Here is a 120,346-nt window from a genome sequence, read left to right on the forward strand (position 1 = left end):
AAACTCTTGAGCATGCCGTCCTTGGCCAGCTCTACCGCTATCTCTCTCAGAATGACCTTCTTGATCCAAATCAGTCAGGTTTCAAGACTAGTCATTCAACTGAGACTGCTCTTCTCTGTATCACGGAGGCGCTCCGCACTGCTAAAGCTAACTCTCTCTCCTCTGCTCTCATCCTTCTAGACCTATCGGCTGCCTTCGATACTGTGAACCATCAGATCCTCCTCTCCACCCTCTCCGAGTTGGGCATCTCCGGCGCGGCCCACGCTTGGATTGCGTCCTACCTGACAGGTCGCTCCTACCAGGTGGCGTGGCGAGAATCTGTCTCCTCACCACGCGCTCTCACCACTGGTGTCCCCAGGGCTCTGTTCTAGGCCCTCTCTTATTCTCGCTATACACCAAGTCACTTGGCTCTGTCATAACCTCACATGGTCTCTCCTATCATTGCTATGCAGACGACACACAATTAATCTTCTCCTTTCCCCCTTCTGATGACCAGGTGGCGAATCGCATCTCTGCATGTCTGGCAGACATATCAGTGTGGATGACGGATCACCACCTCAAGCTGAACCTCAGCAAGACGGAGCTCCTCTTCCTCCCGGGAAGGACTGCCCGTTCCATGATCTCGCCATCACGGTTGACAACTCCATTGTGTCCTCCTCCCAGAGCGCTAAGAACCTTGGCGTGATCCTGGACAACACCCTGACGTTCTCAACTAACATCAAGGCGGTGTCCCGTTCCTGTAGGTTCATGCTCTACAACATCCGCAGAGTACGACCCTGCCTCACACAGGAAGCGGCGCAGGTCCTAATCCAGGCACTTGTCATCTCCCGTCTTGATTACTGCAACTCGCTGTTGGCTGGGCTCCCTGCCTGTGCCATTAAACCCTACAACTCATCCAGAACGCCCGCAGCCCGTCTGGTGTTCAACCTTCCCAAGTTCTCTCACGTCACCCCGCTCCTCCGCTCTCTCCACTGGCTTCCAGTTGAAGCTCGCATCCGCTACAAGACCATGGTGCTCGCCACGGAGCTGTGAGGGGAATGGCACCTCAGTACCTCCAGGCTCTGATCAGGCCCTACACCCAAACAAGGGCACTGCGTTCATCCACCTCTGGCCTGCTCGCCTCCCTACCACTGAGGAAGTACAGTTCCCGCTCAGCCCAGTCAAAACTGTTCGCTGCTCTGGCCCCCAATGGTGGAACAAACTCCCTCACGACGCCAGGACAGCGGAGTCAATCACCACCTTCCGGAGACACCTGAAACCCCACCTCTTCAAGGAATACCTAGGATAGGGTAAGTAAGAGTAAGTAATCCTCCCCCCTTCTACCCCCAACAAGATTTAGATGCAAGTGGCTGTTCCACTGGTTGTCATAAGGTGTATGCACCAATTTGTAAGTCGCTCTGGATAAGAGCGTCTGCTAAATGACTTAAATGTAAATGTAAATGTAAGAGAACAAATTTCCACTGCTCTAGAGTCCAATGGTGGTGAGCTTTACATCACTCCAGCCAACGCTTGGCATTGCTCATGGTGATCTTAGGCTTGTGTGTGGCTGGAAACCTATTTCATTAAGTTATTGTGATGACGTGCTTCAACACTCGGCGGTCCCTTCCTGTGAGCTTGTGTGGCCTACCACTTTGCGGCTGAGCCATCTCCTCTTCACAATAACAGCACTTACAGTTGACCTGTGCAGGTCAAGCAGGGCAGACATTTGACAAACTGACTTGTTGGAAAGGTGGCATCCTATGACGGTGCCACATTGAAAGTCACTGAGCTCTTCAGTAAGGCCATTATACTGGCAATGTTTGTCTATGGAGATTGCATGGCTGTGTGCTCGATTTTATACACCTGCCAGCAACGGGTGGGGCTTTATACATCATGGATTTTCACCCATCAGACTATTCTCAAATGAATCTTGGCTATACTAATACAGTACCAGTCAAGTTAGGACACATCTAAGTAGCCACCCTTTGCCTTGATGACAGCTTTGCACATTCTTGGCATTCCCTCAGCCAGCTTAATCTGGAATGCTTTTCCTTCACTCTGTGGTCCAACTCATCCAAAACCATCTCAATTGGGTTTAGGTTGGGTGATTGTGGGGCCAGGTCATCTGATGCAGCACTCCATCACTCTGCTTCTTGGTCAAATAGCCCTTACACAGCCTGGAGGTGTGTTGGGTCACTGTCCTGTTGAAAAACAAATGATAGTCCCACTAAGCGCAAACCAGATGGGATGGCGTATCGCTGCAGAATGCTGTGATTAGTCATGCTCGTTAAGTGTCTCCCAAGTTGGACTCATCAGACCAAAGGACAGATGGACTTGGTTTTTTACCAAATCGGGCTATTTTCTGTATGACACCCCTACCTTGTTACAATACAACTGATTGGCTCAAACGCATTAACCTGTTATGGCTGCAATACCGATATCGGGATCGATATGACAACTACCAGTGAAAATAGAGGGCGTCAAATTCAAACCACAGAAATCTCATGTTTACAATTCCTAAAACATACAGTGGGGCAAAAAAGTATTTAGTCAGACACCAATTGTGCAAGTTCTCCCACTTAAAAAGATGAGAGAGGCCTGTCATTTTCATCATAGGTACACTTCAACTATGACAGACAAAATGAGAAAAGAAAATCCAGAAAATCACATTGTAGGATTTTTAATTAATTTATTTGCAAATTATGGTGGAAAATACGTTTTTGGTCAATAACAAAAGTTTATCTCAATACTTTGTTATATACCCTTTGTTGGCAATGACAGAGGTCAAAGGTTTTCTGTCAAAGTCTTCACAAGGTTTTCACACACTGTTGCTGGTATTTTGGCCCATTCCTCCATGCAGATCTCCTCTAGAGCAGTGATGTTTGGGGGCTGTTGCTGGGCAACATGGACTTTCAACTCCCTCCAAAGATTTTCTATGGGGTTGAGATCTGAAGTCTGGCTAGGCCACTCCAGGACCATGAAATGCTTCTTACGAAGTCATTCCTTCTTTGCCCGGGCGGTGTGTTTGGGATCATTGTCATGCTGAAAGACCCAGCCACGTTTCATCTTCAATGCACTTGCTGATGGAAGGAGGTTTTCACTCAAAATCTCAAGATACATGGCCCCATTCATTCTTTCCTTTACACGGATCAGTTGTCCTGGTCCCTTTGCAGAAGAACAGCCCCAAAGCATGATGTTTCCACCCCCATGCTTCACAGTAGGTATGGTGTTCTTTGGATGCAACTCAGCATTCTTTGTCCTCCAAACACGACGAGTTGAGTTTTTACTAAAAAACTTTGATCTGACCATATGACATTCTCCCAATCTTCTGGATCATGCAAATGCTCTCTAGCAAACTTCAGACAGGCCTGGACATGTACTGGCTTAAGCAGGGGGACACGTCTGGCACTGCAGGATTTGAGTCCCTGGCGGCATAGTGTGTTACTGATGGTGGGCTTTGTTACTTTGGTCCCAGCTCTCTGCAGGTCATTCACTAGGTCCCCCCGCGTGGTCCTGGGATTTTTGCTCACCGTTCGTGTGATAATTTTGACCCCACGGGGTGAGACCTTGTGTGGAGCCCCAGACCGAGGGAGATTATCAGTTGTCTTGTATGTCTTCCATTTCCTAATAATTGCTCCCACAGTTGATTTCTTCAAACCAAGCTGCTTACCTATTGCAGACTCAGTCTTCCCAGCCTGGTGCAGGTCTACAATTTTGTTTCTGGTGTCCTTTGACAGCTCTTTGGTCTTGGCCATAGTGAAATTTGGAGTGTGACTGTTTGAGGTTGTGGACAGGTGTCTTTTATACTGATAACAAGTTCAAACAGGTGCCATTAATACAGGTAACGAGTGGAGGACAGAGGAGTTACAGGTCTGTGAGAGCCAGAAATCTTGCTTGTTTGTAGGTGACCAAATATTTATTTTCCACCATAATTTGCAAATAAATTCATAAAAAATCCTACAATGTGATTTTCTGGATTTTTTTTCTCATTTTGTCTGTCATAGTTGAAGTGTACCTATTATGTAAATTACAGGCCTCTCTCATCTTTTTAAGTGGGAGAACTTGCACAATTGGTGGCTGACTAAATACTTTTTTGCCCCACTGTACATGTGTCTTACATAATTTTAAAGCTATTCTCGTTGTTAATCCCACCAACGTGTCCGATTTCAAATAGGCTTTTCAGCGAAAGCACTACAAACGATTATGTTAGGTCTCCACCAAACCACAATAAGCACAGCCATTTTCCAGCAAAATATAGCATTCACAAAAGCCAGAAATAAAGATAAAATTAATCACTAACCTTGAATTATCTTCATCAGATGATACTCATAGGACTTCATGTTACACAATACATGCATGTTTTGTTTGATAAAGTTCATATTTATATAAAAAAAATCTGAGTTTACATCGGCGCGTTAGATTCACTACTTCCAAAAACATCAAATGATTTTGCATAGCCACATCGTTTCAACAGAAATACTCATCATAAATTTATATGATAATACAAGTTATACACATGGAATTATAGATATACCTCTCCTTAATGCAACCGATGTGTCAGATTTCAAAAAAAGTTTCCGGAAAAAGTAACACATGCAATAATCTGAGACGGAGCTCAGAACATTAGCCAAATTAGCCACCATGTTGGAGTCAACAGAAACCAGAAAATACATGATAAATGTTTCCTTACCTTTGATGAACTTCATCAGAATGCAGTCCTAGAAATCCCAGGTCCACAATAAATGCTTGATTTGTTCGAAAATGTCAGTTATTTATGTCCAATTAGTTACTTTGGTTAGCACGTTTAGTAAACAATTCCAAAGTCACAAAGCGCGTCCACTATAACATGACGAAATGTCCAAAAGTTCCGTAACAGTAAGTAGAAACATGTCAAACGATGTACTGAATCAATCTTTAGAATGTTGTTTACATATATCTTGAATAATGTTCCAACCAGAGAATTAGAATGACTTCAAATAAGCCATGGAACGCAGGTCCTTTATCTGTGAACGCGCCTGGTGAAAGCATGGTCCACTCATGGCTGTGGTGACTATTTCCTGTGTCAATCGACCCCCCTTCACATTAGAGTCATCAGACAAAGTTCTATTGACTGCTGACATCTAGTGGAAGGCGTAGGAAGTGAAAATTCATCCATATCTCGCTGTAATTTCAATGAGAACTCACTCTCTGCCACCTCCAGAAAAAAAACAGGAAGTGGAATTTCTCAGGTTATACTCACAGACATAATTCAAACAGTTTTAAAAACTTCAGAGTGTTTCCTATCCAATACTAATAATAATATGCAAATATTAGCAACTATGACTGAGGAGCAGGCCGTTTGATATGGGCACCTTTCCTCCAAGCTACTCAATACTGCCCCTGCAGCCATAAAAAATTAAGAAGGAAAGAAATTCCACAAATAAACTTTGAAATGCATTCCAGGTGACTACGTCATGAAGCTGGTTGAGAGAATGCCAAGAGTGTGCAAAGTCATTAAGGCAAAGGGTGGATACTTTGAAGAATCTCAAATATAAAATATATTTAGATTTGTTTAACACATTTTTTAGTTACTGCATGATTCCATAAATATCACATTTCAGGTAAGACCCAGATGCAGACAGCGTCGAAGTAACAGTTTATTAATGAAGCTGGCAGTTGAGGACTTGTGAGGCATCTGTTTCTCAAACTAGACACTCTAATGTACTTGTCCTCTTGCTCAGTTGTGCACCGGGGCCTCCCACTCCACTTTCTATTCTGGTTAGTGCTAGTTTGTGCTGTTCTGTGAAGGGAGTCGTACACAGCGTTGTACGAGATCTTCAGTTTCTTGGCAATTTCTCACACGGAATAGCCTTACTTTCTCAGAACAAGTTTAGACCGAAGAGTTTCATTTTGGCCATTTTGAGCCTGTAATCAAACCCACAAATGATGATGCTCCAGATACTCAACTAGTCTAAAGAAGGCAAGTTGTATTGCTTCTTTAATTAGAATAACATTTTCAGCTGTGCTAACATAATTTCAGAAGGGTTTTATAATGATCAATTAGCCTTTTAAAATTATAAACTTGGATTAGCTAACACAACGTGCCATTGGAACAAAGGAGTGATAGTTGCTGATAATGGGCCTCTGTACACCTATGCAGATATTCCATTAAACAAATCTGCCATTTCCAGCTACAATAGTCATTTACAAAATTAACTAAATGTAAAAAATGAATAATCAGTGATAATAAAGCTGCATACAAACATGGCTTTTTTTTGCTTTCTTGAGTAAGGCAGCTCCAAAATGCAGGTGCTTCAGCCTTGCTCAGTACTTTATGAGGTGCAGAGGCAGCAAGCGGAAAATACAGAGAGTAGGGGTTGGTAGTGTTCTCTAGTTGCACTATCCTGGCGCCGACGGAGATGTCGGCCTCACGACTAGCTCTTCGGAATCTTATATTTTTTTTTCTTATATTTTTTATTTATAATTTTTTTAAATGTTATTAGCTCAGTACATACAGCCAGGAAGAACTATTGGATATCAGAGCAGCGGTAACTTACCAGAAGTACCAGCATTACGACAAGGAATATGACTTCCCTGAAGCAGATCCTGTGATCGCTCTCCCCTGAGCAATTTAATTAATTCCAGAGGCTGACCCAAAACATTGCCGGCAGAGGAGAGGCACTTGTAGCGACCTGCTGAGTGACAGAACACGGCGCAACGAAAATCAAATCGAATCAAATTGTATTGGTCACATACACGTGTTTAGCAGATGTTATTGCGGGTGTAGCGAAATGCTTGTGCTTCTACTCCGACAGTGCAGTAATATCTAACAAGTAATATCCAACAATGAGTGGTTTGGAAGTAATTAGTGGCTAACTGCACACGTTGCAAAGCAATCACTAGCCTATTATTCAGTGGAGTGGGTGTGTGGTAAAAGTCTGGGTTTTAAGGGTCTCTTTTCCAAGCTTAAAAGGATAAACATTCAACATTGGCCATGCTGTCAATCCAGCATGACTTCTGCCATGTTCAAAACAACTGTAAACTCAGAACTGGGAAATCTTAGACTTCAGTGAGGACAACTGGGAACTCGGAAAAAAATGAGCTCCGACTGGGAAAATACGTTTTGAACGGTCATCCAACTCAGAATTCATAGTTGGGAAATCGGGCCTCTTTCTAAAGCTCAGACCTTGAAGATCACTGGCATCATGATTTATCCTTGTTTTTTCCCGAGTTACCAGTTGTTTTGAAAGCACCAAAAAATCCAGAGAATGCCAGACTTTGCTGGCAAAGTTTGATGACAAAATCTACCCACATGGATCGCCGCACCACCTTCCTGTTCAAGTGAGAACAGCACAACAAGGTGAGTCCAAATATGACTTGTATGCTACTGCATAAATAATGTAATATGCCAGGGAGATATTTATATTGTAGCTAAGAAAGTAATGCTAAGTGTATGTTGTGTAGTAAGCTGTTAGTAGCCCATGTGCCTCACCCTAATAATTTGGTCCCTTTCTCCAACATAGCTTAGCCTATTATTCTGACTGGTGGTGCACATGCAGCCTATTGCCTGTTTTAGAGAAATGTAATCATCAAATATTGTAAGAGATTTCATTGTTTGCTTATATGCCCCCTTTATTTATCCCATGTTTCTGACTTGGTGTACAGGGAGAATACTGTAAGACCGGCCCATGTTCAGAATTCTGTCGCTGTACATTTCAAAAGTACTGAACAAATATTGACTCCTAGCTCGCTCATTAATGTCTTAATTAAAACTATCTCGTTGTCCCCTTATGCCATAGTTTGTACATCTCAATTGTCCGTATAAACCACATTTGTTGAAGCAAGTCAGCCATATCAGCTATGTTTTTTAAAAGGCAGTAAATGAGGCTGAATGAACTGATTCGCTGCCAGACAAGGTTCCACTGATAGCCATGTGTAGCAGTGGTAAGGATTCACTCCATGGTCATGAAAAAAAGCTCTGCTGTTGGGACAGCTTTATGTAGGCCCTAACAGTTTGTGGGTACCATTTGTCACCATTACAGTGCAATTAATGTATTGTTCAGTGTTTTGTAGCCTTTGCTGGTATGTTTTAAAAAAAGATGTACATTGCCACTGATCATTACAAAAAGCCACCATTAATCTAAAACAAATAGGTACCATGTTCCAGGCCAGCTTGACAGTGATATGACATATATTTTATCATGCCCTTACTAGGTATGTACTGTACATTAGGTTTAAATTATTTTGTAATTACAGGTGAAAGCAAGACTATAACTTCCTGTACGTTCAAATTCAGAGTTGCCTGAAGATGATGAAATGCATTCTAGTTCATATTGGCACATGAAAAGGCATGCTTGCATGCATTCTGCCCATCATAGCTCATACCAGTCTGTTTGGCCTCAATGGCCTGTTTGTTCAAAGAGCCTCCTAATGAAAGATAATTGAAATCAATTTATTTATATAGCCCTTCTTACATCAGTTGATATCTCAAAGTGCTGCACAGAAACCCAGCCTAAAACCCCAAACAGCAAGCAATGCAGGTATAGAAGCACGGTGGCTAGGAAAAACACCCTAGAAAGGCCAAAACCTAGGACAAAACCTAGAGAGGAACCAGGAGGGGTGGCCAGTCCTCTTCTGGCTGTGCCAGGTGGAGATTATAACAGAACATGGCCAATATGTTAAATTGTTCATAAATGACCAGCATGGTCAAATAATAATAATCACAGTAGTTGTTGAGGGTGCAACAGGTCACCACCTCAGGAGTAAATGTCAGTTGGCTTTTCATAGCCGATCATTGAGAGTATCTCTACCGCTCCTGCTGTCTCTAGAGAGTTGAAAACCGCTGGTCTGGGACAGGTAGCACATCCAGTGAACAGGTCAGGATTCCATAGCCGCAGGCAGAACAGTAGAAACTTGAGCAGCAGCACAGCCAGGTGGACTGGGGACAGCAAGAAGTCATCATGCCAGGTAGTCCTGGGGCATGGTCTTAGTGCTCAGGTCCTCCGAGAGAGAGAAAGAAGAAAAGAGAGACAAAGAGAACAAGATAGAGCATACTTAAATCCACACAGGACACTGGATAAGACAGGAGAAATACTCCAGATATAACAGACTAACCCTAACCCCAGACTAGCCCTAGCCCCTGTAATAGGGTTAGAGGCAGAGAATCCCAGTGGATAGAGGGGAACCTACCCGGCAGAGACATTAAGGGTGGTTCATTGCTCCAGTCCCTTTCCGTTCACCTTCACACTCCTGGGCCAGACTACACTAAATCATAGGACCTACTGAATAGATGAGTCTTCAATAAAGACTTAAAGGTTGAGACCGAGTCTACGTCTCTCACATGGGAAGGCAGACCATTCCATTCAAATGGAGCTGTATAGGAGAAAGCCCTGCCTCCAGCTGTTTGCTTAGAAATTCTAGGGACATTTAGGAGTCCTGCATCGTGTGACCATGGCTAACCTGTAGGTATGTACAGCAGGACCAAATCGGATAAATAGGTAGGAGCAAGCTCATGTAATGCTTTTGTAGGTTATCAGTAAAACCTTGAAATTAGCCCTTGCCTTAACAGGAAGCTAGTGTAGGGAGGCTAGCACTGGAGTAATATGATCAAATTATTTGGTTTTAGTCAGGATTCTAGCAGCCATATTTAGCACTAACTGAAGTTTATTTAGTGCTTTATCCAGGTGGACCTGGAAAGTAGAGCATTGCAGTAGTCTAACCTAAAAGTGACAAAAGCATGGCTTGTAAACAGGAGGCCTGTAAACAGTAGCTATAAAAAGTGATTGAGTAGGCTGCATAGATTTCATGACTAGAAGCTCAAAAGACGCAAACGTTTTTTTTTTTGTAAATTGACATTTGCTATCGTAAATGTTAGCAACACCTCCGCCTTGGCGGGATGCGCAGGGGATATGGTCACTTGTGTAACCAGGAGGTGAGGCCTCATTTAACACAGTAAATTCATCAGGCTTAAGCCATGTTTCAGTCAGGCCAATCACATCAAGATTATGATCAGTGATTAGTTCATTGACTATAACTGCCTTGGAATTGAGGGATCTAACATTAAGTAGCCCTATTTTGAGATGTGAGGTATCACAATCTCTTTCAACAATAGCAGGAATGGAGGAAGTCTTTATCCGAGTGAGATTGCTAAGGCGAACACCGCCATGTATAGTTTTGCCCAACCTTGGTCGAGGCACAGACACGGTCTCAATGGGGATAGCTGAGCAGACTACACTGACTGTGCTAGGGGCAGACTCCACTTAGCTGGCAGGCTGGCTAACAGCCTGCTGCGTGGCCTGCACCCTATTTCATTGTGGAGCTAGGGGAGTTAGAGCCCTGTCAATGTTCGTAGATAAGATGAGAGCACCCCTCCAGCTAGGATGGAGTCCGTCACTCATCAACAGGCCCGGCCTGGCCAGTTCCCCTCTTTCCACTGGGATTCTCTGCCTCTAACCCTATTACAGGGGCTGAGTCACTGGCTTACCAGGGCTCTTTCACGCCATCCCTAGGAGGGGTGCGTCACTTGAGTGGGTTGAGTCACTGATGTGATCTTCCTGTCTGGGTTGGCGCCCCCCCTTGGGTTGTGCCGTGGCGGAGATCTTTGTGGGCTATACTCGGCCTTGTCTCAGGATGGTAAGTTTGTGGTTGAAAATATCCCTCTAGTGATGTGGGGGCTGTGTTTTGGCAAAGTGGGTGGGATTATATCCTTCCTGTTTGGCCCTGTCCGGGGTTGTCATTGGATGGGGCCACTGTGTCTCCTGACCCTTCCTGTCTCAGCCTCCAGTATTTATGCTGCAGTAGTTTATGTATCGGGGGGCTAGGGTCAGTTTGACACCGGTTGAGCATTCCTACAGCATTTCCCTCCAGAAGCCATGAGAAAGTTGTCCGGCCGCAGGGACAGTGCGAGGCGATTTATACTACTATCTGTGCTTACTGGTGGCACAGACGCTGTTTTATCCTTTCCTACACTGAAATTACCCTTGCCTAATGATTGCGTCTGAAGCTGGGCTTGCAGTACAGCTATCCTCGCCGTAAGGCGATCGTTCTCCTGTATATTATGAGTACAGCGACTGTAATTAGAAGGCATCATGTTAATGTTACCACTTTGCTTTGGCTGGTGGAGGTCCTGATGAACCACAGATAAAATTGCCATAGGTGATTGTTAAGCAGACAAAATGGCTAAGGCGGCTGCCTTGATGAGAGAAAGTGGTAGAGAACCACATGTAAATATTGCGGATTCCTTACGATGAGAAATTGGCTAAATTAGCCACAGGAAAACATATTTTGGGTTGAAGATTCTCAGCAAAATGCCAGGGGAATGGATTCTAAAGGTAACACGTTTAAATGATATGGTCAAACACTCCTTCCTTTCTTTTTTTTTAAATCATGAGACATTTTATGTGGTTTTATTTTGAAATAAATTTACGTTTGATGTTGTCTTATTCTGGAATAGGATTCTAGAATGGACAAAAGGGTGGAGGGGTCACGAGGAATTAGTATAGGGGTTACCAAATCTAAAATGAACTTTACATGTTTTAATGTGTAGTGGTGGTTATGGAGAATCATTTGAAAAGGAGACCAGTGAATCGTTAGACTCAGTGGAGAGACACTGTCGCGGTTCTTTATTCGATGGGATGGTGTCTTTTCAATTCAGTTAAATTGGGTATGCAGGAGGATGGAAATGTTTTTTTTGGGGGGGGGTATACGCCCTGCTAACTATTTAGAATGCATTGAGATACTGATCTTTCTTTACCAGGCCACTCATAACAGGAAAACAGGGACAAAGGGGGGCTGTAATGAGAAGAGTTATGACCGACAATAAAAAGGTTGTTTATAAATGTATGTTCTAACAGGGATGATGTGTGCTAGTTGATAAACTGGAATTTGAGCCCTTGACTCAAAGTAAGCACTGAGGTCAGTCATTCTACATTTGGGTTGGATAATTTATTAAATGTTTTAGCTGTGATTGGGATACAGCGAGAGAGAATTGCTAAAGCACGATGATGGGTGACTGGAACGTAACACTACCAATGAGTAACAAATGAGGAATCCCCCAAAAATTGTCAAAAGCCACCCACGCCACAGCTTCACACTACTTGTCAAACATTTAAAAAACTGATACTGTATACTGGTGGTTGGGGTGGCATTGGATTGGCATGAGTTGTGGGGGGTTCGTGGCTGGCTTTTGACAATGTTTTTTATTCCTCATGTCTTACATATTGGTAGAAATGATTTTGGTCCACATCAGATGTTGGGTACTATATTTAATGAATATTATCTGAATCCTATGAATTAAAATGGCCAATTTGGGTGCAATCAAATAGGTTACATAGTTACATTTCTACAAAATAATGTTTCAGGAATGCCAATCTTACCTTTTTCTAACTACAGAAACAATTTCATAACAATCTGAGATGGTGGTGTCATGGCTTGCTGAAATGACATGGATCGACTCACATGTCTCAAATGCGTAAATGCAGGTTATTTTGAGGAAATCATTGTAGACAATTACCTAGCAGACTATGAGACTATGAGGAAGCCAGCGGGGAAACACACCGTCACCTCTGCTCCTGCCACACCCCCTAGTGGACATCCGGTGTCTCCTTGACCTGCAGCACTCCATCACTCTCCTTTGTGGTCAAATAGCCCTTACACCGCCTGGAGGTGTGTTGTATCATTGTCCTGTTGAAAAATGAATGATAGTCCCACTAAGCACAAAGCAGATAGGATGGTGAATCGCTACAGAGTGCTGTGGTAGCCATGCTGGTTAAGTGTGCCTTGATATGTAAATAAATCACAGATAGTGTCACCAGCAAAGCACACACACACCATCACACATCCTCCTCCATGCTTCTCGGTGGGAACCACACATGTGGAGATCATCCGTTCACCTACTCTGTGTCTCACAAAGACATGGCGGTTCGAATCAAAAATCTCCAATTTAAACCTATCAGCCCAAAGGACAGATTACCTCCAGTCCATTTCCTTCCGCCATTGCCCATGTTTCTTTGCCCAAGCAAGTCTCTTTTTCTTATTGGTGTCCTTAAATAGTGGTTTCTTTGCAGCAATTCGACCATGAAAGACTGATTCAAGCAGTCTCCTCTGAACAGTTGATGTTGAGATGTGTCTGTTAATTAAACTCTGTGCAGCATTTATTTGGGCTGCAATCTGAGGTGCAGTTAAATCTAATGGATTTATCCTCTGCAGCAGAGGTAACTCTGGGTCTTCCTTTCCTGTGGCGGTCCTCATGAGAGAGAGTTTCATCATAGCGCTTGATGGTTTTTGCGACTGCACTTGAAGAAACTTTCAAAGTTCTTGAAATTTTCCGCATTGACTGACCTTCATGTCTTAAAGTAATGATGGACTTTTGTTTCTCTTTGCTTATTTGAGTTGTTCTTGCCATAATATAAAATTAACTCTGTATACCAACCCTACCTTGCCACAACACAAATGATTTTCTCTAACGTATTAAGAAGGAAAGAAATTCCACAAATTAACTTTTAACAAGGCACACCTGTTAATTGAAATGCATTCCAGATGACTACCTCACAAAGCTGGTTGAGAGAATGCCAAGAGTGTGCAAAGCTGTCATCAAGGTAAAGGGTGGCTACTTTGAATAGTCTCAAATATCAAATATATTTTCTTTTGTTTAACACTTCTTTGGTTACTACATGATTCCATATGTGTTATTTCATAGTTTGATGTCTTCATTCTTATTCTACAATGTAGAAAATAGTTTTTAAAAATGTACAAAAACCCTTGAATGAGTTGGTGTCCAAACTTTTGACTGGTTAGCACTGTATAGAATGTGTGTGTCTTTGTGATATGGCAAGCATTATAAGACGAGGGCCAAGAATGCCTCCTATTTTGTTGTTAAATACCCAATAGAAGACATAAAAGCATGTCTGAAATAATGTGACAGTGCTCATTAACTTTGCCAATAACATAGCTGAATCATTAAGAACAGACAGATCAATGAAGCGACACGCATTGATCCTGTCCACATTGAGCTCTGTGTCTTTAACACTGTCATTAGAGGGATTAATAAATTGGATTTGAGACCAAATCTGACTCTGGGGATCCATCTTTCCTTCTTACTACCTACCATGGGAAAATGTTGAACAAAGACTGTCTTGAAGAAATAACCCACATTTTTCACGATGAGGGACATGCATGAAATGAAATATGACACTTTCATTACTGTTTCTTAATAGCATGTGTCTATGTTTACATATCCTCACTTCACATTAAATCGTTACTTGCCTTGAACTGGTGGGATGATTTAATGGAAAAGTTATATTTGTTCCATCTTCCATGTTCTGCTCATTATTCTGTCTGGGGTAGACTGGAATTTTATCATCAACCGGGTCAAATATTCCTACATGTCCTTATATTCAGAGGATGTTGTTTCTTGACAAGTGTTGACTGGTGATTTAGATTGTAACTAAAGCTGCTACTGTATTGGTTGCTGTAGTTCCTTGAAGAGTAATTTACAAACTATACTGCACAGACAATATTTATTCCAGTATTCCCATACATGAATTCCATAAGATGTCAATAAGATGAAGGTATAGGGGTTTTATTCAGCTCATAGCAATAAAACATGTTTTTATTTATTTCATTATAGGAATATAAACATAAATGTATACATATCTCAAGTGTTTATCACGTCACAATATTGTGTTAATTTCCAGGAGTCTAGTCACTCATTTTGGTGACAAACAATATTGATATGAAAAGTGCTCACTTTGGTTTAAAAACGTTTGACTTTCACTTCACTACATTCCTAAAGAAAATAATGTCATTTTTACTCCACACATTTTCCCTGACACACAAAATGACTCATTACATTTTGAATGCTTATCAGTGGCGGCAGGGTAGCCTAGTGGTTAGAGCATTGGACTAACCGAAAGGTTTTAAGATCAAAACCCCGAGCTGACAAGGTACACAATCTGTCGTTCTGCCCCTGAACAGGCAGTTAACCCACTGTTCCTAGGCTGTCATTGAAAATAAGAATTTGTTCTTATCTGACTTGCCTAGTAAAATAAAGGTCAAATCAAAAAAAAAAAAAAATCAGGACAGGAGAATGGCCCAATTCACACACTTATCAAGAGAATATGCCTGGTCATCCCTACTGCGTCTGATCTGGCGGACTCCCTAAACACAAATGCTTCATTTGTAAATGATGTCTGAGTGTTGGAGTGTGCCCCTGGCTATCCATAGAAAAAATATATAAATATTGTGCTGTCTGGTTTGCTAAATATAAGGAATGTAAATTAATATATAAGGAATGTACATTTACTTTTGATACTTTAGTATATTTAAAAATAAATACTTTTATTTATAAATACCCGTATTTTACTGGGTTACTTTCACTTTTACTTCAGTCATGTTCTATTAGGTATCTTCACTTTTACTCAAGTATGACAATTGGGCACTTTTCCATCACTGCCATTTCCAGACCTACAATGCCATCTGCCCCTGTTTCTGCCCTTCATTGTCGTGTCTTAGCCATAAGGCAGTCTCTGGATCCCTTTGTCACATACCAAGTCATGTCCTGTTGCCAGAGCACAGACATCATACAACAACTCATGTCAGACCTATGCATACATTGATTACAGTATACAATGTCTTCCTCCCTGTGCCATAGTCTCACAGCGAATCTGTTCGTCTCCTGGCAAAAACTGCAGACATGCTTTTCACAATGCCCTTAATTCCAGCTTGCTTCTAGATGGCATATTATAACAGCAGGTTGGCATGAGGCAGAACTGAGCGATTTTCCCTTAGATATGTCAACTGAAAAGTCCAATTTGTCTCTATTGTAAAAATGCATGAAAATAACTTAGCTTTTTGACCTTCATTTAAGGTTAGGGTTAGGCATTAAGGTTAGTAGTGTGGTTAAGGTTAGGGTTAAATTCAGATTTTATGACTTTGTGGCAGTGCCCGCTATGGACCACTCTGCAGAGCTGCCTCTATAACAGGATTCATGATGAAAAACACTAACCTGCATTATAACAGATTGAATGTTAACATTTTGTAATACCTGACAACATGGTGAATCCCAGATGTTCAAAGTTGTGTCCCTTCCATCCATGACAACATTGTGGCTGTAGATTGATTCTGAAAGCAATTAACAGACAAATATTAATGTAGTTGTACTGTATAAGCCTACAATAGTAAAATGTTAGCTTGATATTACAATATCTGGTGATGACAGACAAACAAAACTTACCAATGTTCCCAAATTCTCAAATTAATCTTCTACTTAAAACGCAGAGTGTCAGCGCTGTGAAACAATCATTATCATCATCCTACTAAGTATGTTGAGGAAAGGAATGGATCCAGTTAGAAATGGCAGAATGGTCCACTGACCATTGCACTGTGGACATGAATACATTGCACAAACGATAAATAATGACCAGATTCTCACCAGATTTCCCAACCCAACAAGAACTACTACATTTAGGATCCATTTTTAAAACGTTGAGGCCTGTCATTATTATTTCTGCTGTTTATTGGCCCGGCTGGCTCAAGACCATATGAGATGTTGAGTAGCAGAGACGAGTTTTATGCCCCAAGGAGTGGTGCGCACAATTGTTGAGGGGGCGTGGAAATATACTATACCATTCCATTCTGGATTTGATTTAGCATATCCTAAAGACTGAAGAAAACTATTGTCTTAGCGTAAAGAATATATATTCCTAACCCTACTTTTGAATAACCAACACGTTTGCAGCACACGTATTTACAAAATATACCTCACATTATTTTAAAAGTTTGTGGATATAATCATTGTATCTTCCAAATGACAATTACGCATACGCATGAGGATGTGTGTTGAGGATTTGCTTACAGTATTGGGGAAACTGTTGTTGTGCTTTACTATTGAGGAGTGTAAAATAAGGCCTGAATACTTTGCTACCGAAGATAATAATTCATTTTTTAAGGACAACGTAAAAACGTGTCTGCATGCAAAGGGGAGTGGAAACTAATATTTTGCAAGTGTGCGTAACTTATACAGTAGGCCTACAAGATTGCATTTCATGTATACTGTACACTTACTATCTGAATATGATTATCTAAATGTAAATAATTGCGAAACGATTTTTTGCAATAACACAATGAAACTTTTGAGTCGTTTGTAAAAGCTGCAGTACTATGTAACAAAACGTGTGCTGTGATATTACAACCAACCACTAGATGGAAGCAGAACATTTGATCATTTTGGCATCAACAGGTGTGACTGTAGCCCACTTGATTTTGCCACGACCTAACGAATGTTCTGGGAACTTTCACAGAACCAAGTTCGGTTTGCTGGAAACACACTTTTCAAAGATACCCTAAAGACATTACTGTGACTGACTTTTTTTCCCTTTTCTAAATGAAAAGTTTTTTGAGTTGTGTTGCTGCTTTGTAATTGGAAGATATAGTGAATAGTGTGTTTTAATATACTTTAAAAGTATTTTGGTTTCCCTTGAAAAGGGCATGATTTTTTTTCTTAGAATAACAACAGGGCTCCTCCTCACTGACTGCTTTAGAACATAAGGAAAGAATGTTGAAATGTCAGGTTGTAAGAAAGTTTAGTTCTTTAGATCTTAGAGGTTTAGATTAGGTTTAGATTTTGTTAGCTCAAATCACAAGGCACACTGATCGTTTACTGCAGGCTGGCTGTAGATACAATAATTCCATTATCAGAAAGCTGGTTAATGTGATGTTAAGATAAACTACATTAACAAAAGTATGTGGACACCTTCTCATCAAATATCTAATTCCAAAATCATGGGCATTAATATGGAGTTGGTCCTCACTTCGCTGCTATAACAGCCTCCACTCTTCTCTGAAGGCTTAACACTAGATGTTGGAACATTGTTGCAGGGATTTGCTTCCATTCAGCCACAAGAGCATTAGTGAGGACGGGCGATTAGGCCTGGCTCGCAGTCGGCATTCCAATTCTGCCAATGGTGTTCGATGGGGTTGAGGTCAGGGCTCTGTGCAGTCAAGTTCTTCCACACCGATCTTGACAAACCATTTCTGTATGGACCTCGCTTTGTGCACGGAGGCATTGTCATGCTGAAACAGGAAAGGGCCTTCCCCAATGGAAGCACAGAATCGTCTACAATATCATTGTATTCTGTAGCGTTAAGGGACCAATCCAGAACAAGGAAAACAGCTCCAGACCAATATTCCTCATCCACCAAACTTTATAGTTGGCACTATGCATTGGGGCAGGTGGTGTTCTCCTGGCGTCTGCCAAACCCAGATTCGTCAGTCGGACTGCCTGATGGTGAAGTGTGATACATTACTCCAGAGAACTCGTTTCCACTGCTCCAGAATCTAATGGCGGTGAGCTTTACACCACTACAGCCGATGCTTGGCATTGCACATGTTAATCTTAGGCTTGTGTGTGGCTGCTTGGCCATGGAAACCCATTTCATGAAGCTCCCGACGAACAGTTATTGCGCTGATGTTTCTTCCAGAGATAGTTTGGAACTCGGTAGTGAGTGTTGCAACCGAGGACAGACGATTTTTGCGGGTTAGCCATTGTTGTTGACGTTTCCACTTCACAATAACAGCACTTACAGTTGATCAGAGGCAGCTCAAGCAGGGCAGAAGTTTGACGAACTGACTTGTTGAAAAGGTGGCATTCTATGACGGTGCCACGTTGAAAGTAACTGAGCTCTTCAGTATGGCCATTCTACTGCCAAAACTCCCTAGAAAGTCCAAAACCTAGGAAGAAACCTAGAGAGGAACCAGGCTGTGAGGGGCGGCCAGTCCTCTTCTGGCTGTGCCGGGTGGAGATTATAACAGAACATGGCCAAGATGTTGAAATGTTCATAGATGACCAGCAGAGTCAAATAATAATAATCACAGTATGTCACGATTTATTAAGAGTGGTGGGTGAAATCAGGCGCAGAGAGCAGGGTTCAGTAGATTGTCAATTTATTCTACGGCGCACAAAAACGGTCACGCCAACACACAGGACGCATACAATAGACCAACCCAAACACAGGACCAAAATAGTCCGGAGAATAACCACACGAAAAAAACACCATACAACAGAGTAACAAAAACAATCCCGCACAAAACAAGGGCGGGACAACCTACTATATATAAGGACACTAATTAAACTAAAATACACACAGGTGAAACTAATAAGACAAAACCAACAGACAAACGAAAAAGGGATCGGTAGTGGCTAGTAGGACGGTGACGACGACCGCCGAGCACCACCCAAACAGGCAGAGCAGGTCTGGGACAGGTAGCATGTCCGGTGAACAGGAGCAGCAGCATGGCCATAACAGTTGAAACTGGAGCAGCAGCATGGCCAGGTGGACTGGGGACAGCATGGAGTCATAATGCCAGGTAGTCCTGAGGCATGGTCCTAGGGCTCAGGTCCTCAGAGAGAAAGAAAGAAAGAATTGGAGAGAGCATACTTAAATTCACACAGGACACCAGATAAGACAGGAGAAATACTCCAGATATAACAGACTGACCCTAGCCCCCCGACACAAACTACTGCAGCATAAACACTGGAGGCTGAGACAGGAGGGGCCATCCGATGATACCCCCGAGCCAAACAGGCAGGATATAACCCCACCCACTTTGCCAAAGCACAGCCCCCACACCACTAGAGGGATATCTTCAATCACCAACTTACCATCCTGAGACAAGGCCGAGTATAGCCCACAAAGATCTCCGCCACGGCACAACCCAAGGGGGGGCGCCAATCCAGACAGAAAGACCACGTCAGTGAGTCAACCCACTCAAGTGACGCACCCCTCCTAGGGACGGCATGGAAGAGCACCAGTAAGCCAGTGACTCAGCCCCTGTAATAGGGTTAGAGGCAGAGAATCCCAGTGGAGAGATGGGAACCGGCCAGGCAGAGACAGCAAGGGCGGTCCGTTGCTCCAGAGCCTTTCCGTTCACCTTCACACTCCTGGGCCAGACTACACTCAATCATAGTCTTCAGTAAAGACTTAAAGGTTGAGACCGAGTCTGCGTCTCTCACATGGGTAGGCAGACCATTCCATAAAAATGGAGCTCTATAGGAGAAAGCCCTGCCTCCAGCTGTTTGCTTAGAAATACTAGGGACAATTGGGAGGCCTGTTGTGACCATAGCATATGTGTAGGTATGTACGGCAGGACCAAATCGGAAAGATAGGTAGGAGCAAGCCCATGTAATGCTTTGTTGGTTAGCAGTAAAACCATCAGCCCTCGCCTTAACAGGAAGCCAGTCTAGTATGGCTTATTATATTTCCCTTCCTTTTATTAGTGTAATGTAGAACGCCAATATTACAGATAAGATAGATGCTCTGACATAGTGAAAACGTCTGAATTCTACATGTACATTTAGAAAAAAGTGTTGTCTTTGATAATACGCCAAAATTTTATAAAGCAGATAAACATATTCATATGATCCTTTCACCATGTTTGAAATAAGCTCAATGAAAAATCTGATCGTACTCTGTGCACTTAAAAAGGCAACGAGTACAAATGGACACCAAAAATAGGATCCCAAAAAAATTGATTGTACATACACAACTCTCGGGTATTTTATGAACGAGTAACTTAGTTTATTGGAACTACTGTATATGCTGACGATTATCATTGAGAATTCAGTTGCCACTGTCTTCCCCCTTTTTATTTTATTTTTTATTTTTATTTTTTTCCCACCGCAAACAGAACATTTTCAGCTGGATCTTCACAACTAGCTATCTAGCTAACCGCAACCCCGGATGATTACTCGTGGCTAGCGTTTCCACCCACTTGAAGCTAGCCCGGCCAGAGCCCCTGTGCTACCACCGTAGCATACTCCTGGGCTACAATATCCGGACCCACGACCGGTCTATCGATGTCACCGCATGAAGAGGAATAAACAGACTCACCCCATCGCGACGTCCCCCAAAGGCGAACTCTCTCGCCCTTGCTATCTCCTTGCTAGCTAATTCGGCCTGCTAACTGCTATCCTGTTTAGCCCCGGTCCGCTAACTGCTACCTTGTTTAGCCCCGGCCTACTAACTGTTAGCTTGTTAGCACAGGCCTGCTAACCGTCTGAATCGCAGCGTCCCAAACACTCACTGGACCCATATTTACTTTCTATCTTTTTTCGATTTTTAATTTGTTTATACCTTCCGGTAACCTGCCTCACCCAATATGATACGGAATCGCTATTATTTTAAATTTTTAGAACACACTCAAGAACCTCCAGAAGCTAACCAGCTAACTAGCTACAAGCTATTTAGTCATTGTTAGTTTTTTTAACCTGGATAACACTCGCCAGTCCAGCTTCCCTGCCCCATCCACCGCTGCCCCCTGGACACTGATCACTTGGCTACATAGCTGATGCATCGTGGACTGTCCATTAATCACGGTACTCCATTCTGCTTGTTTATGTTTTATCTGTCGGCCCCAGCCGCACTCAGGCTCTGTGTGTAGTTAATCCGACCCTCCCTCTGCCTAGTCAACGCCATTTTACCTGCTGTTGTTGTGCTAGCTGATTAGCTGTTGTTGTCTCACCTACTGTTTTTGGTAGCTCTCCCAATTCAACACCTGTGATTACTGTATGCCTCGCTGTATGTCTCTCTCAAATCTCAATATGCCTTATATACTGTTGTTCAGGTTAGTTATCATTGTTTTAGTTCACAATGGAGCCCCTAGTTCCACTCTTCATACCCCTGATACCCCCTTTGTCCCACCTCCCACACATGCGGTGACCTCACCCATTACAACCAGCATGTCCAGAGATACAACCTCTCTCATCATCACCCAGTGCCTGGGCTTACCTCCGCTGTACCCGCACCCCACCATACCCCTGTCTGCGCATTAGGCCCTGAATATATTCTACCATGCCCAGAAACCTGCTCCTCTTATTCTCTGTCCCCAACGCTCTAGGCGACCAGTTTTAATAGCCTTTAGCCGCACCCTCATACTACTCCTTCTCTGTTCCGCGGGTGATGTGGAGGTAAACCCAGGCCCTGCATGTCCCCAGGCACCCTCATTTGTTGACTTCTGTGATCGAAAAAGCCTTGGTTTCATGCATGTCAACATCAGAAGCCTCCTCCCTAAGTTTGTTTGACTCACTGCTTTAGCACACTCTGCTAACCCTAATGTCCTTGCCGTGTCTGAATCCTGGCTCAGGAAGGCCACCAAAAATTCTGAGATTTCCATACCCAACTATAACATCTTCCGTCAAGATAGAACTGCCAAAGGGGGAGGAGTTGCAGTCTACTGCAGAGATAGCCTGCAAAGTAATGTCATACTTTCCAGGTCCATACCCAAACAGTTCGAACTACTAATTTTGAAAATTACTCTCTCCAGAAATAAGTCTCTCACTGTTGCCGCCTGCTACCGACCCCCCTCAGCTCCCAGCTGTGCCCTGGACACCATTTGTGAATTGATCGCCCCCCCATCTAGCTTCAGAGTTTGTTCTGTTAGGTGACCTAAACTGGGATATGCTTAACACCCCGGCAGTCCTACAATCTAAGCTAGATGCCCTCAATCTCACACAAATCATCAAGGAACCCACCAGGTACAACCCTAACTCTGTAAACAAGGGCACCCTCATAGACGTCATCCTGACCAACTGGCCCTCCAAATACACCTCCGCTGTCTTCAACCAGGATCTCAGCGATCACTGCCTCATTGCCTGTATCCGCTATGGAGCCGCAGTCAAACGACCACCACTCATCACAAACGCTCCCTAAAACACTTCTGTGAGCAGGCCTTTCTAATCGACCTGGCCCGGGTATCCTGGAAGGACATTGACCTCATCCCGTCAGTTGAGGATGCCTGGTCATTCTTTCAAAGTAATTTCCTCACCATTTTAGATAAGCATGCTCCGTTCAAAAAATGAAGAACTAAGAACAGAAACAGCCCTTGGTTCACTCCAGACGTGACTGTCCTCGACCAGCACAAAAACATCCTGTGGCGGACTGCAATAGCATCAAATAGTCCCCGCGATATGCAACTTTTCAGGGAAGTCAGGAACCAATACACGCAATCAGCCAGGAAAGCAAAGGCTAGCTTTTTCAAACATAAATTTGTGTTCTGTAGCTCCAACTCCAAAAAGTTCTGGGACACTGTGAAGTCCATGGAGAACAAGAGCACCTCCTCCCAGCTGCCCACTGCACTGAGGCTAGGTAACACGGTCACCACCGATAAATCCATGATTATCAAAAACTTCAACAAGCATTTCTCAACGGCTGGCCATGCCTTCCGCCTGGCTACTCCAACCTCGGCCAACAGCTCCGCCCCCCCGCAGCTACTCGCCCAAGCCTCTCCAGGTTCTCCTTTACCCAAATCCAGATAGCAGATGTTCTGAAAGAGCTGCAAAACCTGGACCCGTACAAATCAGCTGGGCTTGACAATCTGGACCCTCTATTTCTGAAACTATCCGCCGCCATTGTCGCAACCCCTATTACCAACCTGTTCAACCTCTCTTTCATATCGTCTGAGATCCCCAAGGATTGGAAAGCTGCCGCAGTCCTCCCCCTCTTCAAAGGGGGAGACACCCTGGACCCAAACTGTTACAGACCTATATCCATCCTGCCCTGCCTATCTAAGGTCTTTGAAAGCCAAGTCAACAAACAGGTCACTGACCATCTCGAATCCCACCGTACCTTCTCCGCTGTGCAATCTGGTTTCCGAGCTGGTCACGGGTGCACCTCAGCCACGCTCAAGGTACTAAACGATATCATAACCGCCATCGATAAAAGACAGTACTGTGCAGCCGTCTTCATCGACCTTGCCAAGCCTTTCGACTCTGTCAATCACCATATTCTTATCAGCAGACTCAGTAGCCTCGGTTTCTCGGATGACTGCCTTGCCTGGTTCACCAATTACTTTGCAGACAGAGTTCAGTGTGTCAAATTGGAGGGCATGCTGTCCGGTCCTCTGGCAGTCTCTATGGGGGTCCACAGGGTTCAATTCTGGGGCCGACTCTTTTCTCTGTATATATCAATGATGTTGCTCTTGCTGTGGGCGATTCCCAGATCCACCTCTACGCAGACGACACCATTCTATATACTTCCGGCCCGTCCTTGGACACTGTGCTATCTAACCTCCAAACGAGCTTCAATGCCATACAACACTCCTTCCGTGGCCTCCAACTGCTCTTAAACGCTAGTAAAACCAAATGCATGCTTTTCAACCGTTCGCTGCCTGCACCCGCACGCCTGACCAGCATCACCACCCTGGAGGGTTCCGACCTTGAATATGTGGACATCTATAAGTACCTAGGTGTCTGGCTAGACTGTAAACTCTCCTTCCAGACTCATATCAAACATCGCCAATCGAAAATCAAATCAAGAGTCAGCTTTCTATTCCGCAACAAAGCCTCCTTCACTCACGCCGCCAAACTTACCCTAGTAAAACTGACTATCCTACCGATTCTCGACTTCGGCGATGTCATCTACAAAATTGCTTCCAACACTCTACTCAGCAAACTGGATGCAGTTTATCCCAGTGCCATCCATTTTGTCACTATAGCACATTATACCACCCACCACTGCGACTTGTATGCTCTAGTCGGCTGGCCCTCGCTACATATGCGTCGCCAGACCCACTGGCTCCAGGTCATCTACAAGTCCACGCTAGGTAAAGCTCCGCCTTATCTCAGTTCACTGGTCACGATGGCAACACCCATCCGTAGCACACGCTCCAGTAGGTGTATCTCACTGATCATCCCTAAAGCCAACACCTCATTTGGCCGCCTTTCGTTCCAGTTCTTTGCTGCCTGTGACTGGAACGAATTGCAAAAATCGCTGAAGTTGGAGACTTTTATCTCCCTCACCAACTTCAAACATCTGCTATCTGAGCAGCTAACCGATCACTGCAGCTGTACATAGTCTATTGGTAAATAGCCCACCCATTTTCACCTACCTCATCCCCATACGGTATTTATTTATTTACTTTTCTGCTCTTTTGCACACCAACCTGTACATGACCATCTGATCATTTATCACTCCAGTGTTAATCTGCAAAATTGTAATTATTCGCCTACCTCCTCATGCCTTTTGCACACAATGTATATAGACTCCCCTTTTTTCTACTGTGTTATTGACTTGTTAATTGTTTACTCCATGTGTAATTCTGTGTTGTCCGTTCACACTGCTATGCTTTATCTTGGCCAGGTCGCAGTTGCAAATGAGAACTTGTTCTCAATTAGCCTACCTGGTTAAATAAAGAATAAATAAATACATTTTTAAAAAGTAAAAGTTATTTAAATTTCCCATGCTGTCAGAAGCCATAACATAGTTATTATTATTGCACCTGTGTGTGAAATACAACACGGGTGTCAGAGGCACATTTGTTTCCCTGTCAGTGAAGTGATACATTCTTTCTCAGATGAAAAAGGGTCGTATTTAAGCGATAATTCCCAAGAAGCTAGTGTTTGGAAAATATATGGATCTCTTTAGGAGAAAGCCCTGCATCCAGCTGTTTGCTTAGAAATTCTAGGGACAATTAGGAGGCCTGCGTCTTACTTTACATTTGACCTGTTGTTCAGACAGAGAAGCTAGCCAACAACACAGCTAACACAATCACTTAACTGAAGCTGGAAAGACTGCAAACTAGCTGCACGTTGTTTCATTTTACCTATTTCAATTGATATTTTTTTTGTATTTATCCGTAAAAAATATATATAGAAATGCTGCCTGCCTGTCTGTCTCGTCCCAACTCCCAACATGTTCATTACTATGGGACAGCTGGAGATCAAATTACAATATTGAAACAATGTTGCAAATGTCGGAGAGACAGACAGCAAGGTTTATGCAAATCTCCACTTTTAAAAGGTAAAGGTTTGTCCAAAAAAAATGTGAGATAATGTTTAGATGCTTTTTATAGTGGAGATCAAGTTTAGAAATAGCCTGGCTTGGCTGATGAGACAGTGGGTTGTGCAGTCAGATGGAACAGAGTAAATAGGCATTTTAACGTCATAGATTTAGATTAGAGTCTGACAACATTATTGGCCTCTCATTGGCAATGCTGAATATTCTGTAGTCAGTGGACCTCTGTAGTCAGTGGGTATTGTGCAGATAAAAAATATAGAAAGTCACTATGATTGTGTAATGACTTTATAATAACAAACCCATCATTTTATGAATGTTTCCTGAAATAGATTTCCATAATTTTGCATTCCACAGTCCATTTAACTATGTACCGTGGGAGTCTTAGTCTATTTTTATCAGATTTGTCTCTTGAAGTCAACTGAAGCACTTAAATGGCATAACGCTGATTATTCATTTGTGCGACAGTCATTAGGCACAGCCAAATGTGTTGGATGAGGTGCAATGATTGGAATCTGTGTAGACAGCAAACTGAGGGCGAGGGGAAAAGTGTAATTTAGCATAGGGAAACTACACGTTGTAAGCATGAGCTAATAATTCATTCATTGCTGTAAGTGCTAATGGTCCCTTATAGTTAACAGTACTTTGGGCAGAGATTAAAACCTCTTAAGGAACGGACCCTTTTTTTCAATTTTTTGCCTAAAATTACCAGCCCAAATCTAACTGCCTGTAGCTCAGGACCTGAAGCAAGGATATGCATATTCTTGATACCATTTGAAAGGAAAGACTTTCAAGTTTGTGAAAATGTGAAATTAATGTAGGAGAATATAACACATTAGCTCTGGTATGAAACAAACATGCACATTTGTCTTTTATTTTTTAATTATCTTTGAAATGCAAGAGAAAGATAACAATGTATTATTCCAGGTTAGGCGCAATTTCGATTTTGGCCACTAGATGGCAGCAGTGAATGTGTAAGGTTTGAGACTGATCCAATAAACCATTGTATTTCTGTTCAAAATGTTGTATCAAGTCTGCCCAAATGTGTCTAATTGGTTTATTGATACATTTTCAAGTTCATAACTGTGCACTCTCCTCAAACAATAACTATGTTATTAAACAATAAAAATGTTATTCGTTCACTGTAATAGCTACTATAAATTGGACAGTGCAGTTAGACTAACAAGAATTTAACCTTTCTGCCCATATAATATATGTCTATGTCCTGGGAAACGTACTTGTTACTTACAACCTCATGCTAATCACATTAGCCTAAGTTAGTTCAACCGTTCCAAGGGGGAGACCGATCCTGTAGAGGTTAGTAAGGAAGTAGTACAGTATTTTTCTCTACTTCTCATTATTTCTGAGGTGACTGCTTTCAGCTAAAAGCTGAGAGAAGAGGTCTCCTAAGCAGAGGATTGGTTGCTTTAATGACATATTCAGTAGACCTAATGATTGTGGTTGGCTCCCTGTCCATGGGAAACTGCTGCTGCTGCTATTTTAGATTTATGAACCAATGTATAGACGTACAGCTTAATAATAAATTTATTAAGGTTTAAGAAATGTTGTCACATACAGTATGCAACTGTCAACAGTGAGCACATAGCCTACTTCCTACTCTCCATTGAAAATATGTTTTTATGTAAAGCCGGTTGACCGGAAGCTCCCTCCGCTGTGTTTGTTCTTATGCAAATAAATCTTCTTATGGACTTAGCTCACACTTACTTTACATGCTTGATAATTCCACTTACCCCTGATACAAGGGTGTGTTAAGAAACATAGAATGAAAAGGAAATGGCAAGTAAGCCTGTATGAAATGTACGTTGAATTTGTAATTCTCTCTGAAAAATCCTGCTGCAAATTAAAGAGACTAAAACTGAGCCAACTGCAGTTGTGATATGATGCCATATTAATTTGTTATTGGTAAAGCCTTGGCTTCAACAAAAATATCTCACAGTCCTGATGTTCTTTTGAAACCAGGCAATGCTTATTCAGATATCCCACATTTAACTGCCATTGTAGGCTATTCACCTGACTGGCTGTGTCCAACTCATCCTGTAAGGACACTAGTGCAGAGACACCTGCAGGACATCTTACATTTACACATACATTTCACTGAGAACAGTATTTTAGTGGTATAGTTATGTTCTGTCTTGCAAGTGATACTTTTGACGACGAAGGTTAGATATGCAAAAATCTGTAAAAGTCTAGACTCTGTCAGAGTCCGGAACAGTGTGTTCTGTGGCTTTCTCTGTTGCCATAGATTAGATTGTATATTTTCATTGACGTTTTCAGCAGGGCTTCCTCGCCTCCCGAATTGCAGGAACCATTGATTTCTCTGAAATATCGTAATGCCTGTGCCTTTAAGATAAATATGCGGCTAGGGAAAGCAATGTGTTTGCCCGTCTTTACAAACTGATCAAACAGCTGCCATAATGGATGGTGCATTATGCTGAATTATTAGACATATACTATTTCACGACTAGCCAGGACAACTGAGTGTAGCCCTCTGCTATACATCACACCACTGCTCGGTCCCTGACTGCACTGTACACAGGCAAAGCCATAAACTAGAGGGAGGGAGTTCTTTATCACTGCAGTCCTGGCTAGGGTCATTTATCCTCCTGAGAGGTGGAGCTTCAGACAGGCTGAGTGAATGACAGCCCCACAGATCCTCCCAGGCCACTGAAGGAACCTTGGCTAAGAGATACTCTGCTGACTGGTCTTCATCCATTCATAAGTCACAAGCTTCCCTCTTGATTTATGTCTTTAGGATAATTTATTAGGCATTTGAATCTCATATACTGTAGGCTTATATCTGATTCCTTTCTGATTCTAGCTACAGGCTTCCTTCTCCGGCTGTACTGGAGTCTAGCCAACCGATTTGCTGTAAAACCTTCATGCAAAATGTCATTTTTGCTGTTTGTTTGGTGATGCAACAAAATCAGAGTGCGCATGAAGCCAAATATGTATCTTTGTAGTTGTATTATTTCCTGATAAAGATGCTAAAATTGCTGGACTTAATTATGCAGTAAAGCATTATGTTGGAGTGCCTCTTCACAGACTTAAACCAAAGAACAGTTTTTTGGACCAGTTGCTAAATTCATTTTTGAACTTATATTGGCTATTGAAGAATATAACTTGTAAATTCCTCATGAGCTTAGCTCACCTGTCATACCCCATCAGAACCCCAAACATAAGCTTGTTTTACTCCAAAGTGTGTAAATAATGTAAATGTAAACAAACACTTTATAGCCTCAAAACATGGTTAAAACTATCTTGTTGATCTCATGGATGGTCAGTTCTTGCATCCATAGTTCTGTCTATGAATTTGAGAATTGTTCCTTTTCTCCAGGCCCATCCCTCAGCTTTTTACCAAAACAAGGGTCAGGGAGAACTGTTTCTAATTGTTTCTACTGCTGATTGCAGCTTTAAAGACATAATTCATCAGAGGCAGCTGTTGCCTTCATTAGACAGCTGCAGTACATGCAGGGTTGGATGTAAGGGAGGGAAGAGGAGGCTATTTGCATGTCATTTCCCCATCAGGAAGGAAGCTCTCCCAACTGGCAACTTCAGGATTACAGGCTGAGCAGAAAGGCCTGGACCACCCTGTCTTTTCATATGCAGCTGAAAATAAATTTCTGCTCAAAGAGGGGGGAGGAGACTAAGTATCTTCAGTGTGTAAATATGCTGTTCATGTGGCGATGAGTCTTTTATTATTTTCTGCAAAACTCACACAGATGAGTCCACATAATATAATAGCTATGGGATTGTGGTTGTGGGTAGGGTATTGGGTATTGGGTGATCTCAGAACCATCTACTTGATAGAATTAGAATGGTAATGGTAAAGCTATTGTAAAAATGGCGTATAATATACTTACGATTAGTCATTTCAGCAATGAATTATGATAATATGAAGTCAGAATGCATGAAGACTGTTGAACACTGCTTTGTTACTGATACAGCGTAGCCTAGTGGTTAGAGCGTTGGACTAGTAACCGGAAGGTTGTGAGTTCAAACCCCCGAGCTGACAAGGTACAAATCTGTCATTCTGCCCCTGAACAGGCAGTTAACCCACTGTTCCCAGGCTGTCATTGAAAATAAGAATGTGTTCTTAATTGACTTGCCTGGTTAAATAAAGGTTAAAAAAAAAAAAAATTAAATTGCCTCAAGGAAATCCCTGTTCCAGGCTGTCAATCTCTCCCTGGCTGACTTCACTTGTTGCTTTTAGTTCAGTTGCACTTGACTTCTGAAATGGTTGTTACTCAGGGAAAAGCAGCCAATGAATATTTTATGGCATAAATATGGTAAGTGTTTCATAATGGTCCCTAAACGGTCCCTAAAATGACCCATAATACCCTCCCCCACATTCCCTCTCAGGTTGCATTCCGTCAGATAGGCTGTGTGATTGATTTACTGCAACAACACCAGTTTTTCTTTTCAGTCACTCTAAACTAGTACTGTTTGACATTCTGCCAGTGTTGGGGAGTAGTGAACTACATGTAGTTAAACTAGTAATTTAACTACATTTTGTAGTAGCTTGGGGGTTGTTGAACTAAATTCTAATTTAGGTAGTATTTTCATTAGTTAATTAATTTTTTGCCATGTAGCAGTCAACTAACTAACTACTGGAACTACACCATTTTTTGTGTTGCAAAAAAAACTGAAAATATGGGTGTAGTAAACAAGAATTTCCTTTCTTTTTTTAAAGATTAGAACTGCCTAATTCACACTTGGAACATAGGTTTTGTGTGTAATAAGCTAAATTATACATTCTGTTAACAGCTAACTCCAGAGTGATCTGTTCTTGCAATTTATAGCCTATGACATTTCAGATTTAGATATGATAATTTTTCACAAAGTAGTTTGGATGTAGTGAACTTCTTTTTCAAAGTAACTTTGGTTAAGTAAACATAATTTTTGTTAAGGGTAGCTTTAGTGTAGCTTAAAACGTATTCTATTGTGAAGTAACTGGTAGTTTGTTAAACTATATTTTCAAAGTAGCTTCACCAACACCACATTCTCAGTAGTGAAACCTAAACGCTTTCACTGAAACATGCATAGATGTTTGAAAGGTAATCAGGAGGAGACTCAACACAGTCGAGAAGCTAAAGCTGGCTAACGCTGCCTTTTTCCCTAAGTGTGTTCCTTCCCTGTCTAGCATAGAGAGATTTCTGACATGGTGAATAAAAGGAAGTGTCTCAGTTAACTAGCACTCACTAGATTCTCATAAGTCATGGTGGGAGTAATGAAATGGTCCATGTTGTCTTCCCAGTCAAGCATCACTGAACCTGCTATTAAAACAGAGCAGAGGAGTGATTGTGGATGGAAGGCAGTCTGGCTCTTGTCACATTGTAAACAATGGAGGCTCTCTTGGAGGCTCTCTTACCATGCCTTCCTGTTTATCTAGACAATTTTACTTAAGTGGTTTGGAATGGATTGGGTTGACAATCGCAGTGGTGTAAAGTACTTAAGTAAAAAATATGTTAAAGTACTACTTAAGTAGTTTTTTGGGGTCACTTTATTTTCACTGTTTATATTTTTGACAATGTTTACTTTTACTTCACCACATTCCGAAAGAAAATAATGTAATTTTCTCTCCACACATCTTCCCTGACACCCAAAATTACTCGTTACATTTTGATTGCTTATCAGGACAGGAAAATGGCCCAATTCACAGACTTATCAAGAGAATATCCCTGGTCATCCCTACTGCGTCTGATCTGGCGAACTCCCTAAACACAAATGCTTAGTTTGTAAATTATATCTGATTGTTGGAGTGTGCCCCTGGCTATTCATAAATAAAGAAATAACAAGAAAAGTTATTTATACTTTTACTTTGACTTTTGTATATACTTAAGTATATTTTAGAAAGTATATTTTAGCAATTACATTTACTTTTGATACTTAAGTATATTTAAAACGCAATACTTTTTTGTATTTTACTGGGTTACTTTTACTTGAGTCATTTTCTATTAAGGTATCTTTACTTTTACTGAAGTATGACAATTGGATACTTTATCCACCACTGCACAATCCTCCCTGCACTGTAGTAATGGAGCAAGAGGCAAAGGGAGAACAGTCAGCAGCTTTGAAAACTCCTTGTAAATTTATAGCAGATTTTCTGGAGTGAGACCCCCCTGAATCATTAAGCATGTTTGCCTCCAGTTCCCTCTTTTAGTCTAGTCTCCATGTTGAATGCTAGCTGCAATCATACCAACTGGAAGTTTAGTCTGTGGGAATTTATCATATTTATTTGCTAAACTAAAGTTGATTATACACTTCATAATGCCCCATTACAAATCTACAATTACATGCTGATGCAAAGATTAGTCACTTTGTGTTAGAATGTAGGCTTATTGTACATTGTACTGAAACTCATCTTGTGTCCACATGGAGGGATCAAGGTCTATTTCCATACATTAAGTGAAAATATGTTACAGGCTTGCTGTTACTGTGGCAATGTATCTACAGTACAACTCTTATATAGCCAAGTTTGTCATCATAGTAATGCAATGCAACAATTCTTGACACAGTGAAGTCCAGGAATAGCATAGCTATTAGACATACATCATACATTTCCAGTTATTCTAATGGACTGCAGCTGAGAAAAAGTAGTCAGTAAACCTCATGAAATATTAAGCAGCGCACGGGACAGCTTGCAGGGTTTTGTGTCTACTGTGACAGTGGGCTTTTTAGATCTGGTGTCCTCTTAAACGTCTTTTCGACATTAATTATCACCACTCATGTCACACGCCAAATGCATACTGCCTGTCAGTCGATGACCATACTCGGGACATGGAATCTTCTGTTACCAAGGAGATTATTAACCTTTTAAAACTCGACAACTTCACAATTATTTTATACCCTCTTATGATCTAACACTATATCACACGTGGCAATGATAGTTTGACACTTCTTCCCAGAGAGACCTTGAAATTCCACCCACTTGGTGGGATAATGCCTTCGGTCTCACAAAAAGCTTAGCTCTAAGTTCCCCTCTGAATCCCTTGGATGGCTGAGGAGACAGTTGATGTATAAGTCTGTTTCTCCTCATTTGCCAGTTCTAACTGTGCTCAGTGTGCCGGGTGGGGAGGGTTTAATTAAAGAGATTACTGGTCCATTGAAATTAAAATTTGGGAATATGTCCAAACTCCACGTTGCGGAAGTGTCATTCCTGCAGTAAATGCCTAATATCCCTCTTAATCATTTTTATCCAGAGCTCTGATATACCATTCTGATGTCTCATTACTGCAGCCAAATGTACACAAAAGCAGAGAAGAGCAGTGTTGATCCTTTCCCCCTCTCATTCTGCAGCAATTAGTGCACTTCAAAAGAGGTGATCCACGGTAGTTAAGTCACAAAGCATGGGGGTTTTCTCCAAGGAACACTTACCTTTTACCTCAATAAACAAACCCTCGATAGTAATTTACACACATTTGTTTCTTATTAATTGCCTCTAAATGTTATAAGAAATACAACTGATTTATAGACTTCAGTCCAGTAATATGGATGTATTGCTACCTGAATCAAGTGAAACAGCCACATTTGAGGGCCTTGTTCATGCATCAGTCTTTTTTTACCATCACTGGACCAGAGTAAATCAAATCAAATCAAATGTATTTATATAGCCCTTCGTACATCAGCTGATATCTCAAAGTGCTGTACAGAAACCCAGCCTAAAACCCTAAACAGCAAGCAATGCAGGTGTAGAAGCACGGTGGCTAGGAAAAACTCCCTAGAAAGGCCAAAACCTAGGAAGAACCCTAGAGAGGAACCAGGCTATGTGTGGTGGCCTGTCCTCTTCTGGCTGTGCCGGGTGGAGATTATAACATAACATGGCCAAGATGTTCAAATGTTCATAAATGACCAGCATGGTTGAATAATAATAAGGCAGAACAGTTGAAACTGGAGCAGCAGCACGGCCAGGTGGACTGGGGACAGCAAGGAGTCATCATGTCAGGTAGTCCTGGGGCATGGTCCTAGGGCTCAGGTCCTCCGAGAGAGAGAAAGAAAGAGAGAATTAGAGAAAGCACACTTAGATTCACACAGGACACCGTATAGGACAGGAGAAGTACTCCAGATATAACAAACTGACCCTAGCTACCTCGACACATTAACTACTGCAGCAAAAATACTGGAGGCTGAGACAGGAGGGGTCAGGAGACACTGTGGCCCCATCCGAGGACACCCCCGTAGTGTCTCTCTGTATAATTCTCAGTGACAGTAATATATGACAGATCTGCAACCGATGTCCCTATTTGTGAATGAGGTTACAGCTCTTCCAAAGCAGCCCTTTTTGCTATTGTTTTCACTGAGGCCCTCTGGTTATTCAAGGTACCATACCAACAGGTTTATAATCTAGGTCCTGGACTTTCCTCTTAGCTTAGCAGTTCACTTTGACTCCTTACATATGCAGTTCAACTTGTCCTTCTAGTTCAGTGGATTTGCATTTCGTCTTCTCCTCTACCTGCTTCATAATATCATGGTCATTTCTCTATGCCATGTCCATGGAACAGGCATGTGCTGAGCTAGAATGCCCACGAGCATTTGGCTATGAGCCAAAACAAACACAAGCATTTTTTGACTATTTCTGCTGGGCTTATAGTACACCACAACCATTGTAGAGTAAGTACAAGAATGAGGTGTTTGTGAGTGTAGCCTGAGAGGACTTAGTCAGGGTACAGTAGCCCAGCCAGATCACTGGGAGATGGGATGAGTAAACAGCAGGCCATCCCATCTCTGTGGAGCTGACCTGCATCTGGAAATAAGCACTGAATCCCATGGTTTATCCTACTCTGGGGAGGAAATCAGACCAGGTTGCTAGTTCATTTGAGCTACAGGGTATGTGCCATGTTTTAAACACTCACCTCAGCAGTGCAGGCGATAGAAGTTGAAAACCACACGCTGCCCCTTTTACTGATACTAGTCTAAAAATAGACAGAAAAGCCTCAGCGTGACATGGTTTGAACATAGAACAGACACTGACACACTATTTTAAGACAGGCCACAATCACTAAGCCTCCTAAAATGTGTTAAGTAACTCACTAAGCTGCGAATAGCATTTTTCTGTCTTTATAATAATTGAGTATTTATGTGCCTCACAGAACTCTCTGATTTCTGAAAGAAAAAAGCTGAACTCCACATTTAATTGCACTTTTGTTATACAATTGGGTACAAAGGGAGGCCAGCACACTTTTGTACTATGAATCTGATATTATTGTCTGCGTTATACACTGAGTACAAACATTATGAACATCTGCACTTTCAAATCAAATCAAGTTTATTTGTCACGTGCGCCGAATACAACAGGTGTTGTATCAACTTACAGTTAAATGCTAACGTACAGGCTCTAACCAATGGTGAGGTAAAAAAAAAAAAAAAAAAAATTGTATGTGTGTGTGTGTGTGTGTGTCTATGTGTGTGTGTGTGGAGGGGGGTAAGGAAATAAAACAACAGCAAAAAAACATTTGAAAAAAGTAGATAGAGATTTGGTAGAACTGATTTAAGTTTCCCTGCATTAATGTCTCTGGCCACTAGGAGCGCCGCCTCTGGGTGAGTGGTTTCCTTTTTGCTTATTTCCCTATACAGCTGACTGAGTGCAGTCTTAGTACCAGCATCTGTCTGTGGTGGTAAATAAACAACCACGAAAAGTATAGCTGAGAAATCTCTCGGCAAGTAGTGTGGCCAGCAGTTTATCACAATATACTCTACTTCAGGTGAGCAAAATCTAGAGACTTCCTTAGATTTCGTGCACCAACTGTTGTTTACAGTTAGTCTGTCTTACCAGAGTGTGCTGTTCTATCCTGCCGGTACAGCGTGTATCCCGCTAGCTGAATAGCCATATCGTCATTCAGCCACGCTTCCGTGAAGCAGAAGATATTACTATTTCTGATGTCCCATTGGTAGGATATTGGTGATCTTACCTTGTCTAGTTTATTGTCTAATGATTGCACGTTGGCGAATAATATTGACGGTAAAGGCAGCTTTCCTAGTTGTCTTCTGGGGGTCCGGACGAGGCATCCGGCTCTTCATCCTCTGCGTCGCTTCCTTTTGAGAATAATTGGGATGTCTGCCCTATGGGGTGTTTGGAGAATATCGTTTGAGTCCTTCTCGTTGTTGTTGTTGTTGTTGAAGAAATCTTTGTCTAATCTGAGGTGAGTGATCGCTGTCCTGATATCCAGAAGCTCTTTTCTTCCGTATGATACGGTTGCAGAAACATTATGTACAAAATAATTTACAAATATCGCGGGAAAAAAACACATAATAGAACAATTGGTTAGGAGACCGTAAAACAGCGGCCATCTCCTCCGGCGCCATTTTCTCCTCATTATGAACATCTGCACTTTCCATGGCAGACTGACCAGGTGAATCGAGGTGAAAGCTATTGACACCTTATTGATGTCCATTGTTCAATCCACTTCAATCAGTGTAGATGAAGGGGAAGAGACAGGTTAAAGAAGGATTTTCAAGCCTTGAGACAAATGAGACATGGATTCTGTATGTGTGCTCTTCAGAGGGTGAATGGGTAAAGTAGTAGGTGCCAGGTGTAACAGTATACTTTTAAACCGTCCCCTCGCCCATACCCGGGCACGAACCAGGGACCCTCTGCACACATCAACAACAGTCATCCACGAAGCATCGTTACCCATTGCTCCACAAGAGCCGCGGCTCTTGCAGAGCAAGGGGAACTACTACTTCAAGGTCTCAGAGCAAGTGACGTAACCGATTGAAACCCTATTTAGCGCACACCGCTAACTAAGCTAGCCGTTTCACATCCGTTACACAGGCACACCGGTTTGTGTCAAGAACTGCAACACTGCTGGGTTAACACTCAACAGCTTCCTATGTGTATCAAGAATGTTCCACCATTCAAAGGACATCCACCCAACTTGACCCAAATTTGGAGTCAACATGGGCCAGCATCCCATTGGAACGCTTTCAACACCTTGGGGAGTCCATGCCCCACCAAATTGAAGTGTTCTCTCACTGTCATGAGTGTTGTCGCACAGGGTGTGCACACTGTACACCATGCACTCAGTGATCTTTTAATTGTAAGCTGCAGTCCACCGCCACTAGAACTCATTCCAGTAGTTGAAATACTGCATTTCTGCCCTGACTTGCTACACAGCAGTCTTTATACTTACACAATACAGATGGTGCCTAAACTGTTTGGTTTTTAAAGAAATACAGCAGAGTGATGTTTATAAAAATCCTGAGTTTGTCTAAGCAACGATTTGCTGCAGGCAAAAACAGATCACAGATGAATGTGCCATAATATACCGTGGCCAATGCAAGTCAGGAACATTTATATGCCTGGGTATGAGTGTAGTTAAATTATCTTTGGGAGAAGGAGTTGTGGGGAGTTAGAGGCAGGTAGGATTGATGCTGTGGGTGTCCTACTAAAAGCTTTGTGCTGGTTATCCATGGGGACAATGGGGGCCTGGGCCTGGCTCACTCCTCCCTCCAGGTGAAATTCCAGCTCTGCTGTGGAGCACTTGATGATGTAGTGCCTGAGGCCCTATTGGCCCAGTATCTCTGTGCAACGGCGGAGAGGGGAAGCTGTCATAGTCTGCGTATGAACATGCAATAGAGTCCATTTCAACAACAAAATAAAAACATTATAAAAAGCCACAGAATCTTAAACCTTAACGATCAATAAATAAACCTCAGATATGTGACTAACTTATAATAAATATGCATATTCTATTACTGCTCACATTCTTTTTCTGGAATGAAGAAATGTTTCAGGTTTTTTTTATCAGTGACAGCGGATTGAAGCTTTGATGAAGTGTTTGTAGATTTCTGTTGACGAGGCCTTGTTGTACAGTGGCTTCATTTGGGTCTGAGAATATGATATGTAGCTGGTAATAGCATCCTTGTGTTTGCTCTATGGAACACATTAGTGTAATGGTAGAGTAGATCCAGATATCTGGATTGTCATTAGTGAAGCAAGTGCTTGTGAATGCCCAATGTTTACATTAAAGATCTCTGTTGACTGTCAGATGGGCTAATCCAAATGTATAGTAGTGTCAAGACCTTGAAGTTTCTCATTTGAGAAAAATAAATAAACACTTAATTTTGTACAGGTTTATCAGTGTTGTTCATAACACTACACTTCCTGTTTTATGACATTGTCAAACAATAGCAGGGTGTCATTACCTTTTCACATTCACACAGAGGTGAAGGGAACTTTACTGACCCTCCCAATTCTAAGATGTGAACACACAAGGTATGAGTCACTGGTTGTCTTCTGAGCTCTACAGTATGTGCTTTAACAGTCAGGCCATCAACACTGACGGAAAAAGCCCAGGAACCATTAGCACATAGAGAACCCACAGTGCCTTGCATCCTGCATGGTTCACTGCACTACAAAGTTCTCAGAGGGAGGCTGGGAGTTTGTAAGAGGCTGGGAGTTTGTAGCGGGAAAACTTCCACTGAAACTGGAGGGCGCGCAATTAAAATAAATAATCATAAATATTATGGATTTTAAACATTTAGGTACAGTTGAAGTCGGAAGTTTACATACACCTTAGCCAAATACATTTATACATTTTTCACAATTCCTTACATTTAATCCATAAAAAAATCCCTGTCTTAGGTCAGTTAGGATCACCACCACACGTGTTACACATCGGTTTAAAGATGAACTTCTTTGTCAAATTTCAAAAAGGCTTTTACGGCAGAAGCATACCATGCGATTATCTGAGGACAGCGCCCCGCATACAAAAGCATGAAAAACATTTTCCAACCAAACAGATGCATCACGAAAGTCAGAAATAGTGATAAAATAAATCGCTTACCTTCGAAGATCTTCATCTTTTTGCAATCCCAAAGGACTCGGTTACACAATGAATGGTCGTTTTGTTCAATAGTCCTTCTTTATATCCCAAAAATTTCAGTTTATTTGGCGCGTTTGATTCAGATATACACCAGTTCCAACTCGCCCAACATGCCTACAAAGGATCTAATAAATTACATGTAAACTTGGTCCAAACAACGTTTCTAATCCAACCTCAGGTACCCTAAAATGTAAATAATCTATCAAATTTAAGACGGAATAAACTGTTTCCAATACCGGAGAAAAACAACACGGAGCGCTCTCATTCACGCTCACCAAAAGACTAGAGTCCACCTGAGTGACACTTAGAAAGAATACAACTACTTCTTCATTTAAACAACAACACAAAACATCTAACAATTTCTAAAGACTGTTGACATCTAGTTGAAGCCATAGGAACTGTAATCTGGGTCGTAATAATTCCGCTTCCCCCTAGAAAAGTATTGGAAAATCCAATGACCTCAACAACAAAAGATTCCCTGGATGGATTGTCCTCTGAGTTTCGCCTGCCAAATCAGTTCTGTTATACTCACAGACATTATTTTAACAGTTTTAGAAACGTTAGAGTGGTTTCAATCCAATACTACCATGCATATGTATATCCTAGCTTCTGGGCCTGAGAAAGAGGCAGTTTACTTTGGGCACCTCAGTCATCCAAACTTCCGAATACTGCCCCCTATCCCTAAGAAGTTTTAAGCCACTTTGACACAACTTTGGAAGTATGCTTGGAGTCATTGTCCATTTGGAAGAACCATTTGCGACCAAGCTTTAACTTCCTGACTGATGTCTAAAGATGTTGCTTCAATATATCAACATAATTTTCCCACCTCATGATGCCATCCATTTTGTGAAGTGCACCAGTACCTCCTGCAGCAAAGCACCCCCACAACATGATGCTGCCACCCCCGTGCTTCACAGTTGGGATGGTGTTCTTCGGCTTGCAAGCCACCCCCTTTTTCCTCCAAACATAACGATGGTCATTATGGCCAAACAGTTCTATTTTTGTTTCATCAGACCAGAGGACATTTCTCCAAAAAGTATGATCTTTGTCCCCATGTGTTGAAAACCGTAGTCTGGCTTTTTTTTATTGCGGTTTTGGAGCAGTGGCTTCTTCCTTGCTGAGCGGCCTTTCAGGTTATGTCGATATAAGACTTGTTTAACTGTGGATATAGATACTTTTGTATGCAGTATGATGACTGCGTAGTTCCATAGTGTTTATAATTGCGTACTATTGTTTGTACAGGTGAACGTGGTACCTTCAGGCATTTGGAAATTGCTCCCAAAGATGAACCAGACCTGTGGAGGTTCTGGGGTCTTGGCTGATTTCTTTTGATTTTCCCATGATGTCAAGCAAAGACGCAGTGAGTTGGAAGGTAGGCCTTGAATTACATCCTCAGGTACACCTCCAATTGACTCAAATGATGTCAATTAGCCTATCAGAAGCTTCTAAAGCGATGACATAATTTTCTGGAATTTTCCAAGCTGTTTAAAGGCACAGTGAACTTATTGACCCACTGGAATTGTGAAACAGTGAATTATAAGTGAAATAATCTGTCTGTAAACAATTGTTGGAAAAATGACTTGTGTCATACATAAAGTAGATGTCCTAACCGACTTGTTAAAACTATAGTTTATTAACAAGAATTTTGTGGAGTGGTTGAAAAACTAGTTTTAATGACTCCAACCTAAGTGTATGTAAACTTCCGCCTTCAACTGTACTTATATGTGTCTTATATCGGCTCAAAGCTTACATTTTTGTTAATCTAACTGCCCTGTCCAATTTACAGTAGATATTACAGCGAAAACATGCCATGCGATTGTTTGAGGACGGCGCCACACATCAAAATATTTTTCCACCTGCACAGGTTTAATACATTCATATACAAAGATTAAATGTTCACTTACTTTTTGAAAATCTTCATATGATTTGTCATCCAAAGGGTCCCAGCTATAACATATATTGTCATTTTGTTAGATAAAATACTTCTGTATATCCAAAAAAAGTGGGTTTAGTTGGCCCCAATGATTTGAGTAATCCACTCGCTCAACTTGCAGAGAAGAATCCGAAAATCGACCTCTAAGCTTTGTTTCAACAAGTGAAAATATGTTTCTATTTACTCCTCAGATACCCTAAAATGTAATCAAACTATAATATTTATTTTGGAAAGAAGTATGTTCGATAGGAAACCGATTTTAGCAGGTGCACAATGTCTTCATGGTGCGCACAAACACACATTTCCAAGACTGTGTACTTCTACTAAAACTCTTATTTCTTATTTGAACATATACAGCTGACACCCACTAGAAGCCATAGGAATTGCATCCAGGGAGCTAATTTTCAATATGCCATTTTTTTAGGATTTCTAAGAGGATGGTCTCTCCAAAACAAAATGCTTGTTGTTTTTGGGGGGGATTTTCTCCTACCATATCTATTGTGTTATATTCTCCTACATTATTTTAACATTTCCACAAACTTCAACGTGTTCTCTTTCCAATGGTACCAATTATATGCATATCCTGGCTTCAGGGCCTGAGCTACAGGCAGTTTACTTTGGGCACGTCATTCAGGCAGGAAATTGAGAAAAAAAGGGCCTCGCCCTAAGACGTTATTCATTTTATACAGGTTTATCAGTGTTGTTCCTAACACTACACTTCCTGTTTTATGACATTGTCAAACAATAGCAGGGTGTGATTACCTTTTCACATTCACACAGAGTTGAAGGGAACTTTACAGACCCTCCCAATTCTAAGATGTGAACACACAAGGTATGAGTCAATGCTTGTCATCTTATCTCTACAGTGTGTGCTTGAACAGTCAGGCCATCAACACTGATAGAAAAAGCCCAGGAACCATTTGCACATAGAGAACCCACAGTGCCTTAGGTCCTGCATGGTTCACTGCATTACAAAGTTCTCAGAGGGAGGCTGGGAGTTTGAAAGATGTCTCCTCCTAAAGAGCCTTGTGGGACAGAGCAGTCAGCCTCTCCTCCCCTTATCCCTCTCTACTCAGCTGTCAGCCCGGTGTTTGCCTCTGCCACCATGGTAACCTGGAAACACACACAAGCAAAAAAAACAAAAATATGGCGGCATGCACATGGAAAACACCTGGACTGCTGAGACTTTTACTGCCAACTTTATAGTGGAAAATTTGAGGAAAAAGGCACACCAGTAGCTGGTTTTTGGTTCATCTAGGTTCAGCAGTTGGATCTATTTGACATAGTCTGCTGTATGCCTAATGTCTGGCTGTGCAGCACTTGCATATACTTTATTATGCCAGTGTTGAGAAATCAGCATTTGAGAAATCAGCACTTCAGAGGACAAAGGTAACTTTGTTTGACATGTTTGCTTTTACATTTTCTTTGTTGCATATACATTGTACACACATTTTTCATACACGGTACTGTTTTTGCACAGTAGTTACCAAACAAATACTGTTTTTTATATACATTACATATGGATAGGGAGTACTCAGACATTTCCAGCATATATTATAAATAGTGTTTTCAGTCACACCGATTACACATCACTATCCTTTAATACCACCCCTCAGCTCCTCTCATCCCATCCCACATACACTATATTAACAAAAGTAAGTGGACACCCCTTAAAATTTGTGGATATGGCTATTTCAGCCACACCCGTTGCTGGCAGGTGTATAGAATTGAGCACACATCCATGCAATCTCCAAAGACAAACATTGGCAGTAGAATGGCCTTACTGAAGAGCTCAGTGACTTTCAACGTGGCACCGTCATAGGATGCCACCTTTTCAACAAGTCAGTTCATCAAAATTCTGCCCTGTTAAAGCTGCTCCGGTCAACTGTAAGTGCTGCTATTGTGAAGCTGAAACGTTTAAGAGCAACAATGGCTCAGCCTAGAAGTGGTAGGCCACAGAATCTCACAGAACGGGACCGCAGAGTGCTGAACCCCGTAAAAATCGTCTGTCCTCGGTTGCAACACTCACTACCAAGTTCCAAACTACGCCTGGAAGCAACGTCAGAACAAAAACTGTTTATCGGGAGCTTCATGAAACGGGTTTCCATGGCCGAGCAGCTGCACACAAGCCTAAGATCACCATGCACAATGCCAAGCGTTGGCTGGAGTGGTGTAAAGCTCGCCGCCATTGGACTCTGGAGCAGTGGAAACATGTTCTCTAGAGTGATGAATCACGCTTCACCATCTGGGTTTGACGGATGCCAGGTGAACGCTACCTGCCTGAATGCATAGTGCCAACTGTAAAGTTTGGTGGAGGAGGAATATTGTTCTGGGGCTACATTTCACGGTTCAGGCCAGGCCCCTTAGTTCCTGTGAAGGGAAATCTTAACGCTACCGCATACAGTGACATTCTAGACGAGTCTGTGCTTCCAACATTGTGGCAACGGTTTGGTGAAGGCCCTTTCGTGTTTCAGCATGACAATGCCCCTGTCCGTACACTAAGCGAGGTCCATACAGAAATGTTTTATTGAGATCGGTGTAGAAGAACTTGACTGGCCTGCAACGAGCCCTCACCTTAACTCCATCGAACACATTTGGGATGAATTTGAACGCTGACTGCAAACAAGTCCCCGCAGTAATGTTCCAAAATCTAGTGGAAAGCCTTCCCAGAAGAGTGGAGGCTGTAGCAGCAAAGGGGGGACCAACTCCATATTAATGCCCATGATTTTTGAATGAGATGTTCGACAAGCAGGTGCCAATTACTTTTGATCATCTATTGTATCTCTGTAGAACACCCTGATTTGATTTCCAATTGCCATAAACAAGCTACATGGTGGATAATACCAGAATAAACATACACGTATATACATATATTTTTTTATAGTTATTATTTTAACTTATATATATGAACAACAACTTACAGACACACACACAAACAATGGTTACATCCCATCTGCCCAGACCCACATGCTCACACCCCCATCCCTAGTGCCTGCATTATTTTTTGCCACTTGGCCTTAAATTGTACCAATTTGTTTTTCTCCGTGCTATTTCAATATTTAAATACTAAATCGTTAGATTTTTCCATTGTGTCTATCGAATAGATTGACTTCCAAGCTTTTAGAATAAATTATCTAACGTTTGTCATTTGCAGCAAATGGTTGTATGCCAACATCCTGTTGGCAAGAATTTTGTAATCAGCATTAATACTCTTGTTGTATGCCCCTCCTATTTTGTCTCATCAAATATTTTAATGCACAGTAATTTGTCTCTAACTTTGGCAGCATTACACTCGGATGGTCAGTTAGGGGAATTTTACAGTGCAAGCTGTAATTTGCAAGCCATATTGCGGCCTGTATGTATTTTTGCCTCTAAGATATTTAACAACCAAATGGATGCTCCATAATCCTCATCTCATCTGTCACAGGATCCCAGCATCCCCCTGAAAATCTTCAGCCCCGCTCGTTCTAATGCCACAGCAGTTGCCATGGAGATGGCTCTAGGAGGGGATGGGCAGTGGTATAGTATGCAGGGACTTTAGGCTTCTCTTGTGGACACTGCTGACATATTCAATTGGAAACAGAATGTTGAGGTTTATAGTAACACTGTATGAAAAATGCCCTTTTTGCTTCATTGAAAGTGTTATGCATATTTGCGGAGACTGTACAATCAGCCAGGTCGCCTATGATACAAGTCAGCATTCAATGTCAGGGCTCCGGGCAGCCGAGCGGAAATGGAGGAAAACTCGGCTCCCTGCGGACCTGGCATCCTTTCACTCCCTCCTCTCTACATTTTCCTCCTCTGTCTCTGCTGCTAAAGCCATTTTCTACCACTCTAAATTCCAAGCATCTGCCTCTAACCCTAGGAAGCTCTTTGCCACCTTCTCCTCCCTCCTGAATCCTCCTCCCCCTCCCCCCCCTCCTCCCTCTCTGCAGATGACTTCGTCAACCACTTTGAAAAGAAGGTCGACGACATCCGATCCTCGTTTGCTAAGTCAAACGGCACCGCTGGTTCTGCTCACACTGCCCTACCCTGTGCTCTGACCTCTTTCTCCCCTCTCTCTCTAGATGAAATCTCGCGTCTTGTGACGGCCGGCCGCCCAACAACCTGCCCGCTTGACCCTATCCCCTCCTCTCTTCTCCAGACCATTTCCGGAGACCTTCTCCCTTACCTCACCTCGCTCATCAACTCATCCCTGACCGCTGGCTACGTCCCTTCCGTCTTCAAGAGAGCGAGAGTTGCACCCCTTCTGAAAAAACCTACACTCGATCCCTCCGATGTCAACAACTACAGACCAGTATCCCTTCTTTCTTTTCTCTCCAAAACTCTTGAACGTGCCGTCCTTGGCCAGCTCTCCCGCTATCTCTCTCTGAATGACCTTCTCGATCCAAATCAGTCAGGTTTCAAGACTAGTCATTCAACTGAGACTGCTCTTCTCTGTATCACGGAGGCGCTCCGCACCGCTAAAGCTAACTCTCTCTCCTCTGCTCTCATCCTTCTAGACCTATCGGCTGCCTTCGATACTGTGAACCATCAGATCCTCCTCTCCACCCTCTCCGAGTTGGGCATCTCCGGCGTGGCCCACGCTTGGATTGCGTCCTACCTGACAGGTCGCTCCTACCAGGTGGCGTGGCGAGAATCTGTCTCCTCACCACGCGCTCTCACCACTGGTGTCCCCCAGGGCTCTGTTCTAGGCCCTCTCCTATTCTCGCTATACACCAAGTCACTTGGCTCTGTCATAACCTCACATGGTCTCTCCTATCATTGCTATGCAGACGACACACAATTAATCTTCTCCTTTCCCCCTTCTGATGACCAGGTGGCAAATCGCATCTCTGCATGTCTGGCAGACATATCAGTGTGGATGACGGATCACCACCTCAAGCTGAACCTCGGCAAGACGGAGCTGCTCTTCCTCCCGGGGAAGGACTGCCCGTTCCATGATCTCGCCATCACGGTTGACAACTCCATTGTGTCCTCCTCCCAGAGCGCTAAGAACCTTGGCGTGATCCTGGACAACACCCTGTCGTTCTCAACTAACATCAAGGCGGTGGCCCGTTCCTGTAGGTTCATGCTCTACAACATCCGCAGAGTTCGATCCTGCCTCACACAGGAAGCGGTGCAGGTCCTAATCCAGGCACTTGTCATCTCCCGTCTGGATTACTGCAACTCGCTGTTGGCTGGGCTCCCTGCCTGTGCCATTAAACCCCTACAACTCATCCAGAACGCCGCAGCCCGTCTGGTGTTCAACCTTCCCAAGTTCTCTCACGTCACCCCGCTCCTCCGCTCTCTCCACTGGCTTCCAGTTGAAGCTCGCATCCGCTACAAGACCATGGTGCTTGCCTACGGAGCTGTGAGGGGAACGGCACCTCAGTACCTCCAGGCTCTGATCAGGCCCTACACCCAAACAAGGGCACTGCGTTCATCCAGCTCTGGCCTGCTCGCCTCCCTACCACTGAGGAAGTACAGTTCCCGCTCAGCCCAGTCAAAACTGTTCGCTGCTCTGGCCCCCCAATGGTGGAACAAACTCCCTCACGACGCCAGGACAGCGGAGTCAATCACCACCTTCCGGAGACACCTGAAACCCCACCTCTTTAAGGAATACCTAGGATAGGATAAGTAATCCTTCTCACCCCCCCCCTTTAAGATTTAAAGTAAAGTATTGTAAAGTGACTGGATGTCATAAGGTGAATGCACCAATTTGTAAGTCGCTCTGGATAAGAGCGTCTGCTAAATGACTTAAATGTAAATGTAAATGTAATGTCCATCCATGTCTGAGGACGTCGAGAGATTACGTGGAAACCGGCCACTAGGGGCAACCGTGAGTGCTGTTACCTTCAAGTGGGCTTTGGTGTTGTGGATGGAGGCGGCGGACAGTCATAAGCAACTGCCTCTGATTTCAAATGTTGCATGTTCAAATCCAGCGAGATACATTTATTTTTGTTTTAAGCCCATCCCAAACCTTAACCCTTACCTTAACCATTCAGAGTTAATGCCTAATCTTAATTTGGTGTTAATGCCTTAACTTAACTTTACTTTGATGATTGGAACAACTTCAAACTTTGACGTTTGAGAAACATGGATGAACGTCTAATACCGTGAGAACTAGTTGGTACAATTATACACTTTGCATTAGTATCTTACTCATCTGTGAATTCGAATGACAATCACATAAATAAGGCCAATAGATGCCAAGTGATATTAATTGATGGAGCAATATGAATGCATATACATCATGAGTGGTGTCAGTCAAGCATAATGATATGTGAGTTGAGTCAATACTGTGTATGACACACCATCTCCATTGGAAATAAAAGGTCAAACATCTTGATGTGTGGACACAGGAGTGGATTACTTGAACCCCAGAGACAGAAAGCTATTTCCTATCTCTTTGACAACTCTTTGTCACATCCTTTTCTAACTCACACTAAACATACGTGTGCCACATGGAGCATCATCAAAAGGTTAATGATGTTATTGTTAGAATGTCTCCTCTTTACTCTCTGACTCTTGTATTCTTATACAGAGTAGTGAATATTCTAAAGTGATATACTAAGATATTGTATGCATGCATAGACTAGACCCCACATTGGGTTCTCTCAGAATAATGGCTGTTACAGTTCATTCTGTAGCATGTCAAACCCTGACTTCCATCTATTGTTTATCTTGTGCAATTGAATATAAAGCATGTACTTTAATTGACTCTCTTTGTTATGTTGATTTGATTAGTAGTGTAAGGACATGTTATGCCTCATCTTACAGGTATGGTAGTGGTTTAGGTGTGCACATAGACCACAACAACTGATGACATGAGCAGTGGATAAATGCTTTTCTTGGCACTATTACAGCTCCCAGGACTGTGTGTGAATAAGAAACTCCTTGAGAAGCAGAGTATGTTTTGTGAACGCATTCACTTCTATGATGTCATATCTCCAGGGTCATACTGATCCTGTAAAATACCCCAAAAGGCACTGTGTTAAATTGCCTTCTCTTCAGTATCAGTCTGAGAGGTGCAGATAATGACGACAGTAATTCACCTGGCGCCACCTGAGGGCAGTTGGGGAATCATAATGCCTTACTTACCTACGTACTTTATGGCATAATTATTCAAATGTCCTTTTACCTTTCAATATTTAACACAAACGTCCATCAAAAAGAGATGAACACTAAAAACAAATGGTTCTATATTGTACCAAATAATAGTTATTTGGCTTGTAACCATAGCGGAGCCCTTTTAGCACTTTACATTTTATTTTATTTTATTTTATGGAAGTTTCTATAAAGAACCATGCTCATAAGGTTGTAAATGAAGCCTGTATGGTGCTATAAAGAACCCTTTCCTAAAGTTCTATAAATAATCATTAAAAAAAGGTTCTATATAGCACCAAAAAAGGGTTATGCTATGGTTATAACCCTTTTTGGGACTATTTAGAATCCTTTTTTCTGGTTCTTTATAGAACCTTTATGGAGAATGAAAATTTCTCAGTCTCAAAGGTTCTTTATAGATCCTTTTGAAGAGCCATACATTGTATTTTTTTCTGGTGATCCATATTATATTGTTCATTTTCCATAAGTGTTATTATTGTTTTAATTGACAAGTTGAAGCAGATGTTTTAGCTCTGGAACTGGGGGTTGCTGAGGAGAGAATAGAGAACCACTGACTTAGTCTAGCGTTCTCAACTGACACAAGGCCGGCCATATGTGACTATTTCACAAGACACCTTCCCTGGTCATAGTCATATATGAGAGGTAATAGCATAACACAACAGATTACGTGAACTGGAATGACACTCTCACTCACGGTTGCACAAAAAGAGCCATGAGCAAACCAAACAAGCAAATATTCTAATGAGCCACCATCCCTACATTTTAATTACCACAAAAAGAGCAAAGAACCCTTTTGTTAACAGTAAAGACCAATTGAAGGGCTCAAATATGTATTTAAGTCATTATGGTTCCTCATAGAACCATCACCCTTCCCAAATAACCCTTGAACCCTCTTTTCTTAGTGTGTAGCAATGATTTACATTATGTTTGAATGAAGCACATAATCGGCGTGGTATCTGTGATACAATAAAGAGCACCTTACCTTGTCCCATATTGTCATAGATCATGAAAGTAAAATTACATTTCAGGGCTCTTTCCCCATTCTCACTCCAGCTGAAATATAGAGCCCATGGGGCACATTCGCCACAGCCCTCATAGCAATAACATAAGAGCAGTGATTGTCATTCACAGAATCAATGTGAAACCTATCTTGCTTTTTGGTTTAATAACCTAGCTGCCAAACAACTCTACGCAAGTTAATAACAACTGTGTTTAGGAATTCTGGTTCTGTTTATTATGTTTTTTTAAAAATAACAAATAATGACAGAGGATGTATTAATTAGTGGATTAATTAATTCTAAACTTACAATTGAATGTAAAATCACTGTGTTTTCAGAGTACTTTGAGTATTTATTTAGTCATTGTTCCTCCTTTTCCTGCTTTTCCCTGATGGGACCGGACAGAAGGGCTGGGCTGTTCTTTGGCGGTCCGCCCTTTTCCATATCCTATAAATAACAGCTATTCCAAAGAGCAGCAGCATTTTCCATTCATACATTCCTGGCAGTACCAGTCAAGTCCACCCACTCACTTCTGCACCTCCAACCTGACTCATGTACTGAGAAGACTGTTGGGAAAGGGTGTGTGGCAGGATGCTTGAACACAACACACACAGGCAAATAGGCAGGCGTACCACACCCATATGCAAACAGACACAGACTTTCTATAAGCATTTACATACTCTCACTTATTCATGAATTCATTTATTATCTTATCTATTACATACATACATCTAACCACTAAAACAAGCAACAAACAAGCTGAAAGTCTAACCCTCTAAAATTAGAGGTTGAATTACAAATGACAAATTGACTAAGTGACAAACAAAATCAGTGAACCGTAGATTGATTATTGACACACCAAATGATCTATTGGTGTCTTCTTATTGATTAACTGTAGTTGAATAATGTTGATCCTGACAAGTGAAATTACTGTCAGAAGCTAGTCATCGAACAGCACTTGTGAGGACTCTACATTAATGAAAAACTATATGCAGAATAGTTCTGTTGAATATTGATATATGTCCCAGTTGATAAATGTCCCCAAACGTTGACCCAGAGTAAGTGATTTAAATACACAAGTAATTGGCAATGTGCCAATAATTGGTCAGAGTTCATGAAATGTTTATTAAAGAAGGTTAATCTTTCACCTGTGTTTTGTTTTAAATGATATAGCATTGCCTGAGTTCTCCTCTCTCTCCATGCCCTCTACACCATAACATAATTTGAATTAATGGGCACCCAACAGAACATGATCTTCTAGTGTGCAGGCAATTATTAATCGCTGGCAGAAACAAATGACCTTCCTCTATTCACCTCAGTGATGTTGTTACTCATGCAGAAAAAAGGGTAGAGGGAAGGAGGACGTCCATGTGTTTTAAATGACAGAATTGATTTCATTATTTGCAACATTTGCTTCAACGTGTTTCACTGAAAGAACTGTACACAGATTCAAATAAATTACTTTGCACTGTGAAATCACACATAGGCAGGCATAACAGTGGAACAGCATTTCAGTTGGACTGTGACACACTGTTATAATTTACAAAATATCACCTCTAGAATTGTAAATGAAATTGCACGCATTTCATTTGTATTTCTATCATTTCCTTGAGTGCTGTCAAAGGATCAAAGCATTATTATTTAGGAACAGGCACACAGGAAAGCAGTAGAATGATAATCAGCATTTGTATACTTCTCTCACCATGAAATGCTACTGTTGAAGGCCCTGCTTATCACATCCCTTACCAAAAAAAACCTTGAACAAATCATGTGGGGGGGGGAAACGTCATGGGACTGATATTGGCTTTTTTACGCATCGTGATCAAATCGTCTATTACTGACTTTGTTGAGCTTCACAATCAATTTGAGGTACTTTCAGATGATTTGGACATGATGGAAAAAAATGCTAATATCAGTCCCATGACTTGAATTGGATCTGTACTATAAATGCTAAAACTTTAGCATGTGGAAACAAAGGCAGGGAAATTAAACCAAAGCATTAATTGCTGTCATACCATGTCCATAGACTGCTTACAGGGTACGGAAACAAATGTATAATTTTGCAATTTGGGTGAACTAACCCTTTAACAAGCACTTGTTATACTGACCAGGTTTATGGAAAAACAAACACTAAACTACTATATATTTTCCCTTTGTAGATTATCACCTGTCATATGGCTCTCTGTTGGACACACGGATGTCCACTGCTTGGGGGCTCGGGTGCACATAATGACAGTGTAAAAAGGTAGAAGTTAGAGGTTGCTGGAGTGTCAGATAAGAGAGTATTTTTTGCTCATAGAAGACCAGCTGTGATATCATGTCGAGGCAAAAGGTCATGGTCCTCAGTCCTGTCTACTTCTCACTTAAAGACCATTGACTAAGCTAAAACTAATATAATCATCTCAGACCTCAGTTATGTGGGCAAACAGAATAATAGGATGGATGATTTAATGTGTGCATGTATATCATACAGGAAGGATTTGTTACGGTAATTGTTGGCATCATGTGGGCCATTTATTTAATCATGTTGTTCACAATATTGAGTAATCCATAGCAACACACAGTGTGTTGCTAATATCTTGAAATGGCCCTTTTACTTTAGGCTCTATGTGAAATGATTACTATTTTAAATAGGCCTATAACTTAGAATGAACAAATTCCCTATATCAACGTGTATGTTTTATAGAGAGAGAGTCTATTCGAACGCAAATCAGTATAGAATATGGTGCATGCTACACATCGCCACTATAGGCCACGGCTCTTAGAGGTTGGAAGAGGCGCGGACTCAGAACATACTAGTAGGCTACACAAGTGGTGGAGGGAGTGTGTGTATGCTCGCATACTGTACAGCAGGCTACAAGGATCATGCCAAGTATAGCTGGAGCAGCGACGTCGTGGCAAGGTTCTTATCGATTATTTTTAGAATCTATGCATTGTTACGCTTAACATTCGTAAACGAGCGTCAATATTCGTAAAACATGTTATTTGAGAGAAAACCCGGCGTCTGTTATTCTCGTATGCATATGAGAAAATCGTCGGTGAGTTCATGTGTCTTATTCGACGAAGTGGCAATTTTTAAAGCTTGTGGAGTGGAAGACCTTTGGAGTCTGGCTGTATATTTACAGTCATAGTTTGTAAGATGTAAAGCATAGGTTGAAAGAGAAAATAGACCGAGACCGTGCGTCAGACACCCACTGAATGTAGCCTACAGGGGAAACATAGTCGGTGTCTTCTATGTTTATCTCCGGGCTGGCCGGTTACCCTCTGGCTTTCGTTTCTCGCTGTGATACAAAATAGCTTCTCAAAAGGATGCAGGTGAAAAAACAAATGTGTTCCGACAGGAGCCCTGGAGAGAGCATCCGTAAAAAGTCATCATGCTTCTCAAACATCAAGATATTCTTGATATCGGAATGTGCCCTGATGCTGGCACAGGGCACTGTTGGAGCCTACCTGGTGAGTGAAACATTTTAAACTGTGTCATTGTCTGTCATGTCTCTCATGAGAACATCTTGCCAGACGCATGTTTTATATGCATTTTAGTATTTGGGCCGTTTTATCTTAGCTATAACTCTATATCCGTGCCAGTAGTGTGCGTGTAAGCAAAGTGTCTGTCATGAAACGTGTAACAGCTATGACATAATGAGATAATGTGTAGCTAACCGGTTTAAGAAGGCTTGACATCAAACCGTTTTTTATACGCAGTAGCCAGTGCCCATACACATCTGGGAGATGCAACACATTTTCGTCTGGTTGCAGTTGAACATTGACCGTTTGTCAACAGCAAACATAGCATATTTCTCCTCTGTCAACAAAACAGTTGTTGATGATTTAATCTCATAATGCCGCACCTAAATAATCAAATTGTCCAAAACAACACTCAGATTCCATAGAGGACAAGAATGAACCGGTGACTTGGTAGAAGTCTATGCGGCAAAGGGCTCCTATAGCTGTAATATACAGTAGTGTAATGTACTGCAATAACACCATTTATTGATGTAGATGAGTGAAATGTTAGGTCCCTACCTGTAATATCAGTGCCAGGCTTGAAAGCAATCCTATCTTGATTAAGATGAGCAGGCAAGACTATTCAACTCTTATCTCTAGTTCAAACTTGATGGTTTTGATATTCTGTAGGCCTACTTGGTTAAGGCTTTTACATTGTTTTAGTCCTGTGGTGATCAACATTTTTTTTTACCACAGTTCTCATATCAAATGAAACAACAAATGATGGATGAGTAGGTTATTTTAGGTCACATGCTGGGCTAGTGCCACTTCCCAGGGGAATCAAAGATGTAAACTGAAATGCTTTAGCCTTATTTGGAGTGGAACATGTCATCTATTCTGTAGCACTGAACTGAAAGCCTCCTCCTGGCCATGGGAATGTTCATGGCATGTTGGTATACAGTCAGAATTTCCCCTGTAAGGAGAGAACTTTGATTTTTAAGCCAAAAGTACAATTAACGAGAATCCATCACATCCTGCTTTTGATAATGAGTTTAATGACCCCAAATTATTGAGTGGAATGTTTTCCCAAATACTTGGTACTTTTTTTCTTCTTTTTTTTCGATCTCTTTATTCTATTTTTATAACATGTTGTTATATATGTTTCTTAAAGCTATTTGATTTGACTAACTTTATAACAATACGTGCATGTCAAGTAAAGTTCTTGTGAAATTAGACCCAGTAGTCTCCACCCTTTCTCTCTCACTTGGATTGAACATTGCAGTCATTTTTCTGTGATGTGTCTCTGCTATGTACACACTTGCCAGTCACAGTGGAAGAAATGGTTCTATCAGGACTCCTCTGTGATAATTGGTTCAGTCATGTCTCATTTTATTAAAATGTAGTTGAAACAGAATATGGCACATCTGCAGTAGTGCCTCCATGGGACTGATGGCTTTGTGTCCTCATTTATACATAGGCACTTATAGCTTAGTTAGGCTCAAATGTTGACACCTACAGTAGAACTGCCATTTAAAAAGCCCTGTTTCACTTTGAGAATGTAAATGTTTTCAACTACACTTTTCAGGAGGTTATTCTAAAGAAGGTTAACAAACATTGAACTAAAAAGGGTGTACTTTAAATTGGTAAGCAAAGATGAGTTGGTGGAAGGCTAGTCACTCAGCAGGTATGTCTGCTTGTAAAGTCTACTCTGGGGCTCAGGCAGGAATTTGCCAATGATGGATCTGAGAGGGAAGCGCATGACTTGCCTAAGCAAACAGGACAGGCCTTCTGCATGCTCTATGGTCGTCAGCACAGGTAGTCTCTTTCACATTGCACCTGCTCCATTTGCATGGGCTGGAAACCAGGCACCAGCTCCAGCTACAGGGACAAGTTGATGACCCTGTCATGACCTCATTAGATGTTCTCCTGTCAGAGGTACTCTTGTGTCCATGATAGGATGAGGCTACTTAAAGTGTTTTTGTGCTGCCAGGCAGCCAGCCTGGAGGTTAGGGGTAGTGGCCTATGCTCTTGCTCCACGTTAGCAGCTTACATTGGACGGGCTCTTTTCCAGGCAACCTAGTCTCTGGGTAAACAGTCAGTGCACATACCTGAATGGACAATTACTCTCAACGCTATGGGGTTGTGATATGACTGTCAGCTTCCCTAGTTCATTTTGAGAAGTATCTGGACATGGTGTGTAGGCCTACCTTTAGTTCTCAGTTCTCGGAAATTCAACTGAATGTGGTTTCAGCTTTTGTAGTCAGTCCCATGTTCTATGTTGTGGTAATGAGTGACAGTGGTGAATGTGTTTCCTGTTATGTGCTCCGCCTACTCGTGGGAAAACAGGCTGAACTATCTATATATTTTATAATTTTTCCCTCATATATTCGATTTCAAACCCAGCTTAATGGTTGATTATGATAATTAGACACCAACTTTTTCGAGACTTTAATCCATTCAGGTTAGGTATTAGTTAAAGTTTGTTGTTACTACCATGCAGTCTCCAATCTTGCAACTTGCAGATTGGTAAAGCTTAGAGAGTACAGACAGTCAGTGAAATATTTAATTGCCAAGGGATCAACTTCATGTTTTGGAATTAGATAGGATTTTGTCAGAAAAAGACCTCTGGCTGACTCTGAATTGTCCTCTTGAAAGAGCTTCTATACAGAATAGGAACCTGAGACGCACTTCAACACTTTTATTTAGCAATCGGCTGTTGTTATGTCTCATACTGTGCTTACACAAGCCTCATCCTCCTGTTTAAAAAGGGATGTCTGTGTGGGGCTTGGTTCCTCTGAGGTAATGTTGAGGTAATGTTGAGGTGACAGTCACATTGTCCAAGAAAACGCAGCCAGACAAGTTTACATTGTAACCATGCTGCAATAAATAAACACACTTTCGTGACTGACTGTTTAGTTTTAGTTCAAGGTTCCATGTCTATCTTTAACTAGCTTACTGTAGCCAGAGATACTCTTCTTTCTGGAACTAAAGGTATTTTTGTCAATTATTGAGTATCTCGGAATGCTGTGCCTACTCTTTGGTAAAATGCTTCACTGGCAGACTGCATTGGAATTTAGGGGACAGGTACTCTTCTAAATTCACTGCATTTTTCAGGGCTCACTAAGCTATCAGTCCAAATGCTGCCTGATTCTGGCCTGGGCAACAGATGACATGACATAGTCTACCTGGCCTGGCTGCCATTCCTCTGCTGTGGTGTGGCGGTGAGGTGGAAGTTCAGTAGTCTGTGCTGGTGTCTGCTGAGTGCTGAGAGCTCCAGCTGTGCCGTGAGCAGGTTGCATTGGCTTGGAATGGGTTCTGAGGACAGGAGCAAATGGTGATGTTTCCAACCCAACTCTTCAAGCTTCCAGTATTGCTGGGAAGCCACATTACATTCTCTGGCAACTCAGATGAGACTGCAAGCCCATTTTGGACACCCATAGCATCCCTATTGCTGAGCTGTTGTTTTAGGAGAATAAAACATTTTAAAATAATAGGCCTTGTGCAAAGGATGACATCACTACATTGATCATCCTGTTGTTGTGTTCACATTAAATCAAAGTGTAGCTAGTTGTATTAGTATAGTTATTACTCAATCACACCTTCCATTTCATGTAATTTAAGTCACTTTGTAAATACAGAGAAAATATCTCCTGCTGGCATCTACGTTAGCTTCTATTTTCCTGTCTCCAATGGTCCTTAGAGGAGCTTAACTTAGCCTATTAGCCTGTTTGACATTGCTGTGGGAATGGAACAGGACCATGCCCTTTCAAGGGCATTTTGGGACACATCTGAAAATAGTTTGATACATTTGTGAACATGTGACGGGTGGGATATGGCTCAGCAGTTGGTTCTCAGACATTACAAACCCACATTATTTGTTGTGAAATCCTTTTAGGCAATACTTACCAATTGAAGTAAAGGTAGACGAGGATGCTGCATGCAAAATGAGATAAATCGGAGGATACACACATTTGAGAATAGGCAGCGTATTATACTTCCTGCAGAGTAAGGGATATTGCCCCTCTTCTTTATGGTAGAGCATTTGTGTGTATTCCATACATTTCTGTTTCAGAGTCTTGTCTTGGTCTTTCTATACATCGTTGTTGCCTGTACAGTGTTGATACAAATGTGTGGGTGGTTGTTTTTGGCTATGTTCTTTAAGAATCTTTCTACCCTATTAGTTGGGGGTGTTCTGTATCACCAACTAGGAGGCAACCAATGCAGGTAGCTGGGCTTCAACCATATTCTTCTACCAAAAACAGAAGACTCGGTTGGCCAGATTCACCAAGGTCATTGCTATCAAACGATGTACAGTCCTCCTGAGCCTGTGTGAAGTTGTTTTTTATCATTCGGGTTGCGTTCATCATTGAAATCAGTGCCTTATACAAAAAAACGGGTCATTCACTGCCTGCTTTCATGACAGTCTGTTATGGAGCGCATATCACATGAAGAAAATCTAAATGAAATGGAGATCAATTTGATCATGATATTGAGTTAGGATCTTATGAACTAAAATGCAATCCATAATGTCTGACTTCCATGTATTTTACCAACAATGGCAGAGGGGAGACAAAATCCCCTGCTGCCCCAGCTTCTATCTGGAGACAGTGTTATGCTCTTATCTTTCACTTGCATTAAATGCTGCACCATTAACTCAGAGAGAGAGAGTGAGCGTTAGGGGAGAAGGCACTTTCAATAAAGCCTTGGGAGTAAGTGCTGCAGAGCCCAGCTAATGAAAGACAGGGATGGATCTTGGCAAACGGGATTTTACTCAGACCACAATGAGAAACATCTGAAGAGGTCTGTGAGTCAGTAGATCCAAAGGAAAGGGATTATGTAAAAGGACACAACCTCCATAACATGGTATTTTCATAGCCGTTCTTCATTTCTCTCATCTGCTCTAAACCCTCTTGCGGTCTGTGTGCTACTTGATTCAAAATTCCACCATGCAAATAATATCATATTTCCTCTCATTTACATATACCGAAAGTTTGGAAACCCCTCGGCACGTTAACCCTTATTATTCCAATATATAGAGTTTTATGTCATTATTTTGTATTACTTTTGGTAGAATCACATCTTTGAGAGAAGTGTAATATAGAAACATTTAATTTGACTTATATGAAGTTGTTCTGTAATAACCAAAATCATATGACACTTAGTCGGAATTCAAAAATACCCTAAATACAATGTTTACAATGTCTCAATGTTTAGGCCTACAGTCTTGGTTATTTGTTTTTAAATGTCAACTGCATGCATCTGTGATGCTATTCCTTACACCAAAGGCCATTCATTCAAATGCATCAAATGTTTCAAGTGATTCTAATTTTCTTACTCATGGTAAAACTGTAACCTATTTCTTTAGTTGCTATTTGTAAGCTAGGTGTTTTCATGTTCCTCTCAGTGACATTATTCTCAGCTAGTGTGAAAGCAATAGGCTTTAAGTTTTGTGAAGTTAGTTATGAATGCCTTTTATGAGTAACATATTTCCTCCGCTGTTGCTTTCTCAGGTGAGTGTCCTGACAACCCTGGAGCGACGATTCAATCTCCAAAGTGCCGACGTGGGTGTGATCGCCAGCAGCTTTGAGATTGGAAACCTGGCTCTCATCCTATTCGTCAGCTACTTCGGGGCCAAAGCCCACCGGCCAAGGTTGATTGGCTGTGGGGGTATCGTCATGGCGCTAGGAGCTCTTCTGTCAGCACTGCCGGAGTTTCTAACCAAACAATACGAGTACCAGCCAGGGCAGACATGGAGGACTGAGGTGGGCAGGAATGGGTGCGCCAACAGTACCAGGAATGGTGGGCAGTACATAGAGGAGATGTGTTCCAACAAGGCCAACACCAACATGATGTACCTGTTGCTGATTGGGGCCCAGATGCTGCTGGGGATTGGAGCCACCCCAGTTCAGCCCCTGGGTGTGTCCTACATAGATGACCATGTGAAGAGGAAAGACTCCTCTCTGTATATAGGTAAGTGAGGTAGATGCATGAATACAGGGGTTTTCAAACGGGGGTCCGCCGTAAAAAAATAAATAATAATAAATTAGGGAGAACCTACGAATTCTCAAAACCGGGCAATCAGGGCACATTTCCATTGGTTGTGTTGTAATGTCTGAGAAGAGGAACACAACATGAGCTATGGCAAAATGCATAGAATTGCAGGAAATTAGCTTTGAAACTGAAAAACTGTCTCTCAGCTCCATGACAAACTGTGTAGAATTACTGAAAAGTAGCTTCAAAATGGCAAAAATGTTGTGTGGTCCTCTGTAGCTCAATTGGTAGAGCAAGGCTCTTGTAATGCCAGGATAGTGGGTTTGATTTCTAGCACCACCCATACTTAAAAAATGTAAACATGCAAGTCGCTTTGGATAAAAGTGTCTGCTAAATGGCATATATTATATATTGAAATAATATTTATTATAAGGACATTGTTATCACACTGCCATTTCAAAATTAATTTGTTCCAGCGCTAAGGGATTCACAAGACTACTTAAATTGGTACATCTCTATGGTGGAAGGACTAACAGTGGTCGTGTTTGTCTCACTGCGGGAAGGTGCAGTGTGTACACATCCCTGCCTCTGAGTCAATACAGCGTGAATGTATTCTCTGTGTTGTGCTCAGTCTTTCTTTTGTCCCCAAGCACAATCTGACCTAAGTGACCGCAAGGTGAGCAGATCTGTGAGGGGTTTATAATCTCAATTACATTTGTGCTTGAGTCACAGTCAAGTGCAGATGCCAGGGATGGAAAAGGAGCATGAAAGTGCAAAATATCTCCACTCAGCTGGCTTGCTGTCTGACGCAAGTATTTCACTGCTGACATGGCTTTTCAAGGTTTTACAGTGCATTCAAAGCACTTTCTGAGATAACCTTAAATAGCAGATTATTATTTGTGAATGTACCTTAAGAATACTGTAAAGGCCCGTGTTTTGACATCATTTTTGAAGGCACTTGATCACTAATGTTTTTCTGCCTAACTGTAACGCTGGCTGGCGTACATTGAGCATTCAGTATGTGTGTAATCTTAACATGAGACCATCTTGTATGACCACAATTACACACCATGGCTTAATACTCCATTCTGATTGGCTGAAGGTCGTACACAGGGCATTTTACAGCACAGCCATTAGGATAGATGCAGGCTGCTGGCTCAAATCTACTGCAAGAAAAAGACCACCTACAGAGATAATTCACAGTCAGATGAAGCACAACTCATTTCTCTGACTGCAGCTCGCTTTGAAGACCTACAGTTGTCAAGGTGATAAATCTTTGAGGGATTATTGGACATTTCCCTGCAACATGTGCTCTTTCTTTTTTATTATAATTATTATTTTAAAAAAATATAATAATAATAAATTACACCCCTTTTTCTCCCCAATTTCGTGATATCCAATTGGTAGTTACAGTCTTGTCCCATCGCTGCAACTCCCGTACGGACTCGGGAGAGGCGAAGGTCGAGAGCCATGCATCCTCCAAAACTCGACCCTGCCAAACCACACAGCTCACTTAACCCAGAAGCCAGCTGCACCAATGTGTCGGAGGAAACACCGTACAACTGGCGACCGTGTCAGCGTGCATGCGCCTGGCACGCCACAGGAGTCACTAGAGCACGATGGGACAAGGACCTCCCAGCCGGCCAAAAACCCTCCCCTAACCCAGACGACGCTGGGCCAATTATGAGTCACCTCATGGTCTCCCGGTTGCGGCCGGCTGCAACACAGCCCAGGATCGAACCCGGATATGTACTGGCGTTTCAAGCGCCGCAGTGTCTTAGACCACTGCACCACTCGGGAGGCCCAACATGTGCTCTTTCTTCTGTATTATTTGTTGATAGTGAGAGAGAGAGAGAGAGAGAGAGAGAGAGAGAGAGAGATCATTGTTAACCTGTTATATACAGTACCCAATTCTGTTCAAAGCAGGCATGTTTTGATAGAGGCATGGCCATAACGTGTTGTCCATGTATGCACATTAGTAGCCTTTGGTGGGATAGAGACGAAGTGCCTTTGTGAATCAGCTTCTGGCTGCATACATGGCCATGTTTGATATCTCAGCAGTACAGCAGACTGAAAGTACGGCTGAATGAGAGACAACTTCCGGAAACACTCACAACATTAGTAGTGGAGATTATATTTGTTAGTGTAACTAGGATGTGATGGTCAAACTCAAGGATAAAGGCCTTCAGTGTCTTGTGTGATCTTAGGCCAGCAGCGTAGACCTCCCTAACTTTCATTCTTACTCATATGCACTTTGTTTCGAGTCCTAGCTATTTTTCACAGTGAGTTATGTTTTTTCTAGAAGTGACAGAAACAAACAAGCACAGAACACAACAGCTTTGACGTAATGCACAACTGCAGCGCCTTGTTATAACACTGTACAGTAGGAAGTGGACTCTCATTGATTAAAGTTTGGCAGGCACAGAGGGAGATTTGGTGCTGTTCTCCTCAGATAAGCTGCATGGAGAGTTGGAGAAAAACAAGTGGTGAGCGTTGGAGAACAATGTGTTATTGAGTTGGGAGCATGTGCTCAGCTGATCGTTCTAATCCTCATGCTGTGGGCATGTCATGTGCTTGTAGCAGCATGAATGGACGAGATTGTCTGAATCTCTCAAATATTTTTTTTCACATGCTGATAATGTATTCAATGATTGTTCATTAATGTACACATCATTGTACGCAGGGAAAATACACATTGTTAAGGTAATCAGAAAAAGTTTTACTTTAGTTGTAATTTGCCGTATTTTTCCTTTGTTAAATATTTTTCAAACACTTTTGCAACACACTCCGATTCAGCATGACAGCATTGAATTTCACTGCCTCGAAAAACTGAAATACTGTAGATGCTTCTATATTTCCACATACAGAAATATATATTTTTCTTTTTCTTTACCCCAATTTCATGGTATCCAATTGGTAGTTACAGTCTTGTCTCATCGCTGCAACTCCTGTATGGACTCAGAAGAGGCAAAGGTCAAGAGCTGTGCGTCCTCCGAAACACAACCAACCAAGCCACACTACTTCTTGACACTATGCCCACTTCACCCGGAAGCCAGCCACACCAATGTGTCAGAGGAAACACCGTACACCTGGCGACCGTGTCAGTGTGCACTACACCCGGCCCACCACGGAGTTGTTAGTGCACAAGGACATCGCTGCCGGCCCAACCCCCCCCCTAACCCAGATGACGCTGGGCCAATTGTGCACTGCCCAGTGGGTCTCCCGGTAATGGCCGGCTGCGACAGAGCCTGGACTCAAACCTAGAATCTCTAGTCGCATAGCTAGTGGCATAGCCTTAGACCACTGCGCCACTCGGGAGGCCCTACAGAAGTATATTATTGTTGACGAATGTAGACCAAACACACCCATAGATGTTACAACAACAACAAGAAACTCAACATACAGCACCTACACGGGGGAAGGCTGAATATGTTGTTTTATATGGGCTTAATACATCCCAAAGGCCCACAATATGAAGGTTAATAGCTGGTGTTATGGTAGCCTAATTTATTCTGTATGTTAAATGACTAAAACAGACAGTCAGCATAGTGATTACCCTTTAGCCCCCTAGTCTCCTGTCTCCTGCAGTCTCTGTGTTTGTCCATCTGTCCAGCCTAAACAATTCTGTTACATGCTAGCCATGGCAGATTTAACTCTTTATATTTCACTACTATGCATTAATGCTGTAAGGATAACCTGAATGAACAGCCTCACATACTGTCCATAACATGGATGGAACATTGCGATGCATTTAAAGGGTTAAAGGGCATGGAAACCGTTGAAAGGGGAGATGGGGATGGGGATGGTAGTAGGATAGGCAGTCAGAGAGCAGTGAGAGAGGATGGTACTCCTGCAGAACTATGCAGTGTGATCCTTGTAAAGGGCGAGAAAGTCGTATGTACTATTTGAACATGTTAAAGAAAGCTGCTGGCAAGATTTATCACTGTCTTGAGTCTGTTCTTAGTCTGACACAACCAGGTTCATACTGTACATCAATGTGTCAGGAGACATGAATATTAATCTGTAGCTCACAGTAACATATTGCCTTGTCTCCTCGTAGTGCAGTGGGACTCAGAGTGTGAGATGAAACTATGGTGATTAGACTAATATACTACCACTATCACACCATTGGTAGAAGTCTCTGCTCAGATGTATGTTCTGCTGTGATATGTTCATTTCTAAATTACCATCATCACAAACTGAGGCACTGGGATAAACTGTTGAGGTAATGGCAGGATGACATCAGTGTGCCTGTGTAAGTGTGAGAGTGTGTTATGGGGAAGAGAGAGCAGAGAGAGCAGTGGTTTGTAGGAGTGGAGCCATAATTACAGAGTGAGGCAGGAATGCCAACCAGCCAGCCATGAGGTGGGTCTGACCGGCCCGACTGCACATGCATACCACATAGCTCTGTGAAAAACAACTCCTACTAACTCAGTGGCTGGGCTGGCCTGTCGACCAGGCAGGAATTATAGTGCTTTAACAGCAGATAAAACGGCAGATAAAACTATGTTAGCATTTTCTATATTGTTTTTACTTTCAGTTTTGTAATCGGTCACTGTGGAATTTGCAGGTTCAGTCATGTTGATCACTGAACATTGTATTATTTTGCTCAAATGTATTATTGAGGGTTGAAAGGATTTGTCTAGGAAGGAGTGAAATGGCTACCATCACGTCTTGATGTTGAAAGTGGTGCTGTGGATAAACACTGTGTTTTACGAGTTGATCTTGTTTTCCATGTCATTTGGGCCAAAGGAAACAAATAGGATTAGAGAGTTAGTGTCAACAGGATATCTGTCCGTTCCCACTGCTCTATGATCCTTCACCATCTCATTCTAACTATGGCTCTTCCCACAGGGCCTCAGGTTGCAAAAACATACTGTACATACAAGTATGAACTGACTATAGCTTAGCAATGATGCTCCCTCCATAAAGCATTAACTTAACCCCATCCATCCACCTCTCACAGCTTTTGAGTCTTTTTCCATCCTGGGTAATCTCCTGTAACACGAGAGGACCTAGATAAAGACAGAAAGGATCACGTTCGTTTATTCAGTGTCAACGTATAAATTGGATATGTGCTTTTTAAGAGGCTGTGTTTCTATGATATGGGGTCTATAACACATAGTTGTTTGATGATTGGAAAAGTGTTATCACTGCTGTCCATCTTGTAACTGAAGATCATAGTAACTTCACAGGTTTCAGAGACGTTCTCCTAGATGTGAGGGGAGGTCATAATAGGATGAACTCTCAAGCTTGGATCTTTTCGATCTTGTCTTTTTCAGTTAATGCTTCATGCATTTTCATTGATAAAGATATAAGGTTCAAACAAATGCCTCTATCAGAGAGGTGTCGTGAAATGTGGTCTTTTGAAATGCAATTCCATTGTGTGTCAAATCGGCACTCTTAAGCCTATGTTACACGAATGCAATTTGGATGCAATTTCTGTTGCAGATGCTAGTTGCAATTGACCATCATCTCAAGCAACTTTGCTGACACACAAAGAAATTCAAAATGCAATTGAAATTGATTGCAACATCCAATCCTGTCAAACATCACATCATGGTTTCATAAATGATGTGTTTTACCAAACGTTTGGTAATTGTAACAGCATCGATATAGACAAAATCCTGACTGTACAATTTCGCTAGCAAGCCAAAATGTTGCTTATTTGCCAACCATGCTTTACCAAGCTTGAGTAAAATAAAAAGGAAACCGCTGCACACTTCATCAGGCATCCATATTCTTCAGCTTTTTACCAAGCTACAGTGCCTTCAGAAGTATTCATACCCCTTGACTTATTCCACATTTTGTTGTGTTACAGCCTGAACTCAAAATGGACATTTGCACATTATTCTTTTTTAAATTCTTCAATCCCTGTCAAGTTGGTTGTTGATCATTGCTAGACAGCCATTCTCACGCCTTGTCATAGATTTTCAAGTCAAAACTGTAACTAGTCCACTTACTCTTTACCTATAGATTTGCTAGGTAAATACCTTTTAGAGTTTAATTCGGGAGTTTGTTAAATGATCAATTTAAAACGGTCTTATTTAAAAACATATACAGTGCATTCAGCCCCTTGATGTAACGGCGTTCGTCTGTTGAAGGAGAAGCGGACCAAAATGCAGCGTGGTGGTTACTCATGTTCTTTAATGAAGAATCGATGATACATGAAATAACTATAATATACAAAAAACAACAAACGAAACGCGAAACCTATTACAGCCTATCTGGTGAACACTAACACAGAGACAGGAACAATCACCCACAAAATACACAGTGAAACCCAGGCTACCTAAATATGGTTCCCAATCAGAGACAACGAGAATCACCTGACTCTGATTGAGAACCGCCTCAGGCAGCCAAGCCTATGCTAGACACACCCCTAATCAGCCACAATCCCAATGCCTACAAAAAAAAACAATACGACAACACAATAAACCCATGTCACACCCTGGCCTGAACAAATAATTAAAGAAAACACAAAATACTAAGACCAAGGCGTGACACTTTACTTTTTCCACATTTTGTTACATTACAGCCTTATTCTAAAATGTATTAAATACATAAATACATACAATACCCCATAAAGACAAAGTGAAAACAGGCTTTTCGAAATGTTTGTACATTTCTCAAAAAAATGTAAAACGGATACCTTGTTTTTGTAAGTATTCAGACCATTTGCTATGAAATTGAGCTCAGGTGCATCCTGTTTCCATTGATCATCCTTGAGATGTTTCTACAACTTGATTGGAGTCCACCTGTGGTAAATTCAATTGATTGGACATGATTTGGAAAGGCACACACCTGTCTATATAAGGTCCCACAGTTGACAGTGCATGTCAGAGCAAAACCAAGCATTGAGGACAAAGGAATTGTACGTAGAGCTCTGAGACAGGACTGGGGCGAGGCACAGATCTGGGGAAGGGTACCAAAAAATATCTGCAGAATTTAAGGTCCCCAAGAACATAGTGGCCTCCATCATTCTTAAATTTAAAAAGTTTGGAACCACCAAGACTCTTCCTAGAGCTGGCCGCCCGGCCAAACTGAGCAATTGGGGGAGAAGGGCCTTGGTCAGGAAGGTGACCAAGAACCCGATGTGGCAAGGTTCACCTTCCAACAGGACAACAACCCTAGCACACAGCCAAGACAATGTAGAAGTGGCTTCGGGACAAGTCTCTGAATGTCCTTGAGTGGCCCAGCCAGAGCCCGGACTTGAATCTCCCTGAAGAGACCTGAAAATAGCTGTGCAGTGACGATCCCCATCCAACCTGACAGAGCTTGAGAAGAATGGGAGAAACTCATCAAATACAGGTGTGCCAAGCTTGTAGCGTCATACCCAAGAGGACTTGAGGCTGTAATCGCTGCCAAATGTGCTTTAACAAAGTACTGAGTAAATGGTCAGAATTCTAAAAACCTGTTTTTGCTTTGTCATTATGGGGTATTGTGTGTAGATTGATGAGGAAAGCAAACAATTTAATCAATTTTAGAATAAGGCTGTAACGTAACAAAATGTGGAAAAAGTCAAGGGGTATCAATACTTTCCAAATGCACTGTACTCTCCTGAGATATCAAGTCACTTCACAAGACACTTTCACTATTATATTGTACTGTATCTATGTAGTATAGTACTGTATTTACAGTATCAGCATCCACCACATTTTGCGACATAACGTAGGTAGGTTCATGTTAGCTCTGTTACAAATGTCACTTCAGCTTTGGTTCTGTTGCAGTGGCATAAACCTCGGAGGGATCCTAGAAAGACACGTCAACATTCTGCTAAAATGTTCTGAATCCAATCAGTGGCTTCCGCGGGGCATGTTTAAAAGCTACTTAAACTCAGCTCTGTTATGTCATCTTGAAGGATTAGATTCTAAATGGGTTTTTCCATCTCTGTGATAAGCTCCATGTTGAGAGTGCCCTAGCAACACCAGTTTGTTTTATTCTTAGGCAATAAACAGCATGGATTCATCAACAGGCAGCAGAGAAGTTCTCTTCATCTTTCTGTTCTGCGTGGACCTGCACTTCCACTAGACTGATGGCAGGCTTGTCATCACCTGCTTGGCTGCATAATTCCCTGAATGCTTCAGAGGCACCACTATAGTAACTACACACCAGTTGTCAGAGCACAGTGGCCTTACTGAGCCATGTCAATTGGATCTAAACGCACAGCAACATGAAAGCATGTGAGGAGAGCGCCTAGAAATTACAGCTACACATACGTTGGAAAATGAAATCATGGGAAGCAATCACATAATGCTGTGTTTGAGACAATAAGAACAGGAATCATTACAGCTGCCCATGGCACAACTTTGTTGTTGTGTGTCTGGTTTGGCTGCTCTTAGTGAAATGTTAGATGGTGTCACTAAATTCCTTTGTGTGCTGTTAGGGTGTCTGGACACAGAATTGCTGCATACTTTATTGCCATGGACCTCACGATACAATATTATCATAATACTTTGGTGCCGATACAATGTGTATTGTGATTCTTATAATTTTATATCTATTGCGATTCGATACTGCGTTTTTATTGTGATTTCAAGTTCCAAACATTTTAGTCACTGTATGTTTGCTACAGAGAGACAAGAGAGGGCATGAGAGCTAGTTTTGATCAGGGAAATATAAGTACTGAAAACATGTTGACTCACTATTTAAAAAGAAGATGGAGAACCAGCTATAGAATGAAAATACCAGAGTTTTGGTGCAGGTACAGCCACCTAGTGCTAGCTAATACTACCTACAGTAGCAAAAAAATACAAATACAATTATTTAGTTTTTTTTATGAATCAACACTTGAGTAAAATATCGCTATAATATCGTTGCAAAATAATATTGCGATTTGTAACTGTATCAATTTTTCCCCCATCAGTAGAACACACTTGTGAACAAATCACATGAAAAATGTCATGTGAAAAGGTGGTGTTAACATTTAATATATGTGAAAATTTCAGATGTGAAATTTAAGCTCAATATGTGAAAACAGCTATTTCACATGTAAAACGTTTCACGGGATTTGTTCACACGTGTGTTCTACTGATGTAAGGGTAGCTGCAGCAGTAAGGCCTGTATCCGCTGTATGAACCTGCGTTCTGCTGTTGTCCCTTATGTGATACCACATTGTGTGAAGGCTATACTTTCTGAGTGGCCATGAACATATGACAAATATGGGCATTAACTTGTCACCCAAGCAATGATGTCGGAGTGCTCTGTGTAAATTTATATGAAGGTGAGGGATAAGAGCTGAATGGTTTCTTTATTCATTTATGCTATTATATCTTTATTGATGCCAATATAACACAGCACCTTTATTGCCAATGTTTATAGCTATGTATCTAAAAGATGTCCTTCAACATGCCTTAGAATTATGCTTTAAAAGGTCTGTGTGTCATCTCCCTTGTAGCTCTTGCTAGTGCTTCTATCATTTGAGTTAGAGTCTAGTCAACCATGAAGAGTTAAAGATGACTGACCAGAGCATGTTGCACTGGTGTTAAAAGGTTGTCTGCAGCCTTGACCATGCCCTGCTCCCCTGCCCTCACCAGACCCAGAGCACTGAGCACTGACCCATGTATCTTCTTTGACAGGGCAGTTTCATCAGAGCAAAGGAAAGAGCTTCACCAGTCATGCTGCTGTCCAGATGCCCTGGTATATCTCTGCTTTGGAGACTTTGAGCACTTTACTCAGAGCCTAAAAGCTCCAGTGTGGCTCACGGGTGCTGGGCAAGCCAGATGAGCACCATGCATCCGTCCCTTGAATTCCAACTGGTCTCACCAGAGAGGGATGTGGAGGTTGAGTTTGAAGCCTCAAAATAGGTCAGACCTTTGAATGAAGTGGGTCAGTTTTGGATAACAGATGTGGCCCAGAGCCCCAGATGGAGGCCTTAACACATTAACACCAGAGCAGTGTGCTGCCTGCCACCCATGGCTTGCCTCTCAGCATATCACTCACTGTACTGTATAGGCCCCATCTTTTTGGTCTCGTCTCCTTTACTCTTTCTGTGCTGTGTCAGGGGCCTGCATATAACGATGAGATGCTCATGTTGCCAACCTAAAAATGGGAGTCATTGTTCCAAAGGCAGGAAGGCAGTTTGACAAGCTTGTGTCACCTGGGGGGAAAGTGAAACCTCTCAGTTCGCCTCATCCTCTAGTTGTGTGCACCTTCCGCTGATTAAAAAGGGGACATTGTTTTCGGTCTGGGGGGGTCAAAGGGATAGAAGGGGGCAGAGGCAGACCATAAACACAACAACATCAGCAAGCCATTGCCACGGAAATGTCTGTTTGTCTAGCTGGTTTTGACTATTGGATTGAGATACTCAGCCTTTCCCTGGCACGGCTGTCGGCTCTGGCCATATGCCTGCTGGGAAGGATGCAGCTGTCAGAGGGCTCAGGCTGATGTGAGAAGCGAGCCTCTGCTCACAACCCAGTGACACAGAGAAGTGTTCACAAATCACAGCCCAGGAACTGGCCCTTCCGCTTTAGAAGAACGTAAGATCCACGCAGGCCTCTGGTTAGATCAGTTCTTGGATGCACAGTAGCTGTTCATTTTCCGAGGTTGGGTTGACCTTGTGGTTGTTGGTCAAAGTGTGCAGATACACTGTCCTCTCATGGCATTAACACAAATCCCCAACCTCATTGATTGAGTGGTCTGTAAGTAGTGGCTCTGCAGGATCCAAGGATTACCCAGTAGCATGTTCAGCACTTCATCCCTGTATCAATGCTGACGTGGAGCGCAGGATAACATTGCCTAATTAAATGGACTTGAATCAATAGGATGGGCAGTAATTATTACAAACAATCAGATGTTTGACTGAATCAACTTTTATTAAGTAGCCAGGGTTAGGAGATCCCTCTCACTGGTCCTCCTGTATTCTGTTGGTTTCCAATTAATTCACAGGAGTTTAGTATGTGTAATCTGAGAAAAAATAATATGTGATACAAAACCTGATGAACAGTAGGCCTATCTATTTTCCATTCAATAATGCCTTGGGGGAAAATATTCTGGCCTCACCACAATACAATATCACTTCCATATTTCACTTTCAAAAATGAGCTCACTGTGGATAGTCAATAGCGCTGAACGCTCTCCACATTACAGATCACTGCCAACCTCACATTTGGCAAACCCCATCAATTTACCATCTTCCTCAGGATGCAGAAAAATGACTACTTAATTGTAATTTGTGACAGATATTCTCTTGTCCAAGCAGCTTCATTATATTTTCCTGGTTGAGGAAGGAGGAGCTCTGCTGTTGGCATCTTTAGCCTGGTAATTAGGCCAAGCCACCTGCTGAAGGAGCTGCTACCAGCTGCAGTCAGTCACTGATCCCTTTACCCTGCACTGGCTCCTCCTCTCCTTCTATGTGGCAGCTGGGGGCACTCCAGTAGAAGAGAGCAGAGCGCTGCACCCCGCCTTAGCCTCCCATAGACCGCCTGATGTTCTGCCCTGCCTGCCTCCACCCATAAGCACAATGGACACTGTGTGTGTCACACTCCAGGCCTCAGGAAAACATCTGAGTCAGCATAACAAACAGATCATACAAATTGCCCAGCACAGGGTTGCTATGGATGTTAAACGGTGCCCTCCTCCCTCTATATTCTTCTTCCCCTCTCTCTCTCTCTCTCTCTCTCTCTCTCTCTCTCTCTCTCTCTCTCTCTCTCTCTCTTTCTCTCTCTCTCTCTTTCTCCCTCTCTCTCTCTCTTTCTCCCTCTCTCTCTCTCTTTCTCCCTCTCTCTCTCTCTCTCTCTCTCTCTCTCTCTCTCTCTCTCTCTCTCTCTCTCTCTCTCTCTCTCTCTCCCTCTCTCTCTCAATTCAATTTCAATTAAATATAAGGGCTTTATTGGCATGGGAAACATATGTTAACATTGCCAAAGCAAGTGAACTAGATAATAAACAAAGGTTAAATAAACAATCAAAATTAACAGTTAACATTACACTCACAAAAGTTCCAAAATAATAAAGATATTATGAATGTCATATTAAGTGCAAACAGTTAAAGTACAAAGGGGAAAGTAAATAAACATAAATATGGGTTTGTTCTTCACTGGTTGCCCTTTTCTTGCGGCAACAGGTCACAAATATTGCTGCTGTGATGACACACTGTGGTATTTCACACAATTGATATGGGTGTTTATTAAAATTGGGTTTGTTTTCAAATTCTTTGTGTATCTGTGTAATCTGAGGGAAATACAGTATGTGTGTCTAATATGGTCATACCTTTGGCAGGAGGTTAGTAAGTGCAGCTCAGTTTCCATCTCATTTTGTGGGCAATTTGCACATAGCCTGTCTTCTCTTGAGAGCCAGGTCTGCCTATGGCGTCTCTCTCTCTTTCCTTCTCCCCCTCACCCTCCCTCCCTCCCTGACCTGGTGCTGACACAGAGGTGACAGTCTGACAGTCCACCAATGTTCCAGTTCCACATCAATGCCCTGTTTGCAAACATGCTGAATCTGTTTATGCAGTCTTACAGCACAGAATGACTATAAATATCATTGTGAAAGGGCTCTAACCTAGCATTATTGAAATAATTGCAAATCACAGGCTGTAAACAAGAGAATATCTATTTTTTTTATTTCTCAGCAGGAACGTGCACGTTTTGATTTTTGCCCTAGCACTGCACAGCTGATTGAAATAACCAACTCATCATCGAGCTTTGATTATTTGTATCAGCTGTCTAGTGAGTTTGGGAAACCCTGAGTGTGGTGACACAAGTTTATGATGTTGACTTACAGTGTTTAGAAGATCAAACTCTTCACACGTATGTAGGCAGACAACAAACAAAACAGGAACACACACACACAGACAGTATGTACATACACATAGACATACACACACAGACAGTATGTACGTACACATAGACATACACACACAGACAGTATGTACGCACACATAGACATACACACACAGACAGTATGTACGCACACAGACAGTATGTACCGTACACATAGACATACACACACAGATAGTATGTATGCACACATACACATACACACAGACAGTATGCACACACACAGACAAACACAGACAGTATGTACGCACACATAGACATACACACATACAGTATGTACACACACATAGACATACACACACACACAGACATTATGTACGCACACATAGACATACACACACATACAGTATGTACACACACATAGACATACACACACAGACATTATGTACGCACACATAGACATACACACACATACAGTATGTACACACACATAGACATACACACACAGACATTATGTACGCACACATAGATATACACACACATACAGTATGTACACACACATAGACATACACACACATACAGTATGTACGCACATACAGTATGTATGCACACACAGACATACACACACATACAGTATGTACGCACACATAGACATACACACACATAGACATACACACACATAGACATACACACACACATACAGTATGTACACACACAGACATACACACATACAGTATGTACTCACACATACAGAATGTACGCACACATAGACAAACACATATTTGATTGATGCTAAAAGCATGAAACATGACATTAATGTATGACTCCTTTTTGAAAAAAAAGTTAGGAACTATGTGATTTAGTATATACTCTCCCAGATTAACACACAGGATGACACTTCAGTGACTCATTTTTATCTCCGGAGCCAGTGTGACTGAAGCGTCCCCCCAGTTATTCAGTCGGGTGTGTGGATGAGACTGTGGCTCACAGAACATTATCCCTAACCAAACAAACAGAAACATTCTGGGAACCAATATCCTAGCTGGGTATCGTCAATGAGGGGAGAGGGATGGCTTAGGACTGCAAGCCATTGTCCTTAAATGGTCTTTCTGGTTTATGCAGGGTCATGTTGCTGGTGTCAAGCTCTGTCTTCACTCAAACTGGATTGTTAAATGTTAATGACAATCCACGTTTAGAATGTTAACCCGAAGGTGATTTCTAATCATAGCAAAGACTTGATACAGACAAAAAGTGCCTGCTACTCTGTTTCTGTCTTGCTCTGGATGTGCGACATAATCCTTCTGTCCCTGTTACGTATTATTATTCTCCCTTAAAGGAAGCCCCACACAAAGTACATCAATATCATACATCCTAATGCAATAGCCGCACACTGTCTCTGAATGACTTCAGTGGACATGTTCTTTTATAGATCCAAAGAGCATTTATTGCCATGACAATGTCCTGGAGTGTGTCATGTGTCCATTCAATAAATTGCTGTTTTTAGCCTTCGGCAGCTTGTAGTGTCTTACTTCAGTGATTTTATTCTTTATTGACATCCACTCTATCACAAGATGGTCACAAGCTATGGTGTTGCATTCCCAAAACAATGAAATAGGACTGATTCAAATAACATGTTAATAACATATTTGTCTTATGCTTCATAAACAACAGATGTAAACTAACAGTGACATTTTTACCTAGAGGTCCCTTTCCAACAATGCAGAGTTCAAGATAAAGATGCAAAAATATAAAATAAAAATACAAATAGTGACACAAGGAATAAATAAACAGTTAATAACGAATAGCAATAACGAGTAAAAAATAAAATGGCTATTTACAGGGAGTACCAGTGCCGAGACGATGTGCAGGGGTACGAGGTAATTGAGGTAGATATTTACAAATACAGGCCCAGTCAAAAGTTTGGACACACCTACTCATTCAAGGGGTTTTCTTTATTTTGACTATTTTCTACATGGTAGACTAATACTGAAGACATCAAACTATGAAATAACACATATGGAATCATGTAACCAAAAAGGTGGGGAGAACAAGTATTTGATACACTGCCGATTCTGCAGGTTTTCCTACTTACAAAGCATGTAGAGGTCTGTAATTTTTATCATAGGTACACTTCAACTGTCAGAGACGGAATCTAAAAGTATTTGATACATCAGAAAAGCAGAACTTAATATTTGGTACAGAAACCTTTGTTTGCAATTACAGAGATCATACGTTTCCTGTAGTTCTTGACCAGGTTTGCACACACTGCAGCAGGGATTTTGGCCCACTCCTCCATACAGACCTTCTCCAGATCCTTCAGGTTTCGGGGCTGTCGCTGGGCAATACGGACTTTCAGCTCCCTCCAAAGATTTTCTATTGGAGACTGGCTAGGCCACTCCAGGACCTTGAGATGCTTCTTACGGAGCCACTCCTTAGTTGCCCTGGCTGTGTTTTGGGTCGTTGTCATGCTGGAAGACCCAGCCACGACCCATCTTCAATGCTCTTACTGAGGGAAGGAGGTTGTTGGCCAAGATCTCGCGATACATGGCCCCATATATCCTCCTCGCGATACATGGCCCCATATATCCTCCCCTCAATACGGTGCAGTCTTCCTGTCCCCTTTGTAGAAAAGCATCACCAAAGAATGATGTTTCCACCTCCATGCTTCACGGTTGGGATGGTGTTCTTGGGGTTGTACTCGTCCTTCTTCTTCCTCCAAACACAGCGAGTGGAGTTTAGACCAAAAAGCTCTATTTTTGTCTCATCAGACCACATGACCTTCTTCCATTCCTCCTCTCGATCATCCAGATGGTCATTGGCAAACTTCAGACGGGCCTGGACATGCGCTGGCTTGAGCAGGGGGACCTTGCATGTGCTGCAGGATTTTAATACATGACGGCGTAGTGTGTTACAAATGGTTTTCTTTGAGACTGTGGTCCCAGCTCTCTTCAGGTCATTGACCAGGTCCTGCCGTGTAGTTCTGGGCTGATCCCTCACCTTCCTCATGACCATTGATGCTCCACGAGGTGAGATCTTGCATGGAGCCCTAGACCGAGGGTGATTGACCATCATCTTGAACATCTTCATTTTCTAATAATTTCGCCAACCGTTGTTGCCTTCTCACCAAGTTGCTTGCCTATTGTCCTGTAGCCCATCCCAGCCTTGTGCAGGTCTACAAATATATCCCTGATGTCCTTACACAGCTCTCTGGTCTTGGCCATTGTGGAGAGGTTGGAGTCTGTTTGATTGAGTGTGTGGACAGGTGTCTTTTATACAAGTAACGAGTTCAAACAGGTGCAGTTAATACTGAGTGGAGGACAGGAGGGCTTCTTAAAGAAAAACTAACAGGTCTGTGAGAGACGGAATTCTTACTGGTTGGTAGGTGATCAAATACTTATGTCATGCAATAAAATGCAAATTAATTACTTAAAAATCATACAATGTGATTTTCTGGATTTTTGTTTCCGATTTTTGTTTCCATCTCTCATAGTTAAAGTGTACCTATGAGAAAATTACAGACCTCTACATGCTTTGTAAGTGGGAAAACCTGCAAAATTGGCAGTGTATGAAATACTTGTTCTCCCCACTGTTTTTTATATTTGAGATTCTTCAAAGTAGCTACCCTTTGCCTTGATGAAAGCTTTGCACACTCTTGGCATTCTCTCAACCAGCTTCTCTTGGAATGCTTTTCCAACAGTCTTGAAGGAGTTTCCAAATATGCTGAGCACTTGTTGGCTGCTTTTCCTTCACTCTGCGGTCTAACTCATCCCAAACCATCTCAATTGGGTTGAGGTCAGGTGATTGTGGAGGCCAGGTCATCTGATTCAGCACTCCATTACTCTCCTTCTTGGTTAAATGGTCCTAACACAGCCTGTTGAAAAACAAATTATCGTCCCACTAAGCTCAAACGAGGTGGGATGGTGTATTGCTGCAGAATGCTGTGGTAACCATGCTGGTTAAGTGTGTAGGGGTAAAGTGACTAGGCAACAGGATAGATAATAGACTGAGCTGTAGCAGCAGCATATGTGGTGAGTGTGAAAGTGTGTGTGTGTGTGTGTGTGTGTGTGTGTGTGTGTGTGTGTGTGTGGCGTCAGTATGCATGTGTACATGTTATGTGTGTGTGGACGTATGTGTGTTGGGGTGTCAGTGTAAGTATGTGTGAGTGTGTGGGTAGAGACCAGTGTAGGTGCAAAGCGTCAGTGCAAAATAATTAGTTCCAAGAAGGGTCAATGTAGGTATTCCGGGCAGCCATTTCATTAGCTATTTAGGAGCCTATTTTAGCAATCGCATGACTTGGGGGAAGAATCTGTTCAGGGTCCTGTTTGTTCCAGACTTGGAACCAACCTCCTGGTAGAGAGGTCCTGGAAAGCAGGGAGCTTGGCCCCAGTGATGCACTGGGCCGTACTCACCACCCTCTGTAGGGCTTTGTAGTTGCCGTACCAAGCGGTGATGCAGCCAATCAAGATGCTGTCAATTGTGTAGCTGTATAACTTTTTGAGGATGCTACATCATTTCAGCCGCCTGAGGTGGAAGAGGAACTGTCGTGCCCTCTTCACAACTGTGTGTGTGTTGTGTGTGTGTGTGTGTGTGTGTGTGTGTGTGTGTGTGTGTGTGTGTGTGTGTGTGTGTGTGTGTGTGTGTGTGTGTGTGTGTGTGTGTGTGTGTGTGTGTGTGTGTGTGTGTGTGTGTGTGTGTGTGTGTGTGTGTGTGTGTGTGTGTGTGGACCATGTTAATTCCTTGGTGATGTGGAACCAAAGGAACTTGAAACTCTCGACCTGCTCCACTACAGCCCCATTGATGTGGATGGGGGCGTGCTATCCCCTCCGTTTCCTGTAGTCCACGATCAACTCATTTGTCTTGCTGACATTGAAGGAGAGGTTGTTGTCCTGGCACCACACTGCCAGGTCTCTGACCTCCTCCCTATAGGCTGCCTCATCGTCATCAGGGATCAGTCCTACCATTGTTGTGTAATCAGCAAACTTGACGATGATATTGGAGTTGTGCACCACCGTGCAGTCATGGGTGAACAGGGAGCACAGGAGGGGACTAACCACACAACCCTGAAGGGCCCCCGTGTTGATGGTCAGCGTGGTGAATGTGTTGTTGCCTACCCTCATCACCTGGGGGGGCGGCCCGTCCGGAAGTCCAGGATCCAGTTGCGGAGGAAGGTGTTGCGGAGGAAGGTGAGCTCGGAGTGGACTATGGCGTTGAATGCTGAGCTGTAGTCCATGAACCACATTCTTACATAGGTATTACTTTTGTCCACGTGGGTGAGGGCAGTGTGGAGTGCAATAGAGATTGCGTCAGTTGTGGATCTGTTAAGAGCGGTATGCGGATTGGAGTGGGTCTAGAGTGTTTGGAATGATGTGAGCCATGATCAGCCTTTCAAAGAATTTCATCCTATAGATGTGATTGGAGACCTGATCAGTTGAGGGGCTATTTTGACAAATATAGGCCACACTAAATGTTCCCTCTCCTTAGGTTACCTCAAATTGGACATTGGTTCAAGTGACTGAAAATATTTGCCTTTTAAAAGAGCTGTTTACGGAAGGGTATATAGTTTTATTTGACTGGCTATATTGCATATAGCTTTAGAGATTTAGTTGTGTACAACAGTTATTTGTTTAATGTCTTGTTAAATTACTCTGTGCATGATGATGGCACAGGGGCACAGTCACAAGTATCAGCATAGAATTTGCTGCTTTGTGCTGCATTTGGGCTTAAAATAGCTGATGTTGTCCACTTGATGTGATGCTTTCAACCCATCAGCAAGCCCTCACACCGAACTCCCATTCAGGGTTGTGATCTCTTTGAGGTTTACTGTAGATCCACACAGACACAGACACTGGACTGCAGGGGCCTGCAGGAGACTGGTTAGTTTGGCCCGGCACTTGAAAACTCCCCCTGAAATTCCTGAACCAGACTTGTGTCCTCAGGCTAATGCACAAAGGTGCAAGTTTTAGAGAACTATGACACTCAAAGGCACTCGCATATTTAGGCTCATAGCCCTACAAGGGAAAGGCATGTTGGAGTGTGCTGTTTTAGTTGGACACAGTATGGAGTTGGGAACATAGATAATAAGGATAAATGGAATGATACGTTTATAACATTAATGTGCAACCACAGTTTTTTTTTATTACCCTTTAAACTACTACTACTAGTTTGATTTTTATAGCCATCAATTGCCTCATTAACAGTCACCCATATTAGCAGACTTGTTGCATTTCAAACTTCACACTTAGTATAGGCTACTTATTGTAATGAAAGATATAAGCAAAACCGCTTGCGATAAGTTGTCTGTGTGGTCGGTGTCGATAATTTTGGGTTTATCGTCCCAGCTCTAGCATAGTATTTTGTACAGTGTTGCAGTATGTGTGTGTCTGTGTGACGTTTCCCAAATTTCCTACGCCAGGTCATTTGCTGAAAGGAATGGTTATCTGTAAAGTTATGCTTATTATTGTTTTTTTTATGTATTTCAAATGTACACTTTTATTTTCCAGTCAGCTAAATAAAATACCAGACTTATCACTTCCACAGAAAGCCTCAATCCCCCTCCTCTCCTCCTGACCTACACAATACTGCACAATAACTAGCTAAAACACCCTGAGCAGCAGGCTGGTTTACATGCTGATGGTTTGACGTGAGTGGTGTCTAGGGGGGCAGCAGTAAGCAGGATGATCCTGATGTATTGTAATGGCATTTGACTATGAGTTGAGAGCCTACTTTAGTTCTTTGGCTTGTTATTTAGGTCAACATAGTTGTGGAGTGTTGTACTGGTAACATTATGACAGTTGATTAACATATCATCCCAAATGTGAAAAAATGTGCAAGGTCAACCTCAAAACAGGACAGTTAGGAAGTTCTCAGTTAACACCTGTGCTGTTTACAAAACAACTGACTGAAACCCAACCTAAATCCTTATGTTGAAACAATGATACTGTTGCACAAACTATATGTATAAGACCATGTGTGTCTGGAGGCATATCCGGACACATCAGTAAGATACATTTGTCTGTGTTTAACTCGGTCTAAAGCAGATGCCTGCAGAACAACATGTTGATATTATGATACACCATAGCCTGAAGACTTTACAGGCCAGGCAGGGTAATGCTGTTAGTTGTGACTGGTAGGCAGGATGCAGATCGGGCTAGGCCTAATCCCCTCTTATACGGTGTACTCGATGAAAATAGACGTCCTCACCTAAGTTTACTCAGCGGGTTCGTCCGTTATTTGTCCTGTTTGCTTGGTCTGAGCGGTCACTGTTGACATCCCTTATGGAAAAATATTGCAGTCAGAGTGCTGTATAACTGCAGTTAGAATGCAGCATAACTGCAGTATGCTGCAAATACGGCGTCCAATATAAAACAACAATTTACTGCGGTAATTTGGCAGTGTAACTGCAGTTACAGTGTAGTATTACTGCAGTACACTACAGTTATTCTGCAAATAGTTTGTTCAAAATACCACAGTCAACTGCAGTTACTGCAGTCTTTTTTTTGTAAGGGATAAATGCGCTTTTTACCAAACTAATGAATGACACTCCCACAGTCTGTACTCTTTTGGACAGGTTGGTTGTATGTTTGAAATGGTCAAGTACGTTACAGCAAGGAGAGAAGCCATTTTAGTGGCTGTGAGAGACAGAGAATGTGGCAACTCTGAAGACCTATGTCCTTGAGCAGGGCATGAAATGAGCATCTCTATTCCTGTTATAATTACCTCAGTTATCCTTTGGGGTTGGTCAGGGGACCTTGCATAACTAATGAGTTACAGGGAATCTCCTAATATCAATGAGACAGCGGGCAGCTACTGCAGAAAGACAGAGTCCAATCAAAAATGAATGTCTACCAAACAGTGTTGTTGCTGCTGATTCACCTCACCAGTGGCAGCACTTTCTCACACTGCTTCCCATAGGAAGATTCAAGACAGTTTGCTTTGCTCTCATATCAAACAGCAGTAAAAATGCTTTCATTAAGTTCTGATTACCCCTCTGTGACACTGGGATTGTGCAGCCTGCTTCTATTATTCTAACTAACAGTTAGTTGAGACCCCAAAAGCGGTTGCTTATGTTGCTTATGTCTAGAAACGACACTGATATTATCACACTATTCTATGGGCTTGTCACGCCTGCTCCCGCTCTCCAGGCTGCCCTTCATTACACATACCTGTCACCATCATTATGCGCAGCAGTGCGCATTGGACTCACCTGGACTCCCTCCCTTTGTTGATTGCCCCGTCTATAACTGTCTGCTCTCCCATTTGTTCCCGGTGTCTGCACTGATGTCGTTATTTTTCCCCTGTCCAGACGCTGTTCCTGTCCTGTTTCATGTCCGTTGGTCATTAAATGTTCTCCCTGTACCTGCTTCCGGTCTCCAGCGTTGATCCTCACAGAGCTACCATTTGATAACCAGAGGTTATGGCATCTCACCATCTTCCACCTTCTTATTAAAACCTCTTGAAACTAGGGGGCACTATTTTCATTTTTGGAAAAATAACGTTCCCAAAGTAAATAGGCTATTTTGTCAGGACAAGATGCTAGAATATGCATATAATTGACAGCTTAGGATAGAAAACACTCAAAAGTTTCCAAAACTGTAAAAATATTGTCTGGGAGTATAACAGAACTGATATTGCAGGCGAAAGCCTGAGAAAAATCCAATCAGGAAGGGACTCTTATTTAGAAAGCTCTGCGTTCCTATGCGTCCCTATTGAGCAGTGAAAGGGATATCAACCAGATCCCTATGGCTTCCCTAATGTGTCTAGTGTCACAATATATAGTTTCAGGCTTTTATTTTGAAAAATGAGCCTGAACGACAACATTGCGTCAGTGGTCAGTTGGAGGCTCTCAGAGTGATTTGTGCGTAATAGACAAATGCGGCTATTGTTTCTCTCTTTCCTACTAAGAAGCCACCTGTCCCGGTTGATATATTATCGAATAGATATTTGAAAAACACCTTGAGGATTGATTATAAAAAACATTTGCCACGTTTCTGTCGATATTATGGATCTAATTTGGAATATTTTTCGGCGTTGTCGTGTCCGCAGTTTCCAGTGGATTTCTCAACCAAACGTGAAGTACAAACGGAGGTATTTCGGCTATAAAAATAATCTTTATGGGACAAAATGAACATTTGCTGTCTAACTGGGAGTCTCGTGAGTGAAAACATCCGAAGCTCATCAAAGGTAAACGATTTAATTTGATTGCTTTTCTCATTTTCGTGACCAAGCTGCCTGCTGCTAGCTAGGCATAATGCTATGCTAGGCTATCGATAAACACAAATGCTTGTCTTGCTTTGGCTGTAAAGCATAATTTCAAAATCTGAGATGACAGGGTGATTAACAAAAGGCTAAGCTGTGTTTCAATATATTTCACTTGTGATTTCATGAATATGAATATTTTCTAGTAATATTTTTTGTCCGTTGCGTTATGCTAATTAGTGTCAGTTGATGACAATTCTCCCGGATCCGGGATGGGTAGTTTGAATGATACATTCAGAAATGATTGAATGTGGAGCTACTAAGACCACCGAAAATATAAATAAATGCTCTAATAAAACCAGGGTGCTAGCAGCAGCTTGTAAATTATGTAATGTGAAGATGATGCAGAGATGTTTTGATGCCTTATGTGTTGACGGTCAAGGAAGTCACCTCAGAGACCCAAATGATATCAACTCAGGGTCAGAAGTGAACGTGAAAGTTGCTCTCTAAGGAATGCTGGGTTAGGGTTTCTGGGTGAATTGTTATACGCTCCAGTATTTATTTGCCTCTGATATATTCTCATGAGTGATTTTTAAACTCTTTCTAATATTCCCATGGGAATCCTACATAGAAAATTAGAATGTTTCATTTGATACAGTATAATACTATATTTACCACAATAATTTATCGTAATAATTTCCTCATGTACAACAAAAGTGCATACATAATATAATTAGCAGGGTATTGTTCTGGCTGTAGGCTTCTAATGTCAGCTACACTGACGTTATATCTTCTAAGGCTGTTTGGGGTATTCAATTAGAGCACAGTCAATTTTCTAACCAGCTCAGTAATGTGTGATTCTATTTTCCACTCAAAGGCATACAGTATACCCTCCATCTGACAAGAAATCAAAGTCAGTGTGATTTACATCTCTTAATACAGTGGTGAGCTCTGAAAACAGACCCATGTTTCACTAGAACTGATGCTGACTTAATCACCAGTCTGAATGGGACAGACTCAAGCAACTGTGAAAACACCCCATCTCCTTAATAATCCAGGTTGAAAAGAACTGTAGGCTACAACAACATTTATGTTACTAGTTTTATCGTTCAAATACGCAATACGCAATACCTAAAATGTTGGAATGTTATTGCACTGCAATTTTGCTCTGTATGTTAAGGAGTCTTAATTTTATTTTAATATACTATATTTCATACCTATTTTCTCTTAGAATGTTAGAATTTGAAAAACATTGGTGGAAATGTTTTGTTTGAAAACAGATAACTTCATAGGTAGGGCATTGTTGGAGAGCTAACATCAGCAGCAGTTGAATACAGAAGTTTGGCAACTGTCCATTTTGGCAACTGTCCTTTCCTTGTTAGAAAAGCAGACTCATAATGTATTTAGTTACATTTCCCCCATCCTAGACTACCCTTAACAAAATGACTTGACAGAACAATAAGGTGCAATTTCAGTGCACATTTAGCTCAGTGGAGAGAGAGGGAAGAGGAAACGAGTTGGGCGAGACCAGGGAGCACATTGTGTAAACTATATGTGACAGCTCTAGAAAATATGTCGCTTTCTCTCTTCACATAGCTCCGCATTCCCCAGAAGTCTGGTGAAGTTGTGGATACAATTTTTATGTCTGACAACCGCCCTTGGTTGGGAGTCTTATAGAGCAACACACAATTGGCCTAGTGTCGTTAGGGTTTGGCTAGGGTAGGCCATCATTGTAAATAACAATTAGTTCTTAATTGACATGCCTAGTTAAATAAATACATTTTGAGGAAGTAGATAAATTCATTGCCTAGATCCCAATGTATCACTTTAATCACTCCAGGCAGCAGGAGTTCACTGTACTTAACACTCATGGCTTTATCTGAAGATCAATAGAAAGTGATATTACTGAAGCAAACAATGTTACAGTAAACTAACATGTGTTTTGTGTCCCGTCCGGGTAGTTGTACAAATGCCCTCCTGCCCTTCCTCACCTATACATTGTGTTCTTTTTTTGTGATACCCATCCAGTGTATACCCTAATTCAGAAAGGTCTCAGACTCTGAAACACTGGCAGTTGGCACTAGCTTAAGGATGATCTCTGTCTCTGCCTCTCAATCTGGTCCCATGTGAAATTGTGCAGGGCTGGGCAGGATGTTGCTTGGCCTCCCACGTTGCACTGCGTCCCCAAGCTCTAACTGAGCTCAGGAGGATTACTCTCCTGGATGCTTAGTAAACTTGAGCAGGATTAATGGAGGGAACAAGGATTGCCCTCTGCAGAGAGAGCAAGGCAAAGAAATGAACTAAGGCTAACGGCATAAGCTCTACGGGCTATTAGGTTCAGCAGCCTTTATTATGTTCACACTTCCTTATATTTTTCCCCAACGTGTAGGCTAATGATCGCTAGCCTTTATTTAGAATATAAATGACTCATATATAATGAACAAAAATATAAACATGTAATAATTTAGTTACAGTCCATATAAGGAAGTCAGTAAATTTAAATAACTTCCTTAGGCCCTAATCTTTGGATTTCACATAACTGGGCAGGGGTGCAGCCATGGTTGGGCCTGGGAGGTCATACAGTAGGCCCACCCATTTAGGAGCCAGGCCCACCCACAGGGGAGCCAGGCCCAGCCAATCAGAATTAGTTTTTCCTCACAAAAGGGCTTTATTACAGACATAAATATGCCTCAGTTTCATCAGCTGTCCGGGTGGCTGGTCTCAGATGATACCACATATGAAGAAGCCATATGTAGATGTTCTGGGCGAGCATGGTTACATGTGGTCTGCGGTTGTTTTTTATTTATTTTTATTTCACCTTTATTTAACCAGGTAGGCTAGTTGAGAACAAGTTCTCATTTGCAACTGCGACCTGGCCAAGATAAAGCATAGCAGTGTGAACAGACAACACAGAGTTACACATGGAGTAAACAATTAGCAAGTCAATAACACAGTAGAAAAAATGGGCAGTCTATATACAATGTGTGCAAAAGGCATGAGGAGGTAGGCGAATAATACAATTTTGCAGATTAACACTGGAGTGATAAATGATCAGATGGTCATGTACAGGTAGAGATATTGGTGTGCAAAAGAGCAGAAAAGTAAATAAATAAAAACAGTATAAAAACAGTATGGGAATGAGGTAGGTGAAAATGGGTGAGCTATTTACCTATAGACTATGTACAGCTGCAGCGATCGGTTAGCTGCTCGGATAGCTGATGTTTGAAGTTGGTGAGGGAGATAAAAGTCTCCAACTTCAGCGATTTTTGCAATTCGTTCCAGTCACAGGCAGCAGAGTACTGGAACGAAAGGCGGCCAAATGAGGTGTTGGCTTTAGGGATGATCAGTGAGATACACCTGCTGGAGCGCGTGCTACGGATGGGTGTTGCCATCGTGACCAGTGAACTGAGATAAGGCGGAGCTTTACCTAGCATGGACTTGTAGATGACCTGGAGCCAGTGGGTCTGGCGACGAATATGTAGTGAGGGCCAGCCGACTAGAGCATACAAGTCGCAGTGGTGGGTGGTATGAGGTGCATTAGTGACAAAACGGATGGCACTGTGATAGACTGCATCCAGTTTGCTGAGTAGAGTGTTGGAAGCCATTTTGTAGATGACATCGCCGAAGTCGAGGATCGGTAGGATAGTCAGTTTTACTAGGGTAAGCTTGGCAGCGTGAGTGAAGGAGGCTTTGTTGCGGAATAGAAAGCCGACTCTTGATTTGATTTTTGATTGGAGATGTTTGATGTGAGTCTGGAAGGAGAGTTTGCAGTCTAGCCAGACACCTAGGTACTTATAGATGTCCACATATTCAAGGTCGGAACCATCCAGGGTGGTGATGCTAGTCGGGCATGCGGGTGCAGGCAGCGATCGGTTGAAAAGCATGCATTTGGTTTTACTCGCGTTTAAGAGCAGTTGGAGGCCACGGAAGGAGTGCTGTATGGCATTGAAGCTCGTTTGGAGGTTTGATAGCACAGTGTCCAATGACGGGCCGAAAGTATATAGAATGGTGTCGTCTGCGTAGAGGTGGATCAGGGAATCGCCCGCAGCAAGAGCAACATCATTGATATATACAGAGAAAAGAGTCGGCCCGAGAATTGAACCCTGTGGCACCCCCATAGAGACTGCCAGAGGACCGGACAGCATGCCCTCCGATTTGACACACTGAACTCTGTCTGCAAAGTAATTGGTGAACCAGGCAAGGCAGTCATCCGAAAAACCGAGGCTGTTGAGTCTGCCGATAAGAATATGGTGATTGACAGAGTCGAAAGCCTTGGCGAGGTCGATGAAGACGGCTGCACAGTACTGTCTTTTATCGATGGCGGTTATGATATCATTTAGTACCTTGAGTGTGGCTGAGGTGCACCCGTGACCGGCTCGGAAACCAGATTGCACAGCGGAGAAGGTACGGTGGGATTCGAGATGGTCAGTGACCTGTTTGTTGACTTGGCTTTCGAAGACCTTAGATAGGCAGGGCAGGATGGATATAGGTCTATAGCAGTTTGGGTCCAGGGTGTCTCCCCCTTTGAAGAGGGGGATGACTGCGGCAGCTTTCCAATCCTTGGGGATCTCAGACGATATGAAAGAGAGGTTGAACAGGCTGGTAATAGGGGTTGCGACAATGGCGGCAGATAGTTTCAGAAATAGCGGGTCCAGATTGTCAAGCCCAGCTGATTTGTACGGGTCCAGGTTTTGCAGCTCTTTCAGAACATCTGCTATCTGGATTTGGGTAAAGGAGAACCTGGAGAGGCTTGGGCGAGTAGCTGCGGGGGGGGGGCGGAGCTGTTGGCCGAGGTTGGAGTAGCCAGGCGGAAGGCATGGCCAGCCGTTGAGAAGTGCTTATTGAAGTTTTCGATAATCATGGATTTATCGGTGGAGACCGGTTGTGAGGCCGTTTGGACGTACTGCCAAATTCTCTAAAACGATGTTGGATGCGGCTTATGGTAGAGAAATCAACATTCAATGCTCTGGTAACAGCTCTGGTGGACGCTCCAAGCTTGGCAAACCTGTATTTCTCTGGTGGACACTACAAGCTTGAAACACCTGTATTTGGGGAGTTTATCCCATTCTGCTCTGCAGATCCTCTCAAGCTCTGTCAGGTTGGACGGGGAGCGTCGCTGCACAGCAATTTTCAGGTCTCTCCAGAGATGTTAGAACAGGATCAAGTCTGAGCTCTGGCTGGACCACTCAAAGACATTCAGAGACTTGTCCCGAAGCCACTACTGCGTTGTCTTGGCTGTGTGCTTTCGGTCGTTGTCCTGTTGGAAGGTAAACTTTCCCCCAGTCTGAGGTCCTGAGCGCTCTGGAGCAGGTTTTCATCAAGGATCTCTCTGTACTTTGCTCCATTCATCTTTCCCTCAATCCTGACTAGTCTCCCTCTCCCTGCCGCTGAAAACATCCCCAAAGCATGATGCTGCCACCACCATGCTGAACCGTAAGGGATGGTGCAGGGTTTTCTCCAGACTTGACGCTTGGCATTCAGGCCAAAGAGTTCAATCTTGGTTTCATCAGACCAGAGAATCTTGTTTCTCATGGTGTGAGAGTCCTTTAACGCGCTGTCATATGCCTTTTACTGAGGAGTGGCTTCTGTCTGGCCACTCTACTATAAAGACATGATTGTTGGAGCTGGTTGTCCTTCTGGAAGGTCTTCCCATCTCCACAGAGACATTCTGGATCTCTGTCAGAGTGACCATCAGCTTCTTGGTCACCTCCCTCACCAAGGCCCTTCTCCCCCGATTGCTCAGTTTGTCCGGGCGACCAGCTCAAAGAAGAGTCTTGGTGGTTCCTAACGTCTTCCTTTTAAGAATGATGGAGGCCACTGTGTTCTTAGGGACCTTCGATGCTGCAGAATTTTCTTAGTACTCTTCCCCAGATCTGTGCCTCAACACAATCTTGTCTCGGAGCTCTTTGGACAATTCCTTCAACCTCCTTCAACCTGGCTTAGTTTTTGCTCTGACATGCACAGTGAACTGTGGGACCTTACATAGACAGGTGTGTGGCTTTCCAAATCATGTCCAAACAATTGAATTTACCACAGGTGGACTCCAATCAAGTTGTAGAAACATCTCAAGGATAATCACTGGAAACAGGATTTTCCTGAGCTCAATTCCAAGTCCCATAGCAAAGGGTCTGAATACTTATGTAAATACGGTATTTCTGTTTTTATTTGTGGCATGGGGAGTGCTTGTGTGTAGTAGAGGTCTTCATGGGTCCAACAGACCCGAAATTCAGAGATCCGACCCGGGACCTCAGACTTTTGTCTCAGATCTGGGTTGGGTCTGATATAATTGCCACAGGTCTTGGGTATGTGCAATTACAATTGAGTTACTTCCTGGACCCGATTGGACCCGTCCTCTGTTAATTTAATTTGTCTGAGATGATGAGAACTGCGCGAGCTTGCTATATGTGTCAGCCAATTGCAACTCAATAAAACATATAGTTTACAGTGCCTTGCAAAAGTATTCATCCCCCTTGGCGTTGTTCCTATTTTGTTGCATTACAACCTGTAATTTAAATAGATTTTTATTTGGATTTCATGTCATGGACATATAAAAAATAGTCCAAATTGGTGAAGTGAAAAGAAAAAAATTACTTGTTTCAAAAAATTATACAAAATAAAAAACGGAAAAGTGGTGTGTGCATATGTATTCACCTTCTTTGCTATGAAGTCCTTAAATAAGTTCTGGTGCAACCAATTACCATCAGAAGTCACATAATTAGTTAAATAAAGTCCACCTGTGTGCAATCTAAGTGTTACTTGATCTCAGTATATCTACACCTGTTCTGAAAGGCCCCAGAGTCTGCAACACCACTAAGCAAGGGGCACCACCAAGCAAGAGGCACCATGAAGACCAATGAGCTCTCCAAACAGGTCAGGGACAACGTTGTGGAGAAGTACAGATCAGGGTTGGGTTATAAAAACAAATTGAGAAACTTTGAACATCCCACGGAGCACCATTAAATCCATTATTAAACAATTTAAAGAATATGGCACCACAACAAACCTGACAAGAGAGGGCCACCCACCAAAATTCACGGACCTGGCAAGGATGGCATTAATCAGAGAGGCAACAAAGAGAACAAAGATTACCCTGAAGGAGCTGCAAATCTCCACAGCAGAGATTGTAGTATCTGTCATAGAACCAAGTTAAGCCGTACACTCCACAGAGCTGGGCTTTACAGAAGAGTGGACAGAAAAAAAGCCATTGCTTAAAGAAAAAAATAAGCAAAGGCATGTGGGAGACTCCCCAAACATATGGAAGAAGGTACTCTTATCAGCTAAGACTAAAATTGAGCTTCTTGGCCATCAAGGAAAACGCTATGTCTGGCACAAACCCAACATCCCCCCGAGAACACCATCCCGCTGTGGGGATGTTGTTCATCGGCTAGGACTGGGAAACTGGTCAGAATTGAAGGATTGATGGATAGCGCTAAATACAGAGAAACTTGTTTCAGTCTTTCAGAGATTTGGGACTGGGACGGATGTTCACCTTCCAGAAGGACAATGACCCTAAGCATACTGCTAAAGCAACATTTGAGTGGTTTAAGAGGAAACATTTTAAATGTCTTGGAATGGCCTAGTCAAAGCCCAGACCTCAATCCAATTGAGAATCTGTACACCAGCAGAACCCATCCAACTTGAAGGAGCTGGAGCAGTTTTTAAAAAATTATTTAACTTTTATTTAACTAGACAATTCAGTTAAGAACAAATTCTTATTTACAATGACAGCCTAGGAGCAGTGGGTTAACTCTCTTGTTCAGGGGCAGAACAACAGCTTGGGCAAAAATCCCAGTGGCTAGATGTGCCAAGCTTATAGAGCCATACCCCATGAGACTTGCAGCTGTAATTGCTGAAAAGGTGGCTCTACAAAGTATTGGCTTTGGGGGGGTGAATAGTTATGCACGCTCAAGTTTTCAAATTTTTTGTCTTATTTGTTGTTTGTTTCACAATAAAAATATTTTGCATCTTCAAAGTGGTAGGCATGTTGTGTAAATCAAATGATACAAACCCCCCAAAAAATCAATTTTAATTCCAGGTTGTAAGGCAACAAAATAGGAAAAATGCCAAGGGGGTGAATACCTTCGCAAGCCCCTGTGTCCAGCTAAAACTGGTTCTGGCTGCTAACCTCACTTACTCCTGCTGGTGAGGAGAGAGAGAGACAGCGAGTGAATGAGCCTTGGCCTAGGCTACTGTTGATTGCGAATATGGAGGCCTTTTTCATTGAAGTATAGGTAAAGTTCGAGGAGAAAGAGGAGAGTCAAAAGAAGCTGACAAGGGGAATGTCCCCGGGGACAAGTTTTAATATTGTAGTGGACAAAGCTGGACTGCATGTGTGCAACACGCTATTCAGGTTTGATGCAATGTTCTAACTTTAATTTAGTTATTTTTGTATTTTTTATTATTTGTTTTATCATTACTATTATTGTGTATCATTATTTTTTATTATTATAGGGCTGTTTAAGAATTTTACAAAATCCTTTAAATATGCTAGAAGTGTTTTGTTTCATTGTGTTAAGACATTTTCGTTGGCTAGTTTATGTTTGAACTGTCTTTTACATTATTTGCTCCGTATTTAGCTTAAGACAGGTTACAAGTAGGCCTGTTGTAAAATAAATGTCATTAGCCTATTGTTCCAATTTGTTGGGATGGCCTACGGTAAGCACTTGCCTTTGTTGGTAATTGATTCAATATGAGCCTGTTCAAAACTTTTGTGATGATTTAAACCAGTTCTTAAATATGCAACACGTGTTTTGTTTAATTCTGTTGAGCCATTTTCATTGGCCAAATTAAGTTCCATCTGTAATGGTGTGTTTGCCGCAATATAATAGAATTACCAGTAGGCATACTATAGGGCTAATAACACTCAAACCATGAAAAGAAAATACCAAAGGGTTAGATCCAAAAGTTAATTTAATGCTGCAATATAATAACCTGTTTGAATGTTCCCTATATACAATGACTTGACTTACTTTTGATATTACCCTAATAAAGTTAGGAAACTTTTGTGAAGGTTTGGTGTTGTATGGCTATTATTAGGCTTAGCTACTGCAGGCCAATGAAGGCCCGTGCACACCAGGGCTCCAACTGACTCTGACAGTTGAACTTGATGTGAATAAGAATGTTTTAGGCATACCAGAGTTACTCCTTTAATCTTGAAATATAATTATTATGTTTATAAAACATATTCTGATTGAAAATTAACAAATTAGCCTCGTTCTGTACACATACAGTTGAAGTCGGACGTTTACATACACTTAGGTTGGAGTCATTAAAACTTGTTTTCAACCACTACACAAACTTCTAGTTAATAAACTATAGTTTTGGCAAGTTTGTTAAGACATCAACTTTGTGCATGACACAAGTATTTTTTCCTACAATTGTTTACAGGCAGATTAGTTAACTTATAATTCACTATATCACAATTATTAGTGGGTCAGAAGTTTACATGCACTAAGTTGACTGTGCCTTTAAACAGCTTGGAACATTATGTCATGGCCTTAGAAGCTTCTGATAGGCTAAATGACATAAGTTGAGTCAATTGGAGGTGTACATGTGGATGTATTCCAAGGCCTACCTTCAAACTCAGTGCCTCTTTGCTTGACATCATGGGAAAATCAAAGGAAATCAGCCAAGACCTCAGTTAAAAAATTGTAGACCTCCACGAGTCTGGTTCATCCTTGGGAGTAATTGCTCCAAACCTGCCATAAAAAAGCCAGACTACAGTTTTCAACTGCACATGGGGACAAAGATCGTACTTTTTGGAGAAATGTCCTCTGGTCTGCTGAAACAAAAATAGAACTGTTTGGCCATAATGACCATCGTTATGTTTGAAGGAAAAAGGGGGATGCTTGCAAGCTGAAGAACACCATCCCAACCGTGAACCACGGGGGTGGCAGCATCATGTTGTGGGGGTGCTTTGCTGCAGGAGGGACTGGTGCACTTCACAAAATAGATGGCATCATGAGGAGGTCAAATTATGTTTATATATTGATGCAACATCTCTAGACATCAGCCAGGAAGTTAAAGCTTGTTCGCAAATGGGTCTTCCAAATGGACAATAACCCCAAGCATACTTCCAAAGTTGTGGCAAAATGCTTAAGGACAACAAAGTCACAGTATTGGAGTGGCCATCACAAAGCCCTGACATCAATCCCATAGAAAATGTGTGGGCAGAACTGAAAGAGCGTGTAAGGACCATGGAGGCCTACAAACCTGACTCAGTTACACCAGCTCTGTCATGAGGAATGGGCCAACATCCACCCAAATTATTATGGGTAGCTTGTTTACGGCTACCCAAAACGTGTGACCAAAGTTAAACAATGTAAAGGCAATGCTACCAAATACTAATTGAGTGTATGTAAACTTCTGACCCACTAGGAATGTGATGAAAGAAATAAAAGCTGAAATAAATCATTCTCTCTACTATTATTGGGACATTTCAAATTCTTAAAACACATTTGTGATCCTAACAGACCTAAGACAGGGAATTTTTACTGGGATTAAATGTCAGGAATTGTGAAAAACTGAGTTTAAATGTATTTGGCTAAGGTGTATGTAAACTTCCGACTTCAACTGTATGTCTGTGCAGTAGATAAGTATAAAGAAATGCATGTCGGTGTCAGGAACATGGAGCCGGCATATCTCTATCTTTCTCTCAGTCTCTCCAGGGCCAGGCCTAAGCTTCCCTTCCTTTATATTTATTTGTTAAATATTCATATCATACAGTGGATGCCTAGGCCTATATGCATGCAATGCCCTGATGCATTTAGCGCTCAAATCTCTGACAGCTGAACCGTGAGGTGGACAATTATTGTTTTAAAAACAATAGGCTATAAAACAATAGGCTATAGAGTTTTGAATTTGCTACACATCGAAACATAATTCATTGTTTTTTTGTAATTTGCTATAGTCCGTTTTTAAGGACACATAACTGTGGATCATTTGGCCAATATCACTTGTTTATTGATCGTGCTGGCAGCGCCCAATCTGAGGTTTCTTTTTCTCTCTCTTTCTACTCTCGGATCTGAACGGGTCTCTCGGATCTGAACCAGCACTGACTATTTGGTTCTGTTTTCCTTGGGCCTTTTCGGAACGGGTCCTACTGTCCTTGGGTCTATTCAGAATGGTTCTCTTTAATTTAAAAAAATAATTTATGCATATTGATTCGGGTGGGAAAGCCACAGGTCCTTTCCGGATCACCTGTGAAGACCTCTAATGTGTAGGCTTATGTGTTTTATGGTTGCATAGCTTTGAAATGTTTGTCTCAAGAGGTTTCATTTGGCTCTGGAGCACAGGCGGCAGTGGCACTTTAATTGGTGAGGATGGGCTCATAGTAATGGCTGGAACAGAATTAATGGAATGGTATTGAACACATCAAACACATGGTGTCCATGTGTTTGATACTATTCCATTCACTCAATTCCAGACATTATTAAGAGCCGTTGCAAGGCTGCTCACTGCAAGGCTGTGCAAGGCTATTCACTGCAAGGCTGCTCACTGCAAGGCTGTGCAAGGCTATTCACTGCAAGGCTCTGCAAGGCTGCTCACTGCAAGGCTGTGCAAGGCTATTCACTGCAAGGCTCTGCAAGGCTGCTCAATGCAAGGCTGTGCAAGGCTGCTCACTGCAAGGCTTCTCACTGTCTCTTTGTGACCTGCATTATGTTTTAGCATAGATGTTAAGTTCCCTATATAGGAGACTTTGAGTGGTTCTGGACCGGTTGCGACGGATATTTCTGTGTACAGCGCCCTCTGTGAACGTCCCAACATCAATTGCTTTAGATTCCCTAAAAGCATAGGTTGTCCCGACTCATATGCACTATTCTTGCAAGCGCAGCTGTGAGGTTCACAAACGCAGGGAATCGTCTCTTTGAATAGTGAGCGGCACGTCACATTTTCTGTCCTATCCAGACAAAAGAACGATTTCCTGTGCCTGTGAATCTCGTAGCTGCAATAGCGCATATGAAACGGGAGACTAGCTGATACAACAATATCAGTTTCATCTGTAAACAACTGTAAAAAATAATGATAATAATAATTAAAAGGTTGTTTAGGAAATCTGTTCCCAAATATTCCCACAAATAAAATAAAAATACATCTGTGATCATGTCTCAATGTAATCAAGGTATAAAATTATTATTTTCAAATACTTTATGGGCTTAATTGTGGTCAATTTGCAGTGTACAAATTATTATATTTATGTTCCGGGTCCCCCGACCATCCACTCTGACAAAAATGTAGTTGCCTACCCATGCTCTACCAAGAGTAATTCACGGGATACATACATTCTTGAACAAAATACAACAAGAAGAAATGTATTTGTTTTGTACTTGTTCTAAAGGGGATTTCAGACGCAATTAAGGGAAATACTATGGACGTTTACAAACAAGCCCATTTGGCTCTGATCATGGCCTTAATTAAGATCTATTTCATTAAACAAAAATACCCATTAGTTCCCCAGCATAGTATTATATAGCAGTTTTGTCTTAACTGCTTTCATGAAATCAATGGAATTCTTTTTCTAGTTTAAAGTGTTTTTGATTTTCATTCTCAATTGCTTGTACTGTAACCTCCCCATGCAGAGTAAAATGCTTTCTATCACATTCATCTATCAATGCTCAGATCTAGTGGAAAGACTTGAAGTTTGTAAACATTTGAGCTGCTTCACCCACAAGATGGGTGGGAATAACCAGAGGCCATGCTAAATGTAAAGACATCCGCATGCTTCCCAGCCGAAACAGTTCAGGGAGTGAATTACAGGGAGTGAATTAAGTACAGGGAGTGAATTTAATAAATAAACGAACATGGAACAAAACAAGAGTAGCGTACAGACATGAAAGAGATCAACAGAAACAATAACGCCTGAGGAAAGACCCAAAGGGAATGACAGATATAGGGGAGGTAATCAGGAAGGTGATGGATTTAGGTGAGTGTCATGAGGCACAGGTGCGCGTAACGATGGTGACAGGTGTGCGTAATAATGAGTAAACTGGCGACAACGAGCGCCAGAGAGGGGGAGCGGGAGTAGATGTGACATCGTGCATATATTAAGACAACATTTTCTGAATTTTTTGTTTGTTTTGGACTTTGGTGAGGGATATTTTGGCTGTTCGGGCTCAGTAGTGATTGTTCAATAAAGTCTTTGTTGTCGTTCAGTGAGAGACGACTCGTTTTCATGCAAAAAATGTCATTAAGAAATACTGCACCAAACATCTTAGTTAGATGTCAAATTGTGCAACTAAATTAATGACAGATTTCTTGAGTTATTTTACATTCATTCTGACTATTTTGACGAAGTGTATACCGCTACGGCGTCTCAAAATGGACACACGGTACTATTACCATTTGTTTCTAATTTTTCAAGCAAAGGTCTTTTAAGGGAGTAGGTGAGCACATTCATTCGGTTCGGCTAGGTGCCAGCCGAACTGAAGCATGCTTACACCTTTACAAGCTTGTCAGTGGCCTAGTGGGGAATCTCCTAAATAAACCATGCAAAATCACACCTCTCCATATAGCCACACCACATTCATCATCCCACAGAGTTCAACCGGTAGACCTTAGAACTCTGGGCAAAAGCAAGAAAGACAAAGAGAGCGAGAGATAGAGAAATGTAATAGGTAGAAATGAGGCCTATCCACTTGACGTCAGAAAGAGACTATATCACTAAGTCAATCGTACAACATGTATCACATATAGGCCTCCTAGATTACTCTACGATCAATCACTTTGGCTCTAGTCTAGTACAGTATGTTGTCTATTTCTCCAACCAGCTGTAACAACAACTGCTGATCTGAAGCCACCTCTTACTGGGATTGGATAGCCTACAAGTCAAATCCAGTGAAACAGTAACTTATGCACCAAATCATCACTGGTAGCTTCACCATGGTGTTCTACAGTAAGTAGATGTCTTAAAAAAATACTACATGGAACAAACTATGCTCAAAATAGAACCTGAGTTGTAACATTTTCATAAAAACAGGAGAGTTAGCACAGTAAGCAGATATACCAATGAAGACAGACTTTTTTAGGAGAAACTGTAGCATCTTGTTATACATGCTAACTGGTCTGTTGTGCATCAAATTAATACTGTGCAGGCGCTGTTTCAAGTGTTTCCTTAGAAACAGCGAGTGTTGTCTCCTCATAGCAACAACACCATCCTTGCTTTCACCACAGGAAACCTCATAGAGGAAACTCAGTTAGTGAAATCACCTTCCAGGAGATGACGGTTAGGGTGAGTCTACAACTACTCACAGGCTAAAAGTTTCCACCTCTCTTAAACCTGTATATAGCCATAATATTACATTTGAAATCTCTCTATTCCGTTGGAACTTTTGTGAGCGTAATATTTACTGTTTATTTTTTATTGTTTATTTAACTTTTTTTTAAAGATCTATTTCACTTGCTTTGGCAATGTAAACATATGTTTCCCATGCCAATAAAGCCTTTTGAATAAAGCCCTGAGAAAGAGAATTAGATGGGGGCTGCCTGCCTGTCCTCTGTTGCAGAGGAGTAGGCTCATGTGGTGCACCTTCCTGCATAGAGAGAGGAACAGGGCGTGTTTTTGCTCATCCTCAGAAAAAAAATTATGACAGCTCAAAAAAATAAAACCTCTCCTAGAACTGAGTATCTGGCCATCTCATGTCTTCCAGATAAGACTCCCTTGGAGTCCCAGATACAGTACTAAGAATATCTTCTGCTCACTGCTATTTCCCTCATCTGGAACGGTTAAACCAGCAGGATGACAATAACATCTTCTCAATACAAGGTATTAAAACTGTCAGATGCACAGAACGCGTGGTCCTTGATAGGTTGAAATATGTTAGGTTCATGACATGTACTGTGCACCAGATGTAGGATAGTTGAGTGTGATTACCAAGGTGACTGTACTGTGTTTCTGTAAGCACTCAGAGGCGGAGAGTTTGGTGGAAACTTTTAGCCTGTGAGTGGTTGTGGTCTAACCGTCATCCCCTGGAAGGTGATTTCCCTAACTCAGTTTCCTCTATGAGGTTTTCTGTGGTGAGAGCAATGATGGTGTTGTTGCTATGAGACAACATTCTCTGTTTTTTAAGAAAACGCTTGAAACAGCACATGCACAGCATTCATTTGAATTTTTAATCCTAAAAAAGTCTGTCTGACTGCATAAACAATTTCATTGGTATATCTGCTTACTGTGCTAACTCTCCTGTTATTATAAAAAATGTACAACAAAAATGTACTATTTTGAGCATAGTTTGTTCCATGTAGTATTTTTTAAGACATCTACTTACTGTAGAACACCATGGTGAAGCTACCAGTGATGATTTGGTGCATAAGTTACTCTTTCACTAGAATTTACTTGTAGGCTATCCAATCCCAGTAAGAGGTGGCTTCAGATCAGCAGTTGTTGTTACAGCTGGTTGGAGAAATAGACAACATACTGTACTAGACTAGAGCCAAAGTGATTGATCGTAGAGTAATCTAGGAGGCCTATGTGTGATACATGTTGTACGATTGACTTAGTGATATAGTCACTCTGGAACAGGAAAATGATCCTGCTGTACAATAGTGTTTTAAGGATACATACATACAGTAGCTCCCACTATGCACAGACGTCAGTTCAATGTCTAGTTTTCATTTACATTTGGTTGAGTTGTCAACTAGCGTGAATTCAACGTGAAATCAACTAAAAATGTCACCATGTCATAGGATTTAGGTTCAAAGTTGGGTGAAAAAAACACAAAATTCCCATATGTTGATGACGTTTTGCAAATCCAGTTTTCCACATTGATTCAATGTCATCACATAGATCTTTTGGGTTGAAATGGAAACAATGTTGATTCAACCAGTTTTTGCCAAGTGTGCTGCATCTATATTTGCCTTCAACCAACAGACCACGTTGGCCTTTTACCGCCAACCTTCCAGACAACCAGGGTTTGCCTTAGGTCTCAGGAAGAAGCAATATATTTTTGTTCCAGCTTGACAACCGTAAAGCGAACACTCTAGACTCCCCTCTCTTTATCCAGAAAAAGTCACCTGATTTGCCCTGTGTTATGACAGGAACAGTGTGCAGTACTTTATTGCTGTGCATTGCCTTGCGTAAGATAAACATAGTCATTTATTGAGAGTATAACCTTATAAGCAGCAGAGTAAAACATAGCCTGTGGGATATAATGAATAGGTGGGCAGTATGGTGGTGTGGTCAGGAAGCAGGGACTCATTGTCAGTGTTCACAGGGATGTACATTATATACAGCTTTGACCTGAGCCAATGTAATTAAGTGAATGATGAAACTGACTCATTCATTGGCTGCTTGAGGTGTATGCGTAACATCTGTCATGCTGACTGTAGCTGTGGTTCCTATCGGCAGCAGTGCTAAGGCTGACCCAGAGCCAGCACGGGCTAATGTCAGGTTCAACTTAATGGGTCTCCCGCTCCCTCCCTCCACCACCTCACTTTGATGGAGCACAACTGCAAAGGGAGCTGGGATAGCAAGGAGTGCTACTGCTTTTGAGTATCTCTGAATCACCCTAATTAGTCAACCAGCCCGAGCCTAATGCCACACCCGCTGCTTAAGTGTTTTCAGTACTTGCTAGAGAGGATTGATTTGTGATAATCAAGAACATTTGTTTTTTGTTTGCACATTTTCTAATTTAATTCCAGGAAACACATTGCTCGATTGAAACATTTTAGGGCTTAAACCCATTATGCATATTAAAAATGTTGGGATTAAAAGACTTCTTACTATTTGTAACTTATTATTAGTAAATATTTAATTTTATTATTTGTAACAATAAAAGTTTTTAATGTGACTACTACCATGCATTAGTGGGAAATGTGAAACACACTCTGCAAACATACTGTATCTTGTACAGACCTGATGAAAATGAACGAACCACACTTCTATCTTCTGACATTTACAGTATCTATGGTTTTTGGGCTGTGAATCGACTTGTGTTAGTTGAAGTGCTGCCTGTCTACCCACCTCCCATTGTCTGTCTGCCCGTCAGGCATTTCAAACAGCTTCTGCCAAAGCTCAGTATTATGCTAAGCAGGATTTTATTTCAGGAATGACATGACCATGGGCTTTGAGCCTCCCCAGCACAAGACCCAACTGGCCTGTGCCTGAGCCTAAGCCAGAGCAGGACTGAGGGGGATCAGCAGGAGGCTCTGGCGAGTATCAGTTGGTCCAAGAGCATCCTTCTGCTCATACCAAAGTTATCCATATTATCCATTGCCCTGTATAGCACTGGCTCACTAACACATTCAAATGTGTTTTTATGTTCCACTTTGAATGGATCAATTTACACTAACTGAGATGTGTTGAAAGGTGAAACAGGATATTTGGAGGCCAAATAGAGCCTCCCAGGTCCTCATGAGCTCTGGCCCTTTGTCTTCCCCTGTCTGTCTGACTCCCTGTGCCAGGCTCTCACCCTCTGACAATCAGCACTTTAATGAGGATTTGTGGTCACACAGTGTTGCTCCAGCTGGCCACACTGTTAGACTCAGGCTTTTTTGGAGTAGGTTTATTTTAGTAGGTCAACTGAATCTTTTTCATGATGTATGTAGCTAGCGCAAGTATATATTTCTCTCATTATTGTATGTCATCATCAGTGATGATGATTGTCAAGATCTGGCTAGTTAGGATCAGAGCTGATACACATATTTAAGTGTAGTTCAATTCAGCTTCCTTAAAGCTGATACATTTGTTTTGCATAATTATTTGCATAGCATGCATTAAAAAAAATCCGCTCTGAGCTTGCCTCATGCTGCCCTCTGGAAAAGGCTGTGGATTAGTGAACAAGGTGCGACACCTTGTGGTTAAATTAAGAATTGTTATATTTCACCCAGGAACTGGTGATAACTTGTTCATACCTGTGTTGTCTACTGAACTAATCTCTCCATGTCATCCCAGGGATCGTCTTTTCTACTCTGGTGTTTGGACCTGCCTGTGGTTTCCTCCTGGGGTCCCTCTGCACCAAGTTCTATGTGGACTTTGTCTTCATCGACACAAGTAAGTCACTGGGAAATACAACCGACCTCACCTCACACCAATACTGTGGAAAAAACACAAACAGAGCACAGGCTATACAAAACTGCATTCATTAAGAAGTTAAATGAACTAGCAATGCATGGAACTTCCTTCCATCTCATATTGCTCAAATAAACAGCAAACCTGGTTTTAAAAAAACAGATAAAGCAACACCTCACGGCACAACGCCTCTCCTCTATTTGACCTAGATATTGTGTGTATGTATTGATATGTAGGTTACGTGTGCCTTTAAAAAAAAAAGTAATTTGTTCTGTCCTTGAGCTGTTCTTGTCTATTGACATTCTGTATTATGTCATTCTGTATTATGTTTCATGTTTTGTGTGGACACCAGGAAGAGTAGCTGCTGCTTTTGCAACAGCTAATGGGGATCCTAATAAAATACCAAATAATTAGAACTAAGTAGTGTGCTATTCAAGGTTAACCAAAATAACATTCATCTGTAAATTAATTATGGGGAAATCACTGAAATATGTGTTTGATGTTAACAATGCTTGTATGTGTTTTTTTCTGTCCCTCCACAGGTAAGCTGGACATTACCTCTGATGACCCTCGGTGGATCGGAGCCTGGTGGGGGGGCTTCCTCCTGTGTGGTGCCTTACTCTTCTTCTCATCCCTCTTCATGTTTGGCTTTCCCCAAACCCTGTCAGACCGAGAGAAGGACAGGGACGGTGGAGGGGAGAGTGAGCAGGCCATGCTCCCCTCTTCCTCTCTGCCCCTGGACTATAATGAGATGCCCAAGTCCAGCAACGGGGTGGGACGCAACAACCATGAGCCCATCAATGGTCCCACCTGCTTTCAGCAGCTCAGAGGTGAGAATTGTTTTCTGTCCGTTTATAGTACATGTAGTATTTGTGCAGTTAAATGAACAATTGTTATGCTATTGTTTATACCGTATCACGTCACTTATTCTCCATCTCTATCCCACCATGATTTGTTTGGCTATTATGTGCCCACACATAGTTCCATACAATACTCATGTCAATGGTGGAGAATTCAGTGTAAGACCAAATAAACATAATGTAGTCCCCACAAACTATATATTCATTTTACACCTGTGCAAGAGAGTAGACACTAAATGGGAACATTTACCCCATCAATGTTGGGGTACAAATCTCAGTAGTGTATATGCTTGTATGGGTGTCACCAATCAACTACATTACACGTAAAAACAGCTTCAACTAGCACCACCGATTCTATATGGCTAGCCAGTCTACCAGCTTAAAGGAACAGAAGTTAGCATTTAGCAGTCTTTTTTATAATCCTGAAAAGGACAACTTGTAAATATTATGCAGCAAAAAAAGCAATACATATTAAAATCCGAATTTTAATAACCACATTGTGGGCTTGTTAGAACACATAAATCATTACGGATATTACTAATGTCGATTTTTTGAATGCCTGCCAATGATGGTGTCCTTGGGCTTTCCCCCATAGTCTGCGTTTCATTGACCTCTTTACCGCATGTATGTTTTTTCTCAAAACCGCAATAAAGATTTTTTTTAAACCAAGTTTCAGATGCTGTTTTGTAAAGTGTAGACCAGGGCTCTCCAACCCTGTTCCTGGAGAGCTACTGTCCTGTAGGTTTTCACTCCAATCGTAATCTAGCCCACATGATTCTAATAATTAGCCAGTTGACAAGCTGAATCAGGTTAGTTACAACTGGGGTTGGAGCGAAAATCCACAGGAGGGTAGCTCTCTGGGAACAGGGTTGGAGAGCCCTGGTATAGACTATTCTCTGATAAGCCATGGGTAGTGTATGATTTATGCTGTCTGTTATGAGAAAATAAAGGGAATTAAATCCTCTGCTTCCACAGATACTATTTAGCTTTTTACTAAATATGAAGAAAGACAAATATACATTCTACATGAGATTACAAAATGTTTTCAGATTTTGATATTACCGTTACTCCAGTTAAATCCAGTTTTCAAAAATATATCAGAAATAGCAAACGATAGTTAGACTTGTTAGCAGTTGTCTGTGTCCATGTGGCACTTTGAAATTAAGGATCTCTTCATCTTCTCTTCTCAGTGATCCCTAAGGTTACCAAGCACCTTCTGTCAAACCCGGTGTTCACTTGCATCACGCTGGCAGCCTGTATGGAGATCGGTGTGGTGGCTGGCTTCGCTGCCTTCCTGGGGAAGTACTTGGAGCAGCAGTTTAATCTCACCACCTCCTCAGCTAATCAACTACTAGGTTAGGGCCAGTGGCAAGCACATGCATGACACACACAAATACACACAGCCACAGACCCCCTGGTGCAACACAGTACACAGGGAGCAGTACAGTGAGAAGCATCAGTACAGTATATGAGAAGGTGATAAGGTTAACATATGGCGGTATTAACTCTCTTCAGGAATGACTGCCATCCCCTGTGCTTGTCTGGGGATATTCCTGGGGGGGCTTCTGGTCAAAAAGCTGAACCTCTCAGCGCTGGGGGCCATTCGCATGGCCATGCTGGTCAACCTGATCTCCACCGCCTGCTACGTCTCCTTCCTCTTCCTTGGCTGTGACACAGGGCCTGTCGCTGGGGTGACCGTCGCCTATGGCAACGAGTAAGAACAGCCTGTACCTACACCACTGGTTTAGCATATGTAATAGCAGTGTTTCTCTTGGGGGAAGGGGGTTTGATGAAAGTAGGAACAAGGTCAGCCACACACTGACTACAGAAACATTAGTCAATATACAAGTTACTTAAAATCTGTTTGGAAATAGCACTTTCACTGATTTCTGAGATAATAGCTGAGATAGTAGCTTATACTGTCTAGTTCCACAGAAATGTGATTTCCACCATTTAAAACATGCTCAAGTAGATACATAGTAGCTACAGAAACTTTCAGAAACATTTATGTGCTTTTTATTCCTTTCTGATATGTACACAGCATAGTCTAAACAGCATTCTCTATCTCTTTCGCTCTCACGCTCTCCAGGACACTGCGGGTGGGCGAGAAGCCAGAGGTCCCCTGCATGAGTAACTGTAACTGCTACACCTCATCAGTCAGCCCAGTATGCGGCTCCAACGGAGTCACCTACCTGTCCTCCTGCTTCGCAGGCTGCACTACAACAGTAAGTACAGGCATCTACCCTGGAAGGCTTCCACCCTCGTCTGAGCATTTGAATAATAGAATACACAAGGTGTGATTTAGAAATGTGATTGTGCATCAGTAGTTTTTCTCTTGTTATGTCAGTCACGGACAGTCACTCAATTGGCCATCTTAGATAACAATTTTTAGATCGGTAAGTTAGTCTTGCCAGTTATCTAAACCTGTAGTCATTATGACCAAACACCGACCGGGCCCTATTGATTTTGTTAGTCACTCTCACTCAGATATCATATTAACATGGCATAAGTCATGGCAAAATGTGTAGAGTTGCAGGAGATTAGCTTTAAAACTGCAAACATGTCTCCACTTCATGGTAAAATGGATACAATTGTAGGAAATTAGCTACAAAGCTGAAGGAAAATTATCTCTGCCCCATGGCAAAATCAGTAGAATTGCATGAGATTTTGGTGTAAAATTGCCCAATTTCTCTTCACCCCATGACAAGATGCATACAACTGCAACACTGTTTCTATGCCTCATGGCAAAATTGCAGGAAATTTACTTACAAACACTAAACAATTGGCCAACCAAATCTTGCTTAGGGCACCCAAAAGGCTAGGACTAACCCTGGCTACTGGTATAATGCATTTAGGTAAGATAGTTAAGTAGTTTATCTGCACAAATACAGTACCAGTCAAAAGTTTAGACACACTTTATTTTATTATTTTCTACATTGTAGAATAATAGTGAAGACATCAAAACTATGAAATAACACATATGGAATCATGTAACAAAAAAAGTGTTCAACAAATCTAAATATATTTTATATGTGAGATTCTTCAAATTAGCCATCCTTTGCCTTGATGACAGTTTTGCACACTTTTGGAATTCTCTCAACCAGCTTCTCCTGGAATGCGTTTCCAACAGTCTTCAAGGAGTTCCCACATATGCTGAGCACTTGTTGGCTGCTTTTCCTTCACTCTGCGGTCTAACTCATCCCAAACCATCTCAATTGGGTTGAGGTCTGGTGATTGTGGAGGCCAGGTCTTCTGATGGAGCACTCCATCACTCTCCTTCTTGGTCAAATGGCCCTTACACAGCCTGGAGGTGTGTTGGTCATTTTCCTGTTGAAAAACAAATGATAGTCCCACTAAGCGCAAACCAGATGGAATGGCATATTACTGCAGAATGCTTGGTAGCCATGCTGGTTAAGTGTGCCTTGAAATGTAAATAAATCACAGACAGTGTCACCAGCAAAGCACACACACACCATCACACCTCCTCCTCCATGCTTCTCGGTGGGAACCACAGATGCGGAGATAATCCGTTCACCTACTCTGCATCTCAAAAAGACACAGCTGTTCTAAAATTTGGACTCATCCGACCAAAGCATAGATTTCCGCCGGTCTAATGTCCATTGCTCGTGTTTCTTGGCCCAAGCAAGTCTCTTCTTATTATTGGTGTCCTTTAGTAGGGGTTTCTATGCAGCAATTTGACCATGAAAGAAAGCCTTATTCACGCATTCTCCTCTGAACAGTTGACGTTGAGATGTGTCTGTTACTTGAACTCTGTAAAGCATTTATTTGGGCTGCAATCTGAGGTGCAGTTAACTCTAATGAAGTTATCCTCTGCAGCAGAGGTAACTCTGGGTCTTCTTTTCCTGTGGCGGTCCTTATGAGAGCAAGTTTCATCATAATGCTTGATCTTTTCTGTGACTGCACTTGAAGAAACTTTCAAAGTTCTTGAAATGTTTCAAATTGACTGACCTTCATGTCTCAAAGTAATGATGGACTGTCGTTTCTCTTTCCTTATTTGAGCTTTTATTTCCATGATATGGACTTGGTATTTTACCAAATAGGGCTATCTTCTGTACACCACCCTTACCTTGTCACAACACAACTGATTGGCTCAAACGCATTAGGAGGGAAAGAAATTCCACAAATAAACTTTATCGAGGCACACTTGTTAATTGAAATGCATTCCAGGTGACTACCTCATGAAGCTGGTTGAGCGAATGACAAGCGTGTACAAAGCTGTCATCAAGGGAAAGAGTGGCTAATTTGAAGAATCTCAAATATAACTTATATTTCGATTTGATTAACATCCACAATGTAGAAAATTGCAAAAAATACTAACTTTTGACTGGTACTGTAGATTGGTTGCACAATCAGTTGACTGCATGTGTGGGGAAGGATGTGGGTACACAGACCCGTGAGCCACTGAGGTTATGAGTTCAGATCTTTTGTGGTCCCCACCCCTATCAAAGTGGCCCATCCCTGGGCAATATGGTCTTCATTGTTACACCTTGCTCTGTAGTCAGATGCTTATCCCTGTGCAGTGAACCGAAGCCCCAAACACCTACCTATAGAGAGATGGGAGACTGTTTTGTTGTCTCTTTGTTAATCTGGCTTTTTGTCACATAATTTAAGACAGTAAAACTAACGCAGATGCATCTATTCTCCTGTCTTCAGAATCTGACAGGGTGTACATGTATATCCAGTGACAGCGAGATGGCCACAGCTGTCCCAGGGAAATGTCCCAGTCCAGGCTGCCAGGAGGCCTTCCTCACCTTCCTCTGTGTCATCTGTGCCTGCTGCATGATTGGCTCCATGGCTCAAACACCCTCCGTCATCATCCTCATCAGGTAACCCCACTGTCACTCACCTTACCACCATGCTATAACTTTCCCAGTAGAACCCAGTCAACCTGTAGAGAGGGTTTACATTACTCAGAGACAGCTCTCTCTTTTCTGTGTGTAACAAATACTGTTGTCTCTTCTTCCTAGGACTGTGAGCCCTGAGCTGAAATCATATGCTCTTGGAGTTTTGTTTCTCTTGCTGCGACTACTTGGTAAGTTACAGTACTGTTAGACTTGCATCTGATCTAGTCAGGTTGCACTATTACATTATTTTGTTTATAAATCAAACATACTGAGCTTTCAGATGCTATAGTATTGATTTCTCTACACACCTGTACTGTAGGATTCATCCCCCCTCCTCTGATCTTTGGTGCTGGGATTGACTCAACATGCCTTTTCTGGAGTACAGAGTGTGGGGATAAGGGAGCCTGCCTGCTGTACGACAATATCGCCTACAGACATCTGTATGTGAGCCTGGCCATTGGTCTTAAGGTCACCGCCTTCATTCTGTACACCACTACTTGGTACTGTTTACGCAAGAACTATAAGAAATACATAAAAAATCACGAGGGCTATACAACACCAACCGAACTGTTCCCCTCCAGTCTCACAATGGACAACATGAAGGATGGGAGTCAGAACCCAAACAGGACAAAGTTTATATACAACCTAGAGGACCATGAGTGGTGCGAAAATATGGAGTCGGTTTTATAGTTTCTGAACCATCAAGAGGACTATCTGCTACCTTCATAATTCTCTTGAAGGATTATCGTCTTTCTGTCTTTCTTTATTTATTAAATGATAGAACATTTTTTATCTGAAGTCCTATTCAGGCTCTGGAAGACTGTTGCTGCTCTCTTCTCCAAATTGGTAACTTTTGATAGAGGCCATTTTGTTTGTAGAGGTGTTATCAGCGAGGATGTCGTCCAGTGCCAGTGAACTCTGTTGTGATTGTTAGTAGAAGACAACTACTGTCTGGTTCTGTCCTGCTCATAGCTGATTAGATGGTCAATATTATACTACTGTGGGTGCCATACTCGCTCGAGTATAACATGGATCCAGTCAGTGAAAATGACAGGTCCTGTTCGGTCAGTATTACTATGTGTTACATCTCGTTCCGCCAGGGAACTAATATATAAGTGTAAATGATTCGGTGTTGTGTAATTTACGTTTTACTTTGATGAAACGAACAGAGCACTTTCTCATGTACTCTATATAGTAGAGGAAGTAGAACGCTTATATAGGATGATAGTCTGAAGTTACTGTATGCTTTCAGTGTCAGAATGCAGTTCAGAGGAGGTAGCTGAAATGGTGTTAATGTCAGCATACATTGTACAAAAACAGTACTCTTGCTGGAACAGAAACACTGTTTTTGACTATGAACATAGAATACAGTTTGTCTTTCTATGGGTTATCTTATATTATTCATATCCATTTCTATCATTGTGAAAGAGATACTGTATATCTGTCTTTTTGCAGAATAATTTCTGAAGGATCTTCAAGTTGTAAACATTTCTTAGCTTTTTATTTGCCTAGTTTATTAAACCCAAAAAAAATTTAACATGAGGGATTTACGAGATAAGAATATTATTTATGTTTGGGGGGGACCATAACTTTTGGACCATAGTGGGAAAAGCAAAGATTGGAAAAATCAACAAGTATTTTTGTGTGTGTTATAATGACATACCATATCTCTTCAAGCTAAACCATGCATATTAAAGTTTAAACCATGCATATTAAAGTTTATATATTTGTACTTGTGGGGTTCAGAATATTTAATTAGAGTTAACTAAACTGAGATGATAATATAATAATTTGATATTTAATTATTAAGACATTTTTAGTTGGAATCACATATCAGATGAGAGCCAATGTCATAACCAGAAAGGAATAAGAAAAAAAACAATGAACAAGATCAAAGCAAACTAAAACAGGGCTTTTCATTCGGCAGAGTAACACTGCTTGTTGCTTTAGGCATGCAGAATCTACATGTGAAGTCTCACAAAAGGTACTTGGAGTAATTTACATGCAATGGCTGATTAATCCTACAAGGTGATAGGCGTTCTTATTTTGTTATCCCTTGACATATTTATTTGAAAACCCTCAAGGCTTGATGGCACATCTAACTTCTTATTTTCCATTTTCTCTACAGTTAAAGTTTTGGCATTGTCCCTTTTCTTACACTTTTTTGTATGGCAATATATCGTTTATTTTACTCTGGAAATAAAATATTTTTCAGAAAATAAACCAGACATGGTGTCATTTTCACTTTATTTATTTACAGAGAAAATGTATGTACTGACATGCACTGTACGCGTAGACAGAGAAATTAATGATCTGTATATTTAATATGTGTCTAAAGCACTCAGCAATCAGCCCTCTTTATTCTGATGTCCAGGTCCTAAAATGATTAAAATACAGGTGTAGTGATTGATTTCAGTTTGTCAGAATATATTTAAATAGCTTCCCAGAGCATATGTATGACCTATTGGTACTTTGTACTTGATGTATGCTGAGTGTCTTTTGAAAATGTGAATGGACAACTGCACAGTGCTTTCATCTGGTCAGCTTGGTAAGTAGATTAGAGTTATTATTGATATGGCTTAGATTCTCTTTTGAGCCATTGCAGATGAACTGAGTTAACACTGGTGGAGGGGAAGAGAATGCAAGGCGGCTTAGAGCTAATCATCACTCTACTCTACGCACTCGCTCTACACACTCCAAAAGGTTAAACCCAAAAGGGTTCTACCTGGAACCAAAAATGCTTCTTTAAAGGGTTCTCCTGTGGGGACAGCCAAAGAACCCTTTTAGATTCTAGATCACACAAGGTTAGTGGCACCTTAATTAGGGAGGGCGGGCTCATAGTAATGGCTGGAACACTATGAATAGAATAGTGTCGAACTCACCAAACATGTTTTTCATGTGTTTGATACCATTCCATCCACTCCATTCCAGACGTTACTATGAACCCTCCCCTCAGCAGCCTCCTGTGTTCTAGATAGCATATTTTTTTAGTTGTAGCCATCAGAGCGTTTGGCAAAACAGTAGGACAGACACGACAGGATCTATCAGCCCACATGACTCTCCACTCCTCTGGCTGGAGAAAACAGGAACAATAGTCTTCACATCCCTCTATGTTTAAGCTGGAGGTTTTCCATGTGTCCCGTGTGTGCAGTATTGTGCCTCTATCTTTAAAGCAGAAAAACATTGTGCTACAAAATGGCATCACAATTTCAGTGTGTGCATGTTAATAGTTCTTCTATGATAGCCCTTATTTGATAGCCCTTGATAATGAAAATAATAACAGAGGAAGTCGTACAACATAATAAAGATTGTAACATTATGGGATGTGTTTGATGATGCTTTCACACACACACACACACACACACACACACACACACACACACACACACACACACACACACACACACACACACAAACACATATACTGTACAGATAAACAAAGCAAAATTATTTGCCTGGTTTGATTTTGCAGCATCTTGAGACTGGCATTCAATTATTGGTGATTTATCAAGGATGTATTATGCTTTCCCTCTGTTTCCTGTCTTTCTCCATAGAATCAAATTTTTCTTGCAGCCCTAATGCATTTTTAGATTAATCTGTATATTGCACTTTTTCCACATTTCGAAGTGTTACAGCCTCATTCTGTGTTACAGCCTTAATAGATTAAATAAATAAAACATCCTCAGCAATCTACACACACTACCCCATAATGACAAAGTGAAAACAGGTTTTTAGACATTTTTTCAACTCTATTAAAAATATAAAAAACAGATAAGTATTCAGACCCTTTGCAATGACAATAGAAATTGAGCTCAGGTGCATCCTATTTCCATTGATCAACTTGAGATGTTTCTACTGCTTGATTGGAGTCCACCTGTGGTACTGTACATTCAATTGATTGAACATTATTTGGAAAGACACACACCTGTCTATATAAGGTCCTACATTTGACAGTGCATGTCAGAGCAAAAACCATGCCATAAGGTCGAAGGAATTGTCCGTCGAGAACAGAGACAGGATTGTGTTGAGGCACAGACCTGGGGAAGGGTACCAAAACAATTCTGAAGCATTGAAGGTCCCCAAGAACACAGTGGCTTCCATCATTCTTAAATGGAAGACATTTGGAACCACCAAGACAAACTGAGCAATCTGGTGAGAAGGGCCTTGGTCAGGGAGGTGACCAAGAAGCTGCTGGTCATGCTAGAAGGAAGCCACAAAAGGCACATGGCAGCATTTAAAGGACTCTCAGAACATGGGAAACAAGATTCTCTGGTCTGATGAAACCAAGATTGAACTCTTTGGCCTAACACCCCGGCAGTTCTACAATCTAAGCTAGATGCCCTCAATCTCACACAAATCATCAAGGAACCCACCAGGTACAACCCTAAATCTGTAAACAAGGGCACCCTCATAGACGTCATCCTGACCAACTGGCCCTCCAAATACACCTCCGCTGTCTTCAACCAGGATCTCAGCGATCACTGCCTCATTGCCTGTATCCGCTACAGCGCCGCAGTCAAACGACCACCCCTCATACATTTACATTTAAGTCATTTAGCAGACGCTCTTATCCAGAGCGACTTACAAATTGGTGCATTCACCTTATGACATCCAGTGGAACAGCCACTTTACAATAGTGCATCTAAATCTTTTAAGGGGGGTGAGAAGGATTACTTTATCCTATCCTAGGTATTCCTTAAAGAGGTGGGGTTTCAGGTGTCTCCGGAAGGTGGTGATTGACTCCGCTGTCCTGGCGTCGTGAGGGAGTTTGTTCCACCATTGGGGGACCAGAGCAGCGAACAGTTTTGACTGGGCTGAGCGGGAACTGTACTTCCTCAGTGGTAGGGAGGCGAGCAGGCCAGAGGTGGATGAACGCAGTGCCCTTGTTTGGGTGTAGGGCCTGATCAGAGCCTGGAGGTACTGAGGTGCCGTTCCCCTCACAGCTCCGTAGGCAAGCACCATGGTCTTGTAGCGGATGCGAGCTTCAACTGGAAGCCAGTGGAGAGAGCAGAGGAGCGGGGTGACGTGAGAGAACTTGGGAAGGTTGAACACCAGACGGGCTGCGGCGTTCTGGATGAGTTGTAGGGGTTTAATGGCACAGGCAGGGAGCCCAGCCAACAGCGAGTTGCAGTAATCCAGACGGGAGATGACAAGTGCCTGGATTAGGACCTGCGCCGCTTCCTGTGTGAGGCAGGGTCGTACTCTGCGGATGTTGTAGAGCATGAACCTACAGGAACGGGCCACCGCCTTGATGTTAGTTGAGAACGACAGGGTGTTGTCCAGGATCACGCCAAGGTTCTTAGCGCTCTGGGAGGAGGACACAATGGAGTTGTCAACCGTGATGGCGAGATCATGGAACGGGCAGTCCTTCCCCGGGAGGAAGAGCAGCTCCGTCTTGCCGAGGTTCAGCTTGAGGTGGTGATCCGTCATCCACACTGATATGTCTGCCAGACATGCAGAGATGCGATTCGCCACCTGGTCATCAGAAGGGGGAAAGGAGAAGATTAATTGTGTGTCGTCTGCATAGCAATGATAGGAGAGACCATGTGAGGTTATGACAGAGCCAAGTGACTTGGTGTATAGCGAGAATAGGAGAGGGCCTAGAACAGAGCCCTGGGGACACCAGTGGTGAGAGCGCGTGGTGAGGAGACAGATTCTCGCCACGCCACCTGGTAGGAGCGACCTGTCAGGTAGGACGCAATCCAAGCGTGGGCCGCGCCGGAGATGCCCAACTCGGAGAGGGTGGAGAGGAGGATCTGATGGTTCACAGTATCGAAGGCAGCCGATAGGTCTAGAAGGATGAGAGCAGAGGAGAGAGAGTTAGCTTTAGCGGTGCGGAGCGCCTCCGTGATACAGAGAAGAGCAGTCTCAGTTGAATGACTAGTCTTGAAACCTGACTGATTTGGATCGAGAAGGTCATTCAGAGAGAGATAGCGGGAGAGCTGGCCAAGGACGGCACGTTCAAGAGTTTTGGAGAGAAAAGAAAGAAGGGATACTGGTCTGTAGTTGTTGACATCGGAGGGATCGAGTGTAGGTTTTTTCAGAAGGGGTGCAACTCTCGCTCTCTTGAAGACGGAAGGGACGTAGCCAGCGGTCAGGGATGAGTTGATGAGCAAGGTGAGGTAAGGGAGAAGGTCTCCGGAAATGGTCTGGAGAAGAGAGGAGGGGATAGGGTCAAGCGGGCAGGTTGTTGGGCGGCCGGCCGTCACAAGACGCGAGATTTCATCTGGAGAGAGAGGGGAGAAAGAGGTCAGAGCACAGGGTAGGGCAGTGTGAGCAGAACCAGCGGTGTTGTTTGACTTAGCAAATGAGGATCGGATGTCGTCGACCTTCTTTTCAAAATGGTTGACGAAGTCATCTGCAGAGAGGGAGGAGGGGGGAGGGGGAAGAGGATTCAGGAGGGAGGAGAAGGTGGCAAAGAGCTTCCTAGGGTTAGAGGCAGATGCTTGGAATTTAGAGTGGTAGAAAGTGGCTTTAGCAGCAGAGACAGAGGAGGAAAATGTAGAGAGGAGGGAGTGAAAGGATGCCAGGTCCGCAGGGAGGCGAGTTTTCCTTCATTTCCGCTCGGCTGCCCGGAGCCCTGTTCTGTGAGCTCGCAATGAGTCGTCGAGCCACGGAGCGGGAGGCGAGGACCGAGCCGGCCTGGAGGATAGGGGACATAGAGAGTCAAAGGATGCAGAAAGGGAGGAGAGGAGGGTTGAGGAGGCAGAATCAGGAGCTAGGTTGGAGAAGGTTTGAGCAGAGGGAAGAGATGATAGGATGGAAGAGGAGAGAGTAGCGGGGGAGAGAGAGCGAAGGTTGGGACGGCGTGATACCATCCGAGTAGGGGCAGTGTGGGAAGTGTTGGATGAGAGCGAGAGGGAAAAGGATACAAGGTAGTGGTCGGAGACTTGGAGGGGAGTTGCAATGAGGTTAGTGGAAGAACAGCATCTAGTAAAGATGAGGTCGAGCGTATTGCCTGCCTTGTGAGTAGGGGGAGAAGGTGAGAGGGTGAGGTCAAAAGAGGAGAGGAGTGGAAAGAAGGAGGGAGAGAGGAATGAGTCAAAGGTAGACGTGGGAAGGTTAAAGTCGCCCAGAACTGTGAGAGGTGAGCCGTCCTCAGGAAAGGAGCTTATCAAGGCATCAAGCTCATTGATGAACTCTCCGAGGGGACCTGGAGGGCGATAAATGATAAGGATGTTAAGCTTGAAATGGCCGGTAACTGTGACAGCATGAAATTCAAAGGAGGCGATAGACAGATGGGTAAGGGGAGAAAGAGAGAATGACCACTTGGGAGAGATGAGGATCCCGGTGCCACCACCCCGCTGACCAGAAGCTCTCGGGGTGTGCGAGGACACGTAAGCGGACGAAGAGAGAGCAGTAGGAGTAGCAGTGTTATCTGTGGTGATCCATGTTTCCGTCAGTGCCAAGAAGTCGAGGGACTGGAGGGAGGCATAGGCTGAGATGAACTCTGCCTTGTTGGCCGCAGATCAGCAGTTCCAGAGGCTACCGGAGACCTGGAACTCCACGTGGGTCGTGCGCGCTGGGACCACCAGATTAGGGTGGCCGCGGCCACGCGGTGTGGAGCGTTTGTATGGTCTGTGCAGAGAGGAGAGAACAGGGATAGACAGACACATAGTTGAAAGGCTACAGAAGAGGCTACGCTAATGCAAGGAGATTGGAATGACAAGTGGACTACACGTCTCGAATGTTCAGAAAGTTAAGCTTACGTAGCAAGAATCTTATTGACTAAAATGATTAAAATGATACAGTACTGCTGAAGTAGGCTAGCTGGCAGTGGCTGCGTTGTTGACTTTGTAGGCTAGCTGGCAGTGGCTGCGTTGTTGACACTACACTAATCAAGTCGTTCCGTTGAGTGTAATAGTTTCTACAGTGCTGCTATTCGGGGGCTAGCTGGCTAGCTAGCAGTGTTGATTACGTTACGTTGCGTTAAAAGAACGACAATAGCTGGCTAGCTAACCTAGAAAATCGCTCTAGACTACACAATTATCTTTGATACACAGACGGCTATGTAGCTAGCTATGTAGCTAGCTACGATCAAACAAATCAAACCGTTGTGCTGTAATGAAATGAAATGAAAATGTGATACTACCTGTGGAGCGAAGCGGAATGCGACCGGGTTGTTGAGTGCGGAAGTTCTATTCAGTAGACGTTGGCTAGCTGTTGGCTAGCTAGCAGTGTCTCCTACGTTAAGGACGACAAATAGCTGGCTAGCTAACCTCGGTAAATTAAGATAATCACTCTAAGACTACACGCTCTAAACTACACAGTTATCTTGGATACGAAGACAGCAAAGACAACTATGTAGCTAGCTAACACTACACTAATCAAGTCGTTCAGTTGAGTGTAATAGTTTCTACAGTGCTGCTATTCGGTAGACGGTGGACGTTTGCTAGCTGGCTAGCTGCTGGGCAGATAGCAGTGTAGACTACGTTAGGACGACGAAATACGAAGTTGCAATAAAAGTGCTGACTGTTTCACTTTGTTGTCCTCTTTCTTTTCCTTTTTCTTCTGTCCTTCTTTTGTCCTTATTTTGTCTTCCTTTCTTCTGTTAACTAGATATTTTTTGTTGTTATTCTTTGTAAGCTAGCTAGCTTCTCATCACTGTCAAACGCTCCCTAAAACACTTCTGTGAGCAGGCCTTTCTAAACGACCTGGCCCGGGTATCCTGGAAGGACATTGACCTCATCCCATCAGTTGAGGATGCCTGGTCATTCTTTAAAAGTAACTTCCTCACCATTTTAGATAAGCATGCTCCGTTCAAAAAATGCAGAACTAAGAACAGATATAGCCCTTGGTTCACTCCAGACCTGACTGCCCTCGACCAGCACAAAAACATCCTGTGGCGGACCTGTAGCATCAAATAGTCCCCGCGATATGCAACTGTTCAGGGAAGTCAGGAACCAATACACGCAGTCAGTCAGGAAAGCTAAGGCCAGCTTCTTCAGGCAGAAGTTTGCATCCTGTAGCTCCAACTGCAAAAAGTTCTGGGACACTGTGAAGTCCATGGAGAACAAGAGCACCTCCTCCCAGCTGCCCACTGCACTGAGGCTAGGTAACACGGTCACCACTGATAAATCCATGATTATCGAAAACTTTAACAAGCATTTCTCAACGGCTGGCCATGCCTTCCACCTGGCTACTCCAACCTCGGCCAACAAGTGCCGCAGTCATCACCCTCTTCAAAGGGGGAGACACCCTGGACCCAAACTGTTACAGACCTATATCCATCCTGCCCTGCCTATCTAAGGTCTTCGAAAGCCAAGTCAACAAACAGGTCACTGACCATCTCGAATCCCACCGTACCTTCTCCGCTGTGCAAACTGCTTTCCGAGCCGGTCACGGGTGCACCTCAGCCACGCTCAAGGTACTAAACGATATCATAACCGCCATCGATAAAAGACAGTACTGTGCAGCCGTCTTCATCGACCTTGCCAAGGCTTTCGACTCTGTCAATCACCATATTCTTATCGGCAGACTCAGTAGCCTCGGTTTTTCGGATGACTGCCTTGCCTGGTTCACCAACTACTTTGCAGACAGAGTTCAGTGTGTCAAATCGGAGGGCATGCTGTCCAGTCCTCTGGCAGTCTCTATGGCGGTGCCACAGGGTTCAATCCTCGGGCCGACTTTTCTCTGTATATATCAATGATGTTGCTCTTGCTGCGGGCGATTCCCTGATCCACCTCTACGCAGATGACACCATTCTATATACATCCGGCCCGTCCTTGGACACTGTGCTATCTAACCTCCAAACGAGCTTCAATGCCATACAACACTCCTTCCGTGGCCTCCAACTGCTCTTAAACGCTAGTAAAACCAAATGCATTCTTTTCAACCGTTCGCTGCCTGCACCCGCACGCCTGACCAGCATCACCATCGTGGATGGTTCCGACCTCGAATATGTGGACATCTATAAGTACCTAGGTGTCTGGCTAGACTGTAAACTCTCCTTCCAGACTCATATCAAACATTTCCAATCGAAAATCAAATCTAGAGTCGGCTTTCTATTTCGCAACAAAGCCTCCTTCACCCAAACTTACCCTAGTAAAACTGACTATCCTACCGATCCTCGACTTTGGCGATGTCATCTACAAAATTGCTTCCAACACTCTACTCAGCAAACTGGATGCAGTTTATCACAGTGCCATCCGTTTTGTCACTAAAGCATCTTATAACACCCACCACTGCGACCTGTATGCTCTAGTCGGCTGGCCCTCGCTACATATTCGTCGCCAGACCCACTGGCTCCAGGTCATCTACAAGTCCACGCTAGGTAAAACTCTGCCTTATCTCAGTTCACTGGTCACGATGGCAACACCCATCCGTAGCACGCGCTCCAGCAGGTGTATCTCACTGATCATCCCTAAAGCCAACACCTCATTTGGCCGCCTTTCATTCCAGTTCTCTGCTGCCTGTGACTGGAACGAATTGCAAAAATTGCTGAAGTTGGAGACTTTTATCTCCCTCACCAACATCAAACATCTGTTATCTGAGCAGCAAACCGATCGCTGCAGCTGTACATAGTCTATCGGTAAATAGCCCACCCATTTTTACCTACCTCATCCCCATACTGTTTTTATTTATTTACTTTTCTGCTCTTTTGCACACCAATATCTCTACCTGTACATGACCATCTGATCATTTATCACTCCAGTGTTAATCTGCAAAATTGTAATTATTCGCCTACCTCCTCATGCTTTTTGCACACAATGTATATAGACTCCCCTTTTTTTCTACTGTGTTATTGACTTGTTAATTGTTTACTCCATGTGTAACTCTGTTTTGTCTGTTCACACTGCTATGCTTTATCTTGGCCAGGTCGCAGCTGCAAATGAGAACTTGTTCTCAACTAGCCTACCTGGTTAAATAAAGGTGAAATAAAAATAAAAACATTAATAAAAATGGCAAGTGCCACATCTGGAGGAAACCTGGCACCATCCCTATGGTGAAGCAGGGTGGTGGCAGCATCATCCTGTGGGGATGTTTTTCTGCGAAAGGGACTGGGAGACTAGTCAGGATCGAGGGAAAGATGGATGGAGCAAAGTACAGAGAGATCCTTGATGAAAACCTGCTCCAGAGCGCTTGGGACCTCAGACTGGGGAGAAGGTTTACTTTCCAACAGGACAACAACCCTAAGCACACAGCCAAGACAACGCAGGACTGGCTTCGGGACAAGTCTCTGAATGTCCTTGAGTGGCCCAGCCAGAGCCCGGTAACATCCAAAGTTTGAATAATTAAACAGTATTTCTGTATTACAAACATTTGGAATAGTCTGTGGGTATTTAAAGAACAATCATGTTGAATTTGTTAATAATTGGTGATGTAACTAAAGACAGTCTAACAGCATAACTGCATCTCTGAATGTATATATTTCCCAGTTGTCAGGGTCACATCAAAATGTTGTGGTATGTATATGTTTAAATATGAAACTATTTGTGAGAAGATGTAATGTGATGTTAGCCTTCTAAATGAGATAATTGTTTTTCATATGAAGTCTTAATCAAGTCAGTGGTAATGCCCACATCAGCGTCATGGAACCCCCTTTGCCCAGAAGTGTATAAAACCCACTTCCGACAAAATTTACATTAGGCCAATGAGACCAACAGCGTGAGCTGAGAGGGACATAATGGCTAGAACTCTGAAACTTTCAGCAGAGAAGAAGAAAATCTCTACAAAACTAAAGACTACAACGGAACATTCAGTCTCTGCAGCTGTTTAAGTAAATTAGTCTGGTAAATGCGAAGGAGAACCAACGGGTGGTATTTTGATTGCTCCATTCTGGAGAACATTTCCCTATCAAACGATCATTAGTACGTCTGACATACGTATCTATTATAACAGACACTTGCAGAACAAAGGGAACAAGGGAACAAGCTACAACTAGTTTACAGACAGGCCTATTTAAATTAAGATGGCGCCGACAGAGATGGTCGCCTCGCTTCGCGTTCTTAGGAAACTATCCAGTATTCTGTTTTTTTTATGTATTATTTCTTACATTGTTAGCCTAGGAAACCTTCATTCTTATTACATACAGCCGGAAGAACTATTGGATATAAGAGCAACGTCAACTTACCAACATTACGACCAGGAATACGACTTTCCCGAAACAGATCCTCTCTTCAAACCACCACCCAGGACAATGGATCTAATCCCAGCAGTTGACCGAAAACACCGGCGACGCAGAATAATAATAATAATAATAATAATATAATAATAATATATAATAAGAAGGGTCAGATGGAGCGGTCTTCTGGTCAGGCTTCGTAAACGAGCACGTCGCTCACCACTCCCGAGTATACTACTCACCAATGTCCAGTCTCTTGACAACAAGGTAGACGAAATTCGAGCAAGGGTTGCCTTCCAGAGAGACATTAGAGACTGTAACATTCTCTGTTTCACAGAAACATGGCTCTCTCGGGATATGGTGTTGGAATCGGTCCAGCTACCAGGCTTCTCCATGCATCGCGCTGACAGAGATAAACAACTCTCTGGGAAGAGGAAGTGCGGGGGTGTATGATTTATGATGAACAACTCATGGTGCGATCATAACAACATGGGAACTCAAGTAAATGCAACCTCCGGGTATAAGTCCTTCTGCTCACCCGACCTAGAATTTCTTACAATCAAATGCCGGCCATTCTACCTACCAAGAGAATTCACATCAATTATAGTCACAGCTGTGTACACCCCCCTCAAACGAACACCAAGACGGCCCTCAAGGAACTATATACCCGGAGGTTGCATTTATTGTAGCTGGGGATTTTAACAAAGCAAATTTGAGATCAATTTTACCTCAATTTTAACAGCATATTGATTGCAACACACATAGGGCTAATACCCTCGACCACTGCTACTCTAACCTCCGCGATGCATACAGAGCCCTCCCCCGCCTTCCCTTCGGCAAATCCGACCATGAAGCCATCTTGATCGTCCCGGCTCTTAGGCAGAAACTTAAACAGGATGTAATAGTGACGAGAACCATTCAACGCTGGACTGACCAATCAGAAGCCACACTCCAAGATTGTTTTTATCATGCGGACTGGAATATGTTCCAGTCAGGCTCAGAGAACGACATTGATCTATGCGCTGACTCGGTGAGTGCATTTATAAATAAGTACATTGGAGATGTTGTAACAACTGTGACTATTAAGACCTACCCTAACCAGAAACCATGGATGGATGGCGGCATTCGCGAAAAACTGAAAGCGTGATCCACCGCATTTAACTACGGAAAGAGGTCTGGTGATATGGCTGAATATAAACAGTGTAGTTATTCCCTCCGCAAACGAACAAACGAAATGCCGGTACAGTGACAAGGTGGAGTTGCAATTCAAAAGCTCAGACACGAGACGCATGTGGCAGGGTCTACAGAAAATCACAGACTACAAAAAAAACAGACACATCACAGATACCGACGGCATGCTTCCAGACAAACTAAACACCTTCTATGCCCGCTTTAAGGATAATACAGTGCCACCGTCGCGGCATGCTAACAAAGTCTGCGGCCCACCCCTCTCCTTCTCAGTGGCTGACGTGAGTAAAACATTTAAACATGTTAACACTCGCAAGGCTGCTGGCCCAGACAGGATCCCTAGCCGCATCCTCAGAGCATGCGCAGACCAGCTGGCTGGTGTGTTTACGGACATATTTAATTGCTCCCCATCCCAGTCTGTTGTCCCCAGAAGTTTCAAGATGGCTACCATTTTTCCTGTACCGAAGAAGGCAAAGATAACTGAACTAAATGACTACCGCGCCGTAGCACTCTCTTCTGTCATCATGAAGTGTTTTGAGAGGCTAGTCAAGGAGCATATCACCGCCACCTTACCGGCCACCCTAGACACACTTCAGTTTGCATACCGCCGCAACAGGTCCACAGATGACGCAATCGCACTGCTCACTGCCCTATCCCATCTGGACAAAAATAATACCTTTGTAAGAATGTTGTTCATTGACTACAGTATTCAACACCATAGTACCCTCCAAGCTCATCATCAAGCTGGATGCCCTGGGTCTCAACCCCTCCCTGTGCAACTGGGTCCTGGACTTTCTGACGGGCTGCCCTCAGGTGGTGAAGGTAGGAGACAACTTCTCCACTTCACTGACTCTCAAGCCTGGGGCCCCACAAGGGTGTGTGCTCAGCCCTCTCCTGTACTCCTGTTCACCCATGACTGCATGGCCATGCACGCCTCCAACTCAATCATCAAGTTTGCAGACAACACAACACTGGTGGGCTTGATCACCAACAACATTGAGACAGCCTACAGGGAGGAGGTGATGGCACTTGGAGTGTAGTGTCAGGAAAACAACCTCTCACTCAACATCAACAAAACAAAGGAGATGATCGTGTACTTCAGGAAACAGCAGAGGTAGCACCCCCCTATCCACATTGAAGGGTCAGCAGTGGAGAAGGTGGAAAGTCTTAAGTTCCTGGGCGTACACATCACAGACAGACTGAAATGGTCCACCCACACAGACAGTGTGGTGAAGAAGGTGCAACAGTGCCTGTTCAACCTCAGGAGGCTGAAGAAATTTGGCTTGTAAACCCAAAACCCTAACAAACTTTTACAGATGCACAATCGAGAGAATCCTGTCAGGCTGTATCACAGCATGGCACGGCAACTGCACCGCCCTCAACTTCAAGGCTCTCCAGAGGGTGGTGTGGTCTGCACAACGCATCACGGGGGTAAACTACCTGCCCTCCATGACACCTACAGCACCTGATGTAACAGGAAGGCCAAAAAGATCATCAAGGATAACAACCACCCGAGCCACCAGCTGTTCACACTGCTATCATCCAGAAGGCGAGGTCAGTACAGGTGCAACAAAGCTGGGACCGAGAGATTGAGAAACAGCTTCTATCTCAAGGCCATCAGACTGCTAAACAGCAATCACTAACTCAGAGAGGCTGCTGCCCAAATTGAGCACTGAACACTGGACACTTTAATAAATGGATCACTAGTCACTTTAAACAATGACACTAAAAATAATGCCACTTTAATAATGTCTATATATCTTACATCACTCATATCACGTGTATATACTGTATTTTATACCATCTATTGCACCTTGCCTATGCCGCTCGGCCAATGCTCATCCATGTATTTATATGTACATATTCTCATTCACCCTTTTAGATTTGTGTGTATTAGGTAGTTGTTGGGGAATTGTTAGATTACTTGTTAGATATTACTGCTTACTGCACTGTTGGAACTAGAAGCACAAGCACTACGTTACACTCACATTAACATCTGCTTACCATGTGTATGTGACCAATAAAATAAGACTTGCTATTTCTTTTCAAATGAGGGGTTGTTCATGCACAAAGTATTAGCATTTCCATGAGCCTAGTTAACAGCTGTGTGTACGATAGTGGAGTCCTTTGTCTTTTCTCCCGCTCTTTCTTACCTGCCCCTCCCTTTTCATTTGATATAACAAGCTGTTAAAGCGGTTTAGTCCACTAGGGACTTTTCATTGTATCATGATAATAACCAATGCATATCCTATCCTGTGTGTGTTTATGTACTTCTGTGTGATTATTTAGTTAGTTAGTAAATAAATAATTAAGCCAATTAGTATGCCGTTGATTCATAATTTATGCTAGGGTTCGTGCAGACATCCAGGAGTTTGCAACATTCAGAATATGACTGATGAGGTAATATATTAATAAGTGACTGTAATCGATAACACATGAAAATATCTGACGGGAGTTAAATCCGGGAAATAGTTTCTCTTTCAACAACATTTTCCTGTGGTGCCCCAACTTCCTAGTTAATTCATGTTTACATGATTAGTTTAATCCCGTAATAATTACACATAGAGAATTGATTTGATAATATAACAGTCTTCACATTAATTATAGTTCAAGACATGACAAGCCCTTAACCAACAATGCAGTTCTAAGCAAATACCTAAAAAGAGACAAGAATAACAAATAATTAAAGAGCAGCCGTAAAATAACAATAGCAGGGCTATATACGGGGGTACCGGTACAGAGTCAATATGTTGAGATAATTGAGGTAACATGTACATGTAGGTAGAATTATTACCCTTACCACCTGGGGGCGGCCCATCAGGATGTCCAGGATCCAGTTGCAGAGGGAGGTGTTCAGTCCCAGGGTCGTTAGCTTAGTGATGAGCTTCGAGGGCACTATGGTGTTGAACGCTGAGCTGTAGTCAATGAATAGCATTCTTACATAGGTGTTCCTTATGTCCATGTGTGAAAGGACAGTGTAGAGTGCAATAGAGATGGCATCATCTGTGGATTTGTTGCTCCCTGGAGTACAAACTCTAATTATATTTATAGTGCAAACTGTCACTATCATCAATTCCTGTCATCCCTATCAACAACAAACAAGACCAGACCCATAGGAAATTAGGGTTATAGTCAGACTGCAATACACAGATAAGTATTGAACACAACACTGTTACCACTGGATCTGTAAAGCATTGGATTCAGTAATCTGTCATTGGTTCTACACACACACATTTGCTTTGGGTTAAGATAAAGTGTTTTCATGTAAGAATTGACAGGAAGGAATAGCTCCTTTGTCCTGCTGACAGATATCTTGCTTTTTCCCTCAGGTGTAAACCATTGGCTTTGTACCACAGAAAAACAACTGCGTGCAATCAAGGATTACAATGGACAACCA

The 120,346-nt window shown here is 42.4% G+C and overlaps 1 protein-coding gene and 1 long non-coding RNA gene across 2 annotated transcripts; one reads left to right on the forward strand and one right to left on the reverse strand.

Moving 5' to 3' along the window:
* Window positions 1-7,712: 7,712 nt before the first annotated feature.
* On the reverse strand, window positions 7,713-16,323 carry LOC118400762 (uncharacterized). The gene is made up of 4 exons (XR_004829097.2): window positions 16,190-16,323; window positions 16,001-16,077; window positions 12,470-12,639; window positions 7,713-8,958 (listed from the first exon to the last, which is right to left on the reverse strand). It is a non-coding gene; the product is annotated as an uncharacterized LOC118400762 (long non-coding RNA).
* A 35,094-nt stretch (window positions 16,324-51,417) lies between these two features.
* Window positions 51,418-105,925, forward strand: LOC118401227 (solute carrier organic anion transporter family member 3A1). The gene is made up of 10 exons (XM_035798567.2): window positions 51,418-52,075; window positions 57,577-58,036; window positions 97,856-97,954; window positions 98,515-98,802; window positions 100,023-100,187; window positions 100,348-100,546; window positions 100,922-101,057; window positions 103,507-103,679; window positions 103,821-103,885; window positions 104,017-105,925. The coding sequence occupies exons 1-10, from the start codon at window positions 51,932-51,934 to the stop codon at window positions 104,385-104,387; spliced, it is 2,100 nt and encodes a 699-aa protein (XP_035654460.1). The 5' UTR covers window positions 51,418-51,931; the 3' UTR covers window positions 104,388-105,925.
* Window positions 105,926-120,346: the final 14,421 nt, after the last annotated feature.

Source organism: Oncorhynchus keta, chromosome 22 (genome assembly GCF_023373465.1).
Source record: "Oncorhynchus keta strain PuntledgeMale-10-30-2019 chromosome 22, Oket_V2, whole genome shotgun sequence".
In the NCBI taxonomy this organism is placed as follows: Eukaryota; Metazoa; Chordata; class Actinopteri; order Salmoniformes; family Salmonidae; genus Oncorhynchus; species Oncorhynchus keta.

Coding starts and splice junctions, on each gene's coding strand:
- LOC118401227 (XM_035798567.2), top strand. CDS start 51,932: ATGCAGGTGAAAAAACAAATGTGTTCCGACAGGAGCCCTGGAGAGAGC. Junction 52,076..57,576: donor GCACTGTTGGAGCCTACCTG/GTGAGTGAAACA, acceptor TTGCTTTCTCAG/GTGAGTGTCCTGACAACCCT. Junction 100,547..100,921: donor ACCGTCGCCTATGGCAACGA/GTAAGAACAGCC, acceptor CACGCTCTCCAG/GACACTGCGGGTGGGCGAGA.